The 144,179-nt window shown below is 39.0% G+C and overlaps 3 protein-coding genes and 1 pseudogene across 4 annotated transcripts; all 4 read right to left on the bottom strand.

The window, feature by feature from the left end:
* Nucleotides 1–13,633: 13,633 nt before the first annotated feature.
* Nucleotides 13,634–23,668, bottom strand: SERPINB13 (serpin family B member 13). Of its 2 annotated transcripts, XM_024350922.3 has the most exons (7): nucleotides 23,498–23,668; nucleotides 22,556–22,642; nucleotides 19,866–19,994; nucleotides 19,370–19,487; nucleotides 17,841–17,983; nucleotides 17,152–17,307; nucleotides 13,634–15,380 (listed from the first exon to the last, which is right to left on the bottom strand). In XM_024350922.3, exons 1-7 carry the CDS (start codon nucleotides 23,660–23,662, stop codon nucleotides 14,976–14,978), a joined length of 1,203 nt encoding a protein of 400 aa, XP_024206690.1. In that variant the 5' UTR covers nucleotides 23,663–23,668; the 3' UTR covers nucleotides 13,634–14,975. The 2 variants fall into 2 exon arrangements, with proteins under 2 accessions (XP_024206690.1, XP_024206691.1); XM_024350923.3 differs by lacking the exons at nucleotides 19,370–19,487; nucleotides 19,866–19,994; nucleotides 22,556–22,642; nucleotides 23,498–23,668 and adding an exon at nucleotides 18,100–18,307.
* A 19,328-nt stretch (nucleotides 23,669–42,996) lies between these two features.
* SERPINB12 (serpin family B member 12) lies at nucleotides 42,997–93,723 on the bottom strand. The gene is made up of 10 exons (XM_016933234.4): nucleotides 93,516–93,723; nucleotides 93,203–93,366; nucleotides 77,754–77,797; nucleotides 56,080–56,265; nucleotides 53,786–53,920; nucleotides 52,539–52,679; nucleotides 51,055–51,172; nucleotides 48,143–48,285; nucleotides 46,651–46,818; nucleotides 42,997–45,656 (listed from the first exon to the last, which is right to left on the bottom strand). Exons 4-10 carry the CDS (start codon nucleotides 56,245–56,247, stop codon nucleotides 45,252–45,254), a joined length of 1,278 nt encoding a protein of 425 aa, XP_016788723.2. The 5' UTR covers nucleotides 56,248–56,265; nucleotides 77,754–77,797; nucleotides 93,203–93,366; nucleotides 93,516–93,723; the 3' UTR covers nucleotides 42,997–45,251.
* A 14,840-nt stretch (nucleotides 93,724–108,563) lies between these two features.
* Nucleotides 108,564–136,390, bottom strand: SERPINB5 (serpin family B member 5). The gene is made up of 7 exons (XM_001146935.7): nucleotides 135,265–136,390; nucleotides 127,739–127,913; nucleotides 125,242–125,379; nucleotides 122,853–122,970; nucleotides 119,221–119,363; nucleotides 113,049–113,216; nucleotides 108,564–109,075 (listed from the first exon to the last, which is right to left on the bottom strand). The coding sequence occupies exons 2-7, from the start codon at nucleotides 127,904–127,906 to the stop codon at nucleotides 108,683–108,685; spliced, it is 1,128 nt and encodes a 375-aa protein (XP_001146935.1). The 5' UTR covers nucleotides 127,907–127,913; nucleotides 135,265–136,390; the 3' UTR covers nucleotides 108,564–108,682.
* LOC100614335 (ATP synthase F(0) complex subunit C1, mitochondrial-like) lies at nucleotides 114,905–115,338 on the bottom strand (annotated as a pseudogene).
* Nucleotides 136,391–144,179: the final 7,789 nt, after the last annotated feature.

Genomic DNA, 144,179 nt, shown 5'->3' with positions numbered 1-144,179 from the left:
GGCTTCTGTTTCTCTTTTTTTTTTTTTTTTTTTTGAGATGGAGTCTCGCTCTGTCCCCCAGGCTGGAGTGCAGTGGCACTATCTCGGCTCACTGCAGGCTCCGCCTCCTGGGTTCACACCATTCTCCTGCCTCAGCCTCCCAAGTAGCTGTGACTACAGGCGCCCGCCACCTCGCCTGGCTAATTTTTTATATTTTTAGTAGAGACGGGGTTTCACCATGTTAGCCAGGATGGTCTCGATCTCCTGACCTCGTGATCCGCCCACCTCAGCCTCCCAAAGTGCTGGGATTACAGGCGTGAGCCACCGCGCCTGGCCAAGGGCTTCTGTTTCTCATTGTTTAAATGAAGGATTGAATAGATGAGTTCTAACGTTACTTCCAGCATTCTATTGGTCAATTCCTTCCTTTAAGAAACCTTTTAGCAGGGTATATACTTCTTCATAGGATAAGTAAATGAGAGCACCACAAAAAAGTAAACTTTTAATACTTAAAAAAAATTATGGTACATTTGAGACAGGAAGACAACAGCTGTATGAGTGAGCTTGGAGGCAGATTCTGCAGCTCCAGATGAGCCTAGAGATGACTGCAGACCTGGGGACAGCTTGACTACAAACTCCTGAGAGACCTGGAGCCGTAGGCACCCACCTAAGCTCTGGGAGATTCTTGACCCCCAGGAAATGTGAGATCAGAAATGTTTATCATTTTTAGCTGCTATATTTTGGGGTATTTTAAATGCACCAATAGATAACTAATATAAAAACTACATTTTCCCATTTTAATTAATTTAAATGAATGTAGCCACATATGGCTGGTGGCTACCCTATTGAACAGCACAGGTTTAAAAATCATGCTTGCTTTCTTTTACCTCTTTCTATTCAGATATTCAGAGTCTCAAAAAAGGTAAAATAATATAGTTTCAACTGTATGTCCCTATGGGTCCACCATATCTATGCTGAGGGGTCAGGTCACCTCTATACTTCTAGTGAAAAAGTTGTTGGAATTCCCCCAAGACTTTTTTGTTTTTTTGAGACACAGTCTCACTCTGTCACCCAGGCTTGAGTTTAGTGGCGTGATCTCAGCTCACTGAAACCTCTGCTGCTCGGGTTCAAGCGATTCTCCTGTCTCAACCTCCCAAGTAGCTGGGATTATAGGCACTTGCCACTGCACCCGGCTAATTTGTTTTTTTGTTTGTTGTGTTTTGTTTTTGTTTTTGTTTTTTGTGTTTTTAGTAGAGACAGGGTTTCACCACCTTGGCCAGGCTGGTCTTGAACTCCTGACCTCGTCATCCACCCACCTCAGCCTCCCAAAGTGCTGGGATTACAGGTGTGAGCTACCTTGCCTGGCCTCCCCCAAGACTTCTTTAGGCAGTAGGTATGAAATAGAAACTTCAAAAGAATGAAGAAACACCAAATGTAAATATGTGGATAAATATAAAAGATATTTTGCTCAATTTTAAAATATGAGTGACTAATTGAAGCAAAAGGAATAGAAAGGTATTACAGGGGCTATAAGAAATGTAGAAATAAAATCAATGAATACCATAGCACAAAGGATGAGAGGGTGAAATGGAAGTACACTGTGGTAAGGTTGTCACGTTAAAAATTAAGTTGAATAATATTGTTTGAAGGTAGCCCTTAATAAGTTAAATATCAATATTATAACCTGTAAAGCAGCTATGAGTAGGCCAAGTGTGGAGATGAAATAGAATACTAAAATAGTCAGAAGGAAGTCAGGAAAAGAAGAAGAGGGGAGCAATGAACAGATGAGACAAGAAAAAATAAACGGCAATATGGTAAATTCAAGCCCAAGCTCAGTGATAATTACCATAAATGTTGTTGGACACTCTACTGGAAAGACAGAAACTGGCAGACTGCATTACAAAGCAAGTATCCAATGTAATGGAGCCTGGCTCCGCTTTTGATGGTTGACTGCTGACAGCATCAAACCCCACCTTCTCTCTCTCCCTCCGATCCGCATGTGCTTGGGAAGAAAGCCCTGAGGCTCCTCCCTTGGTACCTGCGGGTAGTTCAAACCAAGCAAGCCCTGACCATTACAGAAACCCTCACCCCAGCCCCAGCCCCAGCCCCTAACCACAATAAAAGCCAAAGCCAGTTGACCCTCCTGACTCTCTCAAGCCTGCTTGGGAATCTTCTCTGCTCTCTCCAGAAAGCCTCATTACATGAGTAATAAATCTCTTCATACTCTCCTGGTGCATGTGTAGCATCATCAGCCACAACATTCAACCAATTTTAGGTGGGTGAGGGGATCTATCCTGTCTTCACGATGTGACTATAGCATCCAAATATATGATGTCTATGTGAAAATTCACTTTAAATGCAATGGCATCTTTAAGATAAAAATCAAACATGCAAAAAGAAAATACCATGCCAACACTAACATATGAAATCTTAAGTAGTTACATTCATATCAGACAAATTAAATTTCAGGACAAGGACTATTATCAGGGATAGTGTAGTATCAAGATAATGATAGACATAGCTTAGTAGAAAAACGAAGAATTCAGATATAGCCTGTATATTTACAAGTCACAAAGTGTCCAAGGTAATTAATTCATTAGAATAAGGAGTCTTTTCAACAAATGACCCTTAAACAATTGAATATCTGCATAGAAAACAGTTAATACCAACACTTACTTCACAAAAATTAACTCAAAATAACTCATAGGCCTGAATATGAAAGTTAAAACTATAAAACCTCTAGAAAAAAAGGATAAAAGTCTTAGCAAAATTAAAATTGGCAAATATTTCTTAAGACAGAGAAAAGTAGAAAACATAAAATAAAGTTAAAGAATTAAACTTCACGGAAATTTAAAACCACTCTTCAAAAACATTATCAAGATGCAATCTATGGATCTCACACAGGCCTTGTATTTAGAATACATTAAAAAACAATTACAAGTCAGTAAGAAAATCAGCAAAGTAATTTTAAAATGGGAAAAGATTTAAACAGACATTTCACAAAATAAGATATGCATATGGCCAATAAGCATAAGAAAAGATGCTCCACATAATTGGTCCTAAATGAAATGCAAAAATTAAAACCACAATGAGATGCTATTTAAATTATAGCAAGTAGAATGGCTATAATAAAGAAGACTGACCATACTAAATATTAGAGAGGACACAGAGCTGCTGGACTGCTCGTGCATTGCTGATAGGAATATAAAATGATAGAACTTCTTTGGAGAACACTTTGGCAGTTTCTTACAAATCAAAGCTTACACTTATCATATGACCCAGCAATTTCACTGTAAGTATCTACCCAAAAGAAATGAAAACATGTGCCCACACAAAACTTATGCCCACAAATTTTCATAGTAGTTATTCATAATAGCCAAACACTGGCAACAACATAAATGCCCATCGATGAATAAACAAAATATGCTTTTCCATATAATGACATACTGCTTGTCAATAGAAAGTAACAATCTACTGACATCCCCAAAACATTGATGAATGTCAAAAACATATCACTGAGCAAAAGAAGTCAAACACAAAGAGCTACATAGTATATCATTCCCTTTGTATAAAACCTGAAAATTGGCTAGGTGTGATGGCTTGTAGCTGTAATCCCAGCACTTTGGGAGGCTGAGGCAGGAGGATTGCTTGAGCCCAAGAATTTGAGGTTACAGTGAGCTATGATCACACCACTGAGCTTCAAGCTGGGTGACAGAATAAGATGCTGTCTCTATATACCTAATGCTAGATGATGAGTTAGTGGGTGCAGCTGGTGTTTTCATTCCTGTATTCATTTGTCAAAACTCATCAAATCCTAGGCTTTAATGGGTACATTTTATGTTACATAAATCATATCTTAACAAAGTAGATTATTAATTTTTTTACATACTCCTGAATTTTTCCTTACAGAAAAATACCAAATAATACAGGTAGTCTCCCTTTCAGAAAGTGGAGCTTAAACCCTCCCCTAAGAAGGTGGGCTGGACTTCATGACTTGCTTTCAAATAATATATAGTATGGAAAGGAAAAACTAGAAACTTTACATTGGAAAAACCTGGCAAACTCTACCTTAACCAAGTGATCAAGGTTAACACCCCAGTGATGTCATGTAGATATCGGGGACCCCCTCATATGATGAAATAAAAAGGCATTTCACCTCTGTGATATCCTTTCCAAAAACCCATACCCCTTCTCTAATCATGAGAAAATAAATCAGACAAGCCCAAAATACAAAATACCTGCCCAGTACCCCTCAAAACTGCCAAGGTCATGAAAAACAAGGAAAGCATGAGAAATTGTCATTGATCCAGGGACCGGAAGAGACCAAGACATTACAACTAAATGCATAGTTATTATACTCTGTACGGTATATTACAACAGAAAAAGAATATTGATTTTTTAAAATGGTAAAATTTAAATAAAGTCTGGAGCTTAGCTAATAGTAATTTTACTAGTTTTTTATTACTGCATAACGAATTACAACAAATTTATTAGCTCACACCTGCATAGCTGTGTGCATTTATTAGTTCATCAGATGTCTGGGCACAGCATGATGGAGTTCTCTGTTCAGTGTCTTACGAAGCTGAAATTAGGGTATCAACCAGGCTGTGCTCCTTTCTGGAGGCTCTGAAGAAGAATACACTGCCAAGCTTATCTGAGTTGCTCCCCATATTCATTTTTTTGCTGTTGCAGGAATGAGCTCCCCATTTCCTGGTTGGCTGTCAGCACGGCCTCTCTTAGCAGCTAGAGGCTGCTCTGAGTCTTGCCATTGGAACCCTTATCTTCAAAGTTAGCAGGAGAATGTCACTCTTGTCAAAACCCTCTCAGGTTTTGCATCTCCCTGACTTCCCTGACTCTCACCTCTTGACCAAGATTTAAAGGGCTCATAGGATTGGGTCAGGTCCACTCTAATAATTTCTCCATCTTAAGGTCAACTGATTGGGACCTTAATTACTTCTCCAAAATACCTTCACAGCAACAACCACGGGATCATTTGATGGAATAACTAGTAGAAGGTGTGCATAGATCAAGGGCCTTGACTCTTAAGGGCCATCTTAGCATTCTGCTTGCCACAGTGATGTGCCAATGTTGGTTTATTCTTGATAAATGCACTACAATAATTAGCAGAAACTGAAACTGAGTGACTGGCATATGAAAACTCACTCTACTATCTTTGCAACTTTTCTGCAAATCTAAAATGACTCCAAATAAAAATTTACGTAAAGAACATTCTCTTTTAAAACCTAGTTAAATACATCATCTCTTTCCTGCTGGGACACAAACTGATAGAATTACTGCATTCAATTACTATAAACATTTATAGAGGAAGGAGGAGGATGACAATGAAAAGGAGAAGGAAAAAGAAGCAGCAGCTAACATTACTGAGAATTTTTAAGTGCCAGCCATTTTCTTAAGCACTTCGTATAGACAATCTTATTTAATCTCAAAAACAACCCTACAAGGCGTTACTTTATTGGGTGATCTCCCCATTTTACAGATGAAGAAATTATGATAGAGACGGTTATATGGCGTGCTCAAAGTCACATTATTAAGTGGTGGTGGAGCTAGAAATCAAATTCAGGTAATCCGATTCCAGAGTCCTCATTTGTAAGCATTTCCCCATCGGACCTCTCATGCATATTCCACATGTTCCACAACACCAGCCACTCTGTCTTTCCTCAGAAGCTGATCACTTCCAAAGAATGTAACATGGGCAGTAGTTTATATTTGACCCAAATACTTCTGTAAATGTGATTATCACCATAGAAGCCAACACAACATTGCCCTAAATTGTTTTACAAAAAAGAATGCTCAGAGCTCACTCTGATGTTTCTGTTTATTAATAAATGCATTCTTATCCAAAGAATTTGATCAATTACAATAATGTGCCCACTGAAATATTACCAATCTACCTTGAAGCAGATGTGAATTATACAATTCATAAACCATCTCTCAGATGTAAACAAGAAGCAAGAGATTCATTTGAAAACTATTACCAAAGAAGGCCGGGCACGATGGCTCAAGCCTGTAATCCCAGCACTTTGTGAGTCCAAGGCAGGTGGATCACGAGGTGAAGAGATCGAGACCATCCTTGCCAACATGGTGAAACCCCATATCTACTAAAAATACAAAAAAATTAGCTGGGCGTGGTGGTGTGCGCCTGTAGTCGCAGCTACTCAGGAGGCTGAGGCAGGAGAATCACTTGAACCCGGGAGGCTGAGGTTGCAGTGAGCCGAGATTGTGCCACTGCACTCCAGCCTAGCGACAGAGTGAGAATCTATCTCCAAAAAAAAAAAAGGAAAGAAAACTATTACCAAAGTTGAAAAAAAATTTTAAGGTTTAACTCTCAGATTTACTTTTCTTATTCTCCCTGTAATAGATGGTTTTCTATCTAGGCAAACTATAAGGCAAAATTTATATTCTCTAAAAATATGCTAGCTGTGCCATTGGCACCCACCCCCCCACTCCCCGTATGTAAAACAAGTGGAAATCTTTTCAGTCAATTCCCCAAAATAACTAGGACTCCAGCCATCCCTTAGAAACAGATTCCAACCTGGCTGCTATTAATAAGTTTTCATCTAAAGATGCTGTGTATTCCCCAGTCTTCTTCAGGTACCCAGAATTGAAGCCCAGCTTTAACTAGCTTAACCAACTACAGACATTTGCTGGCTGGTAGAACTGTGAAACAGAGTGGATCAGGTTTTCTGTGTGTGTGTGTGCGGGCGCATGTATGTGTGTGTCAGTGGGTGGCGAAGATGAGATTCATCCCTTGGCACTGTTTCTCAGTATTGGTCTCATCTTCTTCTACTGTATAAGGGAAAGCTTCCTGCACCATGAGAAGAACAGTATATGACTTCAGGAAATACGTAGATAACTTTATGCCATCTAGTAACCCCAAGGAAAGAGGGCTTCAGTCCCATCATGTTTATATGAAGTCCAAGGCCACATTCTTATCCCTCAGACAGACTACTGTGGCTGAACAGGGACAGTGATTGGCCAGGACTGAGCCATGTGACCAGTCGAGGTCCTTTAGAACTGATTAACAACCTTGCCAGATTAGAGCCAAGTGGCACCAAAAGAGGGTTTAAACAGCTGTTGCTCTGCTGTTTGCCAGATAGGATACTGCTCAACTATATCACCTGACTGTTTCCTGATATCCTCCTTTTACCACTTATGGACATGCCCAGCTCCATCGTGGACACTTGTAAACCCAAAGAAAGACACCTTGAATATTTGGTCAAGGGAGTGTGGAATGAAGGGGCTTCATATCTGTAGCTGGTGGGGGAAGCACTGATGAAGGCCCTGAACTGTACCTGTGGTTAGTAATACTCCTGCTGTATCTGTTTACCTGTTGGCCCATCCTTACTGCATTTTCATTCACTGCACTTGCTAAAGGCTTATTACTCACAACTCAGATGAATCACCTCCACTGCTTCATTCCTGCCCTTTTTAATAGACTGAGAAGGGGGTGGCCATCTAACTGGTCAGAAGCAGAAGAGCTGGTTTGGCCTTTTCATCCTAAGCCCGAGGTGTCTTGTTGCAATATTCAGGGGTTTTATGAATGTAGGGCACTTAAAGACTCTTTGTTCCAGCTTTGAGCCTCATTCTCCAGTTCTTGAGCATCAGAGGTGTCATTCAACAAAATGCCCATGAAAATTAGTACTTCCCCACTTTTTAAATTCCCTTAAAACATTTTGTATTGAAGCATTTTATTATTTTAACTCCTTTTTGTTTAAATGTCCTCTTTTGAATATCATTTTAAACACACAATCTTTTTTTACTTTTTTATTTTATATCTCTATATACAACCTGATGTTTTGATATACATGTACATAGTGAAACGGTTGCTCTAGTGAAGTAAATTAACATATATCCATCATCTCACATGGTTATCCTTTTTGTATGTGTGGCAAGAGCACCTAAAATCTACTATTTTCACAAAAATCTTATATATAATACATTATTATTAACCATCATCCTTGTCTTGTACGTTAGAGCTCTAGACTCGTTCATCCTACATATCTTCAACTTTGGATCCTTTGACCTATATCTCTCTATTTTTTCTCCCTCTCCCTGCATCTCCCCAATCCCTGATAGTTACCATTTTATTCTCTTTTTCTATGTATTTGACTTTTTTATATTACACATTCAAGTGAGATCATTCAGTACTTTTCTTTTTGTGTATTACTTTTCACTTAGCATAATGTCCTCCAGCTTCATCCATAACAGCTTCATCCATAACTTCTGGGTGTAGCCATGGCAAGGGTAAACTGATATGGCACACTGGTGGGCATGTCTTATGGAGAGGTGCTTCCAACTCTTCCCTGTTTTAGCTAGTCCTCAATTTGTCTGATGTCTGAACCCCACTGCCAGAGTTAAGTCTTGCCCGCTGAGTCATGTCCAGCCTCCTACCTCAGAAGTATGAAGCATAACTGGTGTTACAAACACCATCTTCAGAACAGTGATTAACCTTCAATATTGAGGAATAGAAAAAGTATAGAATTGGGTTTAGCTGTATATGTAACATTTCCTGTCTTTGAAAACAGAAATTGAAACAAATATGCAAAATGTAATTATCCGTTGAATCTGCTGATTATATTGTTTTCTATTTGTTTCTGTTTGCCTGAAATATTTATAGCTAAAAATAATTTTTAATTGTTACCAGGCAGAAGAAAATGTTTTAAATAAACAGCATATAAAAATATTCCAAAAATAATATTCAAGGAGCTGATGTTGTGAAATGTCAAAAGGAACTGAGAAGAGCAATTTTCATTATGCTAAAATACTGTAAATAACATATGTGCATTAATTAGGGATTAGGCAGGAAAAAAGGACTCACCAGGTATTGCAACAGAATGAATTTAACATGAGGAATTCATAAACAGGTGTTAGGGAACCCTGAAGCAACAAAACAAAGTAACTGTAGACAAGAATGACCACTCTAACAGTGAGGGAACAAACTGTAATGTTGGGAATATCAGAGCCTAGAAATTTGGTAGAGAATCTCTATGGATCTGGAACTCAGATTTTGGAGGAAAGGGCACCACATAGTTAATGCTGATGTATCTAAAAGGTCATAATAAGGTTAGGAGGTTAGGAGGACTAAAACCAAAACTACACTTTCAGGAGAGAAAAACCCTTGCTGGAATGAGGTTAGAGATAGAGTTAGGAACAGGAAGAAAACAGACAGAATATAGCTGGGCATAGTGGCTCATGCCTGTAATCCTAGCACTTTGGAAGGCCGAGGTGGGCAGATCACTTGAGCCCAGAAGTTTGAGAGCAGCCTGGGTGACACAGTGAGACCTCATCTCTACAATAAGTACAAAAATTAGCCAGGCATGGTGGCACACACTTGTAGTCCCAGCTTCTTAAGAGGCTGAGGCAGGAGGATCACTTAAGCCTGGGAGGTTGAGGCTGCAGTGAGCCAAGTTCATGCCACTGCACTCCAGCCTGGGCAACAGAACAAGACCCTGTCTCAAAAAAAAAAAAAAAGAAAGAAAAAGGAAAGAAAGTCTCTCCTCCTACCTTACAGTATCCCTCTACTGCCCTCTGAGATTTTAAAAAGGGTACTCAGTTGGAACATGAAAAACAAGAACTGATGGCTTCAAGTTAGTTTTATTATTCAAAATAGTTTGGGAACTTCTTGGGGATTTTCTTAGAGCCATAGCTTAGAATTTGTACTATCCTCAGTGGAAAAAACTGAAGAATTTCATTTTCTGAAAATCAACAGTGATAACTCACAGTCATTTTAGGATAAAAAATTGAATGATATAAACTAGAAAATAATGTTCACATGTTCTCTTAAAAAAGGTAAATTTAAAAATTTTGCCATCTTAAAAACCCTTTCAAAGAAGAGATGGAGATATAAAAAAATCGAACAAACTGATTACCAAAAAAATACATTACAAAAATGAACAATGGCCACATGTGTGCATACAATCTTTGCTTTAAAATCAGTGCATTGTTGGAAAGTTCTATAATATTAATTATAAGTCTTTAGAATAAAAAATGTCAGAAAAGCCTGGGGAAAAACCAACAAATAGGAAGTTTACAAAATATAGGTACAATTTTAGATGAAATTATCTGGAAGGCGATTTTCCAAATTAATGCCAATGTAAACTGAATACTCAAAATTGTCAGAAGTTAAATAGAATTTTAAATGGGCTCAACAAAACAAATATACATATTAATGAGCCAAAGAGAATATATGATCATTTATTTAGATGCACAATAGGCATTTTTAAAAAATCAATTCCCATTAATGTTAAAAAACACATGTATCATGAGTTCATGGATACTTTCAGAACTTAAGAAAACATTTATATACTCAGCCTGACAGCCAACATACTTTTTTAATTTAACGGGGAAATATGAGAGGCAGTAACATCAATTCAGAATATAGACAAGAACGCCCTCTATCTTTACTACTATTTACCATATTATTAGAGGTATTAGCCATGCATTTAAAGAAGAGGAAGAAAGTAGAGCCTTAGAATTAGAAAGGAAGAGGTAAAAATCAATTTGAAAATTATGTATGCTCTATTTGATATAGTGTGATAATAATTAAATATCTGGAAAACACAAAATAATTGATGAAAACACTACACAAGCAATAAAATAATTTTATAAGACAATAGCTTATAAAACTACAATTACAACAATTAATAACCTTTATATATACAAACAAAAAATTGGAAAATGAAATGTAATTCATGATAGCAAAAAAAAAAATACCTAGGCATAAGCTTAATAAGAAAAATTCTTGTATTTATTGTCAACTGATTTTTAATAAAGATACAAAGACAATTCAATGCAGAAAGAATCATCTTTTTGAGAAATGGTCCTGTGAGTGTGAAGAGACCACCTCTGGATTGGGAGAAAATATTTGCAAGTCATATATCTAATTAAAGGTTAGAAGAAACTATCATCAGAGCCTACAGACAGACAGCCTACAGAATGGGAGAAAATTTTTGCAATCTATCGATCTGACAAAGGTCTAATATCCACAGCCTACACGGAACTTAAACAACTTTACAAGAAAAAAAAACCCATTAAAAAGTGGGCAAAGGACATGAACAGACACTTCTCAAAAGAAGACATACAGGTGGCCAACAAACATGAAAGAAAGCTCAACATCACTGATCATTAGAGAAACGCAAATCAAAACCACAATGAGATACCACCTCATGCCAGTCAGAATGGCTCTTATTTAGAAGTCAAAAACCAACAGATGCTGGTAAAGTTGTGGAGAAAAAGGAACACTTTTACACTGTTGGAGGGAGTGTAAATTAGTTTAACCATTGTGGAAGACAGTGTGGCGATTCCTCAAAGACCTAGAGGCAGAAATACCATTTGACGCTGCAATCCCATTACTGGGTATATACCCAAAGGAATATAAATCATTCCATTATAAAGATACATGAACATGTATGTTCATTGCTGCACTATTCACAATAGCAAAGACATGAAATCCACCTAAATATCCATCAATGATAAACTGGATAAAGAAAATGTGGTACATATACACCATAGAATACTATGCAGCCATTAAAAGGAACAAGATCATGTCCTTTGCAGGGATGTGGATGTATCTGGAAGCTGTTATCCTCAGCAAACTAATGCAGGAACAGAAAACCAAATACCACATGTTCTCACTTCTAACAGGAAGAAAGAATAGCTAATGGATGCTGGGCTCAGTGTCTAGGTTATAGGATGGTCTGTGCAGTAAACCACCATGGCACATGCTTTACCTATGTAACAAACCTGCACATCCTGCACATGTATCCCTGAACTTAAAATAAAAGTTTAAGAAAAAAAGGTTAATATCCAAAATATAACAAACAATAACAAGAAAACAAAAAACCTAATTTTAAAAATGGGCAAGGAACGTGTATAGACATTTCTCAAAAGAAGACATACAAAATGGCCAACAGAGACAGTAAAAAATGCTCAACATGACTAATCACTAGGGAAATATTCTCAGATTTGATACCAAAAGCCTGAACCTTAGAAGATATTAATGGGCTGGGTGCAGTGGCTCACGCCTGCTATCCCAGCACTTTGGGAGGCCGAGGTGGGCGGATCATGAGGTCAGGAGATCGAGACCATCCTGGCCAACATGGTGAAACCCCGTCTATGCTAAAAAAAAAATACAAAAATACAAAAATTATCTGGGCTTGGTGGCACGTGCCTGTAATCCCAGCTACTTGGGAGGCTGAGGCAGGAGAATCACTTGAACCAAGGACTCAGAGGTTACAGTGAGCCAAGGTCGCGCCACTGTACTCCAGCCTGGCAACAGAGATTGACTCATCACAAAAAAAAAAAGAAAAAAAAGAAATATTAATGATAAGCTGAACTCCAATCACCCTATGAAAGATCCCACAAAACTATTGAGATACTAATTCACATTCACTAGGATAGCAAAAATCTAAAAAGACTAGAATAAGTATAGCTAAGATGTAGAGAATTGGAACCCTCATGCATTGCTGTGGTATTGTAATATGGTACAGCTGATTTGGAAAACAATTTAGTATTTCCTCAAAACGATAAACACAAAGGTACTAGTAATACATGACCCAGCAATTCCACTCCTAGGTATATACCCAAAAGAAATGAAGATATATATCCACACAAAAACTTGTTCCACACAAAATGTTCATAGTAACATTCATAAGAGCCAAAAAGTCAAATACAAATGTTTGTTAACTAATTAATGAATAAACAAAGTCTAACGTACCCATACAATGGAATGTTACTTAGCCAAAAATGGAATGAAGTATTGATTCATGCTACAAATTGAATGTAACTTAAAATTGTTAGGCAAAGTGAAAGAATCATGTTTCAAAAGGCCACATGTTATATGATGCCATTTATATGAAATGTCCAGAATGGGCAAGTTCACAGAGACAGACAATAGAATATTAAGTTCTGTGAGTTGGGGAAGAGAGGAATGGGGAGTGATTGTTAATGAGTATAGGATTTCTTTTGGGGTGTTATAAATGTTCTAAAATTAGACAGTGGAGGTGTCTACACAACTCTGTGAATACACTAAAACCAATGAATTGTACTTTAAATATGCAGATTTTATGGTATTAAATTATATCTTTTAAAAATTATTATATATGTTCTAAAAAGACTAATAACAAAATTAAAAGAAACCATAGACTATGAGGAAATGTCCACGTATCATATATTTGATAAATTAAGGGCTTGTAAGCCAGAGATTATTAAGAACTCTTTTAACTCAATAAAATGAGAAGACAAGACAGACAACCCAAATTAAAAATGAGCAAATGATTTGTATACATTTCACCAAACAAAGTCAAACAAATGGCCAATAAGCTCATAAAAAAAGCTCAACCTAATTAGATATTATGGAAATGCAAATTAAAACCACCATGAGATGCCACTTTGTACCTACAAAAATGGCTATAATCATAAAGACACAATCCTGGATGTTGGTGAGGATTGGAAGACACTAGTTTTAAACATTCCTGGTGGGAATATAAAGTGTCACGTTGGAAAACAGTTTGACTGTTTCTTACAAAGCTAACTACTGATTTGACATATGGCCCAGCAATTTCTCGCCTAGGAATCTCCCCAACAGAAATGAAAACATATGTGAACACAAAGATCTTTATTTACATGTTCAGAGCAACATTATTCCTAACAGCCAAGAAGTGGGAACAATCCAAATGTCCCTCAACTGGTGAACCCAGAAATAAAATAGGTCTTTTCCATGCAATGGAATAGTATTCGGCAATAAAAAAAATAAGTATCAATACATACTACAACAGATGAACCTCAAGAACATCATGCTAAGCGCAAGACGCCAGACACAAAATACTACCTGTATTATGATTCCATTTATATAAGATGTAGAAAGAAAAACTTATAAAGACAGAAGACAACTCAGTGGTGCCTAGGATTGGGAATATTAACAGACATGAGGAAACTTCTTAGGGTCCTGGAAATATTCTAAAACTGGATTGTGGCAATGCATAACTCTAGAAATTTACTAAAAGTCAATGAATCATAAAATTACAGTGTGTACATTTTACGGCATGTAAATTGTAGTTTGACAAAGCTGTTAAAAATAAGCCAGTTATGTGATCTTGTTAAAAACTGGAGGAAAAAAATGAAACAAGCCAATAATTAAGAGCATTAGGTATAGATTCAGAGCTTTCCAAAAAGCATCTTCAGAAAATATCATTTGGTAATACTCCTACCTCACTCAAAAAAAAAAAAAAAAACCAGAAAAATGTAAATGGAGAAAAAAAGGGAAACTTTTCTAAAAGTCCAAATATTTACCTTACAAAGTCTAAAAAGGTGATAGAGGAGGAATACTGATCAACTACATCATTTATCTTCTCAAATACCACATTTATTACACAATATCAAAATGCTTATGCATCTAACAACGGATAATGTTAGAATGGAAGATGAAAATACGGGCATCCTCTCCATCTGGTATATTGTTTTATTTTGTCCTGGCATTTGAGTTTTAATTTATGTTTTGCTACTGTATTCCCAAATTCTCTTTCCTATGTGTGATTTGCCACAATATCTGTTGGGGAATAGTAACATGAGCTGAGTAAACTATTGTTTTATTTTACTTGCGTATTATAACATGTCAAAATACTAGAATTAGAGAGACGCCCCAAAATTACTAGTTCGTACTCTTTACTGGAGAGACTTTCTCTCCTTTCGTGTGCACAAAACTACAAGATACCAATTTACTTTCAAAGGAAACCAAAGGGAGATTATCAATGAGGTTTGGTTTGACTCACCTTACGCATGGCACAAAGAAAAGGACATTTCACTTTCGAGGATGGTTATAAACACACACATTATTGGAGTCATTAAATCATTGATTTGATGGCCAAGACTGGAAATGCAAGTGAGACAACATTTAAAAGAATGGACGATTTTCATAATCATATGAGTAACACTGGTAGTTGTTTTTTGCTAAAGGCAGCAATGCCATGGCAACGATCATCTTAAGGAGAAGAAAATCTGCCGAAGAAGAGGATGCTGTTGGATTCATTGTGCCTGATGAAGAACAGGAAGGGATGATTGCAGTGAACATTTTCATGACCTGGGGCGGATGTGACAGTAAAGCCTATGCCGGTGGCAGCTGCAGCCTCGGTGCCTTCCTCAGTTACTGCCACAAAGGAACTGTGCAGGAACGTCTGGGCGTACAACCCGGAGCCTGACGACATTCCCGAGTAGTCGGCTTTGTGCTCACTGAAGGCATCGCCCATCCCCATGGCAGCCAGGACCGCCTCTAGATCGTAACTGTCCTCCACCTCAAACCGGGGCAAGTGCAGATTCACCCTTCTTTCTTCCATATGCCCTGGACTAGTCCACTCTACCAATTTCTCAGGACTTATTTTATCTATTATCTATTTTCAAAAAAAGAAGAGTAGAATGGTATGATTATCAATAAAAATCTAAAACAGTGTAACACTGATTTGTGTCAGTCAGAAGTTATTAATTTTAGTAATATTAAAAGTAGAAATTTTATTTCACTAGATTGTTGTCTTTATACTGCAGGCGGTTGTCTTATATTTCTCTGTTTAAATTATCTGTGTTTATGTGGAAATCCAATAGCATTGAATACATTTTTAAAGATTACAAATAAGTCATTTCTTATTTTATCAACCTAGTATATATTTCATTTTAACTATCTCTCCTAGTCTTTGAATGCATATATATTTACATAGTTGCAATCACAGTGAATGTCCATTTTATTTGATAAAAAGTAAACTTTTTCACAATATTGCATATCTCTCCTATCTTCAAACAGCTAGATAATATTCTTATGAAGTTGATAAATTTTTCCCAATATTTAGCTATTCATTCACTTTACAAACATTTAGTCTGTATCAGGCATTGTGATAGATTTAATAGTTACTAAGGATACAAAATAATCATTACGATGAATTTCAAACTGGGCATTCCAGTGTATTTAATACCGAAATAACTGATTTGACTCAGAAAGGCAACATTTTTCTTCTGCATTATTTCTTTAGAGTAATTCCCACAACTGGGGTTTTTGAATCAGAAATACTCTTAAAGCTCTCAGACATATTGCTATTTTGCTGTCTCAAAATATTTTCCAACTTAAAATGCTACTAGCAATATTTCACAGAAGTAGCACAGCATCTGGTAGTATAAGACGATAGCAGTTATCATTTGAGTGCTTTCTATGTCCTAGACCCCTTCTAGGCTACGTTTCTCTAATCATTCCAACACTGCTGCACGTTAACCACCATGGAGCCCTCTTCAGAGATGGGAAAGTATTGAAGTTCAAGGAAGTTAAGAAGCTTCAAGGGTCAGAAAGCCACTAGAGAAACAGGGATTTGAAACAAAACTCTCCTCATTTTCAAAATACAGGACACTAGCCACAATTTATTTATTTATTTATTTATTTATTTATTTATTTATTTATTTAATTTTGAGACAGAGTCTCGCTCTGTCGCCCAGGCTGGAGTGCAGTGGCGCTATCTCGGCTCACTGCAAGCTCCACCTCCCAGGTTCACGCCATTCTCCTGTCTCAGCCTCCCGAGTAACTGGGACTACAGGCGCCCACAACCACGCCAGGCTAATTTTTTGTATTTTTAGTAGAGACGGGGTTTCACCGTGTTAGCCAGGATGGTCTCGATCTCCTGACCTCGTGATCCGCCCGCCTCAGCCTCCCAAAGTGCTGGGATTACAGGCGTGAGCCACCACGCCCCGCCTTCACATAATTTTTTTAACCACAGAATGGATGAGACTAAATCAATGGTGTAAGGGTGTAAGAAAGAAATTCAAAAGCTCCAAAAGCCTACTGAACAGTGTGCAGAACTGGTTGTATATATGCATATGTGATTTCTTTTTTCCAGGAAAGGGGTCCGTAGATACCAACCATTTCTCAGAATGGTGGGTGATCGTTAGGACTCCCATATAATTTTAAATGTTCATTTTAGTTCATCCCAAACATTCTAGGATTAGTTGTTCTCAATAAACCTGACCCATACTATTTAATGCTCCCCAGTAGACATCCATCTGTAGCTGCTGGAGAGTGAGAAACACTTTCTATTTGACACTGCTGGCCACCAGCTCCTACTCAGAAGCCCTGAGACAAAAAGCCTTAGGAAATGAAAGAAAGAATAAGGAGGTGTAAGCGTTTACCTTCTCCAGGCCATCGATGTCGTTGGGCAGAAGCACAAACATGCTTAGGTCGTTGTTTTTATATGGAATCCCTAGAATTTTGGCCTGCAAGTCCTCCAGGAAAGTGAAGCTAAAGGAATGACTCTGTGTCATCATCTGTACAGATTTACTTGTGCTCTGCAACAAATTAACAGAACACACAATATCAAAGGACATAAGACCAAAGGCATTAAGGCAACCAAGTTAGTTCATCAAAATAATTAGCTCAATCTAAAATAAAACCCAATATCAGAGTCTCAGAATGAGCATCTACTATCTACCAGTATGCATTTGCTCAAATATGACTTTAGATTTTTTTGGGGGGGGTTGGGGGATGGAGTCTCACTCTGTCACCAGGCTGGAGTGCAGTGGCATGATCTTGGCTCACTGCAACCTCTGCCTCCCGGGTTCAAGCAATTGTCCTGCCTCAGCCTCCCAAGTAGCTGGGACTACTGGCGTGCACCACCACACCCAGCTAATTTTTATATTTTTAGTAGATACGGGGTTTCACCATGTTGGCAAGGATAGTCTCGATCCCTTGATCTCACTATCCACCCACCTTGGCCTCCCAAAGTGCTGGGATTACAGGTGTCAGCCACCACGCCCAGCCATGACTTTAGACTTTACATTCCATGTGTAAGCACATCACGAAAATAAACTAAGGGCCATACCTTATTCATCCAAAATTTCTCTTCCTTAGTATTTTCTTTCTTAAACTCCCTGTCCCATTGCCCTTTAAAATAAACCGTGTTCACCAGCACCAGCTTGGTAGAGCTACTAATAGAGCCATCTGGGAACAAGTCCTTGATTTTTTCTGCAAATGAAGAAACAGAAAAAGGTTGACCCGTCTTCCAAATGACAAGTAATATGTATGACAAATATGATGCAGATGGACTTGACTGATCATTAAAAACCCAGCCAGGTCAGCACCTGAGGGCCTTGCTGACAAAGGGTTTGCTGGCAGAATCGACGGGGAGGTTCTCATTTTGCCCATCGCCTATTTATCCCACTGGATAAATTGAGGTTCATGGTTAAGAGTCCGGACTCTGGGGTCAGATGCCTCTGTTAGCATCCGGTTTGCCTCTTATCAGCTGAGGAATCTTGGGCAAGTTATTTAAACTCTCTGTGCCTCAGTTTCCACATCTGTAAAATAGGAATAAAATCTGCCTCATAGGGTTGTTGAAAGGAGCAAATGATTTAACACATGTAAAGCTATTAGAATACCATCTCACACATAATAAGCACTCTGTGTTAGCTATTATGCTTACCATTCAATATAGTTACCACCTGAGATTAAGGGATTACTTATTATATTGGAGAAGGAGTTGATATTTTTGTCTCTGAGTTCAACCCATCCCACAATAAATTCTAAAAAATACTGTTCAACTTTTTGAAAGATCCTATTTTTTCTGCTTCTTTTATTTCCTTTCTTCAGACCAAGCATGAGGGGGAAAAAAAACACATTCTGAATAACAAAGTTCTCTCTGATAATTGGTATAAAAATGGAATCTGAAACTCTAACACTAAAGTATCAGCTATTGCTCCCCAAGGTGAATTTCCACATTAACATTTCTCTGTGAATTTCTCATACCAGGAGATGAGAAAGGAATAATGGGATAAGAAACTTGTCAAATCCTCTGCTGTGGGGAGGGCTGTAGGTTGTCATTATCCCTGCACTATGCTTAAGTGAAGATGAAGACTAGGTGGCCCCAGCTGTGGATGGGAATGACAAGTCTTGATGGGAGAGCTGCATGTTTCTCATTTAACACAGACAGAGAAAAACTCAGGAAGAAAGGCTCTGATATAAAGGAAAGAATGTAAACCCAAGACAGGCATCATCCTATTTTCAGGACCCCCAAGCTATTGTGATCCATGGCTATGTGTAAACAATTCTCCAGCAAGCGTTTCCGTGTATTTGGCTTCATGCAGTCCCCTCACTGGCTCCCCTTGGCCGCTCCACATTTGCTGAAATTGCTCCACCATCTGCAGTGCCCTCCCTACCTCCTAGGCCCGGGCTTGCCCTTCCAACCCTGCAAAACCTATCTCAAGTCCCTTCCCAAAGCTTGTGCACTGCATGGCACCCCACGCAGTGACAAGTCCAGGGCTTCATTCACAGCAGGTTTTCAAGAAGTGTTTTTTGTTTGTTTGTTTGTTTCTTTGTTTTTGTTTTTTTGCAATGAATGACCCACCCATACTCTACCATTTGTTTCACTTTCAACCCAGGAATTAATCTTCTTTCGACTTTCATCGGCTGCATTTACAAAATCAACAGGTTCCAGAGATGCATGATAATATTTTTCAACATAATCTAAGTATTTCTTTAGGAGAAACAAGGAAGGAATAAAAAGAGGTTAAAAACTCAATTTATCAATTGCCAACATCTCTAAATAAATATATGTATACATTAGGATGACTAATACAGTAAGAGAAATTTTAAGGCCCTGGGCATCTCACATTGAGTTCCTGCATGCACATTTTTATGCAGCTATTCTGGGGATGAGGCAAAAATCAGGTTCAGATTGCCAGGACTAAAAAGAAACTCCCTGCAGTTCTGAGTATCTGTAGATCAAGATGGAAAAGCACCGCAGGGATGTGGCCAGAGCCAGGCAGCACGACTTCAGGACCCATAGTCCTACCAGGGCCATTTGGCCATTCCAGAATACCACTCACAGATATGGTAGGCATGGCAAACTTACTTGAAGGAAGAGGTATGTTTTTTCTCCAAACAGCCTGTTGGTTATGTTCAGTTCATAATCATTAGTGAGTTTGCTTATTTCAGTCAAAAACTTTTGGAATTGTTGATGTACTGCTTCTGTGTTCTCAATCTTGAAAATTAAAACAAAATCTCAACAGGTTATCTTGGCAAAAGCAAGCCCAGATTCTCCCCTAAGAGGATGCAGCTGCTGGGTCTCTCCCTCCATTTGTCAGCCTCAAGGGTGATTCCTGTGTTTGATGTGGCCCCTGGATATCAGGTAGCCTTTACCCAAGTCATATGATAATGTCAGTTATGACCAATCTCAGCTCCAGAGAGAAGCCTTCTCTGCCAGCCCAACACCACAGATCTTGCATTTATAACTCAAGTTGTGGGTTTTTTGGTCTCAAATAAAAGTGCTCACTAAATGTTCAATAAGCTTGTTTCTAGCTCCCCACAAGATTCTAAGCATCTAAGGAAAGTAAGTGATTTCTCCGGACGATTCTTATCTATTGAAGTTTGGACATTTTTCCAGATAGTGAATAAGAAGAGTGACTCCTAATGGTATGAGCCACTACACATTGGGCTGAAGTGAGATTTATTCTTGTCTCCAGGGGAAAAAAAAATTTCTGAATATTTCATGTAGGACCCATCAGCTTTCTGATTGAAGTTTTCATATTCTATGTTACCTTAACGACATATCTAGAATGTCATTATTTCAACATATAAATACAATAAATATTAATTACATATTAATATATAAGATACATATTTCAGCAAAAATAATATATTAAAATTAATATTTTGTATTCCTTTCTCATACTAAGTTCTTAAAATATAATATGCATTTTATACCTATAGCGCATCTGGATTCAAACTAGATGTATTGCAAGTGTTCAATAGCCACTTGAGTAGCTACTATACTGGATAGCTTGGGACTGGATAAACTCTCACCCAGGCAAATTAGGAGGCTTGCATTAAAAAGGCCATTTTTGCATTGTTTGTAGAAGGAAGGAAGGAAGGAAAGAAAAAAGGAAGGAAGGAGGGAAGGAAGGAAGGAAGGAAGGAAGGCCGGCCCCATCAACAGAATAAATGAGGAAATAGCTATAAAAATGAATCAAATAGAGCTATAAGTATCCCCTTAAAATAGATGAATCTTATAAACATGATGCTAAGCCAAAAATAATCAAGTTCCAAAGAAGAATGACAAAAATATATGGTATGTAATGAAATAATAAATACGTGGGAATAATGAACACCTAATCCACAATAGTGGGACTTCCTCTCTGAGGAGAGGATGGGGGTGTGCTCAAGGAAGGTGTTATACATCAGCCTAAGGGGTATCAGCTGATTTGGTAATAGTTTATTTTGTACACTTAAAGGAGGGGTTAAAGTGTGTTTATTGCATTTTTCCTTATACCTTTTGTACATATGTCTTGAGATTTTATCAGCATTTTTTAAAAGCAAGATTCAAAATACTCTGAATTTACATAATAATCAAATGGGTACATGCCAAGCCAGTCTCTAGGCAAACTATTAAATGAGGAGATTGGAGTAGATGACCTCTAAGATGTATTCCAGTGCTAATATCCTTTCAGTCAGTAGTTCTATTCTCTTCATACCCCTGTGGCTCCCAGGAAAATTCTGGGGAATGGGCAAAACTGCTAGACAGCATGTATGTGTAAGCTTTGCCTTACACAAAGCTGAAATTCAGTTCCCACCCCAGTCATCTAGCGCTTCACATAGGAGTAGGGCAGCTATCCAAAAGAATGAGCTGTTTTCTAATTTGCACAAAGGTTCTACATGGGCTATCATGGCTGAGAAAGAATGTGCTCTGAAGACAACTGCACTTCTCAGTTGAGGGAACATTGCAGTGGCCATATGACCCAACTTGGTTGCGCAAACCCTGAAAGGAAGCCTGACCCTCCACAGGTGCAACTGAGCCACCCACACGACCTAGCCTTTTGGGGTTGTGAAATGAGCAGCTCCTATTGCTGGGTGATCTGAGCCATGGTTTTATGAGGGTCTGGAATTGCACTATGACTACTGTCAGAGCAGCTGTGCCCTTCCTGAGAGTGCTAACATCTGATCCTAGCCCCGACCTAATGGGCTTATTCCTTTCCCATATTTGAGTAGACTCTCCTTTGGATGGCGAATACAGGAACACTGGAGCTGGAAAAGACCTCAGGAAGTCATTGGGCCTGTAATAATTTTTTAAATACAACATCAGCACGGGGTTAAAAATATGAGTGGAGTTTAGCAATAATATCACCTACTCTACTACCACCACCACCACTGGCTCAGTTGCCAGATGCCCCTACCGGGCACTTTACAGAGGCTGAAAGAAGATAAATAACTTGCCCAAAGTAGCATCGCTCTTAAGTGACTGAGCCAGGACTTGGACCTAAGTCTGTTTAACTCCAAAACCCATCCACTCTGCTATGGGAACTTTTCTGTCTATTAGCCTTTACCAGTTCTATCATAGAGGTATTGTCCGTTACACCTAAGGTCTCTTCTCAATATTAAGGGGTTATTATTATTGTATAATCCTTACAACAATATTTGTCTACAGTGATTATTACTGCTTAATAGTAAAGCAACAATATTGCTTTCATGCCTTTCTCAGTCCTTTTCCCCAGAGACCCCACACCTAAAATGCAACTCTGCTGAAGTTTGTAAAACACATCTCCCCACCTCTTTTCCTTCAGCCTTTATTCTTACCACCTCTTTTTCTTCAGCCTTTATTCTTGAGCTCTTCGTGTCTTTTTCAGAGTGAAACACCTGGAAGAGATAGAAAATATTACTGTGGTGCTCAGAGAAGAGAAAACCTCACACAGAATCAGTCAGGGGAGAGTGGACGCTTCTGAAAGAAACCTCGGTGGTATATGAGGTGACATTCTCTCCTTGCAAAATCAGAAAAAGGTCTGCGTTTACCTCTGATTTTTCGTGTGTGTGTGTGTGTGTGTGTGTGTGTGCGTGTGTGATGGAGTTTTGCTCTTTTGGCCAGGTTGGAGTGAAGTGGCATGATCTTGGCTCACTGAAACCTCTGTTCCTGGATTCAAGCGATTCTTCTGCCTCAGCCTTCCGAGTAGCTGGGATTATAAGCACCTGCCACCACACCCAGCTAAGCTCATGCCTGTAATCCCAGCACTTTGGGAGGCCAAGGCGTGTGGATCACCTGAGGTCAGGAGTTCAAGACTAGCCTGGCCAACATGGTGAATCCCCTTCTTTACTAAAAATACCTCTAATTTTTTTCTAAGGAACTCGTATTGGCTTATGTGTTCCTGTGTTCATCTTGGATGTGTCATTTTTACCCTTGTGGGGATTATGTCACTTTTTCCATAAGTACTTCTCATGCTCTGTCTTAATTATGAGTGCAATGGCTTTGGACAAGGTTACGCAACCAGTCTCTACTCAAAAAAATTTCAAGCATCTGGGAGCAGGTGGGGAGATGGTATTTGGAAAGGGAAGAGGGCTTTCCTGATAGACCTGAAATTGCTCCTTGTCTTGAAAGTCTCTGTTTCCTGGTCCACAGGTCAAGAAGAGCGTATTTTTAAGATAATGCAAGAGGGCTGACAAACCCCCCCAAATGAATTTGTGCATAGGAAACAAGGAAGCCCCCTGACTGCGCCCAACCTCCTCCAACTGGGAAGCGGTGGCTCCTCGGGTCCCCAGGAGGAGCATGCCAATTGCAGTCAAGATGCCCACAGGGGAAAAGAAGATGTTGCCATCATTTGTTTTCTTCAGCTCTTTGAAAAGATCAAACCCAAGTCGAGTGCTGACGGCGCCAAGTGAATCCATGATGATTTTAGCGAGACCTAGAATAGCAAGAACAACAATCAAAACTGAACATTTGAATTACTCTGTGTCAGGGGAATCCTTCCTGCTTCTATTCCTCTTCTTGCATCGATCCGGAATACAGGGATTTCCACCCTTTTGGTGAAAGGTCGCTGCTGCCTGCTTCTCACGTCCTCTCTTGGCCTTCTCTTGCCAGGAGACATCCATCAATCTACTGGAGTCTTCCGTCATCCGGTGGTGCTCAATTCTTATTTCCCCGGGGAGCAGGGTTAATGTTTTAATGGCTTTATTCTCTTGCTCTCTGTCTGAACCTGCCTGTCTCTGCCTCTCCACAGCCTCCTCTTCATGGAAGCTTCCCGAGGTAGACCCAGCCCTTGTCCAGGCAACACCAGTTTGTCCAGATGTGGGGCCCGTGATAAGGCAGGGGGGTAGGCACAAGAATCTCCACAGGCCTCAAGTTCAAGCAGTGCTCTCAGATCCAACCTTAGCAATAATAAAGCCGAGACTTGAATCCTTATCTGATACTATTTCTCAATTGATTCAAAATTCAGCCCAGAGAGTGACAGGATTGATTAAATCTCTTAAACCCCTTTCCCTAACTGCATACAAACTTGACTCTGGGCTGAATTTTTCTGAAGCAGAAACCACATATCTCTGGTCATGAATTATTAGGTGGAGATGAAAGGGTTTTCTTTTTTATACTTTTCTATATTGTTTTAGGCTTGTACATGAGCTTGCATTACTTTTGTCATTTCACAAAAATAATTTTTAAAGAGCAATTAATATTTGCCAAAAATAAATAGGTAGAACTGTTTTTATGTTTGCTTCATTACCAACTACTTTATAACTAGTAAGTAAAGGCTTTAGGAGGAATCCTAAAACAAGAATAAGATTAATGAAAAATAAAGTTTTTTAAAGCCCACATACGTTGGGGCCTTTTGCCCTCAAGGGCTCATCCCTGCTAAGGCATCCCACATCTGATATCAAAGCTTCCATTTCCACCTCAGGTTTTCTTGCAGAGATCCTTTACAGGTTAACTCAGAAATAAAATGGATTAATTTACTGTCAAAGAAGATACATTGTCATGGCCATGTAGGAACTGAATTAAATAAAACTACCTCCAGAAAGTCTATGCAAAATAAAAGTAATTCTTTCAAACAACAAACATCATTGTTCTCAAAATACAGAGGTCTTAAATTGGAGCCAAAATAAGAACTTACCTCGGGTTTTGGAGAGACGGTGGTGGCTGGGCAACGAACTAGGAAGCATAAGTCAATTAAGTAGCTGGGATCCTTAATTTATAGTTCTCCACATCTGCTTCAGCAGTGGTTTTCCACCTTGCGTGCACCTTAAAATCTCCTTGGAACTTTAAAAAAAACCTATGCCCAAGCCCCACCCCAGACCAACTGAGTCAGCATCTCTCGAGTGGAAACCAGGCATCAGAATTTTTATCACCCCAGGTGATTACAATGTACAGCCAGCGCTGGGAACCAAAGGTGTATAGCCTGATGAAGACAAACATTAAATGCATACTTTACTTACCATAGATGGACAGAGCTGTGTCCTGACAAGTCATTCTCTGTAACAGAGTTATTTTTGCATTTGCATTATTTAGGAGTGCCAAATGCCAGGAAGAAAATGAAAGAAAACTATCTTGCTACAAAGGAACAAGAAAAAGGAACAAGAAAAGTTTGGGTAGGCAGCCACACACAAGCGAGCATGCGCACACACACACACGCACACACACATACACACACACACACCTATTATTCTCAAGTATTCCATCCATTAATTGTAAAATATCTCATTTTAATTCATTCAATAAACATTTATCAAGTCTATTATGTACCAGGTACTGTGTCTAATGCCAATAATTCATAAGCACTCAATACCCTCACTGATTTCAGGAAAACAACACTACCAAAAAAACTCAATAGGAAATTACACCCCCAGATTCCAGTTTTTCCTGCCAACCCTGGAGCATTTCTACTGGCCCTACCAGTTCATTAAAAGAAACTGTGCTTGGATTAGTCTTAGCTTTAATCTTCAGTAAAGGGCGTGGAGATTTGCCATCGTTGCTGGGCAGCAGCTCCTAGAAGGGCGTCTTAGCTCTTCCTTCTGCCTAGAGGAACACCTCCCTAGATACGCAGGCTCGAAGGGCATATGGGTCATGTGTGTTCCAATCTCCATACTCACAATTTACTTTTTTCAAAATATTTTGATTGCTACTCTTTAAGCAAATTCAAAGCCACATTTAATTGATTTGCTTTTTAATAGGCACTGAGAATCTTGCAAATTGAGTAAGGTTTAGAAAGAATTAATACTTAGTGAACCCTGGATGCCAGTGAAATGGAAATGTTAGTTTTTAAAAATGGCATAAAATCTCTGAGTCGGCCATAATGCTTTATGTTTTAATATCCCTATCCATTTATATCTTCTGATTTCTTTCTCTGTGGCCCCTAGACTTCCTGTTCTATTGCCCAGCCATTTCCACAGGCCTTCTGCTTTTTGCTAAAGCTTTTTCTCTACCACCTGCTTTCACCGGGAAACCTGGCATGTCCTGAGGACTACTACATCCCATAGTCTTTTCTGGGAACGGCCACTCATATCTTGGGAAAGCAAAGTCACCATTCCTATTCTCCCTCGCACTCCCTCTTCTTCCAAGTCTTCCTTCCTTCAGTCACCTTCAATGCTCCCCTTTGGAAACTTAGACCATCATGCTGTGCTGCTCTGTCCCCAACCACGGGCCCCTCCGGGACTCTGCATATGGTCTTCCTGTCCACCCCAGCTGCTACCGCCACCCCGTACCACTTCACCATTCCTGTTGCCAGCGCCTCTCACTTCTCGGAACTTCACCTTCCCTCTCTTATAGTGGCCCACTCACACCAGGAACTGCTCTTGTTTAACACTCAAGCACCTCCATCTGGTGACAGATTCTCATCCTTATTCTCTCTAAACCTAATTTTCAACGCCTTCCCAACCTCTTATCACAAGACTCCTCCCTGTTCTGTTTTATCCGTCTCTTCTTTCTAGGATCAAAACTGCCCCAGAGGTGGAATATACGTTGATGATTAAGAACCATTTAAAAAATGATTTCTATGCTAACAAGTGAGGAGAAGAAATAGTATCCCCTGAAGCAGAGTATTGATAGGTTCCCAACCCTGTTCCATAGCTCACAGTTTTGTTCCAACTTCTGTGTGTCTGTTACTGATACTGACTTGTAATATTTTTCTTCTCCAAGCATATAATCTCGTAGTGGATGCTACCGATGTTCCCACCAGATTTCCTTAACCTACCAGCACGCCTGTTACCCAGTTGTTGTTTTCCCTTATAATTCACAGATGCCCTTTTCTCGGCTAAAGGAGAGCTGCCTACGGGGGAAGCCAGGTACCACTCCATCCCCCGTGCCAGGGCACACCTCAGGCATGACTCACTGGCATAAGGGCATAAAAAGACAGCCCCTGGCTGGGCGCGGTGGCTCACGTCTGTAATCCCAGCACTTAAGGAGGCAAGGCGAGTGGATCACCTAAGGTCAAGAGTTCAAGACCAGCCTGACCAACATGGTGAAACCCTGTCTCTACTGAATATACAAAAATTAGCCGGGCGTGGTGGCACATGTCTGTAATCCCAGTTACTCAGGAGGGTGGGGCAAGAGAATCGCTTGAACCCAGGAGGTGGGGTTTGGAGTGAGCTGAGATCACACCATTGCACTCCAGCCTGGGCAACAAGAGTTAAACTCCACCTCGAAAAAAAAAAAAAAAAAAAAAAAAAAAAAAAAAGACAGCTGCCTGGGTAAGACTAACTTTATAGTGCCACTTCTCCTCCAGACCTCCCCCACAAGATTAGACTGAAGCCAGTCTTTAGCAGAAACCACATGATTAATTAACATTTCCCCTTGCCTTGTTCTGCTTCTTTCAAACAAGCAAGCTCCCCATCACACTCTTCCCAAAAATTACCTGAAAAATCCCTGTCTTTAGCTCTGCTTCTAGGGTGCCTCACCTATGACAAAAGTGTTGTGATATCTAGCCCAAGATCTCATTATTTTTGCTTTCCAAAAATTTATTTGCAACCTTGCATATATTCTCTTTAGATAAAATTTTTAATTAGTTTATCAAGACCTATGAAAAACACTTTTGGGGTTTAGATCGGGACTCTTTAGAATTAATATGTTAAATGGGAAAATTTTTCATCTTTACATAATGAGCAAGTGGTATGATCGTCTTACATGTCCTTCAATAGTTAATAGAAAGAAATCACGGGGAGAGAGACAAAGGAGAGAGAGCACCAGTTTTCTCTTTGTGATGAAAAACAAAACGAGCATGCTCACCGCCGCTGCTTCCAATCAAAATTGAACCAGAGACCCTGACAAGTGCAATAAAGCAATTAATTAACTGATGAATTAGATAATTATTTAAAAGGTAAGAAAATTTAAAAAGAAAAATAGAATCATTCACAGAGGAATTGAGGCAAATGTTATGAGAATTAAAAAGTGAGTTTAGCAAGATTGCTGACTACAAGGTCAATATAAAAACTCAAGTGTTTTTAATATACTAGCAACACACAGTTAGAAACGTTTTGAATATATTATTTAAAAGAGTATAAAAAAGCTATGTGAGGCTGGGCATGGTGGCTCATACCTGTAACCCAGCACTTTGGGAGGCCGAGGCGGGCAGATCAGCTGGGGTCAGGAGTTAGAGACCAGATTGGCCAACATAGCAAAACCCCGTCTCTACTGAAAATACAAAAATTAGCTGGACGTGATGGCATGCACCTGTAATCCCAGCTACTCGGGAGGCTGAGGCAGGAGAATTGCGTGAACCAAAGAGGTGGAGGTTGCAGTGAGCCAAGATAGCACCACTGCACTCCAGCCAGGGTGACAGAGCCAGACTCCATCTCAAAAATAATAATAATAATAAGCTATGTGAGGTAATACTATGTTAATTAGCTAGATTTGGTCATTATGCAATATTCTATACTTCAAAACACCTTGTACATGATAAATACATATAATTTTATGTCAGTTGTTTTAAAATAATGAAAAAAGCACCACATAGCTAGTAAATATGAAAGATGTTTAAGACTCCATATAGAAAAAGATTAAACATAATTTAGAGAAATTAAGAAGACTGAGTAAATAGAAGGGTATATTTTATTTGTGATTTAAAAGACTCAATATTGTAAGGATGTCAATTTTCTCAAAATTAATCACTGCAATCTCAATCAAAATCTCAGGAAGCTCATTTTTTCAAAAAATTGGCCAGCTGATTCCAAATTTATATGAAATAGCCAAGGGCTAACAACAGCCATGACACTGTTGAAAGAGAAGGAGGAAGTGGTAATACCTGCTCTGTCAGATAGCAAGATTTATTATTAATTGTCAGCATGGTTTTTGGCAAAGGATAGATCAGAACAGAAGCCCAGAAAAATACTGATGCTCATGTGCACCTTGATTTTGTTCAAGCTTGTTGCAGAGCAGTGGAGAAAGAATGGTCTCTTCAATAAATTACGTTCAGTTCATTGGATAATTACATGGGGGAGAAAGGAATCTTAACTACTACGTCACACCATATACAGATTTCCATTCTAAATGGATCACAGAGCTAATTGAAACACAAAAAAAGCATTTACAATAAGAGTAAAAATTAACAAACTGGACAACACAAAATTTAAAAGCTTTTATTAATCAAAAAACACTATCAAAGTTGGAGATATATATATATCCAAAGTTGGATATATATAGATACACCCCATGACCTAATAATTTCATCCCAGATATTTACCCAATATAAATGTGTGCTCATGGGCACCAAGAGACATGTGCCCATAGCAGCATTCATAATAGCCAAATACTGGAAACCCAAATATACATTAACAGCATAACACGTAAATAATGATATGTTCACACAGTGAAATCCTACACAGCAATGACAATGAATGAACTAAAGCTACAGGCAAAAAAAAAAAAAAAGATAAATATCTCAAACAATATTTTGAACAAAAGAAGCCAAATGTAAAAGAACACATACTGTATGATTCTTTTTATATAAAGTACAAAAGCAGACAAAACTAAACTTCAGTTGGCCCCTAAACAACACGGGGTTAGCAATGCCAACCCCCCTCACAGTTGAAAATCCAGGTATAATTTTTTATTTTTATAATTTTCTTTTTAGAGATGGGGTCTCACTATGTTGTCCAGGTTAGATTCTGGATTTGGGCACCTGGCTTCCAGCAGTCCTTCTATCTTAGCTTCCTGAATAGCTGGGACTACGTGCATGCATCACCATGCCCAGCTTTTGTGTGCGTGTGTGTGTGTGTGTGTGTATTTACCCTTCACAATAATATTTTAATACAGCTATTAAATATTTGTCCTTGATTACAAGAATACATGTTCATGATATATAAAACTTGTAGAAAACAAAGGAAGCATGAAGAAGGCAAAAAAATCACCCCTGGTTTACAATCAAAGACAAAGATTACCAACGTATAATTTTTCACTCCACAAAAACTTAACTACTGATAGCCTACTGTTGAACAGAAAACTTACCAATAGCATAGTCTATTAAATCATATTTTGTATGTTCTATGTATTACATACCATATTCTTACAATAAAGTAAGCTAGAGAAAAGGTAATGTTATTAAGAAAATAAAAAAAGAGAAAATATATTTACTATTCATTAAGTGGAAGTGGATCATCAATAAAGTCCATTCCCGTCATCTTCACATTGAGTAGCTGAGGCGGAGGAGAAAGAGGAGCGGTTGGCCTGGCTGTTTCAAGAGTGGCAGAGGCAGAAGAGGTGGAGAAGGCAGAATGGGAGGCAGCAGATGCATAGACTTGGTGCAACTTTATAGAAATACATCATCATTTCTGACTTTTTTTTTCTTTTTCATTTCTCTAAAGATGTTTCCACATGGTACCAATCCTGCTTCCATAATTTGCTTTAGCTTCAGTGCCTGTGTCATCAAAGGGTCCATGTCAAAAAAGAATTTAAAAGCAACCTTGAGTAATCAGAAACTTTCTGCCAGATTGTCTAATGTCAATTTGTTTTCTGGCACTGCTTCTTTTATGTCTTCTTTCTCACCATCTGGAGCTGGTTCAGAAGCACTCATCACCATAAAATTGTCTTCTGTTAATTCCTGTAGTGTGGAATCTATTTACTCTTGAATTTCCCCAAGATCCATATCTTGAAATCCTTCATCCCCTACCTTTTGTGTGTGTGTGTGCCGTATCCACAATCTTTTTCGTCGTTTCCTTGATTGGTTCTGTCGTAAATCCCTTGAAGTCATGCACAACATCTGTCTTTTGTTTTTTGTTTGTTTGTTTGTTCGTTTGTTTGTTTGTTTCTTCCCTTTTCTGGAGAACGGGGTCTCGCTATATTGCCCAGGCAGGTCTCAAACTCCTGGGCTCAAGCTATCCTCCTGCCTCTTGCCTCCCTGAGAGCTGGGATTACAGGCGTGAGCCACTGCGCCTGGCCCATGCACAACATCTGGATGCAGTTTTCTCTAGCAGGAATTTATTGTTTCAGGCTTGACAGCTGTCATGGCTTTTTCTATAACAATGATGGCATCTTCAGTGGTATAATCCTTCCACATTTCCAGAGTGTTCTTTCTACTGGGGTTCTCTTCTACAGCGTTGGCAATACTTTCCATGGAGTACTGTGTGTAATCATTTAGAGGCTGAATTAGAGATACTGTGTTTCATGGCAAGGGGACAACTTCGACGTCTTCGATGTTAAACTAATGGGGTTCTAGGTGACCAGGGGCATTGTTCAATAGCAAAAGAATTTTAAAAGTCAGTCCCTTTCTGGCAAAGCACTTCCTGATTTCAGGGACAAAGCACTGATGAATCAATCCAGAAAAAGAGTTCTCATATTCCAGGCCTTCTTTTTGTACAACCGAAAGACTGGCAGCTGGTATTTGTCTTTTCCCTTCAAGTGTTGGGGGTTAGTGCTATCTTATAAACCCAACTGTATTTGTACAAAACAGTAGCATTAGCTTATCCCTTCCTGCCTTAAGCACTGATGCCTGCTTCTCTTTCTTACTAATACATGTCATTTACGGCCTTTTTTTCCCAGAATAGGGCACTTTGATATGCTTCAAAAACATGGTCAAGTAGATATCCTTTCTCCTCAATTATTTTCTTAATGGCAACTGGGAATTTGCTGCCTCTTGGTCATAAAAAATGTTATCTTGACATTTTTAAGCCAAATCTTTTTCTGAAATAATCAAATCATCCTTTACTGACATTAAATTCTCCAGCTTTAGATCCTGCACCTTCCTCTTGCTTTAAGTTGTCATACAATGACTTCGGTTTTTCTCTAATCATATTAGAGTCTATAGGTGTGCCTTTCTTATAGTAATTCTGCCCCCATATAAAAGCTGCATTTTCAATATAAAATGAAAACGTGTTTCTCAAAAAGTGTAAAGTTTTCATATCTGCTGGTGTAGCTGCAAAGACAGCTTTACGCATTTCCTTTTCTTTTTTTACAATGGTCCTGATACTGGGTTCATTTATCTTGAAACGGTGGGAAAATGCAACTGCAGACCTCAATCTATGGTAGATATCAAGGAATTCAACTTTTTCTTGTAATGTTATTGCTTTTCTCTGTTTCTTGGGCACACTTTCAGCATCACTGGTGGCACTTCGTACAGGTCCCATGATGTTATTCAAGCTGTATGGTATTGCACTAAACATGATGAAAAATACACAAGAACTGTGAGAGATCACTTTTTATTGTCATACACAACTTACTGGACAGATGAGCTGCTCAGGCAGAGATCATTGTCCTCACACTGTGCTTCAAACAGATACTTGCAACACTCGAGCTCACTGTAATAGCAATAGGAGTTGGCTACAAAATTATTACAGTAATACACTATGTACTACAGTTAATTTGTGCAATTATGACTTAACACTGCATCTTTACTTTTGTTCCTGTTTCTTTTAACTGCAAGTAGCACCAAGTATGACCATCTGTAAGTGTTCGTGTGCACAAGTTTTGATACATTTTAATTTTTTATAATAGATTTGTACATATTTTATGGGAGTAAATGATAAAATAGGCTAGACCTACATATACTTTATGCCTTCGTTACATACCTAACTTTTTCTTAATATTTTTGGTATTTCTAGACTGTACAGCAATTTGAAAAATCTGTGATTTGAAAAACCTGCAAGTTTTTTCAAATTGTCCCAAATCTCCAAAATATTTTCCAGTATATTTATTGAGAAAACTCTGAGTACAAGCGGATCCATGCAGCTCAAACCTGTGTTGCTTGAGGGTCAACTGTATAGTGCTGCAAGTTAGCATATTGGTTACATATGGAAGAGGAGGAAGAAAGTAATAATTAAAAAGGGATGTAGGGGGAATTTTAGAGCAATGGTAATGTTCTATTTTTTTAATCTGGGTGGTGGCTCCATGGTTGCTCACTTTGTGATAATTTATTGAGCTATATGTATACATTTTAATGTTTCCATATTTGTGTTATTCATCACAAGAAAAATAAATTTGTTCAATTTATTTATAGATATTTTATCATTTTGATATTCTTGTGTATACAGTCTTTGGGTTTTCCATTCATTCATTCAGTCAGTCAATCAACAAGTATTTCCTGAGCATCCACTATTTGCCAGATATTGCTTTAGGTACTGAGGTAAAGCAATGAATAAGATGTAGATGTAAAAGGTCCAGTCTCTCATTAAATTCACATTCTTTTGGGGTGATACAAACAATAAATAAACAAAAATAAGATAATCTCAAATAAAATTAAGTGCTATGAATTGAATAAGGCGTTGTGTTGGTGAATAGTTATTACTGGTGTATAAGAAAAAAAATTTGGATATCTAGCAAACCATCTTGAAGAACATTCTTTTATGGTAAATTATAAGCTTATTTGCTTAGATTTTCTAGAAAGATGATCATAAAACCTCTGCATAATGGTTTGGCCTCTTTTTACCCATATTTATTCCCCTGATGGAACTATTCTTCAGTATAATGGAGGACACCTACTTTCAAGTCTCTCTGCACAAAACTCAGATGAACAAGCATAGCAGTAAGACACCATTTTAAAACTGCACTTCACTGTACCGACAGAAGAGGGCACTCTTTCACCAAGAAAACAGAGTATGGCCCCCGACTCACCTTCGTAAAGTTGCCTGTCCTTTTCAGTCCAAAAATCCTGCACATTTCAGTATGAACAAGAAAAAGTACCAAACAAATATGTAAAATTACTATACAAAGAAAACGGCGAAAATTAAAACTTTTAGCCATGGAGATACTACCCAAGAAATCAATCATGAGGGAGAATAAAGCTGTAGTGTAACACTAGCTTATGAACTAAATATTGTTTGGAAAGAGATTGTGAATATGAAGAATGCTTCAAGTCATAATTTTAAAAACTCAGAATATATATGAATAACAAAATAACCACAGAAAGAAAGTACTGTAATGAGCTATGTCTGAATTAAATAGAAATGATGGAAATAACAAAATCATCTCAGAAATGGGCCTAGACTACCAGTTGCCTACAGGAGAAAGTATAATAAAGAACATAGAGAAGAGAAATAAAAATAGCCTAGAGAACAAAAACAAAATAAAGAGAGTAAAAGCATAAAAGAATGAAATAAAGACAGGCAAAGAAATCTAAAATATGTGTAACCATAGTCTCTGAAGTACAGAAATAAAACAGTGGAGTAGAAATGATATTTACAGCTATAATCCAAGAAAACAGTTCAAAAATAAAATAAATCCCAAATCTGTACATTGAAATGGCCTACAGTGTAACTAGGAAAATTGACCCTGAATGATAAAGTCTAAGACATATTCTGGAAAGTCAGTCTTAACATCTGCAGAGAAGAGAAAAAGAAGGAAAGAGAAGAGAGAAAGAGAATGAGAGAGAATCAAGTCAATATAAAGTAAAGAAAGCAAGTTAACATCAGACTTCTTGAGAACAACATACAGACCAGTGGAACAATAAAGAGATTCCAAGTCCAAACCAAGAATTTTATATGCCAAAAAGTATTCTTTCATGAATGGTCTTTCAAGACCATAAAGAAACTATGTTAAACAGTCAAGAACTTAGAGAAGATTGTACTTGTTAGCCCTTCTTGAGAAATCTACCAGAGGATGAGCTTCATCCAGTAACCAAAAAAAAAAAAAAAGATTGGAGAAGAAACTTTAGCAAAAGACTGACAGCACAAATATATTTTATTATAGCTCTAAGACTAAAGCAAACATGTGAATAAGAGTAGGAAAGTAACATATAAATGTTCTATGTTTTATATGGGCTGCCAAAGTAAAAAAAAAATGACAAAAAAGTGAGAGGAAATGCTAGAAAGAAATTAGAAGGTAGAATATAAATCTGTTGATTATTACTCAGGCAGTAGATGGGTATCAAAAGACATCACTTAAAAATGATAAAAGCCTAAGTAAATAAAAGAGTACCGTGAGGCCATTAGGTCATAATATTGTATAAAAATAATGTCTAGAACAAAAATACAAACTTTCCTAAATATCACAAGGAAAAATTAAAAAGAGAAAAAATTGTAAAATAACAAGACAATACGATTCTAAAGTTCATATGGAAAAATAAACAAACAAGAATAAATAGGAAACCATTGCAAAGGAAAAGCAACAAAGCTTCCATAATTAAAACACTGATGTTGGTACATGAATAAACAGACCAAAGGAAGAGGCTAGTAAATCCATCAACAGACCTAACCACATATGGAAATTGAGTATATGATAAATGTGGCAACTCAAATCCCAAAGGGAAAGATAGATGTTGTTGTCGTCGTTGTTGTTTAAGATGGAGTCACCCAGGCTGGAGTGCAATAGCGTGATCTCGGCTCACTGCAACCTCCGCCTCCTGGGTTCCAGTGATTCTCCTGTTTCAGTGTCCCGAGTAGCTGGGAAACAGGCACCTGCCACTATGCCCACCTAATTTTTGTATTTTTAGTAGAGATGGGGTTTCACCACGTTGGCCAGACCGGTCTCTAACTCCTGACCTCAAGTAATCTGCCTGCCTCAGCCTCCCAAAGTGCTGGGATTACAGGCGTGAGCCACCGCGCCCAGCCGATAATTTTTTTTTAATACAGCTTATCACCCCCAAGACTAGGGAGTGTCTCCTTCAAGAACTAACCCAAGTAGATTAATTCACAGCCCTGGCTGGAGGTAAGAGGTAGATGTTTTAATAAGTAGTATTGGACCAACTGAATAGCCATTTGGAAAAAGATTAAAATAGTATTCATATTTATCTCATGCCAAGTAAGCTTCAATTGAATCAGAGATCTAAATTTTTTAAATGAAACTATACAGGTAATTGAAAAAAGTGTGGGTAAATACCTTAAAACCTGGAAGTGGGGAAAACCTGATTTTAAAAATTTAGAAGCAATAGAAGAAAAGATTGGTATATTCAGCTTATAAAAAAATTTTAAAGTAGAGTTAATAAGCAAAGTCAAAGAGAACTGACAAACCGAGGATAGGTTTATGCTAATTCCAATACAAAGGGTTAATCTTCCTAATACATAAAAATCTCTTAAATCAAGAAGAAATGCACCTACATAAATGTCAAAAAAAGAACAGACATAACACAGGGAAAGATATATAAATGACTGAACATGTGATTGCATGCTCATAAATTCACTCAAAACAAGAGAAATTTAAATTAAATATATACTACTATAGTATTTTTTATCTATCAGTTTGGCAGACACCCAAAGCCTTTATGACATTCTGTGGGTGTGGATGTGAAGAAATAGGCAGATACATATTATTGCTAATAGGAGTGCTATGGTGTAATCCTTACAACCTGAATTTAGCAATAGCTAAGAAAATTATATATGCAATTGTACTTTGGCTCAGCAATGCAACTCCTGGGAATTTACCCTAAAGGTATACCTCCATAAATACAAAATAGTATATATCCCTCTCTTGTTCCTAAATTGTTGGTTAGTGTCATTATTCTTTTTGTCATAACTCTAATTTTTTTAAGCTTTTGTCTTTCACTTTTTACATTTCTGCCTTCGTCTTTATTATTTTTACCTTTATTTGGGTTTGTGAAGCATGTTGTTCTTTTTTCAAAATTCTGGAGGAAAAAATTTATGCATTTTAATTATTTTCTGTTTTCTAATAAATGAAATAAAAGTTTAATTTTTTCTCTGTGTAATTTTTTCTACTTAAATTATTGATCACTAGAAAAGGTGTGTTAAAGTTATTCAATATTTTTGTAGATGTTTCAATTTCTTCTTTTACTTATACCTCCTAGTATTTTCGAAGTATGCTATTAGGTGATATTATTTTTTAGTTTTAACACATGGCATCTTTTATCAAACTGAAATATTTATCTTTGTTCTTATAACTGTTTTGGACTTTGGGTAGAATTTTTTTCGATGTTATTGTTGTTATTTCTGCTTTTCTCTTTTTAATACTTCTCTAGTGTCTGTTTTTCTCTATCATTATTTTAATCTTCTTGTTTTTACTGTTTTAGAATTGTGTCCTATAAATTGTCTATAAGTAGATCTTTGTCTTTTTAATGCAGTCTTTCTTTAAACTGGCCAATTTAAGACATCCACATTTCTTGAGACTGGTCATATTTGGACTTATTTGCTGTCTTGTTTTATGCTTTGTACATGCTATGCTTTCTTGCTTTCTTTTTTTTTTTTTACATTCCTTTGAATTTTTTCCAAGTATTTTTCATTCTTTTTCCCTCTACTGTTTTGGAGATTATGCATTCTATTTCAATCTTTGACTGGTTATCGTTTAGTTTAACACAAATATTGTACATAATTTTTAAATTAATGTCCAGGGTTAGACTATTTTCCCCATCACCCCCTGAAAAGAACAAGAACCCCAGAGGTTTTATTTCCTTCCTTCCATTCTCTCTATAATTCCCTTGGCACTCCTCAAGCCTACTGTCTTCTGCCTCTCAAAGTGAGATATCTAAGTTTTAATTCTTAAATTATTATTTCTAATTTAATCTTCAATCATGTTTTACTCTCTTTTTTGCATCACTGCTACTCATATTCCATACTTTTTAGCCAATTCATTTAAAAAAATTTTTTGGAGCAGAACTTCTGGTCATTCCTTTAGGTTAAAGTTTTCAGATAGTAAACTTAGAGTGCTTGCTCATGCATCTTGCCCTCACACTTGAATAAAACTTTTTATGGGTAAATATTTCAGTTTACAGTATTTTTTTCTCCCAGAACTTCAAAATATTCTTCTGTGTCTTCTTGTAGGACAAAGAGAAGCTAAACTCTATATGATTCTCTTTCCAGTTTATAAATTTGAACTTTTAGCACAAAAGGCTTTTAGAATATATTATTTTTGCATTTATCTTCTTTAATTTTGCCACAGTGTGGAAGTGTGGGTTCTGAATGGGCCCTTTCAAAAGAGAATGCATGACTGTTTTCAATTCTGTACATTTTTTTCTTATTTCTTTGAGTATTTCTATTCTTCAGTTATCTCTCTGTTCTTTTTTCCTGAAATGCTCCTTAATGAATGTTGAAACCCTTTAAACTGCCTTACATGATTTTAACATTTTAAGGTGTGTTTTTTTGTTTGTTTGTTTGTTTGTTTGTTTTGAGACAGAGTCTCACTCTGTCACCCAGGCTGGAGTGTAGTGGTGCAATCTCGGCACATTGCAATCTCCACCTCCCAGGTTCAAGTGATTCTCTTGCCTCAGCCTCCCAAGTAGGTGGGATTACAGGCATGCCACCATGCCCAGCTAATTTTTGTATTTTTAATAGAGACAAGGTTTCACCATGTTGCCCAGACTGGTCTTGAACTCCTGGCCTCTGGCGATCTGCCTGCCTTGGCCTCCCAAAGTGCTGGGATTACAGGCATGAACCACCACACCTGGCCAACATTTTAAAGTGCTTTTGATCCCTTTATCCTTTTATTCTACATTTTGTACAATTCCACAGCTCAATCTACCAGCTAACTCTTCAGCTATTTTCATTCTATTATTCAATCTACTTAATTGCAATAATCAAATTTATTTCCAGAAACTCTAAATGAATATTTTTAATAATTCTCTGTTCTTGTTTTATGGATGCTATCAAGCATATTACTTATATATTTTTAAAAATCTCATTTGACCTCTTAACTCTGTTGAGACTGATACCCTTTATTCATGTGATTATTTTCTACAGTCATGTGGTAGATCTGGGTTGTAGGTTTCTCTTCGTATTTGAGATTCCTCATTAGACTGTCTATGAATACTGCTTTGGGGTTTACCACAACCTGCCTTGGCAATTTCAGGGTGGTAGGGCCTGAATATGCTTTGGGGCAAGTGTATTAGTGGCTTACAAACCTTGTCAGGAACTTCTACTTCTTGATACTTTCATTGAGTGGTGGTGATATATCTTCTGTATAACATCCAGCCAGACAGCCTGGTTAAAAATCCTAGTTCAATCATTTGCTATCTGAGGGATGTTAGGCAAATTACTTAATCTCTTTGTGCCTCTGTCTCCTCATTTGTTAAGGGTGGATAAGAATAATAACCCACCTCTTAGGATGAGTGAGAGTGTTAAATGGGCATATAAAGGTCTTCGACCAAAGCTGGCACACAATAAGCACAAGAAGTATTAGTGTTATTACTGTTCCAGTTCAGATATTTCATGGTTGCAGTCTTATTCTGGATATTGAAACTCATTCCATGCCTGAACCCAACATTGTAAAAAAAAAACCAGTGCTAAGGGGAAAAGTAACTGCTGCCAACAATTATTGGGCATAGTGAGAATTCTAAATGAGGAATTTCTCTTCTTCCATTGATTATCAATTGAGGTCATAGTTTTACTGAAGGAATTTTTTTACTGGCTGATATGGTTTGGCTCTGTATCCCCACCCAAATTTCACCTTGAATTATAATAATCCCCAGGTGTCATGGGAGGGACGTGGTGGGAAGTAATTGAATCATGGGAGCAGATCTTTCCTCTGCTGTTCTCATGATAGTGAACAAGTCTCATGAGATCTGATGGTTTTATAAAAGGGAGTTCCCCTGCACATGCTCTCTTGCCCACCACCATGTAAGACATGAGTTTGCTCCTCCTTTGCCTTCCTTGCTACCTCCTTCGCCATGACTGTGAGGCCTCCCCAGCCATGTGGAATTGTGAGTTCATTAAACCTCTTTTTCTTTATAAATTACCCAGTCTTGGGTATGTCTTTATTAGTAGTATGAAATGGATTAATACACTAGCTTTTTGAGTCTTTGACTGCATTGGATGCCACTCAAAACAACATGCATTTAATTTTAATTCCTATGATGTTTACAGCATGGTGTCAGGAGCTAAAGATAAAATATATCTGCATTCGCATACACCAAAATAGATCTGAGAATGGTTTTCTGTTCCATGCATACACAAAAGCCAACCAGCCTAGATATGAAATTCTTTAATCATATATTTTCCCTCAGACCTGCACACTAAGTTTCGCTATCTTCAGAAATTTTGTACAAAACAAAATTTGATGCTCATCTGATTTTTTTATCCTTTATACATTATAACTATTTCTTTTTTTGCCCAAATGCTGATAGGATTACTTTCTCAATCTTTTAAAGTTTTTCAGCATGTCTGTTTTTGCTCTGCAGGGGGAGGGCGAATCATTCGGTATGATCCTGTGACTATCCAAGTTAAAAAGGTTTTCTTCCATCATGTCATGGATTGTTGACTTTATGCCAATTAGTCTTCTTTTTTCCTGAGAAACACCATAGTTGTTGGGTTTACTTTCTATTCTCTCTTTATATCTACCAAATTCTCTCTTATTATTTCCTATACATTCTAAGAGACACACTCAAATACACCCTATTCATCACTAACTAAAGTTTCCAGCATGTCAGTTTTGTTCTTTATTGCCTTTAAAGTCTATTTAAATTCTTCTATGGCATCTATTGCATTTTTTTGTTCCCTAGTGGTCTGTTTTCATCTCATTTAGCTTTTTCACATCTTATCAGAGTTTATCTTTGTGGCATTGCACTCCAATTCCATAGATTTTGTGTCTTCTTAAATCCTATTAATTATGCCCAAAATTAATATGCATTTTGGGCATATTTTCTAAAAGCTTCTTCCAGTTCTTGCTGTAAATCATTTTATGAAGTCAGTCTCTCTCTCTCTCTCTCTCTCTCTATCTCTCTCTCTCATTTATAACATGATATATCTCTTCTTATTTGGCACTTATTTTTTTCATACCTTATACTTTTGTTTCTACTTATTTAATCTTGAACATGGAATGATCTGTTCAGGACCTATGTGTGTCAACAAGAGGTGTGCAAGTTTCTCAGCCCCGCTGTTGTGCACTGGATTGCTTTTTAAATCCTTTTCACCTGTCTGTAGCTAAAACTTTGTTGAGGCACATGAAGGGAAACAGTATTTAAACGGGAAATTTATTGCATTAGAATATGAGCATTTATAAATTAAATATCAAGTATATATTACAGTTAATGTAAATACTATGAATATATTATTATTTAATATGCTTAATAAGTATATTGATATGCTTAATATACTTAAGTATGCATATTTGGGGATATTTTCTGTTTTTATTGGGTAAAGAAAGGATTTGGATTCTTTTAATTGAGTAAGAAGAAAATAAAATGGATTTGGGAAATGAAGAATGCAAGACGAGTGGTGTGGATAAAGAACACATCTGGAATTGGCATTCAACTGTGGAGCAAAGAAATCCATTGAGACAACTGCACAAGATTCCTCACCCTGTTGCTCCAATTGGACCTCCGCCTCGGGTTAATGACAGTGTAATTTTTTAAAAATACCAGCATGCAAAAGCTGTAAACAGCAATTAGGAATGAAGCAACACATGTTCTGGCTTGTCCCAGCTCAAGGAAAAAAACTACAGAAGAGTTTGAGGAGTATGCACTAGACAATGTATGAAGTTATAAGGAGGACTTGAATTGAAATGCAATTGAACATACAGATTCTGTATCTATTAGGGAGCCTGTTGAGTACTATATGTCCATGTTTCTCTTACCAGAATATTTACAGTCAGCATAGGTGAAACAATTGTTTTTGAATCTACATTACCTCATCTGTTCTACCTGTCAACATTGCTATATGGAGAAAACCTTAAACTGAGGAAGTGGGGAGCTCATTCTCTTGTTGATTTAAAATCATGCTCTGGTTGGCTTTCCAGCAATTATATCAGCCTACGGACTTGTATGTTCTTTCTACCCCTGGGCACCATATTGCTGGGTCAATCTTGCTGGTGCAAGAAAAATGAAGAGTCAAGGTCTCCCTATTTGGAACATAATTTCCAGTGTCTGAAAGTCTTCCATCTAGTGTAGTTCTGCTGGGCTCAGGTAAATATTCTCCTCTTTGTATGGCCTGGGTCTGGGACACTTTAGACAGACAGTGTAGATAAAATATCCAAGAACACTGCCACCAAGGCTTTTCCTGTCCTTGGCTTCACCAAAAGTATTTTATTGCTGATGACTAAACTGCCTAGGATGGAAGGAACAAATGCCTGTCCTCACCTTCTCCCAAGTCATAATTGGGAAGTCATTCAGTCTTCAAATGGCTGCAGAAAAAAAGAAACTAACTAATAAGAAAGACAGAGGGTGAAGGACAGCAGCAAGTACAAAATAAAGAGATAGACGTCCAAAATTCAAGTTGAGAGAGAGCATGTGTTTCTGAACTCAGAGGAAGGCAGCAATGGGAGGAAACAGGCAGACTGACTCACTGGCAATGAGATGCAGGTGACCCCTCAACGATGCCTCACTGCCCAGCCTCGTTAACTTGTAGTCAGCAGGGACCAGGCACGGTGGCTCAAGCTTGTAATCCCAGCACTTTGGGAGGCCAAGGCAGGTGGATCACTTGAAGTCAGGAGTTCGGGACCAGCCTGGCCAACATGGTGAAACCCCCTCTCTACTAAAAATACAAAAATTAGCTGGGCGTGGTGGCGGGCGCCTGTAATCCCAGCTACTCAGCAGGCTGAGGCTTAAGAATCACTTGAACCCAGGAGGCAGAGGTTGCAGTAAGCCAAGATTGCACCACTGCACTCCAGCCTGGGCAACAGTGCAAGACTACATCTCAAACAAAAAAAAAAGAAAAACCTGTAGTCGGCAGAAATGTCTTCTATATTCTGATGATCAGCTGGCTATCACTCTGGTTTTAGCATTGTCAGTTTTCATCTTTTTTATATGCCTTCATATGTAATTATGATGGAAAGCTGGGAGAAACTATTACTGGGGCAAGATGTATTTTTCCTGTGTAACTGAGATTAATTGTTAGTTTCATAGATTATGTATTTTTATATTTTTGGATGAAACAGTTTGAAGTTGAATTTATATCCCTAAAAAAATCAGTTGGCAACACATCGTATATATTTTAACTAATAACAAAAGTGCTTTATTCATTCAGAAGAAACTTCTTAATAAGTCAAAGGTTAGTAAAGAATGTTTACTGATTTACATAAAGATTTAAGATTCTTAATTTTCCTCATTATTGTAAATAGATACATTCTCCCTCTCATGCTTCAAAATCTGAGAAATCCCGATGTAAATGAAAAAAAAAATGTGTTTACCAAGTAAAAGAATAAGAACAAAAGAAATGCCGGGCAATGCAGGGCTATATATAGGTCATGGTTTCCAGCTAGGTGTCGGGCAGTGGTGCCAAGTCAGACATGGAAACAGCCCCCAAAACGTCAACCCCAAAAGGAACCACAGGGGACATGAAGTTTTTGGTTATCTGAAATTAATTTGACCCATGGAACATGCATTCTGGATAGGGCACTGCCTCACGTTACCAACATCAAATTGTTTTAGGTCGTAAGTGAGCTTCAACAATGAGAAGGTTGTATGGAGAACATGGAACTTGTCTCTCAGAGCACAAAGAAATCACTGGGGTAGGTGAGAAAAGGAAGAGGAGGCTAGCATGGGAGCAGGTGTGGTTCACCTGCCTTCTGCAAAAAAACTGCGTGGCCACACTGAAAGACTGGTGGCAGCTGGGAGGAGGACAGCCACAAGGTGGGCCAAGGAAACTGAGCCACAAGCAAGACCTGAAACCCACCTCGATAGGAAAGAGACTGACTCCAAAGAGATGTGAGTTGGACGTGTCAGTGGTCATGGCAGAACATTCAGCTAAGATAGAAATTAGGAACTCAGATTACCACACCAGAGAACAGAGGCCCTGAGTCCGCGAGTAGGAACACTCAGAGGTCAGGCCTTCAGTAGACTAGAGCTTGAGATGAGCCCAATGGCCTTCTTGACAAGGGTTTCAGGTTTTGTTTTGGCTTTTTGGGTGTTTTGTTTGTTTGTTTTTTGAGACAGGGTTTCACTCTGTCACCCAGGCTGGAGTGCAGTGGCGCCATCTCAGCTTACTGCAGCCTCCATCCCCTGGGTTCAAGTGATCTTCCCACCTCAGCCTCCCAAGTAGCTGGGACTACAGGTGCACACCACCACGCCCGGCTAATTTCTGTATTTTTTGTAGAGTCAGGGTCTCAATATGTTGCCCAGGCTGGTCTCGAACTCCTGGACTCAAGTGATCCACCTGACTCGGCCTCCCAAGAAGTGCTGGGATTGCAGGCATGAGCCATCATGCCCAGCCAACAAGCATTGCTATGGACACCATGCCCAGGCTCAAGCCTGTTGTCACCATGTGGTCTGTCATGAGACCTCTCGGAAGACACAAAAGTCCACTTGGCCAGAAGGCAGAGAGAGGGGCACACGGAGGCCAGCCTCCACGTGGCCAGAAGGCAGAGAGAGGGGCACCCGGAGGCCAGCCGTCCACAATGCCAGCAGCACTTCTCTTGACACCTGCCTGTGCTGGGTGCATAAAAGGAACTAGCCACAGGTGGGAATTCTTGGAGCTAGGGGAGGAGAGACAGAGGGAAGTGTTTGATGATAATGTTGGGGGACTCAATAAGGAAAACTGAGATAAACCTCCTCTAAATCCACTAGCCACTTTCCTGGGTCAGTGTCAAAATCACAAGACAAATATCATTCCCCTGCTCTGTGCAAAATGAGTGCTGGTTGGAGCAGTCACACATCTTTGAGCTATCACTTAAATACACCCAAGCCCTGCCTTGTCCTAGGTGAAAAGACCTCACAGGACATCTTCCATGCAGTAGCTGTCAAACGAAGAAACAGGGCATCTCGCCCAGTGATGACCACAATCATAACTATCCCAGAAACAGAGCTGAGTTTCCAAACACGTTCCGGTCAAACTACCCCAGAAACAGAGCTGAGTTTCCAAACACGTTCCAGTCAAATATGTTCTCTTGCTGCCCATGTTAAAGTGGCTTCTGAGTTTGCCATCTCTTAGAAATGGTCTAATGACCTGAACTTTTAGGATTCCTTCAAAAGGAGGTAGGTACTGTTCTGAATTGTGTTGACCTTCAGGTCACAGAGGGTGAATTTATATGCTTGAAAGTTTAGGTTAGAGAACAACAGCCCTTCAATACTAACAGACTCAGATGAAAATAAGCTACAGGGTAACAGAAAGATCAAGATAAGCACAAGCCGATGGCTGGAGGATGAAGGAGATGCTTTAGATATTACCAAAAACTCAAATGTCCATCTTATGCCAGGGGAAGATTGTATTGATATTTTCCTCCAGCTCCAAAGTACTAGACACTGCTCCCCTTTTAAGGAGAGCAGACCCTGCCATAAAAGAGAATGGTTTGGGTTTTGTTGTGTCTAATGAAAAAGAGAAAAGGGTGGTTGGCATTAAACTCCACCCAAGATCGTAGTGACCTTTCCGAGACAACAGCCCCAGTGGCTGCAGCTGCCTGGGTGCCGTTTTCATCCACCTCCACAAAGGTTTTGTGGATAATTTTTGACAAGTACAAATTGGGACTTGGAGAGATTCCAGTAAGATCAGCCCTCGTTTCATCAAAGATATCCGTAATGCCCATGTCTTGTAAAATGGAATTGAGATCATAGCTGTCTTCCAGGGTGAACCGGGGGAAGGACAGGACCACCGATTCTTCTGACATGTTTTCTGAGCTGCTCCAGGCCACCATTTTTTCATAGGTGATTTTCCTTTCAAGCTACAAGAGGAAGGAAATAAGATTTAGCATCAGATTATGGGACCACAAAGAATGCCCCAATTACTTCAAGGTGCCTGAGTCCCTTTCAGTGGGCAGTGACGACCTTCAAGACCTTTCCCTAAGCTACAGAATAGTCTGATTTCATTTAAAACTTCAAGCAAATATCTTTCCTCTTTAGAAGAAGTTAGGGGACAACTCAGGTTCCCGTGTGCTCTGGTGTTTGAGAGACACGTGTTCAAAGCACAGCAAGGCTCAGTCGCTTAGTTGGGTTCTGTGGCCAAGCCCTAATTTTCTGAAGTTAAATTTCCTCTTCCATAAAAGAGAGATAATATGATTAAGTTGTTGCAAGCATTAATAAAATCATGTATATAAAGAACTTAACACAGTGATAGCACATAGCAAATTCTGAATAATGGTTGTTATTGATGTTGTAACTACTATACCTGCTATATTGGTATTCCTTTCTCACTTTCTCTCTCCTTCTATCTTTATCTCTTTACCCCCCTGGACAATCTGTAGCTGAGCTTCTCCAGCCTTTATGAATTCCTACCTCACAAGCAATCAATTCTGTTGTCACTCTCTACACTTCTGTCAAGGTACATATTCCCCAAAACAGTATTCAGTTAATTCTTTAATTAATTGAGCTATAGAAAAATGGTATGAGTAAGAGGCCAGAAGTCAGAATATTCAGAGAAAAGGAAAAACTTAAAAACTTCTCAAGTTACTCAGAACCCAGATTCCTTGATTTGCTAAAACAGTGGCAGAGAGCTATGAGATTAAAGAAGAAACTTCAATCCCAATATTTTTGACATTTGTTGTTTAATTCTAAACAAATGAGGAATAAATATCTAATCTAATTCAGATTCTTACACATTCCTTGATGTCTCTGACAGCTGAGGTACTGAATTTCCTCGAGATGGTAGATAGTAGACAGTGTTGTTCTCTAAAGATCTATCATTAAATATTTTGTAGAGATGTGGAAATGAAGATTTACCTCTTCCAGACCCTTCAGGTTATCTTTAGAGTGAGATGGCAGCAGCACGAACATGCTGAGCTTCCCCTTGGTGTACCTCATTTCCAGGATCTGTGCCTTCACCTCCTCTATGAAGCCAATTCTGTAGAGGCCTTTTTGCGTCATCATCTTCACACTCTTGTTTTCATTCTGTAGTAGTCAAGGTAGGAGGTCACAGGACGGCTATGGGAAACTCCCAAATTCATATGGCCCCAGCTTCACGGAGGACAGGGGTTCCTAAAGATGAGAAGGTTCTGCAGGAGAAGTCCTGAGCCACACCAGGGATCCAGCCTACAAGAGTCTACCCACTCATCAGTGGCCCTTACTTTGCCAACACTTTATCTTTCCATGTCTTTTTTTGTTGTGGAGTGACGGGGGTGGGGGCCAGGTGTTTGCTTTTTTGTTTCTGAGACAGGATCTTGCTCTGTCACCTAGGCTGCAGTGCAGTGGTGCCATCATAGCTCACTGCAGCCTCACCCTCCCGGGCTCAGGCAATCCTCCCACCTCAGCTTCCTGAGTAGCTGGGGCCACAGGCATGGACCACCACACCTGGCTAATTTTTTTATTTTTTGTAGAGACAGGGTCTCCCTATGTTGCCCAGGCTAGTCTCAAACTCCTAGTCTCAAGTGATCCTCCCTCCTCAGCCTCCAAAAATGCTGGGTAAGCCACCTCACCTGGCCCTTTCCATGTATTTTAATCAGTTCTTCAGCTCCCAAGGTGACTATTGGTAAACTTACTATCAAAGCATCTCCACTGTTAAGTCAGCAGAAACACGCCCTGCCAGCTGTCCCACTGTAGGGCCTATCCCAGCCCAGCCCCTTGGCCTCATACCACCCCATGCCAGCTGGCCTGGATGACCCCACCACAGCACCAAGGGCAGACATCGTTAAGTGAGAATCATCTCCATATTAAATAACAACACCTGCTCCTTCAGAGGGACGGCACAACCCCAGGCACCTTAAATCTCATAATAACCTCAAGGTGGTGGGTGAGGGGTCATCAACCTGCAGATGGGGATATTTGGTGCTTGAGAGAAAAATGCATCTCCAGTAATAAGCTAGCTGGCCCACAAGTGGGTGGCTGGAACCCAACCCTTTCTGTTTCCTCCCATTCTAAATCTACTAGCTTAGAACACAAGTTTCTGGGGCAAACACTCACAGATTGAATCCTAATGCATGAATCCGGCTAACTTAGCCTTTCCATTTTTTGTCTCAAATCCTAAGTGGAAATCATAATAACACCCATCTCATAATGCTCTTTGGGGGAACAAATGAAATAACAAATGGAAAAATACTCAGTGCAGGAAGCACTTGGCACAAAAATACTCAATGAAATTCAGGTACTAGTTCTTATCAACAAAAAATGTTCTTATTGTAAATGTAAGCTGTAACTTTTCGAGTATACATATTTCAAATCATTCCTAGTGGAAATTATGAGTTGGCTAGCTAGAAAACCATGAGTTCTGATACACTACCGCATTTAGACAGAAAGGTGCATCCACAGTGTTTTCATGGTCAAAATACGTTTCCCATTTGGCCTTGAAGTAAACAGCATTCACCAGTACCAGCACAGTCTCAGCATTAATAGCGTCCTTGCTGAAGAGTTCCTTGATTTTACCTAAAAAAAGATCCCAGAGAATATCCTGAGTATGAATTGTATCAAAAGCATTTGTGTAGATAATTTTTTTTTTTTTTGAGACAGAGTTTCACTCTTGTCTCCCAGGCTGGAGTGCAATGGCGTGATCCCTGCTCACTGCAACCTCTGCCTTCTGGGTTAAAGCGATTCTCCTGCCTCAGCCGCCAGAGTAGCTGGGATTACAGGCACCCGCCACCATGCCTGGCTAATTTTTTATTTTCAGTAGAGACGGGGTTTCGCCATGTTGGCCAGGCTGGTCTTGAACTCCTGACCTCAGGTGATCTGCCCACCTCGGCCTCCCAAAGTGCTGGGATTACAGGCACGAGCCACCGCGCCTGGCCGATAATTCTTTTTAATGCAGTTTATCACCCCCAAGACTAGGGAGTGTCTCATTCAAGAACTAACACAAGAAGATTAATTCACAGTCCTGGCTGGCGGTAAGCGAGGGGGTGATGGGGCAGGGGAGAAACCCTCTCACTCCACCTCGCAGGGGGTCCAATCACAGCACTGTAACAGAAGGAATCTCCTTTGATTCCCTGTATTGCTTGTTTGGAACTTGTCAGTAGACGTCTTATACTATGGTTTATATTTCAAATTATATAGTTAGTCATCTGACAATATGATAAGCTCCCTTGAGAACAAAGAACTACAATATAAACTTCCTGTCTCAAGCCCTCAACATAGCATAAGGTATATGCTTACATGTAAACAAAAATACACATAAATGTGCTAGACCATGATATAAAACCTATTTTATAGATACTTTTATATGCTCTTTCTCATTCCACCCCACCTTAATCAATTAATTGATCCATCCCACGATAAGGAGGTATCATTATCCTTTCTTCATAGAAGAATCAATTGCATCCAGGGAGAGCTGAAGTCACACAGCCAAGAAGCAGTAAGACTGGCGGGAATGGGTCCTCAGGCCTTCCACCTTTGGGCTCAGCTCTGGGGCTCCTTCCACAATAACACAGCCCTAAGCTCCACTTGAAAAGCCCCAGGCTAGCGGGCAATATCCCATCTTTAGGGTACACCCTTTCCTACTCAAACTACCAAATCACCAGTTACTTGAATATTTGCAGATGTCTTAAGAAGAAAAGATCTTCCATCTCAAGAAGAGCTCTACTTAAATCCCATAATAATAGATTAGGTTGACATCATCTACATTTAAAATTCTCTGGAGGAGTTAACTCACTAAGGGGAAAGTACATATCCAGGCCTTAATATGAGCTTCGTTAATGAATTGCTTTCCTTTTGACAGCTGAGTAGAGCCTTGAAAGAATGGTCATTTTTGTGGCCTATGAAAGAAGGAAAAAGCAATAATTTTGGAATGTAGAGACTTCTCCCAAGGAAACGCAGGCAGGGGTATCCCATCCCTAAGTCAGTGTGAGAAAAAGAGGAGACAGGGAGAGAAAGCCACCAAATGGAAGGGAGGAACCGAAAGTGTCGCTCTGGTACCAAGGACAGCCTAAAATAAGTCAACTATCATTTCCCAGCCTCCAGCCACTCAAAATGTATGCAAATGCCTGGGGTCATGGTCTCACTCTGAAGGCAGGAGACATAATGCACTACCTGTGCTCTCTCATGCACTCCAAACTTTTCACTGTACACGAACACCTCCGCCAGCCCCACACGATGATCAAAAAGGGGCCTAGTCTGTGTCCAGCAGCCTGACCTGACCCTTCAGGTCACTAACTTTGGTCCTGGAGGGAAGAGTTTATTCTGTTTTTCAAATTCACACAGGCACCGGTAGAAGGGAGCATTCTCTAAGCCCCACCTGGAAGATCAGCACTAACGAGGCTGGTGTCCCCTTTCCCGCCCAGAGCCAGCAAGACCAGAGACCAAAACTGCAATAATAAATAACAGCAATATCTAAGCAGTTTAACTGTTTGATGCTGTTCAGACCATGCTTTTTTGCTTTGTTTTGTTTTTTAATTTCAACTTTTATTTTAGATACAGGGAGTACATGTGCAGGTTTGTTACATGGCATGTTGCTCACAGACAGTAGGCATAGTACCCTATAGGTAGTTTTTCAACCCATTCCTCTCTCCCTCCCTGCCCCCAGTTAGTATCTGGAGGGTCCATTGTTCCTTGCCATATTTATGTCCGTGTGTCCTCAATGTTTAGCTCCCACTTATAAGTGAGAACAATGTTTGCCTTTCTGTTCCTGTGTTAATTCATAGGATTATGGCCTCCATTTCCATCATGTTACTGCAAAGGACATGATTTCATTCTTTTTGATGGCTGTGTAGTATTCCATGGTGTATATGTACCACATTTTCTTTATCCAACCCACTATTGATGGACACTTAGGTTAATTCCATGTCTTTGCTATTGTGAATAGTGTGGTGATGAACTTATGAGTGCATATGTCTTTTTGGTAGAATGATCTCTATTTCTTTGGATATATACCCAGTAATGGGATTGCTGGGTCGAATGACAGCTCTGTTTTAACTCTGAGAAATTTCCAAACTGCTTTCCACAATGGCTAATTTACATTCCCACCAATAGTGTATAAGTGTTCCCCTTTATCTGAAGCCTTGACAGAATCTGTCGTTTTTTAACTTTTTAATAATAGTCATTCTGACTGGTGTGAGATGATATCTCATTCTGCAAACCGTGCTTTGAACACAGTCCACATATGTGAACCTCTGGCCCCCAGTAGACCAGCAATCTGCAAAGCTAGGCAGACCAATTTTCTTTTAAATGGAAACCAATATCAGCTCCCGTGCTTTTGGGCATTCTTACCTTGGGATTGACATTCAACCCAGAAGTTAATCTCTTGTCTGGATTTTTCGGGGTTTTTTTGGAAATCAACACTTTCAATCGTCGTGTGGTAAAATTGAATCACACCATCTAAGTATTCCTGTTCCATCGGAATAAAAGGGAAATAATGCAATAAAGTCAGGCAGTGATGCTCATAGTTAGGAGTGAGGTTCTCCTGAGAAGTCTCCCAAGAAAGATGAGCCTGGTCATTTCACATTGCATGGACAGGCCTGAGAGTTTCTAGCCATCCCCAGTCTTAAACTAGCCAGAGACATTTCAGTTTTTTTAGTGACAAATGAGGATATCGAATATTATTCATGAACAGTCTATAGTTACAACAGGACAAGCCTTTCCTACTGGATATCCTTTTATTTCAACAACCCATCTGTGGAGCCATCACAAGGTAAATATCAAGTAACTTGAGAGACTTGGCTGGAAAATGCTTCTGTTTTTAAGAAATAAACTCCCGCTTAATGGTTGCAGAGTTTCTGTTTAGAGTGATGAAAAAAAAAGTTTTAGAAATAGATAAGGTGATGGTTACCCAACATTCTGAATGTAAGTAATGCTACTGAAATGTACACATAAATGGTAAATTTTATATGTATTTTACTATAATTTTAAAAAATCAGTAATGTAATATACCAAACCCATTGGTTTGTGTACTTTTAACAGGTGAATTGTTTAATACATGAATTTATAGCTCATAAAAAGGCTAGTTTTAAAAAATCCAGCATGAAAAATCTTACTTTCATTGCAAGGAAACACACTTATTTTGGCCAAAGGAGGCCACCCAACCCCTGGCTAGTCCTGCGCTAACCAACCATGTCACATCTTTGCCATTGGTCATAGCCCCCACATTTATTGTTTAGCACATGGCTCCTTCTAGTGATTCAAAAGGAGACTGAAGCCCAGATGGAGACCCAGCTTGCTCTAGGTAGGAAGCTGTTTAGCCACAGACACAAGTCCTGTGCCTTTCAGCTCCAAATGCCAAAACGCAGTCTCCTCCTGCTACCCCACTCTCAAAAGAGCATAGTGAACACAATTGCATTGCGGGGGTAGCCTGATCCTGGCACAAAAGGAGATTCCACAGAAATGTCTCGGGGGCACCTAACAGATAAGGGAGAGAGAAGTGCAGCAACCAGGCACATTGACTGGGGAAGACAGTCAGGAGAGGATGCCATTACCAAGCCCACACGTGCTCCAAAGCCTCCATTACTCACACAACCCTTTCCCACCCACTCTATTCCACCCACAATGGGCCCCGTAAACTGCTCACATTGAACACTGGGAAGAGAAGAAAAGTGTGGGACTGAAAGAGGGAGGTCCTGGACACCTCACCAGTCCACAGCGCATCATCCTGTCAAAGAGGTTTGTGTTCTAGATGGCAGGTGAGTAACCTAGCTACTCCCTGATTTTTAAATAGTATGCTACATGGTAGCTTTAGTCACCATTCGTGTGCAACTCACCTGACAGATTGGGAATTCCTGCCCTCCATAAAGCCTGTTGGCAATACTCAGTGTGTAATCAGTCTTGATCCTGTCTAATTTGGAGAGAAGCTGCCCAAAGTAGCAGCTGACCAGTCCGCTCTCATTGTTTAAGGACCCAGCCTAAGGAAAGAAGAAACAAAATGTGACCTTCACTGTGTCTATCAGAAGAGCTAAACACCGCTAAAAGATACGTGTTTTGTACAGAAGCAAGATAGAGCTTCTTAGTAAGATGTCAGTTGTCTCTGTTTCCATGCTGGGGGAAGTGAGCTGGGAAGAACAGAGGAATGGAGGGTGAGAAGTGGTCCCAGTGGAAGATTATGGCTCCCACATCTATATCAAGATCATCCAGGAAAAATACATCTGGGGAACTCAGCAACGCTCACTATATTTCAGACTGACACACTCTGATTTTCTTTACATTTCAAAGAGGCCAGGCGCGGTGGCTCATGCCTGTAATCCCAGCTACTCTGGAGGCTGAGGCAGGAAAATTGCTTGAACCCAGGAGGCGGAGGTTGAAGTGAGCTGAGATTGCGCCACTGCACTCCAGCCTGGCGACACAACAAAACTCCATCTCAGAAAAAAGAAAAAGAAAGAAAGAAAGAGAGAAAAAGAGAAGGAGAGAAGAAGGAGAGAAAGAAAGAAAGAGAGAGAGAGAAAGAAAGAAGGAAAGAAAGAAAGAAAGAAAAGAAAGAAGGAAAGAAAGAAAGACGGAAAGAAAGAAAGAAAGACAATCATCTATCCACCCTCCTCTTAAACTTTCTAAGGTAGGGGGACGCATACCCTGGAGAATATCTTTCCTCCTCCTGGCATGAGGCAACCAATAAAAGTTTTGTCTGTCAGTGCAGATTTCAGCACGAAATGAAACAAGCAGAGATAGAGGGAGACAGTAAGAATTCCACAGCTGACCCTACCCCTTACCACCTTTATCTTTGACCATACTCTATGTTGGGGCCCTGTGGCCTGTAGAAGCAGATGAGGGACAGAGTGATGATCTAGACTTCTTTATCATAAGCAGAAGATACCAGATCCTGCTCTTTAGGAAACTAGCTGATAGCCAAGGACATCTGAGATCCATACTCAGGAATCACAGATCACATGAGGTTATTGCTGTTGATGGTATCCAGAGTCTAATATTTGGGGATAAGCAACTATCACCAAATATCCTACAGCCAGAATAAGCAGTTTGTAAAAAAGAAAGGCAAGAGTTTTCTACGGTGACAGTTCACCTGCTGATCCAGAGGCTCTGTCGTTTTTTTCTGCCCCTCCAGAGTGCTGTCAGCCAGCACTTTTTGTTTGTTGCTTTTCAGACAAGGGTCAGGTTCTTTGCTTTCATTCTGGGAAAATTCGTTGAAGTGTAGTACCTGCATGATAACGGGATGGGGTCTTTCAGATAATATGAACAGAGGGAAGCCTGAATAACTTCAGAAACATTTCATAATGAGACAATGACTATGATTACATAGTCAAACAAAACAATCAACAACAGTTTAAAGGAAAGTGGATGCTTCTGTCCTTGGGTTGGGAGGTGGAGTGGAGGAGAAGAACAAACTGCTACCCTGGGAGAGCATTTATGAATAAATGTAACCAAACTAAAAGAATATAGAGGTATCCACAAGCTAAATGTAGCTATGGAGCATTTCATAGATACCCAATCTGAATTGACTGTAAGTGCAAAATACACACCAGATCTTGAATATAGTATAAAAAAAATAAAATAGCTCATTAAAATTTTTATATTGATGATATGTGGATATATTTTGCATATACTAGGTTAAAAAATTATTATTAAAATTAGTCCCACCTGTTTCTTTTTACTTTCGTAATACAGTTACTAAAAATTTTTAAATTACTATGTGGTTCTCATTATGTTTGTGTCAGACAGTGCTGATCTAGAGTTTCACATGAATCAAGGGAGTGAGGACAGCAAAGACAAGTTATCCAGGGCCTGGTAGAAAGGTAGGAGACAGGTGTCATATCCTGCACTACTCAGACCCATTTGGTCAGCAGGTGCCCTCAACTGCCTAAGAAAGAACATCTGAATTCCGCCCTGCAAGATGCAAACCACACTCTAAAGCTAAGTTTTGCTAATGGAATAAGAAAATAATACACCAAATCTTAGTAGATGAATAAAGCAGAATGACCCCAGAAACACATTCTGTCTTAATCCATAAATTCTACTGCTCCATATTCAGGGGAAACAGCCTGATTTGTGCATAACCCCCGCACTATGTGCTACATCCAAGGAAGTATAAGGCCAACCACGGGAACTTGTAGTTTATTTGGGGATTTGTTCTTATTACCTTCATTTATTTATTCTAGAAATGTTTACTAGGTGCCTACTGTAAGCCAAGCACTGTTCTAGGACAAAAATCCCTGCCCTCTAGGAGATTATATTCTAGTGGAGGAGGCATACAAAAATCAAGACACATAGTAATTAATTACTGTATGCAGTATGTTAGACAGTGGAAAATGCCACATGAAAAAAAAGTATCCCTTATGGTTTGGAGGTCAGGATGCAGCACTAGATTAGGAGGTCAAAGTAGGCCCCATATAGGAGATAAACAGTGATCAAAGTCTTGAAGAAGAAAGTGGGCTGAGGTCAGTTACCAGGGGAAAGAGCCATCAGGCAAAGGGACCGAGAGCAAAGGCCCCAAGATAGGATGGGCATGGCTTACCCAAGGAAGCCAGGAGGCCAGTGTGACAGGTACAGTGAGGAGGGATGAAAGTGAGAGATGGAGTCACAGGGCTTATCTGGGATTCAGATCTCCAGATCCTTGTGGGCCATTGTAAGGACTTGAACTGCTATCATGAGTGAAATAAGAAATCCAGGTTTTTGAACAGATGAGAAATAGAATCTGGCTCAGGTTTTAAAAGGGTCTCTTGGACTGCTGTGCAAAGGATAGATTGCCAGTGAGAGCAGGAAAGCCCATCAGGAAGTTGCTGCAGTATCCAGGTGAGAAAAGATGGTTGTGGTTCAGACCTCAAGGAGACTGGGAGAAGTGCCTGGATTATGGATATCTTTCAAAAGAAAAGAAGCCAACAGAATTTTCTAACAAATGTGGTTTAAAGTGAGAGAGAAAGAGTCCAGGAGGACACCAAGCTGTCTAGCCACTGGAACCATATATGGTACTTAATGAATATTTATTTAATGAAATGAGTGAGACAGAAGACATATACACATACTAAAAATCGCTAGCAATATTGGTATTAGCAATCATAGAGTAAAAGAGTGACAGACATGCATACAGAGATAAAGATAGAGATGAATGAGAAAAGCTGCCAGACATGAAGTTGAGGAGCACCCTAAAGAAGGTACAAGTTTAAGTGAGACTTTAAGAATGGTAGGATCGAAGAGGAAGTAAGATGGAGAAAATACAAATAAAGACTCAGAGACAGGGATGGGTTCTGACTAAGCCCAGGGTGCAATAAGCCCCTTGGCTTGCCTAAGTGGGATTAGCGTCTGACTTTGAGTGTGGACCCAGAGTTTAGGACCCTGTGTAGCACCCTAGTGGACACGTACCTCATCAATCTGATGTGCACTGTCACTTCTAGCGCCCAAGCGTACCATACCAAGGGCAGCTGAGAGGCTCAGGGGAGAGAAAAATATGTTTTTATGACGATCATCTTTGCTTATCTCTTGAAAAAGATCAAAGCAAAATTTGGTGTTTGCTGTAACAAGAGAGTCCATTGTAAAACTTATAACGATCTAAAACCAAAAAAAAAGGAGAAAGAGAAAATGGTGATTGGAAGAAAATAAGTGAACAAACAATTTTATTTTACATACCTGAAATACAATCATGCACAATTATTCAGTATGCTATTAAGAACTGGAAAACTAAGGTCATTATCATCCCTGTATATAAATATTGGTGTTGATATCAATATTGATAGACAGAGATCTATTTTCATTTAGTAGTGTGAATTCGTTTCCTGGGGCTGCCATAAGAAATTACCACAGACTGAGTGGTTTAAATAGCAGGAGCTTATTCTCCCATGGTTCTGGGGGACAGACGTCCAAAATCAAGATATCAGCAGATTTGGTTCATTTCAAGACTCTCAGGGAAAATCTGTTTCATGCCTCTCTCTCAGCTTCTGGTGGTTGCCAGCAAACTTTGACATTCCTTGACTTGTAGACAAATCACTCAAGTCTCTGCCTCCATCTTCACATTCTTCTCTTTATTGTCCATGTATGTATCCAAATTTCCCTCTTCTTTTAAAGACAGCAGTCACCGAATTAGAGCCCATCCTAAGCCAGTACAACCTCATCTTAATTTGACCACATCTGCAAAGACCCTATTTCCAAACAAGGTCATATTCACAGGTAGAAGGATTAGGACTTAAACTATATTTTTAGGGGACATAATCCTACCCACTTTGTGGTGGAACTCCCTTTATTCATGTAAAATGAAGCCAAAGGCCAACATTCTTATTATCAACTTAGCAGCCAAGCAAACATCATCCCATCTCATTCTTCTCCACAGATTGTGGCTGGTTCTGCTTACACCTTTTGCCTGTACTCTCCCCTCATTGCTCTGTGACTGAGGATATGCCCAGGAAATTCCCATGGGTCATGTGCCTTGTTAACATTCTCACCCCCTTTTGACTCATCCCACATGCAAACTACAGAATTTGAGGCACTTCAGTCGGTCATTCATATTGTTCAAGAGACAATAAATCTTGAATGATGCTGGGGGTCTTGATGTCACCAGGTGTACTAGTCCATTTTCACACTGCTACAAAGAAACACCAGAGACTGTGTCATTTATAAAGGAAAGAGTTTTAATTGACTCACAGTTCTGCATGGCTGGGGAAGCCTCAGGAAACTTACAATCATGGCGGAAGGAGAAGGAGAAACAAGTACCTTCTTCATTAGGCGGCAGGAGAGAGAGAGAGAAAAGGAGGAACTGCCAAACACTTATAAAACCATCAGATCTCATGAGAATTCACTCACTATCACAAGAACAGCATGGGGGAAACTTCCTCCATGATCCAATCACCTCCCACCAGGTCCCTCCCTCAACACGTGGAGATTATGGGGATCACAATGTGTGATGAGATTTGAGTAGGGACACAGAGCCAAACCATATCACCAGGTTCAATGTCCTCTTTGACAGTGTAGAACTACAGATAATATAGAACCAGAGTAAGATAGTGACTTCCTAAGAACAGGTATCTTGCCTTCCCCACCCAATCTATTCCAGAGTATCAAGAGAATATGTAGATCTCACCACTGACCTATGCCTTTCAAATGAAATGCCTTTTCTTTTGTCTCTTTGCCTATGGATATTGTGTATTTCCAAGATAGAAATGTAAATCCTCTTATTTGTGCTTTTATCATCAGATACAGCACACCATAAGCATGAAGAAATATTGCTGCATTGAATGGAATGGTGTAATTTGTTTTAACACTTTCCCAGTTAATATAGATTTTCTTAGCCTATAAAACCTAATTCAAAAAGATAACATTATGTAACTTTTTAAAAAATGTGTCTAACATGTGCCAAATATCTTACATGTGTTAGCTTTAATCCTACAACTCTGCAAGGTAGATATGATCATTCCTTGTTTTTCAGAAAAGAAAACTGCAGAATCAAATAGCACATATATTTGGCCCCAAACTAAGTAAACTTTCTACTGTATCTATCATTTCTAAGTTGCCCCTCAACTGATGATAGGTGATCAAACACATGCCTGCTGTATGTGGGTACTCTCCCCCCTTATTCAGCTTATAGTCCATTTTATTGTTACATTTTCTTTCTGCCAAGTTTGTACCTAACTCACAGTTCTTATCTTGCATCTGGGAACTGGGTTTGAGACATACTTTGTATTTTCAAACTAATTTCAGGGTAATCATAGATCACCAGAGTGTTTTCAGGAGCATTATGCCTTAATTGGTGGGTGTTTTTTGAGTAATGGATGTCCTGGATGTATCTGGAAATTCAATAATGCCTCACATCTCAGAAAGCTACCCTTGCATATGTTGGTAAACATCTTGATGTCCAACAGATTTTCTCTACACATAGCTCACATTACCCATCTAGTAACAAGTCTACTAACAAAGAAAAGAAAACCAACAAATTAAAGATGGTCTGAGTTGGGGGGATTTCACAGGCTTTCGATTAATGATAAAATTTTGTGTGAAATGTAGTCTAATATTTTTTAAAACCTTTTTCGTATAACTTAGGTTAATGTTTGATTAAAATCTTCAGCTCGAAGGAGGAGAAGGTAAACGGCATCCTGGCAATTTGGCCATCACTATTAAAAGAAGACAAGAGCCTGACTATATTTAAGGAAAAGAAGTGGCTGGTTAGAAAGACTGAATGATCCCAACCTGGCTCTTCAAATGTTCCAGTTAATCACTTGGCCTTCTGCCTTCTAGCACGAGCACTCCCAGAACTGAATGATCAGAGTCTTGCCTGCTTTAGAAAGGACATGACTACTCATGCAGGCCAACTCCCTACTTCTCAAGATAAAAAAAACTGAGGCCAAATGAGGTGAAGTGACTTGCAACAATCATGCAGCTGTCCAGAAGCAAAGCAAGGCTAAGACTTCCTCATGCCTAGGGCTGCTTCCTCCTAGATCACACAGTTTTTCACATTCCATTCCATTCTAATTCTGGCACTACACTTACTCACTCTGTGGGCTACAGAACACTCCAAAACTCTCTCTGCCTGTTTCTGCATCAAGCTTCTATGAACTTTGTGAACTACTTTCCAGGAGTACTGTGATGCTCTCACCCCAGCGACAATTCCCTTTTCTGAGTGTTACCTGGTTCTAAGCTTTCATTACAGTTGTGTGCAGCTTTAATGCTGCCTCACCTTCCAAGGGAGTTGAGGGAACAATAGCAACAGAAAACAACGAAAAAAAAAACAGCTGGACAGTTGCTGTTAAAGTTTTACGACTATATGTAAGCCCTTACAATAGGAAGATCTTTCCTGCCTTTACATACAAGTCTAAAACATAGCAAATAATGAACATTTAACGACTAGATTAAAATGTCATCTGCTAACCACCTTCTGAAGGGTTGCTTGGTTATTTTGGGGGGTGGGGGTGAGTCAGTTTTTTTAAATTAGAAACTGCCTAAATCTGACACCAACCTAATTATGAAGTTCTCCCACTGGGTTAGTCACTATATATAAAAGATGAACTGAACAAGAGACAATCTCTGCCTTTGAGAAATCTACGACCTAACAGAGCAGATAATGCATTCGCAGATTCAGGAGTAGAGTTTAAGAAGCACAGAAGAGTAAGATATTAATTTACAAAATGAAATAGAAAAGGGAAAAGAGTGTTTTGTAGGAAGCACTCATTAAGATTTGATTATTCCAATAACACAGATTCAAATAGGCAATTTTAAAATATAACACTTTAAAAATACTTCAAAGCTTTTTAACATTGCTTTTATTTATTAAAAATAAGCTTAGACTGTTAGTAAAAATCATGTTATGTTATGTTGTTGCAATTAAAAAGAAAAGAGAAAGAAATTTAAGATTAATTGTCTTGTTCTCATCAAAAATCCCTTTGAAACCAGCCTAATTGTTCCATAGAAATGAGTTTATGGTCTTTTTGAATAAACATAGAAATTGACCCTCCTGGTCTTAAAGCTTGAAACTTACATTTGTCTTATCTGAATTACTTCCTCAGGAAACCCATTCGCAGGCCTCCCAGAGAGTATCAAGCAACTGAAATTCACATCATGGCATGCAGACAAAGAGATAGCAGAACCCACACTCATCTTGATTATTTTCTTTCCCCTCCCTAATCCTTATTTTCCCATATGTAGCTACATTTCTTCCCCACTATATAAACCTCCCATTTTAGTAAGTTGAGGGAGAATGATTTGAGATTTATCCCCATCCCTTTGGCTGACATCATCTGATTAAAGCCTTCTTCCCTGGCAACACTTGTCTCAGTGACTGCCTCTCTGGGCGGTGAGCAATAGGACATAGACCAAATCCCTGGCATTTCAATAATGCCTTTTACATGGACACTAATTTGAAAACAGTAATGACTAAATCACAAATTCCAAATCAATTGGATTCAAAATAGGACCACTTTAGCAAGAAATAGAAAGGCAGAGATCTAAATATTACAATACCAAAATGTAATTGTAAGAGAGATTTCTCAAAGGTATGTAGCAAAATCACCTTAAGAATTTTTTAAAAATATGTACAAATATGTTCATAGCAACACTTTCATAATAGCCAAAACTCAGGAACAACGCAAATGTCCATCATCAGCAGAATAAACACATAGCATGGATCTCACATCACATCATAAGATAATGTTGAGTAAAAGAAATCATACATGCAGCCCAGCCAACATGGTGAAACCCCGTTTCTACTAAAAATACAAAATTAGCCAGGCATGGTGGCATGCACCTGTAATCCCAGCTACTTGAGGGGCTGAGGCAGGAGAATCGCTTGAACCTGGGAGGCAGAGGTTGCAGTGAGCTGAAATCGTGCCATTGCACTCCAGCCTGGGCAACAGGAGCGAAATTCCATCTCAAAAAAGAAAAAAAAGAAATCATACCTGAAAACTTTCTTTTTTTTTGTTTTTGTTTGTTTGTTTGTTTGTTTGTTTGAGATGGAGTCTCGCTCTGTCGCCCAGGTTGGAGTGCAGTGGCGTGATCTTGGCTCACTGCAAGCTCCGCCTCCCAGGTTCATGCCATTCTCCTGTCTCAGCCTCCCGAGTAGCTGGGACTACAGGTGCCCACCACCACAACCGGCTAATTTTTTGTATTTTTAGTAGAGACAGGGTTTCACCTTGTTAGGCAGGATAGTCTCGATCTCCTGACCTCGTGATCTGCCTACCTCGGCCTCCCAAAGTGCTGGGATTACAGGTGTGAACCACCGCGCCCGGCCGAAAACTTTCATACTGTATGATTCCATTTACATAAAGTTCCAAAACTGGCAAAACTAATCTGCAGTTTTAGAGGTCAACAGAGTGGCTATCCTTAGGAATGAGTGGGGAGAACTGTGGTTAGCCACAGGTAGGGACAGTAGCAGACTGTCTCCCAAAACACAAAAGTCAACAAAAATCCATGATTCACAATGTTTGCTGATTTCTATGGTGTAAATACCCCCATTAAGGTTAATTTCAAACTGCCAGCAAGACACCATTGTACCCAGAGTTGGGAAAAATGCACAAAATCAGCTCTTGTGAGCTGGTATGAGCCGGCCTCAGGACACCATGTAAACTAGGCATGAAGGAGACTTCTAGGAAGCTGGTACTGGTTCCTTTTTTGGTTGGAGTGTTGGTTACACATTAAGCTTACACTTATTTCTTATGCACTTATGTATTAATGTGTGTGTGGGTGTTCATGCAGGTATATATGTATAAAGTTTAATTTTAAAATGTATTGTAGATGTATTACTAAACATGGCATTTAATTTTAAGACATTGCAAGTTAGTGCCTAACACAATAGCTAAGAATACTGTATATGGAAAATTGAAGAGAAATTTTTCAGAATGAAATTTTGGCTCCAGATGCATTTAGGGAATGCTCCCCAAGCATTCACAGGCCGTACTTGGTGTTTACTCTGGAAAATATCCACCACACAAAGAAGTTATTGTTTGATTGAGTCTAAAGGCAATTGCTCACACAGGCTGCCTCTTAGTGAGCTACAACTTGAAAAACTTGTATGCAATTTACTTCAGTCATCATTATTTTCCAACAGACTTGAAATAATCTTTTAAAATAGTAAGGTCTCCCAAAATTCATTCAGCTTAAGTAATTGGTGCTAACTCTATCCACAGTGACGTTATACTACTAATAGCTACTGTTCAATTTGAGCTTGTGATATGTCTGGCATTTCACAAATATTGTCTCTATTTTTCAAAAAATCCTGTAAGTTAGAAATAATTTTCATTGTACTTCCAATCACTACGTGGCACAAGTGGTGTGCAAATCAGTTCTTTCAGTCTGATTTCAAAGCTACCTCTTTCCTCCTATACCAGGCCACCCTCTGGAGCAGATAACACTTGTGCTCAAAAAGGCCGTGTCCTGAGTGACCACCATGTGGCTCTATGGGATGCAGATGCCACCAGCAGGTCCATGTCTTGTTTGTGTCTCTTACCAAGACCACTGGTTGTAGAAAGGACCTCCTAGCACTGAGAGTCCATCTCAGGACGGCCGTGAACTCCCTCTCTGGAAGGCACTTCTCAAGCTCCAGTTTGTCCTCCAAAGATTCCTACAATCTCTATGGGGGTTGCTTCTCTAGACTGAAAATTTACTCAAAAAATCCTTCTCAAATTGCATTGAAATCTGTGCAAATGTATCCTAAATATAGATTGAGATTTCAAGATTGCAAACAATCGTAGCCTAATTGGGAGTGACTTACATGATAGCTCCCATGTACTATCCACAATGTCACCTCCTACTGACCATAGCTATATAGGAAAGAGAAGATAAGCAGCTCTTAGTCAGAAGAAAAAGAAAAAAATTCATTTTATATCAATACAAATACTATCATATTTTTGCCTATAATATTTTCCAAGTAAGGGATTCACGATTTAACCTCTAATGAAGTAGAAGAAGGAATTTTATTCTCAAGGTCTAATTTGTTATACAGATGGCAGAATAATAGTAATGAGGAATTTTGCCCTCACAATACTGAAAAATAAATCGCCTTTATTTTTCCGTGTGCTTTCCAATCTCTCAATCACTGCACTGATGTGTGTGTACGTGCCTGTTTATATGAACATTTTATGTTCACTTGTTTTCACTTCAAATTGCATCTTAAGTGTTTATCCTAATACTGTCTTCATACATGTTCTTTTAATGGCCTTATAATATCTCATTATACTGACATATCTAAATGTTTAAACTAACATCATATTGCTAGATACTTAAATTAGCTTCCCAGTTTTTATTAATATGAATAATTCTACGATAAACATTGTCACAAATATAGCTTTTATCTCCCTTCATATTATTTCTTCAGAGTATCTTCTTCAACATGGGATTTCTAGGTCAAATATTATAAAGATTTTTAACTTTCATACTGTCAGCCAAAAGTTACAGATGAAACTGCTATATCATAATCACCTTTTTCAGATATTATTGCCATTCTTAATAACTTAAAAAATAAAAAGAAAATTGTATTATTTTTAAATTTACATGGCATTGATACTTGCTAACATTTGAATGTTTCTCCATGTGTTCTTTTCTCTTTATAAATTCTCACATATTAACTGTCTCTTGTTCATCTGTCAATTATCTATTGAGGTCTTGATCATTTATTTATGGATCATTATGAACTCTTCATATTATATAAACATTTTATGTTTTTCAAACTTGTTCTTTAAAAAAATTTCCCCTGTTTTACCTTCCTTTATTTTCTTTATTGTTATTATAGAATTGTTTTTACTCTTATTTACTGAAAATTGTCAATATTTTCTGGCGCTCTCTTCTATCACTTCAAAACCTTGAAAGTAATGTATTTTCAACTTAATTTTAAAACCTCACCTACTTTCAATTTTTTACAAGAAAGAAAATCTTTCCTGTAAGATTTTAACTTACGTTGTTAGCTTTGAAGATGCATTTTTAAATACTGATTATCTGAAATGTGTAACATTTTTAATTTTTTAAAGGTATTTTTTTCCATTTTTATGGTGTTTGAGGTATCAACAAATGATCTATTTTGCTTGTTTTCTTTCCTTCTGGCTTTGTTACACACGTAAAACCTTCTTCCACTTTCCTCCAACCTCTCCCTCTAAAGAGTTAATTAGTCACCACTGTATACAATAACCATACAGCATTTGTTTCCCTTAACTCCTCTATCACACTGTAAGGTAATTATTTTTTATACTGATGTCTTTACTTCCAAATCATAATTGTCTTGAAGGTAGGTTCAGTGTTTTTAATTCATCCTTGTACCCATCCGTGAAGAACACAATGGTAGCACATGAGAACCCTTCATAATATTTATGGATTGATTTGCTGTCATCTGCCCATTTTTCATTGTAGATAATCCTAATGTTTGAAATGTTAGAAGATTATTTAGCATTTCATATTAACTTTATATATCCTGCAGGAAGCTGTAATTAACAGAGATTCTGCATAAGAGAATCAGCTTTTTATTAATTTTTTACTATATAAGAAAAAGTTCACTTACTGCAATATAAAAAAATTCATTTACTGTATAAGAAAAAGTTCATTTATTACAATTTTCCCTTATAGTAAAAATGTAAAGGTTTAGACAAGATAGACATTCTAACAACCCAAAATATTCTGAGTAAAACTGTTTTTTCCTATACATAGTAGGAAGAAAAATATTTATACTCCAAAAATATTTCATGTCTTATAATTTCTATAATTCCCACAAAGCTACTAACAACTCAAGAATGAAATTCAAACTTTACACAAATAGATGCTATTCTGCTGGAACAAATATTCAAACCAGGTTACAGCAAACTAAATAATAACCAATATCTAAAAACAAAGAAATACTTGTGAACAATACCATTGAAAGTGTTTTCCAACTTATGGTGCAAAAAAAAAAATCTAACTCACATTGTTTAAAATATAGATATTCTAAATATTATACCATCTTATGTTTCAGAAATAATTCATTAAAAGATAAAATACAATATGTCAAGTATGTGAAAGTTTAAAAAGTTATTCAAACATCTACATTTTAAAAAAATCAATCATATACATCAGGCATCTGACCAGGTGGTTGGGGCTGAGCGAGGTGACAAGCATTGTTAATATCTCCCAGTGATGACTGCCACATCTGCAGAAAATTCAAAACATCATAAAACTAACTCACTTTTTTTAAGTATTTGACTTAATAAAAACAAGTATATCCTTCTATTTCAATCACATCTCCTCTGGGTTTCTATCCTTTAAAATGGTTTTCCAATTCAGTGTTCATTGTTAAAAATTATATCAGGCAATTCGAGCATTTACCTTCTTGCCCTCAGAGTTGCTGCTAACAGCTGGTCAGGTAAGCTTCCCTCCACACCCTGTCGGGAATGGAAATATATCAACTTTGCCCCTCCCTCTGTGGAACTTTTCCAGTGCCATTTTGGAATCCAGAGTAAAATCATCATTGATAGATTAAAGGGAAAAGAAAAGAGTGGCATATATTTTTAAAACAAATGCTATGCTTTTAACTACATTGAATATTTAACTTAATATGCTTATATTTTCTTTGCTCTTTCCAATTTTATAGAGCCCTCAAAACAATACTTGGCTCACACTTTTCAATTCAAATTTCTATACTAGAAGACCATGAAGCAGAAATGTATTTTACTTCATATACACATTGTCTTGGATGATTTCTTATATTTGAATTTTTGCATTATTCTAAAATCTTTCTAAGTTATTACATAGGATTTGCAAAATGTGCTCTAAGCTACTTCAAAGTTTTTGCTTTCCTGCAGTAGGTGTGTGGTAGGGATGAGAATTATTATTTGATTATTGACACACATATTTTACAACTGAAAACACAAAACTTTTTAAACTTAGCCAAAGCATGTTCTGATGTTACTTTTGGTTCTAGCACTCTGCAATCGTGTTATGTTACTGACTGTAAACATGAGGGTCAGTGGATAGGGCAAAAAGTGTGGAGCAACTAGGAGAAAGCTAGGAAGAGTCAAACTCCAGGAATTGACATGTCTTAAGGACAAACGAGGACTCCTCTCTGACCTGGTTCTCCTACTGAGCCCTTTATCTTCCTTTTCTAACTTGTTGTCAGACAACAATATTATCTGAACCATGACCCTACAAATACATTAGGTGTAGAGAAATTCAAAGGAAAACTTTCTAAAATGGAGAGATGGCCTTTATGGAAAATATAAACTACTTATGTAGCTAGTGTATAAATAAAACAAGTTTTATAAGATATTGACCAGTGGAAATTAATGACTAAGCATCCAGAGTTTTTCTGAATTCTCAATAGTAAGCATAGAAAAGAAACGTGCTGTTAGTTTTCTTTACTACATGATCATTTGAAAATAATTATTTTTTTTTCTAAATTCTTCCACAAAATTCTAAAAACCAGTCTAGTCATTGGTTATGATTTGCAAGAGTTTGGAAAATTTTAACACGTGAATTATTTAATATTTTATGTCATTGATTACTACTTCATGTTGCCCATCATAGCCTTTCCAAAAGGGTATACCATTCATATTCAGAACAGGATGAGTTCTTGCCTGGCTTCCTGGAAGTAGGTATCACATCTGTTACTGTTGGGGGATAATATTCAAATTTCACTGGGCTTCTGGGTACCTGAGAAGAGTATAAACTTGTTTGAATGTCTTTAATCTAGATTTGCATCTGTTTATCCTCTTAAATAATTCAACAAAGATCTAACTACAGATGACTGTGCCCTACAAGCCTAAAAATTTGGTGTGGTGCGATTGCTCAATGAGCGATGATGAAATCTGACACTAAATGTAGCTAAACATTAAGGTAGCTTGATAAATCACTAACAAGGGTAGGAGAATTTCTTGAGCACTTACTAAATGCCAAGCTGCATTTGGTACTTTACACATGTAATATATCACTGAATGACTGAAGAAAGCGAGCCTCTCTAGTACCCGTGACTTCAAGTGCCAGAGAATTACACTAGGGTTTGAAAGAATTTTGGAGGTCAACTAGCCTGACAGTGCTATTCAAGGCAAGCTAAAAAAAAAAAAAAAAAAAAAAATAGTTCTATGTCAACAGGCCGTAAAAATAATGTTTACTTCATCAAGTATAGAGCTAGATGATTCCTCCTAGGTATGTTACAACTCAGCAAGAATTATGAGCCAATCAATAAATCTTTCAGCAATGCAATTAGCCTTTTTCTGCCTAGAATTAAAAATTTAAGGAGGCCAGAATGATTCAGCAATCAAAGTCTTTGCCAGTTTATGATGCAAAATGATATGATTAATATTCCCCTAGTGATAAAGGCAGTATTTTTGAAATATTACAAAGGGGCTCTTTGTCATTTAATTTTACAACCCAATATTGAGAAAAGAAAACATGTTTATAGGAAAAATATCAGCATAGACACTTTCAACCTAATGAAAAAATGCATCTTTTATCTAAAGCAGACAGTTTTCCTGATGTTTATCTTGTATCCTCCAAATTTAAGAGTCTTATAACACATAAAAAGAGGAAAAAATCTATTAAAACAACAATAAAGACTAAAACACAAACTCATTTCAAAACTTGCAATCACTCTTAAGATATCCAAAGCCCTTAGTTCTTTCAGCTTCAAAACTGACATCTCCAGGATTGAAAAAATGTCAGCTGTCCACCCCAATATGACAGAGACATAGAGATCAAAGACAGGCAAAGCTATGAGACAGCAAAGAACACATAGAAAAAGCAGTAAACTTGCAATCAGAAGAAGCAGGCCCTGGGCTGAATCTTACTAGCCTGAGACCTCAGGCAACTACATCATGAAAACTTCAATTTTCTCGCCCTTAAAAAAATAAGAATAATAATATGGTTTTCCAAGCTCTTATGTGTTTACAACTATTCATGTTTTTAATATAATTACATAGAATTAGTATTGCACAAAGCTTTATTTTATTTCTTAGCCAAATCTTTATAACGTTATCTATTTCTTCCAAAACTGTAAATGAGGACTTCATCCTTCAAATCATGGCTTACAAACTACAGCCTGCAGGCCAAATCCAGCCCTCTGCCTGTTTTTGTAAATAAAGTTTTATTGGAACGAAACACATCCATTCATTTATTACTGTCTATGGCTGCTTTTGCTCTACAATGACAGAGTTGAACAGTGGTAGTGGAGAAGAAATCACATGGCCTGCAAAGCTGCAAATATTTACTATCTGTCCCCTTACTGAAAAGTTTGCTGATCCCTGCTTTAAATGATGAAATACCATGGTTTTTAAAACCTTTGAAGTTTTTATATCCTAGATATATAACCTCTATTTACATACAATAAATATTGTAATATGCTAACAAGAAACATATTTTCTTAAATCTAAAATGTACATTTTGCCTGGGCGCAGTGGCTCACACCTGTAAACCCAGCACATTAGGAGGCTGACACCAGCAGATCACTTGAGGTCAGGAGTTCAAGACCAGCCTGGCCAACATGGCAAAACCTCATCTCTACTAAAAATACAAAAATTAGCCTGGTGTCCTGGCGCATGCCTGTAAGCCCAGCTGCAGGAGGCTATAATCCCTGCCTCAGGAGGCTGAGGCAGGAGAATCACTTGAACTGGGGAGACAGAGGTGTTGCTGTAAGCCAAGATCACGCCACTGCACTCCAGCCTGGGCAACAGAGTGAGACTCTGTCTCAATAAAAAAAATAAATAAATAAAAATAAAAATAAATAAATAAAATGTATGTTTTGATTAGATCTTAACCCTAAGCAAAACCCTAATGCCCTTCAGTATTACAGTAAAATAACAGCCTAGACATTCATTTGTTGAACAATTATTTATCAAGTGCCTACAATGTGTCAGGCACTGAGTATACATCAACTCAATGAACTTTAAATTAAAGTGATTATCTCTACATTATCACTCCTTCAGAATGAAGCATTCCACTACGAGGGTCTCTCCTTTCAAAGGGATCAGTGGGAAAGGCACAGGTTAGGGTTAGAGCCTTTAGTAAAGGGGACTGCCATTGTCCCTGCACTTATGATGTCTCATGCAATAGGAGCTTACAGTCCAACTAGATGACCTGCAATTAGATACAATAAAGATTTTTCAAGGACCTGATATGTAACAGGCCCTTACATACCCATTATCTCATTCATTCCTAATAAGTCAGGAAGAGAGACATTACTATCCCAATATGACGAATAAGAAAACAAGGACTTGGAGAAGGCCTTAAGTTGCTCATAATCATAATGCTAGAAAGTAGCAGCATGATCTAAATAAAGAAAATGTGGTACATACACAGCATGGAATACTGTGCAGCCATTAAAAAGAACAAGATCATGTCCTTTGCAGCAACATGGATGGAGCTGGAGGCTATTATCCTAAGGGAACTAACACAGGAACAGAAAAACAAATACCACATGTTCTAACTTATAAGTGGGAGCTAAACATTGAGAACATATGGACATAAAAAAGGAATAACAGATACTGGGACCTACTTGAGGGTAAAGGATGGGAGAAGGGTAAGAATCGAAAAACTACCTATTGGGTACTGTGCTTATTACCTGGGTGACAAAACAATCTGTACACCAAACCCCACTGGCATGCAATTTACCTATATAACAAACCTGCACACATACACCCAGACCTAAAATAAAAGTTTTAAAAAGAGAAAGTAGCAAAATAACGTTAGCACCTCCCTGACTCTCTGATCCCAAGAATGAAGACCTGCAACACATATAGCTTCACTACCAGGACAACTAGCCCCCAGAGGCATCTCTACCAACAGTAGCTTGTCCACTTCCCAGCACATACCTGGAAGCCAGTGAGGGCCGTCCCCAGCTAAGGTCTGTGCTCTGATAAAGTCAATTTAAAAATCAATCTAGCAGAGGAGGAACCAGGCAAGTCCTACAGCCTGTGAAAACTTATAAGGAGAGGCATTGAGCAAGCTATTCTGTCACTTTAAATACAGGTTTGTGAATCAGGACAATTAACATATGAAGGGGAAAATAAGACATGCATTTATGGCCATCAATTCAATGAATTTTAAGTTAAAGTGATTATCTCTACATTATCACTCCTTTAGAGCAAACCGTCCCACCATGAGGGCCTCTCCTTTAGAGGGGAACAGTGGGAAAAACACAGGTTAGGGGTTAGAGCCTTAGTAAAGAGGAAGTGTCATATCTCTGTCCCTTATTCTCCCTAAACAACTTACAGAGCCCTCCAGTCGCTGTGTAACACATGAGTTCATAATTTATAACAATACACAAAACCCAAGCGGAATATTTTTCATTGCCTATCCCAATGCACACCATCAAATGAATTGAGTAGTGACAGAACTGTGAGGCTCTCAGTCAAGTGTGAGGCTAGACTTTTCAGGTATTATCAACTGTTATTAGCTACTCTATCATGACTGCAACTCCACAGCTGTCTAGGATAATTTCCTGAGCATCCTCACCAGTTATTATTTTTTCTTCTGGCATCTCAGACTGTACCTAGCAAATAAACAAAAGGTGTCTCTCCCCTCTTCCCTTCTGTCTCTGTTCCTTCTCTTCACCTCTGTCTTCCTCATCTCCTCCATCCCCATTTGCCTCTGTCCCACCCCATCCCATTTCCTTGTCTCTTTCTCCCTCTACCTCTCTCAGTACAAATACCTCAGAAGACTTCATTCACCTGCAAAACTCACTAGATATTACCTATCATCATAGAACAACATCAGCTCGTTTTCAAAACGTGGTTCATATTTGGTTAAGAAAAATAACGCATGCTTGGAGGTTTTCTGAGATATTTTGAGGGCATTTAGTTCAATTTGCAGTCTTAAAGCAAAGCCATGCCCTTGGATTTCCACAAAAAGCCTCCTCCTCTTGAGGCTCCTGTCTCTAAGTGTAACTTTAGGACAGTACACTCAAGATCTACAAAAACCCATCCTGCATCATGATTGAGTGAGGATCATAACTTGGGGAGCACACACTGTCTGCAATGATATTAAAAATGAAGACCCTACCCCACTACATGAGAAAGCCCTATGGTGCTGTGGGTGTTAAAGTTGTGAATGCCTAACCTATAAACCAGGTGATAAGAGAATCTGAGGGAACGAGTGGCATGCAACTTGCAAACATGAAATTGGGTTCCCATGAACCAGCTTTAACCCACAGAATAATCGTATAATTGAGAATATAATTGTCAAAGCAATAAAAGTTTTGAATTAGGGAGATGGTAGAAAATTTGGGGTAGTTGAGTGCAAATGAATTTTAAATAGTACATGTCATTTGAGAAAATGTTTCAATATTAAAAATACTGAAAACGTAAAGAAAAGTAAAGATAATTTGTAAGCCCATCAAAATCCACAATTTCCTTTTCTCTACACACACTTTATACACAGCTGAGCTCATACTAATTTGTAATTTTGTGTCCTTTTAACATTTAATACTTAAACCTAGATATTTCTTCATATTTTAAAATTCCAATCATAAGAATTATTTGAGTGACTATGTTAATGACATCCATTCTCCTATTAATTAAACATTTAAGTGATTTCTAATTTATATACAAAGTTTTATTAAAAATATCTGGTTTTAACACATTTATCTGAATATCAGATGATCTCCTGAGCATAGAATATCAAGGTGTTAAATTACTGGATAAAAATGCATTAACATTTTTAAGTTTGAATGCATCATGTTGAATTTTACTCCAGAGAAATCCCACCAGCAGTGGGATTTAACAGTTTGTCTGAATCTCAGATTACTTCCTTGCCATAGAATATCTAGGTCCTGAATTACTGGAGAAAATGCATGAGCATTTTTAAGCTGGAATGCATTGTGTCAAATTGTACTTAAGGGAGATCCCATCAGCAGTGGGATTTTAAGAGTTTATCTGAATCTCAGATGATTTCCTTAGCATAGAATATCTAGGTGTCGAATTACAGGATAAAAATGCATGAACATTTTTAAGCTGGAATGCATCGTGTTGAATTGTACTCCAGGGAGATCCCATCAGCAATGCATGGAATGTACTGCCTTTGCACTATTTTGTTTTTCATCCCATTTTCCTCTCCTAAAACCTAGTAACCAACCTCCACTCTCTTCAGGAGAGGAAAGAAAAAGATCAGCATTTTGTACAACTCCTCTAACATAAATCACTCATTTGCACAATCAGACAAGTGACTATTTAGACATTCTACAATTCTTTTGAGCCCAGTTTTAAGCATCCTTCAAGACTAGTCTCTCACCATGGAGTGGAAACAGGGTGTAACCACCTAATTTTCTCAGTATTCTTAGGGGAACACCAAAGACAAGTTGGAGCCTACCTTTCTTGTGTTATTTTCCCTGTGACTCTAGCACCCAATTGGAATTCTCTATGTCCATGTACTAAGTGTCTCCAGTGGCACCCAGCAATGACTTCTATAGGACACACCATTGAAAAACTTAGAAAGAAGACCACCCTCAAAAACTTAATTTATTTTGTAAAAGTTGTGCACAAAATAGAATCTAAAAGAAACAACATACATGGAAATAATGCCCAGCTGGTTCTCCCTTCTATCAGGAGGGTTTCTGGGAGGGTAATGGCCCCATATCATACCTCCCAGTGTGCTTGAGGAATATAACTCATTTTAGACAAACCCCACCATGCCAGACATGGTGTATGTGCCCACAAAGAATGACAAGATTTTGCTGTTGCTTTTGTTTTGTTTTGTTTTGAAAGCAGGCGGGGTGGGGTGGGGGGCACCTGATGAGTGGAGGTAATAGATTGATAAATTGAGAGAACAGACATTAATTCCTTGACCGAGACCCAAGAAACAATCCTCCCATATCCCTATCTCATATATCTAGAACCTTCTCTTCCTACTTCTGGAGAAATGGGGATTAAAGCACCGGGACATGCAGCACCTCCTGGTGCTCATTCAGCTTTGCTGAAAAAGTATGGAAATTTTGTGCATTTTGCTTCTGTTATTTCAGGGGACATGGGGGAGTGGAATAGACTTATTTTCTTTAGCACACTTTTAGAATTACTGAAAAGTTGGACAGGAATATAGAGACCATGCTTTCTTTTTTCACACCCCCTATCCATTCTGACTGAGCCTTTGGGAGGGCCTTGGCTATGGTTGCCAATGATAGCTACTGGAGACCTCAAGAGTCATGGTGATAAAGGGAAAACAGTGTTGGAGAGAGGAAATAACCCTGGTCAGGGAGCAACCTTCATTCTCTTCTCATAGAGAGAAAGGTTGGTGGTCTCAGCCATCCCAGGTGGATCCCCATCATTTAAATATTGGCCAGAAACAAAGGGGAAATTTTCAAGGAGAATTCACTACAGGCATGAGCCACCACTCCCATTCACCATTTTTAAATGACCAATATTATTACTTGTTAGGGAAATGCAAAATAAAACTACAGTGAGATACTGCTTTATACACACTGGGATGGTTATAATTTAAAAACAGACAATAACAAGTCTTGGTAAAGATGTGGAAAAATTGGAACCATCATATATAGCTGGTGGAAATGTAAAATGATGCAGCCACTTTGGAAAACAGTCTGGCAGTTCCTGAAAATGCTAAACATTGAGTTACTACATGATCCAGCAATTCCACTCATAGGTATAAACCTAAGAGAAATGAAAACCTATGTCCACACAAAAGCTTGTACGCAAATGTTCATAGCAATATTAATCATAGTAGCCAAAAAGAAAAAACAACTCAAATGTCCATCAACTGTCAAATAGATAAGCAAAATGTAGTATAGTCACACAATGGAATATTATTTGGCCTTTAAAAATATGAAGTATTAATACATGCTACCACATACATGAACCTTGAAAACATTATGCTAAGTGAAAGAAGCAAGTCACAAAAGACCACATATTTTACAATCTCATTTACATGAATATCCAGAATAGGCAAATCCATAAAGAGAGAAAGTAGATTATTGTGGTTGCCAGGATTAGAGGGAAGGGTAATGAGGACTGCTAATATAGAGAGTTTTGTTTAGGGATGATGAAAATGTTCTAAAATTTATTGTGGTTATGGCTGTACAACTCTGTAAATTTATTTAAAATCACTGAGTTACACACTTTAAAAGGGTGAATTTTATTGCATGTGAATTATATTTTAATAAAGTAGTTTTCTAGGAAAAGTGCTAGACATGTTGCTTTCAACAGATCAAGGTTTCCAGCAGAAGTCCTGGTGCCTAAAGTTCTTCCATACTTTCATATCTTATTTCCATGTTATTTTTACACTCAGTTATCATTCAACAAATAATCATTGAGCACCTATTAAATACTATGGTAGATGCATCTAGAAGTGAATAAGACAGATCCGAAATTTGCATCTGGTGGAATTTCTCCTATATATTAGAAAAGCCTCATCCATAGCCTTCATCCCACCACAGTCTCATACCTGTCCCACCTACTCTCAACTGATCCAAATGTGCTCCCTCAGGCTCTAAACCTCATCTCCAAGTGCAAAGACTTAATGCTATTTTTAAATAATAGTAATTAAATGGTTTCCGAAGATTAGTCATTAAGTGTAAATTAATAAATGTGACAACCTTTATGAGTTTTTTCAAACCATGCACAAGAGAGATTCCATATGGTAAGATTTCATTCAGGTAGTGTTAAAACTCGGGCTTGATTGTTGTAGTTGCCTCCCTAGAAAGTCAGAGTTCTACTGATTTGTTTTCATCTCCCAAGCTTCCAATAACAATTTATTGGGCATGAAAGAATATTCATATAATTTATCCACACTCCTAACAAATGTAGAAATATGGGTGTAGAATTAAATCAAATATCTTTCAAGCATAAAACTGTTCCAACTCTATCATTACCCCTGGTATGTCGTCAGTCTAGGAACATGCCTTTGTGCTTTTCTATCATTCTCCTATGGCCACACCTGAATACATTCTTTCCTTTACTCGATTTACCAAAAGAGAAAACACAATGCACAAGGTGTACTAGGTGCAGTGCAAGAAACTAGAAACACACAGGTCAGAGGAACACAGTAGCTTCCCTGGAGGAACATGTAGCTTATTAGGAGAGACACAGAGTGCACCTGGTGCCAACCTGCAATCTCTGCAGGCCATTTCTTTACAGGGCCCTAGCTGTCTCCAAACAAACCATTGCTGGCAATCAGTCCATGATGTAGATATGTACTAGTTGATTCTGATAAACATAGGTTTTCATGTGATAAATTTAATCTTTTCTTGGTAATGTATTTAATTATTTTATATTTACATAGTTGTTCCACTTCCAGAGAGTAGATAGTTATTCATCTTCAGTTTCTTCTAGGTTTTATTTTTAACTTTATTTTTAGTCTACAGAATTTATTTTGGTCTATGATGTGAGGTAGGGATTTAAATAAATTGTTTCCCCTAAATACCCAGCCAATGTTCCCAGCACTATATGAATTACCAACTCCTCCTTTGATTGGCATTGCTTCTCTTACCATCTAATTAGTTTATATATGTGATAAAGTTAAAACATTTATAAAATAATGCTATTATTATTTGTAATACAAATTATTGTGATAGGTGAGTGAAATAATTTATGTATATAAAATACACCATGTAGTACCTAGCACACAAATGCTCTCAACAGAGATTAGTTATTTTAGACCAATGGAGATCATCATTCTGTCCAATCTAACCAATCCTCATTGGGTGAAATGGATGGGGAATGGAAAGAGAGGAATTTTTAGTCAATCTGTGCTTCTTTCATGAGAATAGAAAAAAGGAAGTCCTCTTCTCTCTATAAGAAAGACAATTTCTTCTAATATCAATTCCTATAAATTTGCCAAAAATGGCAAAAAGTGGAATCACCATGTTTTATTTTGCATTTTTTATTAGTTATAAGTTAAGCATCTAATCATATTCATTGGCAATTGTAGGTTATTTCTTTTTCTGTGTCTTTCTATCCATTAATAATTTTCAAAATTGAGTAATTCATATTTTCTTATTGATTCATACATTCTCTTTTGTTGTTATAAATATTAACTGTACCTATTGTAAATGTTCTTCCATTTTTGTCGTTTGACATTTAAATACGGTTATTTCTTTCAAAATGTATGATTTTAATTTTTATTAAATCAAGTCTGTCTTTTTCTTTATGACTTTTTTGAAAGAACTGTTTCTTTTTTATTTTTGCTTGTAATTAATTTCAAATGTATAGAATGTTGTGGGAATACTTAAAAGAACTATATATACCATTTATCAAGATTTACCAATTATTAACATTTTGTCTCATTTGTTTTACAATTCTCCCTATATATACGATATTTATATGTTCTGAATACATATAAATATTATACATAGAAAATATATATACACACATATATAGCAACTTATTCATCAATAGTTCTGAATACATATATATACACACACATCTATGTAACTTATTCATCAATGGTCGTGAATACATATATATATGCATGTGTATGTGTGTATATATGTGTGTGTGTATATTTATATATGTATTCAGAACTACTGATGAATAAGTTGCATACATCATGTCTATTAGCTCTAAATATTTTGTCATTCATTTCCTAAGGAAAATGGCATGCTCTTACCTAACCATAGCACAGGTACTGAAATCTGGAAATGTAACATAATCCACAGTCCATAGTTCATATTCCAATGTCACCAGTTATCCCAAAAATGTCTTTTATGTCCAGTTTTCTCAGTCCAGGATCCAACCCAGGATTGCACATTGCATTTAGTTGTCACATCTTTTTTGTCTTCTAATCTAGGGAAGTTTCTGTGCCTTTCTTTGACTTTCATGGAATTAACATTTTGACGAGTAAGGGCCAGTTATTTTATAAAATGTCCCTTAGTTTGGGGTATTATTTTTAAGTTTCCTCATGATTAGATTCGAGTTACACATTTTTGGCAAGCACAATGCCTAAGCTTTCTCAGGGCATCACCTCGGGAGGCATATCATATTCCTTTTTCCCATTCTACCTTTGATCATTCTACTTTTGATCATTTGGTTGGGTGATGTCTTGTAGATTTCTCCATTGTAAAGTTATTACTGCCCCTTTTATTGGATAAATACAAAGGAGGGAGATATTTTGAGACTGTAGCTATGCTTGCCCTCATCAAACATTTTCAAATGTTAGCATCCACTAATGATTTTTGCTTGAATCAATGACTACCATAATGTTTTAAAAGTTATTTTCTAACCAGTATTCTCTCTATATTTATTAGTTGGTAACCTGGAAAACTGTTCTGAAAAATCCATAAACCATTAGCAACATTCTGACTGAGCATAGTTTGTCTATATTTTGCTTTCCATCTCTCATCTAAAATATTTTAAGAAAAATATTCTTCCTTTGAGACATTTACTCTGCTCATGGTAAATCTAAGGGTGTTCCACATGCATACGTGCCTGTGGTCTGCACTCTTTTGTTGGTCATAATGTGTTGTGAATGAGACCATGTTCTGCAGTTTCAATTTCCAAATAGGTTCGATCACAGGCAAACAGCTTCCTCCTCCACCCAATCATTATACCAGAAGCCACAAAGACAAATGTGTTATTGCAAAGTGTCACCACTACTGGAAAAGCAACTCATAAAACAAGTACTGATGACTACAGAGAAACTATATTAGAATGGAAATGAGTACAAATTACCAGGGAGTCTGCTTGATCCGGTTTCTCCTAAGCATCTATTCTTTCTACCAGGAAAAAAGAAAAAAAAGTTTGTGAATTTCAGGTTGTTTCCACGTTCCACTAGATTAAAGCCTCAGAAATCAAGTCTACAATCTGTATCAGCAGAGTCTAGCTTTTCTGTGCTGGCCAATATCATGCCGGTTCATGAAAAGTTCATAAAACAATTGTATGAGTACTAAGTAATTCAGATTCAGAAAATCTGGTCCTTTTGTGTGATAAATAATACAATAAGGCAGCAAGGACATAGCTGACAAATTCAGGGCCCTTTAACTTTAGTAACTCCCCACAAGTACCCACAGATAATTGTTGGGTGTTTTTTTGTTTTGTTTTGTTTTTTAATGTGTTGTCTCCTTATAAAACAGACTATCAATTGCTACAGCCTTACAATTGCTTTTGATGAGTGTGTTCTTCATTTTTAGATTCTAAGACTGTCAGTGAAGCCACATTAATTTAAAAATATTGGTGAGGAATTTTTCACCAAGGCCTGTGAGTTGAGTGACAGGGATCAATTTTTAAAATCATGCCATAAAACAAGCCAGAATCAAGTCTAGGACAAGTAAGACTGGAAGCAGTAGGATGTGTCATTGTGATTTCAAACTCTACCCAAAGCAGTGTTTGTGCATCCCAAAACTACCTCACAAAACAGATTTGTTCTCTGGAGATGATATACATTCTTGAAGAATTCAACCTATTCCCATTTAGTCAGTAATTCTCTTTAACTATGCCTATATCTCAGCCCGAAAATTTCAAAAAGTTTACATCTAGGAAAATATGAGGGATGGAAAAAAATCTCCCCTTCTCCAAATATGTTTATTTCCCACATGCACATGTGGATTTCTGTAATTCTAAGCTTGTAGATGTATTCCTTTGGCGATGAAAGTTCAAGAGGTGGGAGGGTACACATAAAGGGAGGTGGGAAAATGCCAGAGTTACAAATATTCTATTATAGATAGTGTTGTGCAAACTAATCTCTAAAATCCTGGCTCTGGGTCAGCAGTGAAAGATATCAGCACCTATTCATTACAGTCAGGAGGGAATCTGGATTAACGTGTTTTCAAAAGGATTAAAACTATGCCTCTGTTCCATTATCTGCAAAATTAAGGGGTTGGATAAATGAAACTCTAAGACTGCTCTCAGCTCTGCTCTTCTATAATTTCAGACTCGGCATTAAGTGTAATTGGGTGCCATATTTGTTCACATGAGAATTGTATGGGAGGACAGTGGACTAACTGGTAATCATATCAAATTGTCAAGGTTGAAAGATCTGATTGAATATCATACTCAGGATTCAACCTTCTTACACATTCCCAACCACCAGAACTTAAGTTCAATTCATTCATTAAGAAATATGAGGCCGGGCGTGGTGGCTCATGCCTGTAATCCCAATATTTTGGGAGGCCAAGGTGGGCGGATCACGAGGTCAGGGGTTCCAGACCAGCCTGGCCAACATGGTGAAACCCCGTCTCTACTAAAAATACAAGAATTAGCCAGGCATGGTGGTGGGCACCTGTAATCCCAGCTATTCAGGAGGATGAGGCAGGAGAATCCCTAGAACCCGGGAGGTGGAGTTGCTGTGAGCTGAGATTGCGCCACTGCACTCCAGCCTGGACAACAGAGCAAGATTCTGTCTCAAAAAAAAAGAAGAAGAAACATGAAAGGAGTACTTACTAGGTACCAAAGATTTACATAATAAAAAGCTTCTATTACCTGTTAGGTATAGGAACCCACTACAAACATATTCTGGTCTAAAAACAAGAATGGTGATGGGGTTTGCTTCTGCTGCTGTTGTTGTTTTCCTTACTTTTCAATTATATTCATCAAACATCACTCAGAAGCCAGAATTAGTACCACCTGATCTGTGGACACACCCTGAGAGGTTAGCAACCCCTCAGCAAACTCCTACTGAACTTCAAGAATCATTTGCATCTACCATAGAGACAACCTGTTTAATCTCAAACAACCTGCTCTTGAAGATGAGTCAGAGCAAGTAAGACAAAACCGTAGAGTAGGTAAAATCTGTCCAAAACTTTCATCTCCTCCTCTAAAATCCCCACTGCTCCTATAGACATACAGTCCAGGGCTACATCACATAATACCCACTTCCTTAATCAGCATTCTCTTGCTGTACCCCAAACCCCCAACATTCAGGCCCCAACCAGAAACTGACCTCTGCCTCACTCCCACAGAAGTGGAAGATGTCAACTAGCTGGTGTGATAAACTAGTGATAAGTGAAAACTTACTATAACCTACGTGGCCTTCTCTAGATGTCCCTGGCCTTGATGGACAACCATTAAAATATCGATGGGGAGTATTTTCAACCATGTGAAAGAGGATGTCAGGGTCTTAGCAACTGTAAGTACAAGGCTGGAGATAAGCAACCCCTGAGTCTCTTGAACTAAAATGTATGATTGTGTCCTATATCTGTGTAGGGTGTCTACCACTGAAAGGATGTCTTCAGTCTTTCCTAGTAGAAAATAAGGTACAAGGAGGCAAAAGTATGAGCTACAGTCCAAGTGGTCTTGAAATCCATCTGATAGGTTTGTATTAATACAATGATACTATTCCTAAGATCTTGGAAATGCCCAATGATCCTATTTCCCAAGATCTTGGAAATAACTATTTAAATCAGTGGGAATTATGTGATTACATGGTTACCTTATTATCAGAAGTAACAGTCATCCCTAAACCATACTGGCTAGAGGGGCTCAAGCCATGATCTCACAATGCCCTGGGTGCCACAGTTTGGATTAAAATTTTCCTCAACCATATTTAAATAACAGCATTTCCCCAAATCACATAAATGAAACGTTAATAAATAAAATTATTTCATTGAAATAATGTCTTAAACCTTTGGCATTTGTTGCAAGTTATCTATATTAGGACTAGGTATAAGATGATATTTAATTTAGGAGAATGGAAAAACAAGTAACAAATATTTGTTGAATATTTACTATTGCCAGGCACTAAACTGAGTATTTTATTAGTTTATGTCACTTAACCCTCAGTAGGAGACAGGGAATATTATCTCAATTTTACTGATTAGGAAATGGAAACTCAGAGAGGTGAAGTGACTTGCTGAGGTCTCTGAACTCTAAATAGGGTAACTCAAACCCGTATCTTTCCTACTCTTAAATCTTTACTGCCTCAAAAACTATTTGCCTGTATTTACATCCAAAGAACAATGCTATTTGAGTTTGATAGTAAAAATTGCTCTGTGGTCCATCCCTGAATATTTGAGAAACACAGACGTGGCCCAGGTCTTTGACGTTTCTTGTACCTCCCTGTGAAGTTGGCACAAATTAGTAATCCAAATGTTGACTACAATTTAAGAAAGGCCACAGCAACTCAAGCTTAGTGATCTCAGGATCTATAAAGAAAGAGAAAATTAAATGACCCAAGTGAACTCTTCATCCATTTTTGTGTATGGATTCATAATTTTCAACAATTGCTCATTGAGTTCTCTTGAGCATCTGGGGTTTGGCAAACTCCTGCACATTTAAGCAAGCAGGCTACACTCTTCAGGCTACAATGTTGTAATGAAAGATTTAGGTCTATTGGGCCTTGAGGAACTCTATGATTTTAAAGAATTGTTTTTTTCAAGCCATGCTGCATACACTTGAGGATTAATTATACTTCTTAGAGCAAAAATAATTATGTGGAAGTGCCTGGCACTTAGTAGCCAGTCAGTAAGTGTTTATTAAATATGAAACTGAGTTTCTGAATGGTTCAAAGTCGGCCACCTTGGTTAGGTTTTCCCAATTCGTTCTCCCCCTCTCTAACCTTCCCCTCCCTTTTAAAGATACGGTTGTAATTACTGCCTCTCTGTGACATACTTCACTTAATTATGTACTTATCACCTATAAATCCTTGAAGGAGGGCCTGAGTGTGTGAGCACCATGTATTACACCATCTGTGGGCATCTGATAAGTACTCACGGCCTGATTATGTTGTCTAGCATAACTTGACATTGGGCATTGAGGCAACTCTGAAAGTAAGACATCTCTTCAAGGCAGCAATGGGACAGCCGCCTGACTTTCATCTATTGTTTTGATTGATTCCAACAGTCGTTTAAAGAAGTATCATTCTAGGTCAAGAAGTAGAAGCAAGCCCTGAATCCAATGGAAGGAAGTTCTTCCTCTGCTTCAAAAGCTGAGATATGGAAGTTTGGGGGGAAGGTGGGTCTAGACCTGGGCATCATGTGGCATTCCTTAGAAAAATGGCTGCAAGTGTGTATACATTAACAAACATCAGCACCAAAATGGCAGTGTAACTGTAGAGAGTCCAGGCCTATGGTGGTGTGGTCTTTCTGTAACTGAGAATACTAATCAGGGCAAAGACATCTCCCACCCTATCCTCAAAACACTATCCTTGTGCCAGCAATACTGGCTTCAGCCTTAGGTCACCAAAGAGCTTTGCTTCAGTGGACAGGGATGCCCTACCACTGAAGAGCAACCTGGCTGGGACATTACATACCCAGGTCACCCAGATCATTTACCAATGAAGGAAGTCATGTACCTCGTGCCTGTGTTTGAACAGGGACAGTGACCACAGCAATAGAATGAGACCCCCTCCACAGACTTAGATAGCTTTTTTTCCTCAATATTATAGTATTCTAGTAATCACAATGATTCCTGGGAGCAAGTATGCATCTTGTAGGTTTTTTAATTGTCATGGGAAGGAGTTTCTGAAAAAGGGAAGAAAAACATTACATAACAAGTAAGATGACTAATAAGAGTTCTTTAATTCGAACAGAGTAGAAAAAAGGAACCTAGTCTTGTGCCCCAATCAATACACAAAACATCAGTTTTTAAATGATAAATTATTTTATTTTTTAATTGGCATAATTACGTTTCACTGGTTTAAACACATCTCCCACCCCAAACTATACATACAGGTACACACACACACACACACACACACATACACACACACACATACACAGCACTCCACCAGTTTATGCAGTAAAGTTATGAAAGAATATTCCAATACATGATTTTAAATGAAGTGCTGACATCTGGGCCAGTAGAAAACTGTCAACACATCAAACCTAGCACATCCAAACTGAATTCAATCTATTTACTCCAAGCTGGCTTTTATCTGTGAAAGTTGTCAGAATCAAAATGGAGTCACCTGTACCAATCCCTGACAAAACGCAGCCTGGGAAAGCCATGAAGATAGGTTCTCACACACATATGCCTGATAACAAGAACTATCACCAAAGACTCTCCAAAACCACAGCTGTGCATACAGGCCATCAAAACCTTAGAAAACACTTCGTTGGGGGCATCTGTCCAGCAACCGCCTGACCAACCTTGGACTGATGCCATCCTTGCTATTGATTCTTGTAGCCAAAGATAACGGACTCAAGGCAACTTACATAATCCTCCTTGTTTTGCCTTCAGAAACTTCCCCTTGCCTGAACCTCTTTGAATACACATATAATTTACTAAGACACATGTATTCCCATTGCAATGCTACTCCTGAATAAATATTTTTATTTAGAGAATTTTCCTCTCTGTTTGTTATTTAGTTTGACATCATAGTGTCCAGAAGGATAGAGTGAGCTCACCTCACATGGATCAATGGCCCCTGGAATTGAGTGTGGTCCCAGCAGAGCCCTTTGCACTATCTACTTCCAGGAGTTGCCTTTTCTACCCTGATGAATCTCCTCTCTGATTCTTGCACTCCCTCCTTTTGATGAGTTCTTTTGACTTTATTTGGGATCTTCTCTTTTGGTATAAGACTGCCTTAAATGAAGGACCCTGCATCCCTCTTGAGACTATAAAGTCTTTTTTGGCAAGCCCTTTCTGATATAAAGACAAGTGTCCTTTTGGAGAGTACTCTAGCTTCTACTGAATTTACATTCCATTTGTGAGGACCTCATTTTTTTCTGGTGAATTCAGTTTGGGATCTTTTTACATGCCTAAGTTATTTTTGTTTGGTCCGCGTGCCTGGCCTAAAATTTTTGTGAGCACTCTTTGATTTCATCTTGGTTTGGCTACACATGTCTGTAAACTATCTGGCTATTTTACTTTTTTCCCCTTACCTCATTTCTGAACATCTCCCAAAAGTAAAAATGAACATTCCATATGGTAGGCACAAGATGGCCAAAATTAAAAGACACTAGGGCAGTATCCACCATCTAAAACATTAGTCCAAACCCCTGACATGGCCTGATAGGATTTATAGGATTTATTTATTTATTTATTTATTTATTTATTTATTGCTCTCAAACATTAAGAAATGAAATGGGATTCTCAAATCTTGAGGCATGCCAACCTTTCTGTGACTCCAGCCAGCTATCTGTTCAAAATTTATGGTCCATTCTTGTATATAATTTTAATCAATGGACAAATTACACCAAGGATAATTTGTGGCTATTAAAAAGATCATTCAAACTCCCTAAACTTATTTTTTTAGAAGTTTCCTAGCTAATTCTCGATTACTGTATTAGTCCATTTTTATGGGGCTAATAAAGATATACCCAAGATGGGGTAATTTATAAAGAAAAAGAGGTTTAATAGACTTAAAGTTCCATGTGGCTGGGAAGGCCTCACAATCATGGTGGAAGGCAAGAAGGAGCAAGCCACGTCTTACGTGGCAATAGGCAAAGAATGAGCTTGTGCAGGGAAACTCATCAGATCTCATGAGACTTATTCACTATCATGAGAACAGCATGGGAAAGACCTGCCCCCATGATTCAATTACCTCTCACCAGATCCCTCCCACAACACATGGGAATTCAAGATGAGATTTGAGTGGGGACACAGCCAAACCATATCAATTACCTATTGATGTTGATTCTACTTGAGTAATTTTAATTCTATGTTTGTGAATTGCCTTTCTTAAAAACTTTCCCAGTTTGTTAAAGGAGTTCACACAGAATGGGAAACTATGCCCACTCCCTATCTAATTAATTTAGCAAATCAACTTGCCTACACTCTTGAGGAAGCTACTACAAAGAAAACCACTAAAACCCTTAAACTTCAATTACAACAGATAGAAGCTCCCAGTATAAAAAAGCAGCTCACTGGAAAAAAAATATTGCCACAAAAGCAAAAGGTCCATGCAATCTTTCTCTCAACTTCCACTTCCCCCACCAGAAGACCATTCTCAATGACAGCCTCTTAAGGAGTCATCCCTTTTAATGTAAATTTGGATTTGACTGTCTAATAATCACTTAGAGTAATGGAAATGTTATTTGAAGGATTGATAGTCTGAAAGGAAAGAACTAGATAAATGTTCTTATGAAAAGCTTCCAGGTCAAACAGGTCAATATCTTGAGCTCAGAGCTATAATATATCTCTGTCCAGCATAAAATTTACTTGGTCTGCCATAAAAAAAAAGCAAATACATTTTTATAAAATGCTTCCCTGCCTGCATTGACTAGTCAAGCAAACCAGACCAGCAAACAAAGGAAAATTTGTTACTAAAATTTAAGACCACTTGGAGATGGTCTCGCACAATTCAGCCAATTCTAACTATAGTCATATACTGCATAACAACATTTCAGTCAACAACCGACCACATACAGGACTGAGGTTTCATACAATTATAATATGTATTTTTACTGTACCTTTTCTATGCTTAAATATGTTTAGATACACAAAAATACGCCATTGTGTTACAATTGCCTACAATATTCAGTACCGTTACATGCGGCACAGGTTTGTAGCAACAGGCAATACAATGTGGCCTAGGTGTATAGTGGCTATGCCATCTAGGTTCATGTAAATACACTCTATGATGTTCCTACAATGAGGAAATCATCTAATGACATATTTGTCAGAATGTATCCTCATCATTAAACAACACGTGACTGTAAAATGTAAACATTGAAAGAATCTCTCAACTCACTTAAAATTGAAAAGAGAGGTGAAAACATGGTAAAATACTTTTTTACAACAAACTGTTTTATCCCAAGTATGGTCCACAGCCTTCATAAGATTATCAGGCAAATAAAAATCATAACGCTAAGCTATCAAGCAGGATAAGATTTGTCCCATTTTGTCAGAAACACAATTTGGATAAAAATATAAAACAGTTAATGTCATGATTTTATTTTACTGTATTTTACTGTCTCATGACTAAAATTCTAAAATGAAAGCTAGGGAAGATGGGCACCATGACTCACATCTGTAATCCCAACTACTCAGGATGCTGAGGTGGGAGGATCAGTACAGTCCAGTAATTCAAGGCTGCAGTGAACTATGATCACATCACTGCACTCCAGCCTGGGCAATAGAGCAAGACTCCATCTCTAAAAATAAGTAAATAAGTATTAGTAAATAAATAAATAAAAAGGAAGCTAGGGAATCTGCTTCTGTATTTATGTTGTTTGTGTGTTTTCATGTTGTGTGTATGTAATAGCTTTCAACCAAAATTCATGAAAGAGCTCTAGTTAATTAATTAACTTAAAAGGAAAAAAATAAGTGTTTAAATCAAATATGTTACCAAAAATACAGCAACTAACCCAAATGTTTTTAAGATCCATGATTTTTAAATTATTGATAATATAAAAATAGAAACGTCTTCAGAATTATCAGCAAACATTTTTTCCTGGGTTTATTGGTCAAACGGGATTATATTTGTCTCCCCTAGATGTTTTAAAGTAATGAAAGTATAAATCCAGCTTAAAAACAAAATGATCTTTGTGTAAGTCTTTCATGAATAAGGCTAGTTTAATATTGTTAATTTAATGAAAATAGCTGTACCTTCTGAATTATTGGCAAAATACACACATATTTACTTTAAAGTTCTTACTTGGGTGATAAATGCCTGATATTTGCAGGCTATAAAATCACTTAACAAAGAAGTCACTTGAAATAATGACTCGACCTGTTGAATATTGCAGTTTTCATAAGTAATGTAGGTATAATTGTTTAAAAAAATAAATTTGGTAACTATAAGTTGGATAAATATTTATAAATAAACTTTTCATGTAATTTGAAATGTTAAAGCAATATTATGTTGAATTAAGTAATAGATACTCGTTAAGTGTCTGGGTCATTTCCAATATGAAAAATAAATTGCTGAACACAAGTACAAGTTTGTTCTTGACTTCTTAAATCTTATAGAACAACTAAATATATTTGACTCTATTAATAAAATTGTTAACTATTAAAAATTGTTGTATGAGAAGCTATGTTTCTAAAAATTATAAAATATGTATTTATAAGCTGTTGGTATAAGAATAAGAGTTCAAAACTGCTCACTTCTAAGGTTTCACTAGAAATTAAGGTTACTATGAGTAAAATTCCTAATTAGTATATATAATTCTGTACACAAAGTGTACCAGAAAACTAAGATGTATTTTCGATGGGAAAAATTAGAAGAAAGGCATAGAAAATGAGTTCTTTATTGTCTAAATCAGAGGTGATTTAATGGTTGTTTCAAAATACAGACTTAGAAAGGAAATAGAAACAACATAGAAAAAAACCAGTAAGCAAGTGAGAAAGAAATAAAAAAATTATAGCTGTGAAAATACATTTTTGGTAAGGAAGGTTAAAAACCAAAGAACTTTTCAAAATGGGAAGGGGGCCAGGCACAGTAGCTCACGCCTGTAATCCAGCACTTTGGGAGGCCGAGACTGGTAGATCACCTGAGGTCAGGAGTTCAAGACCAGCCTGGCCAACATGGCAAAACCCTGTCTCTTCTAAAAATACAAAAATCAGCTAGGCATGGTGGCACGTGCCTATAATCCCAGCTACTAGAGTGGCTGAGACAGGAGACTCACTTGAACCCAGGAGGCTGAGGTTGCAGTGAGCCAAGATTATGCCACTGCACTCCAGCCTGGGTGACAGAGCAAGACTGTCACAAAAAAAAAAAAAAAAAAAAAAAGGAAAGGGAAAGGGAAAAAAAAAGAAAGTAAATTTTTTGTCCTAAAATAAAATGACTGGTAAAAAGAAGTATAGCACAAAACTACAAAACTGAAGGTCCAAGCATGTTGTAGAAATTCTGAGCACGTTGCAAATGTTTTATAAATAATAAATTTATAAAAGAAATTTTGGCCAGGCACAGTGGCTCATGCCAGTAATCCCAGCAATTTTAGGAGGCTGAAGCGGGTGGATCACTTGAGGTCAGGAGTTCAAGATCCGCCTGGCCAACGTGGTGGAACCCCATCTCTATTAAAAATGCAAAAATTAGCCGGGCATGGTGGTGTGCACCTGTAATCCCAGCTACTCAGGAGGCTGAGGCAGGAGAACTGCTTGACTCCAGGAGGCAGAGGTTGCAGTCAGCTGAGATCATGCCACTGCACTCCAGCCTGGGCAACAGAGTGAAACTGTCTCAAAAAGAAAAAAAAGAAAGAAAGAAATTTTGTGTGTAATCAATTTGGCTATAATTAAAGGAATCATTTAGAAGTTTTTCCAAAAATCGAGCATTAATATACTAATACGAAACTAGAATATTTTGGTCCCCTATGTTGGAATAACAAAATTTACTTAAAGTGTTTATCTTTTCTAGCAAAAAAGAGTTTTTCTTTTAATTCTGAATTTTTTTCAACCATTTTCTGAACTGCAACATCTTTTTGTTTTACAGTTTTTATTTCTGCCATATTTCTTCCTGAGATCCATTTAATTTCCCTATTTAAGGTTGACAATGCTGCCTTCTTCACTTAGAATGGCAATTTTATTTCTCAAGGTAGAATTTTCCTCTTGAAGCTTTTCAGATTCAATATCTTGGAAGTTCAACTTCTGCTGTATCCACAGCTTGTGATTTGCAAGTCACGCATCACTGCCTCCTGCTGTTTCTGTCCTTGAGAAAGTACAGCTTTTTGCTTGGCTGGGATGGTAATTCTCTCCTTCAAACTTCTCATCAGTTCCTATAACTTTTTTTTCCATTTATTAATCTGCTGCTGTGACCTGATGCTGAAATGTTTGTCCTGAAGGCTTAGAAAAGCAATGTTTTCTTCCAGTGTAACTTGATTCTGTACTCTTGGCTTTTCTTGATCTGTCCGAATTGTGCTTGCATCCAGGCAATTTCAGGTGTCTTTACTTTTTCGAAAAGCCATACATTCCCCTGTTCAAGGTACTGGCTTTCTTGTTTATTTCTTCTGTCATATGGTGTACATTTATAACTTGGGCACAGACTCTTCCTGTGCTTGACTGAATTCAAGCACCTTTTCATCAGGTTTGACTTCCAGATTATCTAAACAAGCTTCCCATATGCAGAAGCAATCACACTGAAGGAGGTTTGTTTCTTTACCTTTTAGTAATTGGCCTAGGAAACAAATATTTTGTCATTTCTTGTGCTTCATGTTGTCTTCATGAGTTTACTACTTAGGAAAAATGAACTTTGAAAGGGTTAAGGATTTTTCTTCTTACAGCCATGTGACTGTATATTTGCTTCTAAAGTCTTTTGAATATCACTTTGTTTAAATGAATGACTATTATTTCACAGTGACATGTTATCCCATTTTGATAAAGTGTTTTGAACCTTTTGACATTTTTGGCAGGCTTCCCCACAATCAAGTTCTAAATTAAATCTTTTTTTATCTCAAACTAACTTTGGGATGTTCCAGAGGACCCTGGAACATCTCAAAGTTTTATGGAAATGACATATTAAACTAAATTAGGCTGAATTAATATGTTGAATTATATGGGAAACATTATCAAATGATATCTGATGTTAGATTTTTATCTCAGTTACATTTATGAGTATGTTATTGATATGAATGTTCCAAGTGATACAAAATTCCTTAAAATCTAGCATGTCATCAGTTATAATTCTGGCTATCTTGTTGTATGCCACAAAAAAAAATTTCTTATCAATTTCCAGATTTTTAACCATGGTTATTCTAAGTTTTTGTCATCCACAGTTATTGTTTTGATTCTTCTCTAAAGGCATCTGCAGTCAGATTCATGGCAAAGATTCTAACTAGTACTCTTGAATGCAGATTTCTAATAATGTTTAGATGATGGACTGAATAAAAATTTTCCTCAACTTTAAAGGAGAAATTGTTGAATTTGTGAAACTGCTAATCAAGGTCAAGCAAAACAAAAAATTAATTACATGAAATTGAATAACTGATAAAGATTATGTTTTATGGCTTTTATTTGAAAACTATTGGCTCTTTATTTAAATGTTTTGCTTCCCAGATTTAAAGAAATTTTCTCTTTATCATTTTTCTCTTTATCTACAGCTTGCAGTTTGGTAAAATATACTCTTGTGAACAAAAGTGGAAACATTTACTTTTTTTGCTGATTGATCCCTCCAAAATTTGGAAACTATTTGTAAATATTCTTATTTTTCTAGCAATAAGAATCTCCTCTTTTTATAAAAGGATACAATTGCAAGTATTGGTTATATTACCAAGGTTTTGACTTAGATTTTAGTTTTAAGTTGTTTATACGTCCTGCAGACAAAGTCTGAAGTCTGCCTTGATTCGGCTTTCTAGCCTCAAGGGGTTTTTTAATCTGAAATTACCATGTGGTCAATCATTACTCTTGTCACACTATGTAAATGATCAAGTAAAATTTGATAAAAACTAAACTTATTTTACAAATAAATTAGTCTTATTTTGATTATCTGTGATAAAAATCAGGATTACTATAAAGAGAAAAACTATGTTTCTCTATAGCTATAATACGCTTTTCATTAGATTGTAGCAATTGTACCCATTGCTTTTGAGTTCTGGTTATCTACCTGTAGACTGAACTAGGTTCTGAATTATCTTACTTTCCTCCAATATCTAGCTACAATGCTCCAACTAAGAACAATAACTGGTCTGTTCCTGAAGCCCTATAGCTGAAACTAAATGAATTTTAAGGGACAAGTCTCATGCCTGATGTATGGGTCACACCAAAATTTCACTAGACCACCTAATTCCATTACTGGAGGTGTTCAGACTCCAAACCAGGACGAGGTACAGGCAGTTGACTGTTGTGGATGGCTTTTCTCACAGCGACAGAACAAAACTCCCAGCATAATGAGATTCTTGCCCCTCTTAATTTTCCCTTGCTTGTGCCTACCTTTTTTTGGGCAAGATAATGCTAAGTACAGTCCTAGCAGACTAATGCTGGCCCAGTGCTTTGAGGTGATAGCCAAGGCCTACGGAATAGACAAAAATTGAACTTGACAATGGACTCCAGGTCAACTTAGTCAAGAGCCACTCCTTCCAAACCTCCCTTGCTGCTCAAATGTTGCTAAAAGAATTTTGACCCGGACTCCTAGTCACCAGTCACTTCTCTCCAATAGAGGATCAGATCAGCAACCTGGGACAGGTCCACACTGACACTGAGGGATAACCAAAACTTATCAAGATGACTGATCGCTGATGCTTTCAGAGCAAAATCTTGATCAAAAGGGGGAAATGTGAACGTTGTCAGAATCAAATGGAGTCATTTATGTCAAGCCTTGACAAAATGGAGCCAGAGAAGGCGAGAAGGAATTTTTTTCATACACATACACCTGCTAACAAGAAGTATCACAAAAGACTCTGCAAAAGTCATAACTTTGCACAAAGGACATCACAACCTCATGCAAAAAAAATTCCTTACACAAGGACATCTGTCCACCAACTGCCTGTTTAACATTGGACTGATGCCACCCTTGGTATTGATTCTTGTAGCCAAGGATAATTAATTCAAAACAACTTATGTAATCCTCCTTATTTTACCTTTAAAAATTTCTCCTTGCCTCAACCTCTTTGAATACACACAGTTAGTTCACTATGATGCACATATTCCTATTGCAAGGCTACTGCGAAATAAATATCATTTTCTTTTGGAGAGTTTCCCTCTCTATGTGTTACTTAGTTTGACACCTTCTATTTGTCTTGTAGAATGGCCTCACCATCTGTTTATTCACTTCAGCTTAAAATGTTAGTTGTTGATTTCTCCTGTTTACCCACCCCTACCCTCAACTGGGCTTCAAGATGCTTAGCTTCTACCTATCAAACTTCTCTACATTTTCTCCTCTGTGGTCTGGTTTTTCTACCACTGTCCTGGTTTATGCCTTCATTACTTTTATTCTATATCAGAGTCAACAGCCTCTGATCAGCTTTTCTTTCTCCTACTGAGTCCCCCTATTTCATTCAATCTGTCTCCCCCTTGCAAGGACACCTGTTCTCTCCTTAGCCAGCATGAAGGACAATCTCCTGGGGGTGGATGTCCAGCCTCTCCCCACCCTGCATCTGTGACTCATTCTCCACTGACACATGCATTTCAGCTACACAGCCTCTTCTAGGCTCCCAAACACACCTTGCCCTTTCACTGTTCTTGCTTTTCCTTTCCTAGAGATAGCTTCCACCCCACCCTTAACCTGCCTGAGAAATCGTCATCATCCTCTAGGGCTGGGCAGAAGCATGGCTCCTGCCACCATTGTCCCGTCCTGGTAACACTTGTTCTCTGTGTGCTCCACAATTAAGGCATTACCAAGCCTGCACTGGGTGTGAGGCCATGCCCTGCTTATAGGGAGTAGGCCCAACCGAAAGGAAAAGGTTACTCATGGAACCTGTCTCTGAGGAAGAGCAAGAGCCTCACACTTGAAAACAGAGCTGAGGGTGAAGGCCCTGGTTTGGACTACAGAAGGTTCCCAGGGGCAAAGGGACAGATCCCTGATGAGCGCGTTTCACACGGGGTACCTGTTCTAGAGATAGGCAGGGAGCTAAGAAGCAGGCACCAAGACAGGGCATCCATGACAATGAGCTAGCCCCACGGGGCTGAGTTTCCCAACACAGGATCCTTGGAAACTGCCTCAGAATCACCCGTGATGCTTATTTCAAAATACTCATTCTCGAGCCTACCTTAGATAATAAGTCAGAACCTATAGAGATGGGACCTTGGAATCTGCATTTTAACAAAATTCTCAGGAGATGCTGAGACATATGAAATTTTTAGGACTCCTAGAATGAGGGATGAGGCATCTTGTGACAACAAGAAACACATGGCAAAGTTACCAACTCCCAGCCTTCAGGGCTGGATTCCACCCAGAAGACCTAGTTCCCTAACATGAAAGAGGCTCATGATTTTCAGCAGTTAATTGCAATAATGCACCAAATGGTACCGGAATCTAGGAAACCAAGCTAGGAGGGCAGTCCATTGGTATATCAGACTGAGAGGGACAGAAGGGGCGGAGTTGAGGCAGAAGCAAAGAACAATTAGCGAAAGTTCAAGAAACAAAGTGAGGATCAAAGTACCGTCCCTACCTTACAGGGGTTTTGTGCTACACATAAATGTGGTTGTGTATATCAAGCATCTAGCACGTGGCTGGTACAGAGTAGATCCACAGCAGATCTCAGCTGCCCTGGGATTCATTCCACTGATTTTTCCTTTTATATGCACTTTGCAGAGCCACTGTTGAAGGTTTTAAGGAAGCTAAACTAGGGTGGTCCCTGTCTCCCGGCCCCAGACACCTGGTGCTCACAGAGCCACATCAGGTAAGTTGGGGCTGAGTCCCCGGGTCTTACCTGTGGACGGATGCTCATACGGGTAGAAGTGCTTTTGGGCAGTGCCTTGCTTGCTCCTACTCACCAAGACCCAGTACCACCAGACTCTATGAGCCACGTATTTCAGTGTCCCCACCCTGAACTGTGGGTGGTAAATCATAGTCACACCGGGTGCAACGTGAGTTCTAGAAAGACGGAAAGTAAAGTTTCAATTAAGCAAGATGAATAGATTCTAGAGATCTGCTGTTCAACGCTGTACCTATAGCTGATAATAATATATTGTTGTACACTGAAAATTAGTTAGGAAGTTACACCTCATATTAACCATTCTTACCATAAACAAATTTTTTAAGCTTGGGGAGGTGGCCTAGAATGAAACGTTAAGGAATGTTGCAGAGTGTCTTGGTGGCAAGGAGAAGAAAGCACTTCAACAACGTCCCCATAGCAGCAGGGGCAGAAGGTCTAAGGCAGGGCGGGAGTTCACAGATCTTAAAGAAAAGCTGTAGCAACTGACAGTTCCAGGCCCTGAGCAGCACTGTTATAATGTGACGGACAGCGCCATCTAGTGGAAGAGAAAATGAACAGAAGTGACCGATTCTCTTAAAGGTTGATAATAACATTGCGTTTGAGTCGGAAGGCACCTTAACAGTTAATATTTTACAGAGGAAACATAGAGACTAAGTTTGATTTCCCCACAGATTAAGCCAGTTCTCAAGTGACAGAGCTGTTTCCTTCTCAGCCCTGACATCCACCCAGACAAAGAAGCAAACTCTATGGTGTCAGGGTCGAGACAACAACCAGAAAAAACTTCATACCTAGCAAAAATAACACCTCTCCTGAGGCCAATGGAGATGAAGAAAACCTGAAAAGCTCCTTTCTGCAGAGCATTTTTACTATTCCGCCCTGTTATATAGACAGCGCGACCATATAATTAGTCTTCCACACCAGGACAATTCTGAAAGGGAAAAGGGCATCAAAAATAATTACAGTTATAGAGCTAGAGATAAAGTTGCATAGATAGATGAAATCTGAATTGACAGCTGCTTTTATTTTACTGGCGGACCTTTAAAATCATTCTATACAAAAAAAAAGTTTTCAAAACTAAAATTCTCTTTTTTTTTTTTTGAGACAGAGTCTCGCTCTGTTGCCCAGGCTGGAGTGCAGTGGGGCAATCTCAGCTCACTTGAACCTCCCGGGTTCAAGCGATTCTCCTGCCTCAGCCTCCCGAGTAGTTGGGATTACGGGTGTGCGCCACAACGCCTGGCTAATTTTTGTATTGTTAGTACAGACGCGGTTTCTCCATGTTGGCCAGGCTGGTCTCAAACTCCTGACCTCAGGTTATCCGCCCACCTAGGCCTCCCAAAGTGCTGGGATTACAGGCGTGAGCCACCGCGCCTGGCCCTAATAAAATTCTCTTTTAAAATAGCATGTGTCTCGCTAGGCGCACTGTTTCACGCCTGTAATCCCAGCACTTTGGGAGCCTGAGGCCGGTGGATCACCTGAGGTCAGCAGTTCGAGACCAACCTGGCCAACATGGTGAAATCCTGTCTCTACTAAAAATACAAAAATTAGCCGGGCATGGTGGCATGCACCTGTAATCCCAGCTACTCGGCAGGCTGAGAGAGGAGAATCGTCTGAACCCGGGAGAAGAAGGTTGCAGTGAGCTGAGATCGCCCACTGCACTCCAGCCCCATCTCAAAAAATAATAATAATTAATTAATTAAAAATAAAATAGCATGTATCTGTACACACTAAGCAAAATGTGAAAAAAACTTTTTGTTATCTCAGTGTTAAAAAAACACAAACAAACAAAATCATTATTCTTGTATAATCTCAGGTATTTTAGAAATCCTGGTCTCTAAAGCTGTCACTACAATTTTTCCAAAGAATTTAGTTTCTCAATGTGCTGTATTATTTTTAATTCTTTTATAAAATTGCCAGAAATCTTCTTCAAAGCGCATTTTATGATTAACGAAATTGGGGTTGTTAGAAGATAGTCTTTCAGTAGATGCTGAAAGCATCTAAGCTCAGAGCAAATTCTACATGAGGGATATTGTTGATTAAAACTTTTCCATAATTTAATTCTTAAATAATCCAGCTCCAATATTGTCACAGCTACGGTTTCTTTGCCTCTATTCAGAGAAAATGTTTTCAAAAAGCCGGAACTTGTCAAATAAGTTATCTGTTTATGATTATTTTGAACATTTCACCAAGTTTAGAAAGTGCAAAATTGAGGACTTTGGTTTCATTCCGTACTGGTAAAAAATACATATATATATGAAGTTGTCTAATTAAAAGTACAAATCCTATCAAAAGATCCCTCCCACGAGTTGAAATATTCCAAAATGCAATTATAGAATTTCAAAATTAAACATCACACACGTTTGAACTCTTATTCTTAAATTTGTTCAGCTCCCTCTTTCTTTCTTTGGTGATTAATTTATATGGCATCCTGTCTGCAGGCTTTGTTTTTGATAATTTTAATTAGCTAAAAGCAGCAAAAGCTGAGGCTTTCTTATGCTCTGTTTCATAAATGCTTTGTGTAGACACTTCCAACTGATTTTGAGGGGAAATGCAATGAAAAGGTAAATGATTTGTTTACTAAAAACAACAAAACTTTAATACTAATATGGGACATGAGTTGATTCATAATATAGTTTTTCAAAGATTCCGACACTTCTAAAACCCAACTGATGAAGGCTTCACAAAAAACTGCAATTATTCTGTACATAAATTTAAAAATTTGTACAGAGGACCCTAGAGATTGGTAAGGCATGGAGGGGAGATAGAAAGAGATTTGTTAAAAAAATACAAAATTACAGTGTTCTATAGCACTGTGGGATGACTTTAGTTAATAATAATATATTATATGCCTTCTAATAGCTAGGTGTATATTGAATGTTCCCAACACAAAGCAATGGTAAATATTTGAGATGGTGGATATGCTAATTACCCTGATCTGATTACTACACATAATATGTATCAAAACATCACGCTATACCCCATAAATATATACAATTGTTATACGTCAATGTAAAAAATTAAAGGAAAAACAATTTTTAAAATAAATGTTCATACATTTTTACAACTGTAACTTCTATTTTTGTAAAATAACAGTGTATTTGGACACAATTATGAATTTTATGAGCCCTACAACCAATTCCAAGTTTATTGCTGACTTAGGGGATTTTTTTAATTTAGAAAAGAAAATGTGTTCATTATAACAGTGACATTGTTTTCCTTTTGTAGAGAAACAAATGATGAAAAAATAAATGCGTATTTTTTAAAAGTTGAAAAAAAACACTGACATTACCAAAATTTCTATTTATGTTATCACTATAGAAATAAGTATTATCTTCAATTATGAACCTTTAAATTTACAATTAAATTCATAATAGTGTCAGATGTTTCTCATTTAATAGACAAATATTCCAAAAGTTTTGTAAATCCCACAAAAGAAAATTGGAACCATTATTTAAATTAACATAAATAATTTTCTATTGGCAACAGCTCATGACACTGACATAAAACTGACATCATTTAACTGTTGGGGTCATTCTTATAAGATGGAACTCACACATCTATAGCTATGGCTTCACCTCTCCTATGTAAACTTGGAATTAGAATGAGTTAATTAATTTGGACAGTAGTCACATGATCTGAATGAAACATCACACTTCCCAGAGGGCTGCATGGAAGGCCTTTGCAGCCAGATGTGCTAAATTGTAACATTTGGAGGAGACCCTCGTGCTTCTCCAGCAGGTTAGCATTTCTGGTTTTCATGTGGTCAGTGATGGCAGTGCAGCCTGTGGTTAATGGGAAATTTTAATCCAAGTTACATCGTCAACAGGAGAAAAGCAAATTCAGCACCCCTGGTTTTTCATTAAATATGCTCGCTCTTTTTTTTTTTTTTTAAGCTCAATGTTGTCAACAGGGTTTACTGCAAAATTAAAAGTTGTTACCAAATAAATAAGCAGCTGCAGATTTACCCCCATGCACTAACTGATAAAACCGCAAGTGCCTTCAGACTATTCTGTATATGCTCACAGAACCCCTCAGCCTGCATTACCCAGTATTTCATAAACACACAAGCTCTAATTTCAGACATTTCCTATTGACCTCACCACCTGGCAGCCCTGGGGCTTTGTGAACCTCAAAGACCAAGGCCTCGGTCTTTGACGCAGCAGCCAATATTTCTCCCACACTCAGAGATCCTAAGTCAATGTCTAGATGTACTTTATTTTACTATCTTACATGGTATCTTGAACGAATGGTATTAGTTTTGTTGTATCTGGAAAGACTCCAAGAAAATAAATAATGAATCAATCAATCAAACAGTGTTTTCTTTTTGTTGTTGTTTTTTTAATCATGGGTCATCTTTTAGGTTTGACCCCGTGTTTAAATGAAAATTCTGTTTCACACTGTTAGAGAAGACAATGGCAAAGCTAGAAGTACAAGTTGCGAGGGAGGGGTTTAGCGAACTCATCCAGGATTGTCTTAAATATTAGGCAAATGTTAAATATACTTCACTTAAAATTATTTTAAATCCGGGATAAATGCTAATAAGACCTTCTGAAAACAGGTGTAACGTGAGTACTGTCTCTATGCTTATAAAGAGCAATCTCCAATCCCTTCCTAAATTACCTCCACACCGCCATTTGCATGCCAAGAGCTCAGGTGAATCTCAGCTGCAGCAGGAGAGGGGCTGACTGAGCTTTGGACAAGGCGCTCTCCTCTCCTATGGAGGAAGATAGAAGTGACCTCGTTCTTCCCCTTCCTTTACAGGGAAGAGGGTTAAGCTATAGGCTACTTGCTAAAGGTTACTTACATAAACTTAAACTAGTAGGAAACTGAGGCGTACAAAGGTAAGAGGAAGCAAATTTTTCTTGAGTTTCAGAGTGGGCTTCCTTTATGTTGGCATTCTTTAATCTTTGGAGATGACTTTTCACCTCACAGGTGGGTGCCTTGGATAACAGGTTTCCAGGATTTGTTCCCTTAAGTTTTGTTCCCTTGTCATAGCTTTACTCGTCAGGAATTTGCAATTGAAATGGGCTGAATTCCTTCCGTGGATAATATTAACGTGCTAATAGAGCAAGAAAACCCTGCAGACTTGCCTCCGAAATCATTCTTGCTCAGGTCAGTGAAAATGCAATAGGAACTTTTCAGTCTGTAAGGGAGCTGGGTCTTCTGTAGCACTGGGCTCTTGGCTCTCCAAATCACTCCCTTCTTAAAATCATCCCGTCTCTCTATGGCTCCTCTTCCTTGGCGGGCCACCCATCCTGGCTTCCCTGGGTTCTGCCCACAGCCCACTCTCTTCTCCTGATGCTCTCTCCCAGCCATGGTTTTGGACCCCACCATAAGCTGATTCATCTCTCGCCTCTAGAAACACTAGTATCCTTTCCTGTCTCTTGCTGAATGTCCCATTGGCATCTCAAAATCAACATAGCTAAAACTAAAAGCAACTAAAAGCATGTTAAAAATGAAAACAAACAAAAAACCCTACTCCCCATCCTGCCCTTTTTTTTTTTTTTTTTTTTTTTTTTTTTTTTTTGCTGTTAGAAAAAAATGCAACCCCACCTTTCTTGGGACAAAAATTTCATAGAAGTCAAAAATGGCAACAGACCTCTAGATAAAAGCATTAGCAGAGTTCCAGTCAGAATACTGCATTCCCTTAATGCTCAATTTAAAATGAAACCTAAAGCAACAGAATACATTGAGTATAATGTTTCTTAAGAGAATTCATTAGCAGATCTATACCATTAAAATATTAGCAAGAAGGTATGTTTCCATTGAATTACTTAGTATGTTCCTATAGTACAGCCAAAAGAGATGCACACACATCAATGGCTATCAACAAAATGTTAATATGAACACACCTGCATACTTCTCTCCCTTTATCCTTCCTTCTGCCCCTCTGCTGCCAACCTGGTAAACAAGTTGTAATATACACTGCTCAGAGGCAGTTTAACAATTCCATGTCCAAGATGCCTCTTTTATGTAAATTACAACAAAAAGATATTTACAAACCAGCTAATTGGCTAACTCTTTTTATTCTACATTTTCAATTCAGGACACCTATGAAACTTAGATGTTGCAAAATAATAAACTTTGTCCATAATAAACACAGGGACTTTTCTAAAAATGCTCATAGAGGCCTATGGTTATCATCTGAAACCATCTTCCAGATCTGGAGATGCCAGCAGAGAGCCCTGCCCTTCAAGACGGAGTCCTGTACACAGTCACACTGCACTTCCCATGTCCAAGATGGTTCCATTAAGTTGTATAAGCCTGAAAATGAAGAACCATCACAATACCCCTGTGGTCCTTCACCCACACATCCCTACCCAATAAATCACCACACCCATTTGTGTCTACATTGGGAAAATGGCTCTCCAGAGCGCATATCCTGATATCCCCTTCCCATCCCCACTACCACTGCTGAAGCTGAGGCCTCACACACTCTCACCTGGGTTACTTCAACTCCCTCCTCACCTGTATCCATTCTTTTCAGGCTTCACCAGCCACTGGCCAGGTACACTTTTCAAAAATGCAAATCCGAGCTCTCCTCTGCCCTCCTTTCAACTACTGAGACTCTAAGGAGTCTCCATGTCTGTGGCAGTCTGTGGATTCTGAAACTTGGCCATCATGACATGAGTATAGAAATGGAGATTATGAATATAGAAACTGTTAGGAAAACTTCACCAAGTAATTTTATGTATGTCGAAACTAATAATGAAAAGCTAGGGCTTCTGTTTTGTGTGTCTTCATTTTTTTATTTTACTTTCCTTGGAACTCATATGTATTTTGTTTTACTTAAGTATTGGTCTATGATGAATTGGTAATATAAAGGGGGAAACTGTTCCTTCACCGTAGGTAGTTTGACAGGCACCTCTGTGAATTGTCTTCCTCCTCCTGATCGTCCTTGGGATGAATTTCAACCTCCTAGAGTGTTGGGGTGTCATGCACAGTCCTGCCTACACTCACCACCCACCGCGACCCCACAGCCGTTTCCTTTCTCCTGAGTCCTTGCTGTGCGTGGGCCACTAGCCCCCCGGCTTTGCCTTCCTAACTAATTCCTGCTGGTCCTTTCAGACTCAGCTCAGACTGAGCCGGGAGTCCTCCTTCTTGCTCCAGCGCCCCTCGAATAACCCATCGCAGCTCTGCTCGCGGCTCACTTTCTCTTACACGGCTATGAGCTCTGTGTCTTATTCCTACCTCTTCTCCCACACTTCGGCCAATAAATTTTTATCCAAAGAATTAATGAAAAGATGAGTAATTAGATTGACGAAAATTTCCTTGATAACCTTGTGGACAAGATGGAGACAGCAAATGAGGGTCTAGTTAGGTCGTTTCAGACAGCTGTCTATTGGATGCTCAATACAATGTTATTAAATGAAAAAAATAAATTTATGACTGGGAATGATGTGCTTAAAATTATTGAATACAGAGTGCAAATCTTCTTTAATGCTTACTATACCTCCATTATCAGTGCCTGTGATGAATTTTGGTAACAAAGAGAACAATGTCCAAATGGTCTCCTGTTCCCCAGCTCAGGCAGGCCAACTCTGAGGCCAGCAACATTGCAATGACACCTGCCCAACGATGGGAAAACCTGTTCTCTATGTGGAAAGCCATTGACCTAATTATCCAATCCGCGGAGTTCCTGCTTTCCCCTAAATCAGCAAGAAGAATTAAGGGCAAGAGAAAACAGCTCATCCTAACTTCCCAGCACCTCCCTCTAGCGGCTGACTAAATTTAGCTATCGACAGCAGCTCTTGACAAAGGAAAGAAGGCTTGTTTATTTGGGTGCTGTGCACAAGTGTCCATCTCTCCAGTACCCAGGCTTTGGTTCTTAGGCATCCAGCTCCCTTTATCCAGGCGTCCTCCCTAAGGAAAGATGGAACTAGAGATGGCAACGACTCCTTTTGGACCCCAGGTTGACTCCAGTCAGGTCTCAGCATGTCATCGCGGCTATCAGACTGCTCCTTGCGATAAATCAGCTGATACCAGCGCCCCTCACTCATGCTCTCCCTCAGGGTATGTCCATCCTCCTAAGCAGAGCCTACTTCTCATCAGCTTATTTGCTCCTAAAATCTATATACTCCTAATTGCCCTAATTTTACAGAGGATCATTATCTTAGCAAGGTAACATATCGAATTGATGATGATGATGTCAGTAATGGTAATGATAGTAGTACTGAAGATGTAATGATGCTCTTTTTTCTTCTGCAAATTTTTCTGAGTACTGAACAGAGCCACTGCTAGCCTATACCCTATCTTTTTGTGAATGCAAAAGAGGTGACCCTTTCTCAGACAGGCACAGCCCCACACCCTGGAGCCCTGCTATGCAAGTAGACTACAAGCTTGACTTCAGCTCCCTCTAACCATCTCTGTAGGATATCCTTGTGCAGGGATCTACCTACACACCTGTATGCAATGGTGCTCGTGTGGGCAACAGCCTGAATAAACAGTAAAAGACTAGGCAGCCTGCAAGAAAGAGGCAAGTCTGTGTTTATATTTGGGCAGGGGAAAAGCAGCTATATGGTGTGGAAGAGAAGTTGGTTGCATTGTCTTCACATTTCCTACCTCCCTCAGTAACTTTGGGATTGCTGGAAAGAAAAAGTCATTTCACCACTAATATGTGGTCCTAGAATTGACATAACAAGTGAGTCTTTGCCTCACTTGTTCTCATTTTCCTGCCAAAGTTGGGGGGGGTGGCGTGCATAGCAATCATGCCTCTTCACCTTTGGGAGGACAACCTTTGTTCCTAGTGTCAGAGAGGAGTGTCAGACCCTTGACCATGCTTTTAGGGATGGAAATGGCAGCCGTCTCCACATAGATGGATGGGTGAGAGATGGCTCAGGATAGAGGATTTGTTTGGGCCCCGTGAACTATTAGCTTCAAGAGGAATCTCAGAAATCCCTGAGATAAAGACCCTCCCTCCCTCATATACAGGTATTGATAGGAGTGGTTTGGTTGCTGGAATCCAGGGCTTCCTCCCACACCGGGGTTCTTTCCATAGTATCCACATGGCAACCGGAAAAATCTTGATTTTTCTTACTAAATCTATTTCCCAGCTAAGTTGACTTTTCCCAAAACTCACTCTACTAAACAATTGTCCTCCAAGATGCAGGGTGACTACCAGGTTTAGAGGTCATATAAATTTAAGAAACCAGGCCGGGCACGGTAGCTCACCGCCTGTAATCCCAGCACTTTGGGAGGCCAAGGTGGGCGGATCGTGAGGTAGGAGATCGAGACCATCCTGGCTAACACAGTGAAACCCCGCCTCTACTAAAAATACAAAAATTAGCTGGGCATGGTGGCGTGCACCTGTAGTCCCAGCTACTCTGGAGGCTGAGGCAGGAGAATGGCGTGAACCCAAGAGGCAGAGCTTGCAGTGAGCCGAGATTGTGCCACCGCACTCCAGCCTGGGCAACAGAGCGAGACTCCGTCTCTAAAAATAAAATAAAATAAATAAGGAACCAGACACTGTACCCTCCTCCAGATATTCAGAAAAGACGTCAACGGCGTCAATTTTTTTTTTTTTTTTTGAGGCAGAGTCTTGCTCTGTTGCCCAGGCTGCAGTGCAATGGTGCAATCTCCTTTCACTGCAACCTCCGCCTTCCTGGTTCAAGTAATTCTCCTGCCTCAGCCTCCCAGCTAATTTTTGTATTTTTAGTAGAGACAGGGTTTCACCATGTTGGCCAGGCTGGACTCGAACTCCTGACCTCAGGTGACCCACCTGCCTCGGCCTCCCAAAGTGCTGGGATTACAGGCGTGAGCCACTGCGCCCGGCCACATCAACTTCTTGAAAGCTTGAAGAGTACTGCAGAACCTGTTTAATTTTGTTCAAAACAGCTTTTTCAAGATTTTTCAACCACGGACTCCTATTTCATAGCAGCTTCTCATACCCTACACAACTACTGTTCCTCCAGACACACTTTCAGAAACACAAGACGATCTTGTTTTATGTCATCAGAGAAGCCCTCATTAGATGCAAGAGGCAACCAACACAAACACATAGATCACCTGCCCATTCAAACTCTATTTTCCATCCATTGAAAATATGCCTTGGTATTTATTTTACTGTGTGATAGATCCTGTCCCAGGAGATGTGAGAAGTGCAAAGCAGCCTGTGATAGAGACAGGGAGGGCTGTCATTTCAGGCCACGTGCAACTGGCAAGACTCCTCAAATGCGGTCAGAAGTTCCAGGGACACGTCTGTATCTATCTCATCTCTAATGGAGAATAATGCCATTTCCTTTGTCTGTTCCAGGCCTTGGGAGAGGAATAGTCATTTGCTGTTAGTGAAACAGTTTGATCTCTTTTCTCAAAAAGCTTTCACAAACTCAAGCAGCTGTTACTGTCTGGCAGAGGATGGTGACAAGGACAAAAGAACAGGGAAACACCCATCACCTAAATCTTCCATGACTGTAGGGTGGGGTTGAGGGTAAGAATGTTGTGCTAGTGGTTTCTAGTCCAAGAGTTAAAACTTAGAAGGGAAGTCTTTTTAATCTGATATAAATCACAAATGCCATACAGTTGACTGAACAGGACTCCTGAGAAAGAAACAGAATTTTCCAAAAATTACATTTAACCAGACATATTTGAAAAGTAAATATTTATGGAATGTTTACTTATTATGTAAACATTTAACTTTTATTTTTATCTACATTCATTTGTCTTCTATTCAACATAACATTTCATTTTTAACATAGAGGAAAATCTGCCCTTGAAGCTTTTTGTTTTGTTTTTTCCTATGAATCATCAATTTATTGATGCAAAGCAACCAACACTAAACAGGCTAAAGGGACTTTAGGTCTCTTTCATTTTTTATTTGTAAAAATGTATGGGCACACATGAAATTTTGTTCCATGTCATGTGTAAAATGTGTAGTGATCAAGTCAGGGTATGTGGCTGTCCATCACCCAAGTACAATACATTTTTGTTAAGTACAGTCACCCTACTCTGAAATCAAACATTGACTCTATTCCTTCTATCTCACTATATGTTTGTACCCTTTAAGCCACTTTTCTTCATCTTCCCCTCCTCCCCCAGCTCACCCCTCCCAGTCTCTGATCTCCATCTTTTCACACTCTACCTCCATGTGATCAAATATTGTAGCTCTCACATATAAGTGAGAACATTTAATATTTGTCTTTTTATGTGGGTTATTTCACCTAAGATGATTAATCTGTTTTATTTTACTTCAGATAATGACCTTCAGTTCCATCCATGTTTCTGCAAATGACATGATTTAATTCTTTTTTATGGCCAAATACAAGTAAGTTTTGTAATATAATCAAATCATAGTGATTAAAAAGTATGGACTGTGGAGTCAGAGAACTGGGGTTTAAGTCCTAACCATATAACTCAGTAGCCATCTGTGCTCAGCAAGCTTTTTTGTGTCGCATGTCTGAACTTTAGCACCTTTCACCTCAAATGGTGCCCCATAGGGTTGCTGTGGAAGCTGAATTATAACATATGTCATGTCTAGCAAAATGTCTGGCTCATAATAATTACTCCAAGAATGGCAGTGGTGATGGTAGGAGTCATAGTTGGAAAAAGTAATCACTCATAATTATACAATCATAATGAAAGATAGAGAGGCACTGGGAAAACCACTAAAATATATATATACATTTTATATATATATAAAATGTATATATATATAATATATATGTGTGTGTGTGTGTGTAACAATCAGGAATGCACACATATTTCACCAAAAAACATGTACTAGAATATTCACAATGGTACTATTTGTAATAGCCCAAACCTGGAAATACCCAAATGTCCATCAAGAGTAGAATGAATAAATTGTGATATATTCATAACATATCAATCACAAAGATTTTAGAAATCTTAAACAGATAGTGGCTCACGCCTGTAATCCCAGCACTTTGGGAGGCCAAGGCGGGCAGATAACCTGAGGTCAGGATTTCAAGACCAGTCTAGCCAACATGGTGAAACCCCGTCTCTACTAAAAATACAAAAAATTAGCCAGGTGGGGTGGCACATGCCTGTAGTCCCAGCTACTCAGGAGGCTGAGGCATGAGAATCACTTGAACCTGGGAGGGAGGGAAGTTGTAGTGAGCCAAGATTGCACCACTGCACTCCAGCCTGGGCAACAGAGACAGAGACTGCCTCAAAAAATAATAATAATAATAATAATAATTACAGATGATTAAGTATAGAGGTGTCCATAGTAATATTATTTATAACAGAAAAACCAGAAACTAGCTGAATATTCATCAGTAAGGAAATAACTAAATATATGTTTTCATAGTCATAATATTCACAAATCCAAGCCCTGCTATTTACCCATTTGGATGCATTATCCAGTTCTTCTAAGCCCATATTTCCTCATAAAATACATAGGCATGGCCCTTAACTCCAGGGTCACTGTGAGAATAAGCAAAGGCAGTAATTGGGCCCCTTACTGGTGGACTGTCTCTGACTCTAGGGATGTTTTAGTTGACAAGGAAAGGACTGCCAGGATATGACAAATATTTTGGAACTCCTCCTAAATAGAGAAGGTCTGGAAGAGAGGAATTCTTTCAGGTTCATTCAGTGGCCGCCTGTCAGGGATCGCTGTCAGTTGGAAGAGGGCATGGAGCACAGAGGTTAGGAAGTCCAGCTCTGGAGTCAGTCTTCATGAGTTCAAATATAGCCACCAACATGCATTAGCTCTGTGACCTTGAGTTGGTTGTCTATCCATTCTCTGTCTCAGCATCCTCATTTATAAGATGGGGTCATGGTTTCCTCCTGAAAGGTCTGTGGAGAGGACAAAATGAGATAATATACCTGTGACCAGTTTGCTAGTGAGCTGGGCTGGGCAGGGTGCTTGCAGAATGCACTGAATTCTTCCTTTCCAAACCGACCCTCTTTCATCTTCCTCCTCATCCTAGACAAAACCCCCCAGACTATCCACTAGATGACAGTACCCCAGTTGTGACAATGAAAATGTCCCCTAGGGGGCAGAATTTCCCCTGGTTCAAAAATCACCGAATTAAGACTGTCCCAGATAAGATGACCAAAATTTTCAGTGTTTTCCAAATTCCAGGAGACACTTTAAGCTCCCTGCATTCTTGGTTTAAAGAAGCACAAATCTCTCCCCTCCTCTAAAAACTCACTAATGTTTTTCACAGTCATCTCACATGTTGTATTTCATAGCCTGGATAAGAGGGATGATGAACCAAGAGGGCAAAATCTGGCTTTGACCACCCCCAGCCATCCCACACAAATAATCTTTTAAGGATGTGGGGGCATTTGTCAGCTTTTGTACTCATCATTTGTTGAAAGAGGAGACACGTTTAGTTCAAGCACACAATAGGGACAGAAAAGAGGCTATGTTGAATATTAGGTTCAGGGACACCATAACTAATTTAAAACAAATGTGCATGGCATTGAGAAAAACACTCTTCATAAGAAGAAACAATGTTTTAAGCACATACAGTGTCCTAATATAATGACTTTTGAGGGTGGGTTTAGAGTGAAAAGGGCTGGGAAGATCTCTATGTCCCAAGGTCTCTGATTCCATTATAGATGTTTATGCAGTTGAGAGTCATTCTAGCACCGCCCTGGTCTTTTACTCCCTAGGATGAAAGGAGTGTGGGAGAAAGAAGTGAGAGCTGATGGCTAGGAAGAAAGGAAAACAAGGGAAAAGAGGAAGTAATTATTCTTATTTCTTTTTAGTCTGCCTCAATCTTCAAAAGAGCATTTTACCTACAGGGATGCTTTGGGGTTTTTTGGGGTTTGTTCTTTATGTTTTGTTTTGTTTTTGTTGTTTTTATGTTTTGAGTTTTTTTTTTTTTTTTTTTTTTTTTGACACGGAGTTTTGCTCTGTCGCCAGGCTAGAGTGCAGTGGCCTGATCTTGGCTCACTGCAACCTCTGCCTCCCAGGTTCAAGCGATTCTCCTGCCTCAGCCTCCTGAGTAGCTGGGACTACAGGTGCTCGCCACCACGCCCAGCTAATTTTTGTATTTTTAGTAGAGACGGGGTTTCACTATGTTGGCCAGGATGGTCTCGATCTCTTGACCTCGTGATCTGCCTGCTTCAGGGATGCTTTTGTAAATGCACGGCTTGGTTCTATTTCAAAATAGTCTAACTTAATAGGAAAAAAAAACAAGACATGTAGTTCAATAATATTTTATTGTCAATAGCATAGAAGAAATTCAATATTGAATCTCAGAACAAGAAGAACCTATTTACAATGCATGTCAAGGAAGAGATGGGAGAAGGAATGTCACAAAATTTTTGGTAAATATATATTTTTTATAGAGAAGTAATCCATGAACCTGCAACACGGATAGCTTATCCAACCAACTTTACAAATTACTATTAATATAAGTTACATGCTTGCCATCTAAAGTAACTAAACCCATAGACTGAAAAACTATGTGTCAAGGTAACGTGAGCACTTTAATCGCTTTACTTATATTTTCTAAAGGCAGTAGTTTCCTCTCCTTTTCCCGCTATCATATTAGATGAAGAGACAAGTTCCTTCAACACAAATTCTGATATCGGCTATTGTGAGAATCCCTGTGCGAGTCAGCTAGAAGCCCCTGCCACCAGTCTAGTGCCAACCAAATGACCAGATGGGACAGCTATCAAAAATGAAAGTGAATTTATATTAAGATCTGAACTTCCTCTTGGGGTCTTGCATTTCAGCTACTAGAGGTCTATAATTCCTTATCCAACATTCCACAATCTGAAAAGCTCTGCGAACGAAGTGTTTTTGTAAGTTGGTGGCATACGCATTTGGCAGCAAAATTTGACCCCTTATGGGCTACTTAGTCTTTATGTATCCATTTTGTCTGAATATTCTACATTTTGTTGCAGCATATTAAGGTGTTGATTTATAGGGTGCTGCCCCAGATCTGATCCATGAAGTTCTATAACATACAGTGTATGTAAAATATTATCTTTTGAAAATCCCCAAAATTCAGAATTTTAATAAACACCTGCCTGCCAGGGCTTAACATAAGGACTTCTGGACCTATAGTAGCCTGAGCATGTGCCCAAGTTTCACTGGAGCCAGGGCAGTTTCGTCGATCCCATGCACCACACTTTCTTCAGTCTTTCAGGGAAGCGAGAATGTCTGGAACATTCTCTATCCCAAAGAAGGAAAGCATAGTGCTGGGAAGAAGAGCTTCCAAATCTTCCTTATAGGAATTTTCTTTGTGGAAGACTGTATTTCTGCCAACTACCCCGGACAATTTGACAAATAATGAATAAATATTTTTCCTCTAAGGTGATTCCTTTTCATTAAAAGCGTATGTCATTGTCTTATGGGAAAAAAGGAAACAAAAGATAGAATTGGGAAAAAAAAAAAAAAGGTCTATCTGTGTGAAGGCTACATATGACAAGTACTGGCGGCTTCCTGATCCAGCAACATTAGCAATTTATTGTATCTAGAAAATGAATCTCTGGATGCAGAGTTTACAGAAATCGGCATCCACAGAAAAGTCAGGGAGGACTTAACGTGGGCTATGCCACTTAAGGAGAACAGAATTTGCCAAAGAAAATGATGTTTCGAGTTTTGTTGTGCCTGATGATGTAAATAAAGGGATGGTCAGCATTCAATTCATCCTTGTGCTGCAGGATCCGTGCTCCTGGCACCTCTATGGAATCCCCACCATCTTCAGTTATTTCTAAGCACACTTTGTGGATAACATTTGATAGGGCCACTCCCTTGGTCTCTGACATTCCAGAGAAATCAGATGTGTCTTCACTGAAGATATGTTTCAGCCCTAGATTTTCCAGACTAGCCTTGGGATCAATCATCTTTTCCACCTTAAATTTTGGAATGGAGAGTTTGACCTTGGCATTGGCCATGGTGCTGGGATTAGTCCACTGTGACAGCGACTCTGAGTTGAGTTGTTTTTCAATCTGAAGGACAAAAATGAAAAGAAATTATTTTTATTTATTTCCAACTGTAAAAGACCTGGCTAGATTGAAAACATAAGGTGTTATGATAAGCCCAGTTTCACAGCAGTCTGGATGGAACACCAAAGATGGCCCAGAAGTTTTTGGTATGTGACTCCGGAGACCCAGCAGCCACCCAGCTGTGTCCTCCTCCTCCCCAGCCTATAACAGTTTTCCATGTGCACTGAAATTTATGAGGACAGGGTTCTGTTTTTTCATTTTAAGTTAGAGAGTAGTTTTTTGTTTGTTTGTTTGTTTGTTTGTTTGGGTTTTTTTAGACAATCTTGTTCTGTCACCCGGGCTGGAGTGTAATGGTGTGATCTTCGCTCATTGCAACCTCCGCCTCCTGGGTTCAAGCAATTCTCATGCCTCAGCCTCTCAAGTAGCTGGGATTACAGGCACACTCCACCATGCCCAGCTAAATTTTCTTTTGTATTTGTAGTAGAGACAGGGTTTCATCATGTTGGCCAAGCTGGTCTCAAACTCCTGGCTTCAAGTGATGTGCCAGCCTCAGCCTCCCAAAGTGCTGGGATTAAAGGTGTGAGCCACCGCACCCAACCTTAAGTTAGAGAGTAGATTTATAGAAACAAATGCCTGGATTATGATGTTGCATACACAATAGTGAAATGAATATAAAATTAGAAAGTTTTTACACATATTTCTTGAATGCTTATTGTAATTTCTCTACGAGGAAATCCAGAATATTCATGTACTAGGAATGGCATCAGATTTAGAAAATTAAATTAAAGCTAAAGTTACTTTTTTTTTTAATGGGAATTTGAACTAACTCTGAGCCATGCCCTAGAGTCATAGGTAGTGAATGCATCCATTTTAGCTGGTTTAAAAAATGAGAGAGATGCGGCTGGGCGCAGTGGCTCACGCCTGCAATCCCAGCACTTTGGGAAGCCAAGGTGGGTGGATCACGAGGTCAGGAGATCGAGACCATCCTGGCTAACACAGTGAAACCCCGTCTCTACTAAAAATACAAAAAATTAGCCGAGCGTGGTGGCAGGCACCTGTAGTCCCAGCTACTCGGGAGGCTGAGGAAGGAGAATGGCGTGAACCCGGAGCAGAGCTTGCAGTGAGCCGAGATCATGCCACTGCACTCCAGCCTGGGGGACAGAGCGAGACTCCATCTCAAAAAAAAAAAAAAAATCATTTCCAAAACTCAAAAGGTCATTTTCTTTAGTTCTATACTTTAAGAAGAAAATAATTGAAAGCCAAAATTGACAAATAGGATCTAATTAAACTAAAGAGCTTCTGCACAGCAAAAGAAACTACCATCAGAGTGAATAGGCAACCTACAGAATGGGAGAAAATTTTTGCAATCTACTCATCTGACAAAGGGCTAATATCCAGAATCTACAAAGAACTCAAACAAATTTACAAGAAAAAATCAAACAACCCCATCAACAAGTGGGCAAAGGATATGAACAGACACTTCTCAAAATAAGACATTTATGCAGCCAACAGACACATGAAAAAATTCTCATCATCAGTGGCCATCAGAGAAATGCAAATCAAAACCACAATGAGATACCATCTCACACCAGTTAGAGTGGCGATCATTAAAAAGTCAGGAAACAACAGGTGCTGGAAAGGATATGGAGAAATAGGAACACTTTTACACTGTTGGTGGGACCGTAAACTAGTTTAACCATTGTGGAAGTCAGTGTGGCGATTCCTCAAGGATCTAGAACTAGAAATACCATTTAACCCAGCCATCCCATTACTGGGTATATACTCAAAGGATTATAAATCATGCTGCTATAAAGACACATGCACACGTATGTTTATTGGAACACTATTCACAATAGCAAAGACTTGGAACCAACCCAAATGTCCAATAATAATAGACTGGATTAAGAAAATGTGGCCCATATACACCATGGAATACTATGCAGCCATAAAAAATGATGAGTTCATGTCCTTTGTAGGGACACGGATGAAGCTGGAAACCATCATTCTCAGCAAATTATCACAAGGACAACAAACCAAACACCGCATGTTCTCACTCATAGGTGGGAATTGAACAATGAGAACACTTGGAAACAGGAAGGGGAACACCACACACCAGGGCCTGTTGTGGGGTAGGGGAGGGGGGAGGGATAGCATTAGGAGATATACCTAATATAAATGACAAGTTAATGGGTGCAGCACACCAACATGGCACATGTATACACATGTAACAAACCTGCACATTGTGCACATGTACCCTAAAACTTAATGTATAATTTAAAAAAAGAAAAATAAATTATTGAAATAAAAAAAGAAGAAGAAGAAGAAAATAATTGATGCTTATTGGAGGGTGTTTTAAGAACGAAAGGTAAAATCCAAGACAGCTGGATAATGGCTGAAAGATAAAGCATAAAATGGAAAGAAAATAAACAGAGAGAATAATACACCAAAGAAGAAGAAGGACAGGAATTATAATTCAGTTAATAAAGTGATGGCTAAAACATAATGGCAACCAAAGGAGCAAGCTGGAGACTGGATGGTCCCCTGGAAAGTCAGCAAATCACGGAGGCCCATGTGGATATATAGCAAGTGATCCAGGCCTTCAAAGAGCCCCTTCTTCCTTCCTGGCCAAGGGTTGAGGCCAGGCGGGGTGGAGCTAGAATGGAAGCCAGGGAGGGACTAAAGGGAGAACAGGCCTCAGCCAGCTAAGCAGAGGTGAAGGAGCAGAGAGGAAGCTAAAACTCCATTCACCTGCAGAGAAAACTGCTACTCTTATTTAAACTTTGTGCCTTAAAAATCTATATAAATAAAATAATATAATAACCCTTTTCATATAAAATAAAATACTTATATATAATGTGTACTATAAAATAGTATCTGCATAATTCAAAATTTTGAAGCATATATGTGTACATATTAAAATCTCATAAATGTACAACACAAAGAGTGAACCGTAACGTAAATTGTGAAGGCCAGGTGTGGTGGCTCATGCCTGTAATCCTAGCACTTCAGGAGGCTGAGGCTGAGGATTGCTTGAGGCCAGGATTTCAAGACCAGCCTGGACAACACAGTGAGATCCCACCTTTACAAAAAAAAAAAAAGCCAGGCATAGTGCTATGTGCCTTTAGTCCCAGCTACTTGGGAGGCTGAGGCAGGAGGATCACTTGAGCCCAGGAGTTTGAGGTTAGAGTGAGCTACCATCATGCCACTGCACTCCAGCCTGGGCAATGGCGCAAGACCCTGTCTCTAAAACAATAATAATAATAATAGTAATATGTCAGTATTGGCTCATCAATTGTAACAAACATACCACACTAATGCAAGATGCTAATAACAGGTGAAACTGTAGGCCTGGGATGGGAAGGGGAGTATATGGGAACTCCTTGTACTTTCTGCTTATTTTTCTGTAGGCATAGATCTACTCTAAAAATAACATCTACTAATTTTTTAAAAAAAGAAAGAGCAAGAGAGAGGATGCTTGATATCAGGTCACATGATAGTGGACCTGGCAGTGCGTAGCAACGTAGTGCCTTCACTGCCTAGGAGGTGAGGGAGACACTCTAGCCTTCAGTTAAGAACCTGGCTCCAACTACCTGGGCCCAAATCCTGATCCTGCACACACCCTTGACTAATTATGTGACCAGTTACCCACCCCTCTGTGCCTCAGCTCCCTCACTGGTAAACAAGAGTGTGGTAACAGTCTCTAACTCATCAGCCTGCTGTAAGAATTAAATGAGATAATGCACGTAGGCAACTTAGCACAGTCCCTAGAACACTGTAAGTGCCAAATAAATGTTGGCTGTTGTTAATATTAAGGAGGAAAGGCCCCAGAAAGAACCATGGGTCCTTGGAGGTGACTGAGCCAGTGGCAATAAGGGAGGGCTACCGGCCCAGCTCTCACGGCCCACACAGACCTGTTGGCACAACTCTTTGCCAAGGCAGGGGGTGCCTTTGTGGAGAGCACCTGCCTTCTCCTTACCTTCTCCAAGCCTGTGGACTCATCCTCCACATCCTTGGGTAGTAGGATGAACATGCTGAGATGCTTATTTTGAAAAGGAAGCTCTATGATCTTACAATTGATACTGTCAATGTTTCCCATACAGAACGTGGCCTCCATGTTCATCATCTGCACTGGTTTGGTGTCTGTCTGTAAAAGGGAAAATTTGGACTGCTTACTTTTCAATTTACACATGCATAAATATATATATATATACACACACACACACACACACACATATATACCCACATGTATATATACAGACACACATACATACCTACACCTATATATATATACAGACACACATACATATATACATACACCTATATATACACATATACATATATATGCATACACACATATACATATACACACACCTATATATACACACACTTATATATACATACTATATATATATACCCCATACATATATACACACATGCACATATATACACATATATAGGCAAACACATAAATATATATGTACATATATATATATATATATACACAAATTTGCTCTTGACACAGTGTCAGATTATTATGGCTTATAATTCATCATCCACTCAGATCCAAACTGTATTGCACCCAAACCAGAGACTGTCCTGTGAAGAGTTTGTGTTACTTTGAAAAGTTATTCATATACTTTATAATCTACATGTTACACATTACATGAAGTATATATAATACTGTATTTGCATAGATCAAACCTTAAAAATAAGACTGTATGGCTGTAAATATAGGCAACGTTTGTTATTCTTTACAGATGCCTATGAGATCTTTAAACTATTCCTGGTGGAGCTGACTTGAAAGTAAATTCTACTGCAAACCCACATAACCATTTATACGGCTTTTCCTAATAAAATCCCTAATTTCAAAAACTGGCTGGGCACGGTGCCTCATGCCTGTAATCCTGCACCTTGGGAGACCACTTGAGGTCAGGAGTTCAAGACCAGCCTGGCCAACATGGTGAAACCTTGTCTCTACTAAAAAATACAAACGTCAGCCAGGCATGGTGGCACACGCCTGTAATCTCAGCTACTTGGGAAACTGAGGGAGGAGAATTGCTTGAGCCTGGGAGCCAGAAGTTGGTGTGAGCCAAGATCGTACCACTGCACTCACTCCAGCCTGGGCAACAGAGCGAGACTCCATCTCAAAACAAAACAGAACAATAACAACAACAAACTTAGCACATAGCAGAACAAAACAATATTTGTTGTGACCTCTCTGTTTGTCTTTGGTTTGAATTGCCCACTCCCCACTGTACTGCCACCTACTCAGATCTGAGCTAATTAACAAAGTCTGAATTGAAGATAAGAACCTTGGTTTTTAGTCCCAAATGTGACATAAACAGATTCTGTGGCCTTGAGCAAATCACTCAATCTCTCCAGGCCTCAGTATTCTTGTCAGTAGAATGAAGAAATTGTAAATTCAGAATAATGGTTACCACTGGGGAGGAAGAAAGAGGAACAGGACAGTGGAGTGAGCAGTGAAGGGATACATACAAAGCAATGCAACTGTTGTTATATTTTTTCTTTAAAATATCTGAAATAATTAAGGCAAAATATTAAGTTCAAAAAGATGATTGATCGGTATATGGGTGTTCGTTTTATTATTCTCTATCATTTTCTGAATGCTTGGAGTATTGCATAATTTTTAAAAAGGAAAATGTTCCTTAAAATTATCTCTAAGTCTTTTTAAAATTATCTCTAAGTCCCTTTGAGCTCCACTGTATGCTCGGCTCTTTTTTTTTTTTTCCAGAAACGTTGTGTTCAATGGTAAAGCTTAGCACAGCCCAGCACCAAGAATGGTGTGCAGCTGCAGCAGCAGGGACAGGCAGGTGACCCCCACAGAGCTTCACATGGCGAAGAGGATAAGGAAGGCGACCATCAAACAGAAGAGCCCCATGGCCTCAGACAGGGCAAAGCCCAGAATGGCATAGGAGAAGAGCTGCTGCTTGAGAGATGGGTTCCTGGAATAGCCAATGATCAAGCTGCCAAACGCTATTCCAATGGTAGCCCCTGAACCAACCACACCAACTGTGTCTGCCTCAGCACCAATAAACTTGGCTGCGGTGTCAATGTCCCAGGAGACAACCTGGTCTAGAACTCCTGTCTGGCCACCTAAAGTGGGGAGCTGCTGTAGGAAGGCTGTTTAGATGAATTCTCTGGGCTATTCAAGAAGGAGGCAGACACAGGCCGGATTAGGCCCCTAGTACAACAGCGGATCAGAGCTGGAGAAATAAGTAATGCCCCGGTGGTCTGCATTTTCTCAGTCTCCCAACTTTAGCCCTTGGTCTCGCCCTGCTCTTCTTAAAGGGAGCCCATGGAAGGGTCTGATCGTTCAGGTCTTTATCTCCAAGCACTGCCCAGGCCTTTTCTTCTCTTTGCTCCTATTAACACCTGGCCTCCTGTCTCTGCTCCAGAGATGACTGATTTCTTGAAGGAAAATTAATTCACGCTAAGTTGTAAAAGACTGACAGTAATGTCGTATAACCTATTGACATATACCTCCCATGGGATATTTGCCTGTTAACTAAATCTCTTTGGGGAGAAATTTCAAGCTTCATATCAAGCCTGCAAGGATAATACTCCAGTAAACTTGCATCTGGTGTCTTCAAATACTAAGCTGAACCTTCCCCAATACCTCTCTCCAGCAGAGCTAAACGTTATTTATTTTACTTTTGTGTATACCTCTATTTTAACACTTGCCACAGTGTTAGAAATATTATCTAGTGATTGTCTTTCCACTTCCCACCCCAACTAGAATACAGTCAAGGCAGAAACTAAGTCTCATTTTCTACCCCAGCTTGTAGTTGCTCACTGAATATTTGGCTGATAAATAATGGAAGACTTCAACTCTATGTGTAACCAAAAACAGAATTATAGGAAAACATACTACTTTGGAGGTTAACAGATAATTCTTCCCTTTATTTCTCCTAAAGAGGATATTGTCTTAAAATATATTCCTCCTAAAGAAATTTGTCTAAAAATCTCCAACAGGTTAGACTGCTCATAGTTTCTGAATGTGCACATAGTTGTGGCCTCCAAAAACTGTCATCAATTTCACTTATCGGCACTGACTATGGGTATTTTATTTTCTGAAACACATGTTGAGACATATCTTCTGAAAAGAGGACCAAATAAAGACTATCTACCCCAGAAAATATAATACAACATATATACTAATATAGATATATATGGATAGATATCTTTATCAGAGTAAGTACTATACTAAACTTTTAATGATATAACTTCACCAATTTAGTCTAACCCTTACCGGAGACACCACGGGGCATGAGAAAAGGTTTAGTAATGTCACTCAAAAAGTTCTAGGGTGGACAAAGCAATTCAAAGAAAACAAAGGAGAAGTAATAGCATCTGCATTCAAAAGAAGGGTGTAGCCTCATGCAGCTGTGAATAGCATTTTATTGCTTTATCAAGTGAAACACTGAGAGATCAATGACATTTCAAACTTTTATTAATTCTGTTCATAAAGGCTGAGTTTCCAGGATCTTATATAACCTAGCTTTATGATTTAATAGCAAGAATAAAGGAATAGCACACATTCTTTCTCCCTTCTCAAAAAACACACATTAATACTTTCTTAATGAAAAAAGTACGACCCTTAGTGTGGTTGACACAAAAGTCCACATTCTACTCATTGACTATTGCAACATTTTCATGGTGTTCCTTCCAGGCTGGCTCTGGGGTCTTGAAGAGAGGCACCATTGGCAACCTGTTTCAGATTTCACTTAAACAGAGTTAGGAACCCTTTGCCAGCCCTTGCTAGGGAAGAGAGCCAATCACTGATCAAAGGAGCCAGAGGGGTCACTCCATGACAGTGAAGGCTGTGTGGATGCCGTCAGGGCCAGTGGGGCCAACACCCCTCCCTAACTCACTGTAGAGGCTGGGTAAAGTCACATTCCACTTCCACTCCAGGTAAAAGACAACAGTGAGAAGGTCAAAAAGCCATGCTTAAAACTCAAGGACCTGTGTGTGCAAAACACAAGAGTATGAAGAGCCTAAGGTATGTCTCTAGAATCTCAGACAGACCTCTTGTGTGCAAGGTCAATCCTGTCTCTGCAGTCAGCTTTGAGAAGACCACTGCAGTTGGGAAGCTAAACTCAGGAAGTTAGGAAGACCTCCTACCCATCCCTCAGCACCCATGGATATTTTGAGTCGGTAAGGAGCAGTAACAGTCATCATTGTCTTCTCCCAGTGAAAATGCCCAATGGGTCTTGCATAGGAAACCATGGTAGTCCCAAAGGCCAGTCAGGTTTTGTCTGCTATTGATTGTTTAAGCAAACTGACCCTTAGGGACTGATCATTCATTCAGCAAATTTGCTGAGCACCTACTGATGTGTTAGGGACTTGGCCAGAAATTGTAGACACTGAGGTGAATAACGCATTGTCCCTACCTTAAAAATCCCATGCACTAGTAGGGGATCTATGTAAGTAAACAGATTTCACTGTGGAAAAGCAAATTCTGGCAGTGGACAGGGGAGAGTATGAATAAAAATTCCATGGGAACAAAGAAAGAAAGAGTAATGGAAGCCATCCAGCTAACCCAGGCATAGATTGTATCTTGCAGGGCTTTTCCTCATGGATGCTAGCATTAAGAAGGTGCTACTATATTTGGCAAAAACAAGATATTGATGCTAGGTACTCTAACTACTGGGAGAAGCATGAAAACTAGAACTGATGCGTAGGAGCTACAGGTAACTAAGCTACCTTCAAGTATGGTACTAACTGAAGTGCTGCTTCCAGTCTAACACAAGTCAGATCCCACCCACGGAGACCACATCACATCATCATATAGATCTCTGGGTTTTCCAATAAAATGGGTCAAATTTCCAGTCTCAGCTCCTTGGTCTCATTTACAAAAGAGGTACTTTACCCATTTCTTTCTTTTTTTTTTTTTTTTTTTTTGAGATGGAGTCTCACTTTGTCACCCAGGCTGGACTGCAGTGGCACAATCTCAGCTCACTGCAACCTCTGCCTCCTGGGTTCAAGCCATTCTCCTGTCTCAGCCTCCTGAGCAACTGGGATTACAGGCACATGCCACCATGCCCGGCTAATTTTTGTATTTTTAGTAGAGATGGGGTTTTACCATGTTGGTCAGGCTGGTCTCAAACTCCTGACCTCGTGATCTGCCTGCCTCGACTTCCCAAAGTGCTGGGATTACAGGCATGAGCCACTGTGCCCACCCTCTATTAATTATTTAACATATTTACTTCAACAGTATCAATGAGACTGGCCTGCAAAACAGGCTCTTAATTCTTCCCATAATAACTTCCAGTGATGCCAATGAGTAAGCTATACTTTGTTTTTTCACAGCCAACAAGTGCTTCAAAGCATCTGGTTTTGTTTGTTTGTTTGTTTGTTTTTCTTGAGATGGAGTTTCACTCTTGTTGCCCAGGCTGGAGTGCAGTGGTGCAGTCTCAGCTGACTGCAACCTCTGCCTCCCAGGGTCAAGCAATTCTCCTGCCTCAGCCTCCCATGTAGCTGAGATTACAGGCACCCACGACCATGCCCAGCTAATTTTTGTATTTTTAGCAGAGATAGGGTTTCACCATGTTGGCCAGGCTGGTCTCCAACTCCTGACCTCAGGTGATCTGCTCGCCTTGGCCTCCCAAAGTCATGGGATTACAGGCGTGAGCCACCACGCCCAGCCATCAAAGCATCTTATAAATTATAAATTAAAATCCCAGAACAATATACTTCGCTATCAACCGATAAGGAAATGAGATGCTAGAGAAGTTAATCAATCAGGAACAAGATTCCTAGATGTCAAGGTTTCATGACAATCCAAAGTCCTCTGATAACAGAGTTTGGTCTTTTCCTTTTCTGCTAAAGTTCTCAGATGTTTGTAGCTATTTTTCAGCCGGTGACTTAGCTTTCCTCACTGGGTTATAAATTCTATAAAGTTTCACTCAGCTCAGATCCTTGAAGACATTGTGGAAAAGAGGAGGGAGGGCCTCTGGATTCTGGCTCTTTTTGTACCACTTACCTTCCAGCTGTTCATCTCAGGAAAGGCACTTTGCCGGCCGTGCCCTCAGATTCCTCGTTGGAATGGATTTATGCCCCACTCTGTCCCTATCATTATTCACATCTATAATTGGGTTCCTTTTACTGCTACATGCTGCCCCACATACCTTGTTGACTCTGAAAGGACATTCTTTTGTTTCTGATTCAGGAAATTTCTTCATCCACTTGCCAACAAAGTAGGCGGCATTAACCACAAGGATTTTGGTCTGGTCGTTCACACTGTTGTCAGCTAAAATGTTCTCAAAGTGGCCTGCAACAATTTTAGGAAAACACAAGTAGCAGAATTATTCTTCCAAACTACATCTGAAATTCACATGCATATTCGCTGAGTATTTACCACTTCATGGAGTCACATCATGTAAGGCCTGATAGTTCCAACCATCAAATTTCAGAAGGACTCTTTTCTCTCCTTCTACCTTGACACAACCAGATCTACCAAAGAGGTCAGCAGAGGAGAATGAAGGAGCGGGGAAGAAAGGAAGAGAAATAAGAAGGAAAGCACAGCTACCATTCTGAATGCCTATTCTGTGTCAGGCAGTATACAAGCTATTTGATACACATGATATATATTTCTTCCTACTTTATGAATGAGGAAGCTGAGACTCAGCGATGATAAGTCACTTTCAAGGATGATATATAAACAAGGGTGGATTCAGGATTCAAAGCCAGCTCTTTCTGACTCCAAAGCCTGTGCTCTTGAATGAAAATACGTAATCACTTTCTTTATGGCAGAATTTCACATATATTATCTCAGTCTTTTCACAATGGTCCTATAAGGCAAAGATCATTATCTCCATTTTACAGTGCAGTAAACTGAGGCTCAGAGAGGCCAAGGAGCTGTTCTAGTTTCCTCAGCTGGAAAGCATGTCTGAAGGTTGTCCCCTTCACCCCACAGCTCTCCATCCACTCTCTCAATTGCACTCCTTGCGGGCAGGCTGATTGCCTCAAGGTCAACTGTAATCACCGCAGGGCTCAATCACAATTGCAGTTATTATAAAGCTAAATCCCAATAGCCAAAACAATTCAAGGGGAGTGATCCCTTAATAAAAAGAACTCTTCACATTTGAATAGCCCACAGGTTTTTTATAAAGGGTTTTCATTTACCTAATCTCCAATTTTCAGACCAATGTTCAGGGCCCACTTCACAGGCCTGTGACCCCTGTGTGAAGGACCCTGCACTTGGTTTAATGTTCAGCTGTCACTACCTCAAAATTCTTAATAAATGTTTAAACAAGAGGCCCAGCATTTTTACTTTTGCCCTGGACCATGCAAATTATGTAACTGGTCCTGCCAACGCTATATAATATGTTAAATATATATTAGTGTTATTGAAGAAACCTGAAGAACAAAGAAGTGTGGGAGCCGGTTAACGACAGAGCTTCAACTTCAATCCTGAGCCTCCCATTTCAAACTCAGAAGTCTTTTCATGGCTGGATGCGGTGCCTGACACCTGTAATCCCAGCACTTTGGGAGGCTGAGGCGGGCGGATCACCTGAGGTCAGGAGTTTGAGACCAGCCTGGCCAACATGGTGAAACCCCATCTCTACTAAAAATACAAAGATTAGCTGGGCGTAGTGGCACACACCTGTAGCCCCAGCTACTTGGGAGGCTGAGACAGGAGAATCCCTTGAACCTGGGAGGCGGAGGTTACAGTAAGCCAAGATCATGCCGCTGCACTCCAGCCTGGGCGACAGAGCAACATTCTATCTCAAAAAAAAAAAAAAGAAAGAAAGAATGGCATTCACAGCAACCTAGATGGAGCTGAAGACCATTATTCTTTTTTTTGTTTTGTTTTTTTGGGAGACGCAGTTTCTCTCTTCTCACCCAGGCTGGAGTGCAATGGCACGATCTCAGCTCATTGCAACCTCCGCCTCCCAGGTTCAAGCGATTATCCTGCCTCAGCCTCCCAAGTAGCTGGGACTACAGGTGCGTGACACCATGCCCAGCTGATTTTTGTATTTTTAGTACAGACGGGGTTTCACCATGTTGGCCAGACTGGTCCTGAGCTCCTGACCTCAGGTGATCCACCTGCCTTGGCCTCCCAAAGTGCTGGGATTATGGCATGAGCCACCATGCCTGGTCTGAAGACCATTATTCTAAGTGAAGTAACTTAGGAATGGAAAACCAAACAGTGTATGTTCTCACTTATAAGTGGGAGCTAAGCTATGAGGATGCAAAGGCATAATAATGACATAATGGACTTTGTGGGGTGGGGGAAGAGTGGAAGGAGGTGAGAGATAGAAGACTACACATTGCATACAGTGTACACTGCTTGGGTGATGGGTACACCAAAATCTCAGAAGTAACCACTAAAGAGCTTATCCATGTAACCAAAAACCACCTGTTCCCCAAAACCTATTGAAATAAAACACAATATAATACAATTTTAAAAATTAAATGCCTCATTTTACAGTTCAGTAAATTGAAGCTTTGTGTCCAAATATCAGTTAGTAAGTACCAGTGTCTGGATTTGAACCTAGGTGCTGAATGACTCCAGAGACCGTGTTCTTTCCATGTTCTCATTCTGCAGTTACTGTCTTGTTAGAACTTCCTCAGTCAGTACAGAAACAGAGCAGCTGGGGGCGCTAGTCATTCTCGCAGGAAGTGGGTCTCCCTTGCCCCGGAAGTGTATCCCTCCCTAGACAGCAGCGACTGCCTAGGCTTCATTCTTTCATGACTAGATTCGGCCCGGCCTCCCAACGGGTCCCTCCAGATGCAATTATAAATATATCCACTGGGGAGGGGGACAAAGTCACTGATTTGCCCTCAAAATCATCATAACCCTAATTCTTTTCCAGCAAGGAAGACAACTCACCGGCAATTTTAAGGGAGGGACGAGGAGTCCGACAAGGGAGACGCCTAGGGGAAGCCCTGAGCCGGAGAAAGAACCTAGGAGCTTCTTGGACCCCGAGGCTATCAGAGGAACGACCAGCATGGGAAGCTGCGGCACTGAGGACAAGCTGACACTACGGTTTTGTTTGGTTTGGTTTTCTTTTTTCTTTTTCTTTTTTAAAGACAGAGTCTCGCTCTGTCGCCCAGGCTGGAGTGCAGTGGCGCGATCTCTGCTCACTGCAAGCTCCGCCTCCCGGGTTCACGCCATTCTCCTGTCTCAGCCTCCCGAGTAGTTGGGACTACAGGCGCCCGCCACCACGCCCGGCTAATTTTTTGTATTTTTAGTAGAGACGGAGTTTCACCGTATTAGCCAGGATGGTCTCGATCTCCTGACCTCGTGATCCGCCCGCCTCGGCCTCCCAAAGTGCTGGGATTACAGGCGTGAGCCACCGCGTCCAGCCGGTTTTTCTTTTACATATGTTGCCTATGTCCCTTTTTCCTTAACAAATTTGTAAAATTTGTCAGCTAAAAGGGGCCTCGGGGATCGTGAAGTTATAATCCAGTCCCTCTATTTCCATACTGAAAAATGGCCTCATGATTGGCCCAAAGTCATACTTTGTTAGAGGCGCAGCTAGGATTCCACTAGGGCCTGTGACAGCTCGTCAGAGAGCAAGACAAAGTAAACTAACACTGAAGCATCAACAGTTTCTACCAAGTGATGAGATGATACAAGAATTGCCCAGAAATCCAAGTTGTTCACAGGCTTGAAGGGAAAGAATTTAGCTTGTGTAGTAAAAATATCCAGAGAATCCTCCAGATGTTTTTTTTATCCTTGGAGCAAACATTTATGAGATAGAAGGCCCTGTTTACCTGGTGATTGATAGCAGAACAATTAAAGGGTACTTGCCATCTGTGAGATCCTTAATTGAGTTGTTGATCTGACCTTTCGTTTCTTCCAATTTATCTTTGAAGTCAACAGTTTCCAATTCCTTTGCATAGGGTCTCTTCGTAGAGCTGATGAACTCCTGAAAAACATGCAGTTCATAAAATCAGAGTCTGTAGTCAAGCTATTGCATTGTTATTCTCTTCTAACAAAAGGATTATTAAATATCAACTGCTATATGTACACTTTCAAAATTGGTAACACTATATGAATTGAAACCTCATGTAGAAGTCAGTAAATTTCTTTATTGAATGTTTCATTTTTTTCAATTATAAGACAATTTCAATTATTAAATGCATCTGTCAACTTAATATCAGCTTTGGGGAAAACAAAAGAGACACTATGTTAAATATGCCCAATTCTCTTATGGGTTGTAATTTCAGAAACATGAAAATGTTGTATGTCTACAGATACATATATATTAGAATATAGGAAATGTATAGAAAAGAGAATTATGAGCAGAAAACTCTTGTCTTTGCTGAACTAAATAAATATCCTGTAGACCCTTGCTACTCAAACTGTGGTCCAAGGTGGTGTACAGCATCACCTGAGACCTTGTTAGAAATGAAGAATCTCAGACCCCACCCCAGACATACTGAATCAGAATGCATTTTAACAAAATTTCCAGGTGTGCCATCTGCAAATTAAGGTTGGAAACACAATGCAGGAGAGAACATAGCAGGAGTTCTTATTCTGATGCTTATTTAAAATGTGCAACCCTAAACCCCATTCCCACCTTGATAATCAGAACTACCTGGGTTTAATCAGAACTACCTGGGTTCAATCAGAACTACCTGGGTGTTAAAAGGGCCTGAAGAACTTGCCCTTTTAACACCCAGATAGTTCTTATGCAAGAGATCCTCCACAGAGCACACTTGTTTGGACCTTTAACTAGTAAATTTGCAGATGCTGTGCACCTAGCAGGAGCAATGGAAAGCAGTCTTTTAAAAAATCTTTTGTAATGAGCCGAGATCATGCCACTGCACCCCAGCCTGGGCAACAGAGAAAGACTCCATCTCCAAGGAAAAAAACAAAACAAAACTTTACAACTCCTAGTCTGGTTAAGATCATTCCAGATGTTGCATGGAAGTTCAATGAAACTAAATATAACTTGATTCAGTGTCATGTCAGTTCACTTCCAAGCACAGGGCTTCTTGAATTTCTTCAGAGCAGCTTCAGCCTTAGCCAATTAACTTAGTTTCAGTTAATTGCAAATCAACCTTGGGACTCACTGTCACCATTGACTGACAGAACCAATCTCACCTGAAAACATTAGAAAGCCTCAGCCAGATGAAGGAGGGCCTCCATTGTCCTCACTGCCAGCAATAAAAATGTGTTAATTGTCTCTTTAATGATCATTTAGGGAGCATCTAGAAATGTATGCTCAGGCTTCAACTCACATCTCAGTTTTTTTTTTTTAATTCTTCAGATGATTGTTGGAAGAAAAATGGTTGTGTATATGTATCTTTAAGCAACAAAAAATATACTCACAATATCTAGTAACCCATGTCCTCAAAAGATCTTAACCACAAAAATACCTACTGCAGAAAGTTGCAAAATCATGGTAAAATATTTAAAAGCTGGTAGTCTAGCTTTTCGATTTGGAAACCTTGAAATTCTGACCATCCAAACAGGAACTAAATCAACTCTGTGTTACTGAAGTACAGAGGGAAACTTCATGTAGTCTAGAATATTGTCTGTGTGTTTCAAATACAGATTTTTAAATATTACAACAATGGGTACCATAGTGGTGTTTGTATGATTCCTTAGAGCAATGGCTAAACTTATATAACCAGAGCTGCCTGTGGAGATCCCCATCTGACCAGCCCAGCCAACAAAACTAATTTGTGACTGATGAAAATTGTGAATTCATAGTTATTATTTTTCTTGCTGATTTTGAGAAACATCAGAAGAACTTTGTGTGCATAAAAAATGAGGTGGAGAGCTTAAAACATTGTCCCAGGCCATATGCCCTGCTCTTTAAGGAGAAAGTTTAAATCATTAGCTGTCTTACATTCTGTAAGACAGCTCATTGTCTATGGAGCTACATTTATTAGAGAGTTAATTACTCTGTTCTCCATTCTCTCAGAGGAAGGTAAAAGAAAGGGTAAGATTTATTTGAGAGGGAAAAGGAAAGCCCATAAGCTTCTCTGTATTTTGAGTTAGAAGATGTGACTGCAATTGATTCCCACTATACTCAACCTCTCCACTAGGATTTATTTATTTAAAGCCTCAAATCACAAGTGAACATCCTAGAAATGAATTTCACTGAAAAAAAGTTGTAGGTCTAACAGCATGAAAATGCCACTCCTTGTAAAAAGTTAAGTCTTGCTACTTGCTTTAAACAACTTACTGTAGAAAGATTCAGAGATTTGTCTACGTAGAGCCGCTTGATTAGTTTCAGTGAGTAAAAGGAACTAAGTTTGTTTACATCCGATGTTACTGTTTGAAATCCAAAGGGTACATCTTTGACATTTTCAAAATGAAGAACCTGTTAAGAGAAAAATCCATTACCCAAAAAGCATTGCCTCTGAATAGTGCTGTACTGAAGTGGACACGTGATAATGACCAACGTCCTTGGGCATACAGAATCCTCCTGCCTAGTTCCCGTAAAGTAAGGCTCCTCAACCTCAGCGCTATTGACATTCAGGCTGGATGAGTCTTTGTGGGGCTGTCCTGGGCACTGCAGGATGCTTAGCAGCATCCCTGACCTACTAGGTGCCAGTGGCATCCTCCCCCTATTTGTGAGAACTCAGAATGTCTCCAGACATTGCCAGATTATCCCAGAGTGGGAAGGGGAGGACAAATTGTCCCCATTGAGAAACACTACCATAAAGGTACTCTTCCAAATCAACCATCGAGAACATTTGTCCTTTCTTTAAAGTGATGCCCTTAATACTCACACAGAAGGATTTCCAAACTTGGAGAACGATGAAGCTGGGTTATAATTTCTATCCAATTCAAAGACCAGAGAGAGAGATTGATACAAGAGACACCATCATCAGGCAGGAATCAGATTTCAGGACAAGTGCCTCTAGCCAGAGTCTGTCTAGTCCCTCTGGGTGCTTTAGCAAATGCCAGGTAAATAGATGTGTCATTTCTGATGGGCAGCTACAATAAATGGTGGGCTGCCCTGGGCTGGCTAGAGTCAGATGGCCCTGCCTGTGAATCCCAGCCTTCACCACCTCTTCTCCAACTCTTCAGAGAATCTTCTCCAACTCTTCAGAGCCTCCTTTCCTCTCCGTAAAATGGGCTGAAAATACCTGCTTTCCTGAGTTGTTAATGAGGATTACTTATATGTAAAACATGTAAAATATTATATGGATTCAAACTGTTAATTATTCTTGTAATAATATTGTAAGCCATTTAAAACCAGGATACTATCATTTGGAGGGCTTAAATCATTGTATTTTGTTCCTTTTTTTTTTTTTTTATTGTTCCAACCAATAGTCCAGCATCTTTTCTGCCTTGCAACACCACAACATGTAATGTCAGCATAAGATGACACCCTCCTCGCTCCATAACTCATAATGGCCATGCTGTGATTCCACAACCCAGATAACGAACGCTGCCAAACCGGCACATTGTCCCAATGAATTACATAGCCTCAGCATTGCAGGGTCAAATGCTGGTCCCAGACAGTGCATAACTCTCATGCCTAAAGATGGATGAAGGAGACCAGAAAATTTAAGAGCCCAGGTAACTACTGCTGGGGAACCAGTTGCATATACTGAGAAGATCTTGAGGAATTACTGAGGAACAGACCCACTACCCGGAAGTTCTCTTTCGCTGGCCTTTCTCTAATGGTAGATTAGAAATGAGGAATGGGAGATTGGGTAGGGATAGTGGAGTTGTGCAGTTCAGAGATGTGGCTTGATGAGAAGATACATCTCCTCTTCGCAGGAGTGAAGCTGCTTCAAGTCCCAAGTGTAAATTCTTCATCCTTACCTAAATAACTCTTATGGGCCATACTTTCTGGACACATATGAATACAAGAAGGTGTTGCCTTTTTAAATGCTTATGAGCTAATAGAAAAGAAATTCTATTGAACCTAGAATGATTAGCGTAAGAGTGATAATGAAATAGAATTATAAGAACATTCACCTATTGTGTAAAAGTACATGAGGACTTAAAACGGAACAATCAGGAAAATTGTCTCATTTGAAGGTCTAAGAACTTTACAAAGCTAGATAATCAACCATAGCCAGAAAGAAACCCTAAAACGATACAGATGCTGCTTGATTTATCATGAGGTTACATCTCAATAAAACCATTGTAAATTAAAAATATTATAAGTCAGAATGAAAAAGCTGTGATTACCCAGCAGATCTCCAGGATCTCCATCACAGCCTGGTGCCTGTCCCAGATGTGAGTTGCATTACCTACAAGCGAGCTTTCACATTTAAAAATAAATTAAGATGCCTGTAATCCCAGCATTTTGGGAGGCCGAGGCAGGCGGATCACCTGAAGTCAGGAGTTCGAGACCAGCCTGGCCACATGGTGAAACCCTGTCTCTACTAAAAGTACAAAAATTTGCCGGGCGTTGTGGCACGCGCCTGTCATCCCAGCTACTCGGAAGGCTGAGGCACAACAATCGCTTGAACCTGGAGGCTGCAGTGAGCCAACATCGCACCACTGCACTCCAGCATGGGTGACAGAGTGGGACTCTGTCTCACAAAAAAAAAAAAAAAAAAAAAAAAAAAAAGTTTAAGAGAGTCCTGGAATGGCACAATTCTGAATCTTGACCAATTCTGGCCACAAAGTCTACATTCCTTTTTTCCGTAGGCACTGCCTATGGGTTCTAATAACTGTATTCCCACTTAAAGTAGAAACAAGGTTTTGGGGCTTACCTGTCCAATTTCATTTGCAGTGTCACCTTTAGCACCCACTTGAGCAAGTGACAGAGAGGTGGAGAGACAGATTGGAGAGAAGAGGACATTGCCCAGTGGCTCCTTTTCACATAGTTGTTTGAACAGATCAACAGCAAAAGCCGAATTTGCTAGTTGCAGGGCATCCATTGTGGGCCTGGAAGCAAGGACAAGGGAGCGGTTAGTTTCTAAAGCATCTTTAACATCTTCTCAACTGCATTCTGCCAACACCATAAGAATTCTATTTAAACAGAGTAATTGATCTCAGAAGAAACAAGGAACTTTCTGTAAATTCAAAAGTAAGATCAGTTGTGAAGAAACTTCCAGGCAAATGTCCGAAGGCATGTGAGGTCCTCTGTGTGTCCAGCTCTGCCTAGACTCTGCAGTCTTGGGCCTGCTCAGCCACAGTGGCCATTGTCGGGAGCTCAGTGGTCACACCTCTTCTCCAGCATATGTCAGAAAAGTTGACAGCACTAATCAACATCAGTTGGTTTTATTTACCACATATTGTTTCCATTAGGATTTCAGTTAAACTACAAAGTTAAAACTTTTATAAAACAAAAACAGTCGAATTGCAGCAGTTTTGCATTGTTCAGTTTAATATTTAGTAAGTGTAATGGGTTGAATTGTGTCCCCCAAAAAGATATGTTAAGTCCTAATCCCCATTACCTGTGAATGTGATCTTATGTGGAAACAGGGTATGTCCTATTTCTTAACTAATATATAATTAGTTAAGATGAAGTTACATTGGGGTTAGGTGAGCCCTAATCCGATATGACTGGTGTCCTTAAAGGAATAGAAGGAGAGACACAGAAACAGACATACACAGAGGGAAGATGTGAAGACACAGATGTCTTCACCTGTGTGAAGGGCATGCCGTATGGCAATGGAGGCAGAGATTGGAGGGATGCTTCCAGAAGCCAAAGAACGCTAAGAACTGCTGGCAACACCAGAAACCAAGAGAAAGTTGTGGAACATTCTCCCCTGGAGCCTTTTGAGACAGCATGACCCTGCCGACATCGTCATTTCAAAGTACTGGCCTCCAAGCCTGTGGGTGAATAAAGCTTCTGTTGCTTTAAGCTGCCCGGTTTGTGGTGCTGTGTGAGAAGTGCTAGAAAACACTTAAAGTAACTAATGCCTTTGCAGGACACCCAGCACATAACAATACTTAATAAACAGCAGCCGTTATTGTTTGCGTTTATAATACGCATCTGTGTGTAAGACACTACCCAGAGTGTTACAAGGATCAGTGGACCTCGTCCTTCTCTAAGCTCATAGTCTCTTTGGGCAGATATGCAGACAAATAACTAGAATACAGAGCTGCCCAAGACATGTGAGTGGTATAATAAGTAATATGGGAGTTAAAAGAGGGAACAGTTTCAAAATATGTAGCCTGGTAAAGTGGATATAGCAGCAACTAGGCATCTTGTCACATCACAGAGCTCTTTAATTCTAACACAGCAACTTCCAAAGTGTTGTGTCTTGACTCCTGGCAGTCCCTAACACCCTTTCAGGAGGTCCATGAGGTTAAAACTATTCTCATAATAATACTAAGACATGATCATTCTCAATCTCTAATAGACAGCGGAGTTTTCCAGAGGCTATATGACATCCCTTCTATTAAGCCAAATATTAAGGAGATTTGCAAAAATGAAAAACAATATCACTCTTCTCATTATATTTTTTCACTTTAGAAAATTTTTTTTAAATATATATATTATTCATATTAGTATTTAATTATATTATTTTAATAAATTAGTAAATGAACATTTCAAAATGTGTCTGCTTTTAATTTCTAGTTTGGTAAATAGTGATAGATATAATCTACATTTTTTTTAAAGAAACAGTTCTTTGGGGTCCTCGGTAATTTTTAAGAGTGTAACAGGGTCCTCAGATTTAAAAAGCTTCACTGTTCTAATAAAGGTCTACCTACCTATTTAGTCTAGTAGTTACTGATCGACTCCAAAGACAATTAGGTAAATTCAGGCAGTCAGGGCTTCCCTTTCTGGGAGCAGAGCTGAACTACATGAACTCCTGAGGCTCTGCCTAAGCCAGGACAGCATGTTTCTAAGGGAAATGAATTGATATTACTACCCCGGGGTGAGCAGTACAGGGATTAAACTCGAAGTGTTCCCCCAAAGCCTCAGGCACACACACACAGACACAAGGGCCGAACGTGACATTGAAGGTCTTCAGGTAGGACATGCACCCTGGCATCAGAAAGTAAGCTCCACTGCTTAAGATAGAGGACTCCCTTTGGCCAGTACCCAAACGTGTGTCAAGAGTCAAAGGCATGATGAATAGGATTGCAATTTGCACCTTATACCTGGACACAAATTCAGAATGCAAAGACGAGAATAAGATGGAGGAGAGGACTCCTGGTCTTTAAACATTTCTTCAGAATTCTCCCTTTTATGGGATATATGGCTTGTGTGTAGGATGGACTTAAATCGATTATATCTCAGAGTCTGAAAAAGCGAGTTCATTATCCAAAAATAATGTTTTATTGACTCTGTTCATGCTCACTGGTCATCTCCGCGGGCTTCCTCCTTCTCCATATGTCCCTGATAAGTACAGCCATGCACTCAGGCCAGTTCCCATTGCAAATATACCATGAGGCCCCCTGAAGTCAGGTGGGCCTCTCACTTTTCTTTAAAGCCCACAACCTTACTCCTTCTCCCCTCAGGGCAGGGGCAAGGGCCTACAGGTGACATCACACCCCAGGGAAAGGTGACTGGCATTAGGTGTATACTGAGGCAAAAATGAAAGCCTGTTGAGTGTTTCACCCAGTGTGCCCGCCACTGGGAAAATATAAAGAAACTCTTCACAAAAGGTTTGGGGAATCTGTGGACAGACTTTCAGAATAGGAAACCTGGCTTCCTTCCACAGCACATTTAATATTAGTAATGCCAAGTTCATCTACAAGTAAAACTCAACATGTACAAGAAGTAATGAGTTATTTCTTCACCAAATAGAGAAGCCTAAACCCAGATCCCTGAAAGCTTCTTAACACTTCCACCAGTGGAGAGCTAATCGCACTGATAATAATATGAAAACACACAAACTGCTTTAACAAACACAAGTAGCTCCTCCAAGCACGTATTTATTATCCTCCAAGAGAAACTAGAATAATTTTGCATAGTCAATAACAAACTATACTTTTAGTGATTTCCTTTGTATAGAAAGATGGTGTTTAAGATCTTAATGTGCTGAGGGAGTTTGGCTGCAAACACCTACAAATGGATCTTAGGAGTGGATCAAATGGTGAGGAGATGTTCATTTTACCATTTTATTTCACTAAAGCATTATTCATTCACTTGTCACAACATTTTGAGATACATTTAGTCTAAATGATTGTGGATACAAGATCATTGTGGCTTTTAGTATAGTTAATTACACAATACAATTAATGCTGTGTTGCAATTCAAGGCTTAGATCCAGGTCCCTGTTGGAGATGTAAATCGGTGCACATCTGACATCCTAACATCTCTGGGGCTTTCTCTCACCACTGGCAGACCTTCCCTTTGAGTGAGTCCCTTCCTTTGCATGCTAATCCTCAGTGCATGAACGCAAAGAGATCTGCCTTCCTGTTCCTATGCTGACTGGCTCCTTTCTCAGAAAATTCTCCTTCATGTCTGGGAAGGTCATACAGCCCTTAGTATCTGGGGTCCCAGCGGCAAGAGCATTGTTTGATGCTGGCTAAAGGAAACAGAAAAGGTCTGTACATGGAAATGGTTGTAGTTGCAAAAAATCACCCACTAAGTAATCAATCAAATACTGCCCGGTGAATCTGATCAGTGGCTCTGTGATTAGTCCCAAGTGACCTAAAAACACTATAAAGTTGATCTGGTCTGAGGTAGCTCAAAAGATGACTTTGGCCACAGTTGCCACATGACTGTGTTGCAAGACAATCAAAGCATTTAAACAAACCTCAGCAATGTTAACAATACATGACCTGGAAAAAATACAAACTTCCTACACAGACCATTTTGCATGATCAAATGCTATAAAATTGTAAGTACCAGAGTAGAGATTAGCAATTCCTATATAATAAATTTAATGTGCCTAATGACTTCTGTTGAAAGTGCTAAAATTGCTACAAATTTTTTTTCATTCTGTTGCCTTGTCACAAGGGTCTTCTTCCATTTCTGTGAAAACCCTGTAACCATTTTAACAAGGAGAACTTCGTTTATAGTTGCAATGTAGAAAACGCTACATCTTTCAGCACTTAAAAGTTTAAAAGGAACTTTATTTTAACCATAGGAAAGTGAGATAGATGGAAGTTCAAGCAGTAATACAAATGCAGTTTTAAGAACTTATTTCCAAGTACCTTGCTTTCGCAATCTGTGCAAATTATAAACCTTGAAAGTGGGACAAGATCTTGGAGAGGATCTAGGCTGGCCACACCTCTTCATTTTACAGATGAGGAAAATGAGGCAGACAAAGATGAAGTGAGTCTACCAGGCCACCCACGCAGGGAGTGAGAGTGGCAAAACCAGACCTAGAATTCATTGCTTCTAGCTCCCAGCCTGGCACTTCCCCGCCACACCTGATCACCTGCTTTGTTGTTAATTGCATCTTTGCTGGCATTTGTTCTCTCAGAAGTGTCTCGAGTTCCAAAAATCCTGCATGTCCTGAAGTCTCCCCTTGAAGATATCAACATATCCTGCATGGTTTGTTCAATCGACACAAAACTTCTTCCCTATGATTTTCCTACTTGAAGAAGCCCTTGTTCCCTTTCTGCCACTTATGTTGTAAACTCTTGGTATGACGTTGCTTTCATCTAGTAAGTATTAACTGAGTACCTAATGTGTGTCAGGGTAAGCATTAAGAAAAGGTGAAAACGACATAGCCCCTGCCTCCAAGGAGCTGTCAGTTAGTGGTATGATGAATGTTTTAAGTGTTTTGATGAGCACACAAGTCACTATGGGATCCCCAGGAGTGACAGACCCCCCATACTAGAAACCTCAGTGACACCTCCTCAGAGACAGTGACAACTGAGTAAGTCACATTAAAGGTGAGTCCTACAGGATAAGTAGGAGTTAGCCTTGCAAAAACGTGGGACAGGGAGAACTGACTCAATTCAGAGAGGCCCCAGTGAATGGAGACGCATGTACTGGGCTGGGGGTAGGGCTGTGCTCACTTCTCTAGACTTATAGCTTGTCACTGGTCTTTGTATGAAGATTTCCTAAGTTTTTTATGCATCTGAGCCAATGGTCCTCAAATTTTTTGTCTTTAGACCATTTAGGTGAGAAAAAAGTCCTGTGGGTAGGATATATATATCCCACTTTGCCTGGGACAATCCTGGTTTATGTCTGTTGTCTTGACATTAATAACAGTGCCCCGTTTACTCTCAAACATATCCTGATTTGAACAATATATGTTCATTTTACTTATAGACCATCAACCACATTCTTCAACCACACATCACGGGTGTGCATATTTAAACAGAGCTATGAGCATAGTTTTTTCATCCCTTAAAACCTTAACTTTTGGCCGGGTACAGTGGCTCACACCTGTAATCCCAGCACTTTGGGAGGCCAAGGCGGGCAGATCACTTGAGGTCAGGAGTTCGAGACCAGCCTGGCCAACATGGTGAAACCCTGTGTCTACTAAAAATATAGAAATTAGCCGGGCGTGGTGGCACGTGCCTGTCATCCCAGCTACTTGGGAGGCTGAGACAGAAAAATCACTTGAACCTGGGAGGCTGAGGTTGCAGTGAGCCAAGATCGTGCCACTGCACTCCATCCTGGGTGACAGAGCAAGACTCCATCTCAAGAAAAAAAAAAAAAAAAACTACGTTTTTACTGTGTCAGAGTATTGTAGATATCATTTAGCCTGGCTTGCCTCATTTTAAAGATGGAAAGACATGGTGAAAAACATCTCTCAAGTATTTGGTATAACCAGTCCTTAGGGAATGCCATGAGAAACCTTGCCTATTATAATATCAGTAATGGAATGCCAAAAAACACAACCTCTGTTGTCCACATTCTAAGTCTTTGAGGAGCAAAGGATGTGCAGGATTAAGAAAATAGGATATTTTGAAGTTTCTGCAATGTGAAAGACTATGAGGACTAAACGAAGTGATTAAGTGAATCAATGTATATGAAAAGTGCTTTGTGGGCAAGAAAGTACAATACAGCTATTAGTAATTGCTTTAATTTCCCATGGCAGGGGGGCATCTGCTTTGCTCTGAAGCATCATAGCTGCTCCTGTCTCTTTAGAAGCCTGATCTTGACCACTGACCCAGCCCACTGTTGCCAAGCAGTAAACTTACAGCCAGACTCAGTCACACCAGAATGGCCCAAATCGCTGAGACTGCATAGCCCCAAAGTCAATCTGCAACCCAGAGGGATTGAAGTGGCACAATTCAAGGCGTTAGGAAGCAAAGATATAAACCTGCTGACTCATTTCCTTTGGAGACTCCTTTCCTCAGACAGGCTTCATCTCCACCCATGAAGGAACTCATCGAACACTTACACTAACTGACAGGGACTGAGGTTTGGAACCCATTATCGAAAACCTCCCGGGAGATGTAGGGGATGAAAAAGATGGTAACAGGACCCATGGTGTTGTGGAAACATCCCGAGCTGCAAGTTTGAAGGCCTGATTCGATCTCAGCGGTGCTACTTACAAGCTGTGTGGCTTTGGACACCAGATCACCCCTGTGAGTTCTGCTCCTCACCTACAGAATGAGGGGGCTGGGCTGAAATATGTCTAAGAGCCCCCAGCTCTGAGGATCTGGTTACAAGTCTCTGGAATAGCCTGGCATGTTGGTTTTTAGTATGATATGCTTAAATGAAGCCATAAGAAAAAGTGTACAGCATATGAGTAAGAAACTACAAGCAGCTATTATAATTTAAAAGTCCAAGAATACGCATCTGAAATGTGTAACTTGTTTAAAGTTATGCTGAAACCCAGAAAACTGAAGGGAGAATAATTTCCGCTTAGAAGAATGCAGTTGCAAGTAGATGAACAGCGATCTGATGCTTAAAAATGCCAAAAAGAAGGGCAGTCCATATGCCTAAATCTCAGCCTTACAACGTCAGCCAGGGAGAAGAGCCAGCCAGACACACCAATACTTCTCAACTTTCCCCAGTTTGCGGGTACCACACCCTTTCTGAAACTAGCATTGCAAAATTCATTCTGAGTTCCAAGGTAGGCCTGAAAATGTCCTCAGAAGTATTTTCTCCTCCGTGAATCATGGTTGCACACCTCTACCACCAAAACCTCCGAGCCATGTGACTTCTTCATATTCTTACCTTGTATGGTTAAGTGATTTTACTCCCTCTGCGGTGTTCCTGGTGCTCAAAGGGTTGGGAGCTGGAAATACTGCCAACATGGGGGATGAGAGGCGACAGTACTCAACCCAACAGCCCGTCTTTGAAAACAGCCCCAAAATGGACCTAAGTCCATTTTGTTCACCATCTCAAATCAGCTCAAATAACGATATTTATGAATTTCCCTGAAAAAGGAAGTCACCAGCCCTGCTACCCCACCTTGCTTACCTGGAGTCACAGTTATCCTGGAAAATGCGTGGAAAAGGAACAGGCAAGCGAGGAGCACAAAGACCTGGATGTGGAGGCGACCGTGTCTGGGCAGAAGCAGCGGTGGCTCACCTGGGCAGCACCGCCACGCCCACTGCCAGCCCAGCTCCACGCCCCGCCCCGCCCCGCCTCGGCGGCACTCCTCTCCTACTCAAGCCTCTTGGCAGCTTGTCCACAATTGAAAGAAATGATTCAGGCTGAAGTTGCTGTTGTCTGCACAGCTTCCAAAAGGCCTCCAACATGTTCGGGCAGGAAGGGGCTGTGAGTTACATGCATACGTACAGACATGCGTAAGGCAATCCTCTCGGCCCACGCAGGACCGGAAGGTGAAATATTAGATGAAATAAAAGTAATGTGTGATGATAGTAACACTACAAATTTCTCAGACACGTTGGTGGCACAAAAAGTACTCTGATCTCCATTCTTTTTGTGTAAACTGCAGCAGCTCATTCTGCTAGATGCCAAAAGAGGTAGCTGCCCATTAAACAGAAAGACAATCAAAAAAGAAGGAATGGATGTATGTATAAACACAGTGCCTACCTAAAAATTAGGTACTATTAGCAAAATATTTACTACCAAATTGGTAGGAGATATTGTTTAATGGGTGGCGCAGGAAGTTTCTTTTTAAAATCCTGTGATTAGGATTACTCAGGCCTGGCGCGGTGGCTCACGCCTGTAATCCCAGCATTTGGGGAGGTTGACGTGAGCGGATTGCTTGAGCCCAGGAGTTTGAGACCAACCTGGGCAACATAGTGAGACCCCATCTCTACAAAAAATGTAAAACAATAGCCTAGTGTGGTGATGCATGCCTGTGGTCCCAGTTACTTGGAAAGCTGAGACGGGAGGATCACTTGAGCCTGGGAGGTCAAAGCTGCAGTGAGCCGTGAGCTAACCACTGTACTTCAGCCTGGGTGACAGAGCAAACGAAACAAAAAGAAAAAGAAGTACGCAGCTCTGCTCTGAAATCTCTTCGTGGAGCCTGTTCTTGTCCTCCTGTCTTCCCACAGCTTCTTCATTTGGCGGGACCTACTCCCTTCCAGCCGAATCAGTCTCAGGAAAGGACCTGAAACGGAGCTGGTTGCTTCTCTGCTGTGCTTATCTAGAATTCCCTATTGTACATTTACTACATTGTTTCATAGTAATCTCTTACATTCTCCTATATGTGACTACAACAATGTTAAAGGTAAGTGCCAAGCTTCATTCATTTTTATAACACCAAAACTTGGTACAGACCTGAGGTACAGTATGCAGTCAATAAGTGCTTGTTGAGTAATGAATAAGAGCAACTCGCTATATTAACTGACAAAACTAAGATTGATAACAGCTTCCCCTCCCCCATGTCCTGGGTATTTTAATGTTAACCAGAATCAAAGTCATAAACTAAGTGAACTCCAAAAACAGAATTTTAGGCATCAGTGGAGCAAGTGGAGGTAAGGTCATAGGTGAGGAGGCGTGGAAGAATGCTTCTTAAAAATTCTATTATCCAGCTGTAGGAGGGAAAATGAGAATTTGGGAGCAGAGTCATAAATTTGCAAACTAAGTCTAACCACTCATTGCTTGAGAAATCCTGAGCAAATTGCTTAATCCCTTTATCTTCAGATTCCTCATCTGTAAAATGAGATCTATATATAGTTCTCATTTGTCAATAAGATCGATAAAATGAGATATAGACAGAGATGGATGAAGAGACAATTCTTACATACTTTCTGACACATAGCATGTGCTTCCTAATGATGGCAATTAGTACCACTTTGCCCATTGGTTAGGTAGGCTCGGGGGATAGTGGACAAAAGACCGGAGCATGTTATTGACATTGAATTCACCACATTTATTGAACACCTGCTTTGTGCTTGCTACTGTGGTCTACAGATTTCAAGCGACTTGCATTTAAATGGTAGAGCTTCTCTATTCTCCTTTTTGAAGTTTTAATTCCCTCTAAAACACTCCTGTTCAGTGCTTGCTCAGCCGGGGCAGAAACATTTCCAATGACAGGAATTGAACAATACCCAAGGAAGTTCTAGCAAAGTGAAATGCCTTTGGGTGATTCTAACTGGGTGAAAATTAGAGGCACCATTCGACTGGGGCTATAAGACATGTTCCCTCTCCCCAAAGGGTACAATAGGAAGATAAGAAACAAAAGAAAGTATCTGGAGGAATGTAATAAGGGACTTAAGAGAGGTGCAAATGACAAAAGTAGTTCAGAGATGGGTGTGACCTTTTCAGTCTGGCTATGACTGGGGAAGGATCATGGAGGCAGCATCATTGGACATCAGGAGACCATTTAAGCCTGAGAACGGAGGTCCAGAGCTGGGATGATACAAGGTATATTGGACAGATATGTTAACAAAAGATTAAACAGAACATTTCCTGTCAAAAGCTTTCACTTGTTGAAGTATCTCTGGAGGTCAGACCCTGTACGTGAATGTTCTCACCCTCTCATTGAACCCAAGTAAGGCAAGGACTCACAAGTCTCAGGTGTAACATCATTGACAAAACACACTGTTGATTTAGGCAAAATAGCAGGAAAAAAAAAAGTGGTTCCCATTCAGTGGAAAGAGTATTAAAACTGTGATTCTATTTGACTGAGAAGACCCATTTCCCAGTAATATTCTTTTCCACGGCAGCCAAAATTTTAAGTTCTTTAGAATTCTACCTAAAAAGACACTAGAAAACAGAAAAGTGGGAGAAGATGGAGTTATACAAGTAGTTCACATTTTTTAAATTACAGAATTTCAAACTAGTTTCTGGAGAACATGCCTGCTGATTAATTTTAGGAAAGAGTGGCCTCAAGAATGTCTTCTGCATTCAATAGGTTTCTACTCTGCTTCCCTGTTTTAACTGGACATTTTGATTGGAGTCTGTGATTGACTGAATAAGCATTTTTTGAGTGTGTCAGACCCTGGGCAAGACCCAGAATAAGACCTAACTATGGATCTCAAGCCGACTACAGTTTAGCTTTGCATTTCTATAAGTCAGATACCTACACTAATTGTTATACTGTAAAAAAAAAAAAAAAAAAAAAAAAAAAAAAAAAATACATCCTGAAGGAAATGCCTGGAAAGAACAAAGTTCTCATGTCAATTATGTTAACATGTGGACTTAGAAGCATCAGACTTATAAGAAAAAAGGTTCTACTCATACTAATAACTCAGAGAGCAACAACATAAAAATAACAATATGGTGTTATTATCCTGTTATAATCTTCAGTCTCTTGCCTCATGAAAAGCTTTTTATGTGGGCCCATGAATAGTCAACTCTAGAGTATTTTTGATCTCCCTTCTTCCTGATGAACTTTGAACCTATAAGAAGCAGATATAAAGCCAGATTTTATAGTTTTCTATATGATATATTATACAATTCACTTATTATGTTTACTGTTGATGGACTCCTTCAGCTGAAATCTAAGCAGATTTTTTTGGTCTGTTTTTTTCACTGATGTAGTCCAAGAACTTAGAATAGTATCTGGCACATAGTGGGTACTTAGCACATAGTGGGTAGAGAATGAATGAGTGGGAAATAACCCTACCTGACAGGAATTCAACTAAGGATGAATTCAACCCAAAATTTGAAGTCAGTTTGACATTTCCTTAAATACCAGCTACCTTTCCTCCAGTTCTCTTTGTATATGAAGACCAGTGCATCTGATTCATCCCAAACACTTTATATTTGTAAAATAAACGATTCTTTTTTTTTCTTTTTTTTTTTTTTTTTTGAGATGGAGTCTCACTCTGTCACCCAGGCTGGAGTGTAGTGGCGCAATCTCAGCTCACTGCAACCTCGGCCTCCCAGGTTCAAGCGATTCTCCTGCCTCAGCCTCCCGAGTAGCTGGGATTACAGATGACTGCCACCACGCCCGGCTAATATTTGTATTTTTAGTAGAGACGGGGTTTCACCATGTTGGCCAGGATGATCTTGATCTCCTGACCTTGTGACCCACCTGCCTCAGACTCCCAAAGTGCTGGGATTACAGGCGTAAGCCACCACACCCAGCCAAATAAATGATTTCTTTAAAAAAATTTAGTGACAAAGAATACACCTGTTTGTAGGAAAACGCATTTGCTCTATAATTTCAAAAATAATCCATAATGTTTTCCCCTCTCTTTATTTGCCACAAAAACCATTTTATTGACTATATATTTAAAAGAGTAGATTTTTTGGAGGGGAGATACATAGCTCAAAGAATGAATTATTCATTCATTCATTATACAATTGTATGAAGAAATAACTTCCTCTAGTTCAACACAAGTAATCATTGGACTAAATATTTAATAACCTAGGAGACTGTTTTGTTGGTGCTTTTTCTTACCTATAGGTTGAAGCTTTGCAAATATTATACTTGATTACTCAGCTTCGAGGCTGAGGGATGATTTGACACACCCAGCCACTCCCAGGAACAAATGAAAGGAGCTTTGTTCTAGCATGTGCCTCTCGCTTTCTCTCTCTCTCTCTCTCTCTGTCTCGCTCTCGCTCTCACAGTCTCTCTCTTTTCCTAAGAGAAGTTTCAGCCACAAATTCTCAGCATTCTCCCCGGATTCCTACAAATCATCGAGTGATTTTTTTCTTCACTAATAAAGGTGATTCTCACTAATTCACATGATGCCTCTCCCATACAATAGTGGAATCATATTAGCTGTCCACGTTTCCAGCCATTCACAGTTGACGATAAAGGATCCTAACTAGTCACTGTGGACTATTATGTCTTTTCACTTGTGAAGAAACTGAGTCAGGGAAGATAAAGTGACTGCTTTAAAGTTTCTGACTGAGATGGAAAAAAAGCTATTTTAAAAGCCCCAGATTTATAATTCTTTATCCTAATTACTCTATTTTGAGGATTTATTTCATACTTTTTATCTTTTCAACTTCTGGTGTTTGTCTAGAAGAAATTTTATATTATATGATAAACTGTATTATATTACAGAACACAGGCTGTCTGAAATTTTCTAAGAAGCAAACTTAAGAGAAAAAAAAAAAAGACCACAGTGAAAAAAAATAGAGTTAAACAGGACCCCAAAGTTAAACCGGACCCCAAAGTTAAACCAAAACCAGATAGTAGAAGTGGCCCAATTCACCTCTAAAATGCTTCGTTAACCAGGTGCGGTGGCTCACACCTGTAATTCTAACACTTTGGAAGGCCAACACAGGAGGATCACTTGTGTTCAGAGTCTGAGACCAGCCTGGGCAACACAGCAACACACAGTCTCTATTAAAAATACATATGAATAAATAAAATGCTTAATACTATGTGTGAAGGCATATCTGAGCAAAAAATTGAGTGACAAATCCCTTAGGCCACTGCACTCCAACTTAGGTGACAAGAGCAAAATTCCGTCTCAAAAAAAAAATTATTTTATAGATTTTCTTCAAGTCCTCTAAATATCTAATTTGCTAATACAAAATTAAGCAACCCTTAAGTGCTTTATAACAAGAAGCAGAAGCTCCTAATTTCTACTGGCTTATTGCAACCTCTGCCTCCCAGGTTCAAGGGATTCTCCTGCCTCAGTCTCCCAAGTAGCTGGGACTACAGGCATGTGCCACCATGCCCAGCTAATTTTTGTATTTTTAGTAGAGATGGAGTTTTGCCATGTTAGCCAGGCTGGTCTCAAACTCCTGACCTCAGGTGATCCGCCCGGCTGGGGCTCCCAAAGTGCTGGGATTGCAGGTGTGAGCCATCGGGCCTGGCCTAAACAATTTTAATAATAGTTATTTCTGGCTGGCAAAATTAAAGATTATTTTTCCATATCTTTGGCATATCTTGCAAATTTTCAACAATCACCATATATCATTTCTTATGATTAAAAAGTTGCATTTCTTAAGCAGTGGAAATTCCAGAGCATCTTTGTGAGGCCTAGGACCTCTCAGCTGCACAACAGAAGCTGACGTCGTCCTGAGATGAGCACGTCATCTCGGCACACCACCCCTTGTGGTGTGCACACCCTTGTGGTAGACACACCACCCCTACCGCCACCCACACCCCAGGTGAGCCGGGTTGAGGAGAGCCCAAGCCCGGGGCTCTGGGGTGGTCAGGAGCACCTCCGAGAGTGTCAGCCCCCCCAGGGGAGAGCTGCTCAAATGGGAACACGCCTGACCTCTTCCTCCTCCTCCCTTCTCCTCCTCTGTACCATCAGCCAGTGTGCTGACTCAGTTGCAGGCCATGATCTCTGTCTTGATAGGTGATGCAACTGAAATGTGCCAAGAAGCGCAGCTCTTCGCTAAAGGAAGCTTGCTTCCACTAAGTCCAAACCTTGTTTCCAAATGGTGAAGAACATACACCCACAGCGCCTTGTGTGAGCATTTTTTAAAGTCATACGAGGAAGACCTTTTATACATGCTTTGCAATAACACTTTATGTAAGGTCTATTTTCATCCCAATTTATAAATGAAAAGGAAAAACATGCAGATGCCTAGGGCTATTGAGTAACTTCCCCCAGGTCACAACGTTAGTGAATGGTAGAACCCGATTTAAATCCAGGTAGCATTCTTAACAAACATACTATATCCACGTGTTAAACGTTATATTCTTGACCCTAATCTGAGATTAAATAAGCCTATTCCTGTATCAAATATAAAAAATACAGCCGTGTACAGTGGCTTATGCCTGTAATCCCAGCACTTTGGGAGGCCGAGGAGGGTGGATTGCTTGAGGTCAAGAGTTCAAGACCAGCCTGGCCAACATGGTGAAACCCCGTCTCTACTAAAAATACAAAACTTAACTGGGCGTGGTGGCGGGTGCCTGTAATCCCAGCTACTTGGGAGGCTGAGGCAGGAGAGTCATTTGAACCTGGGAAGAGGTGAGATTGCAGTGCATCAAGATAGCACTACTGCACTCCAGCCTGGGCAACAGAGTGAGACTCTGTCTCTAAAAAAATAAAAATAAAAAATAAATATATATATATACACACACACACACACACAATGTATAAATATATAAAACATATAAATATGTGATATATGTATATTATATAAAATATATAAATATGTGATATATGTATATTATATAAAACATATAAATATGTGATATATGTATATTATATAAAATATATAAATATGTGATATATGTATATTATATAAAATATATAAATATGTGATATATGTATATTATATAAAATATATAAATATGTGATATATGTATATTATATAAAATATATAAAGATATGATATATGTATATTATATAAAATATATAAAGATATGATATATGTATATTATATAAAATAAAGATATGATATATGTATATTATATAAATATATAACGATATGATATATGTATATTATATAAAATATATAAAGATATGATATATGTATATTATATAAAATATATAAAGATATGATATATGTATATTATATAAAATATATAAAGATATGATATATGTATATTATATAAAATATATAAAGATATGATATATGTATATTATATAAAATATATAAAGATATGATATATGTATATTATATAAAATATATAGATATGATATACGTATATTATATAAAATATATAAATGTATGATATATGTATATTATATAAAATATATAAATATATGATATATGTATATTATGTAAAATATATAAAGATATGATATATGTATATTATGTAAAAAATATAAAGATATGATATATGTATATTATATAAAATATATAAAGATATGATATATGTATATTATATAAAATATATAAAGATATGATATATGTATATTATATAAAATATATAAATATATGATATATGTATATTATATAAAATATATAAATATATGATATATGTATATTATATAAAATATATAAATATATGATATATGTATATTATATAAAATATATAAATATATGATATATGTATATTATATAAAATATATAAATATATGATATATGTATATTATATAAAATATATAAATATATGATATATGTATATTATATAAAATATATAAATGTATTATATATGTATATTATATAAAACATATAAATATATAAAATTTATATATGTATATTATATAAAATATATAAAATTTATATATATTATATGAAATATAAAATATATAAAATTTATATATGTATATTATAAAAAATATATAAAATTTATATATGTATATTATATAAAATATATAAATATATAAAATTTATATATGTATATTATATAAAATATATAAATATATAAAATTTATATATGTATATTATATAAAATATATAAATATATAAAATTTATATATGTATATTATATAAAATATATAACTATATAAAACATATATTTATATTATATAAAATATATAACTATATATGTTTATATATAATAGCAATTATGAAATATATTTATAATTGCTATATAGAAATATATTGATATGAAATACTTTTTCCTCTAATAAGCACTTAGTTCTATGTGATGTCAGGATCCAATTCAAGAGGAGAGAGAATGCAGGAATTTACAGGCCTCAGAAACACAAAGTCAGCTGGCTTTACTTGGAAAGGGAGGAATTTTGTTTTAATTTTTTATTTTTTATTTTTCTGGGTACATTGTAAGTGTACATATTTATGGAATACATGAGATATTTTATTACAGGCATGCAATGTGTAATAATCACATCATGGAGAACGGAGTATCCATCCCCTCAAACATTTATTCTTTGTGTTACAAATAATCCAATTATACTCTTTTAATAATTTTTAAATGTACAATTAAATTATTATTGACTATAGTCACCCTGTTGTGCTGTCAAATGCTAGGTCTTATTCATTCTTTCTAGTTATTTCTTGTACGCATTAACCATCCCCATCACCTCCCCACCCCATGGGAAGGGAGGACATTTTCATGAAGTCTTCGAAGGTCATTTGGCAGGGGCGGGGGAGATGTATGAATCAGCCTGTGCTAGGTATGTAAAGCACTGTGCTAGACTCTGCAG

Source organism: Pan troglodytes, chromosome 17 (genome assembly GCF_028858775.2).
Source record: "Pan troglodytes isolate AG18354 chromosome 17, NHGRI_mPanTro3-v2.0_pri, whole genome shotgun sequence".
Classification (NCBI taxonomy): Eukaryota; Metazoa; Chordata; class Mammalia; order Primates; family Hominidae; genus Pan; species Pan troglodytes.
This window is presented reverse-complemented; position numbering and strand designations above follow the sequence as displayed.

What these genes read in the sequence shown, in the direction of transcription:
- SERPINB13 (XM_024350922.3), bottom strand. Translation starts at nt 23,662, where the DNA reads ATGGATTCACTTGGCGCCGTCAGCACTCGACTTGGGTTTGATCTTTTC. An exon ending in TAAAGGCTGAAGGAAAAGAG is followed by an intron (nt 19,995 to 22,555) that starts GTGGGGAGATGT and finishes TTAATTTTCAAG; the next exon opens with ATTGAGAACACAGAAGCAGT. An exon ending in AAACATACCTCTTCCTTCAA is followed by an intron (nt 19,488 to 19,865) that starts GTAAGTTTGCCA and finishes TTTCTCCTAAAG; the next exon opens with AAATACTTAGATTATGTTGA.
- SERPINB12 (XM_016933234.4), bottom strand. Translation starts at nt 56,247, where the DNA reads ATGGACTCTCTTGTTACAGCAAACACCAAATTTTGCTTTGATCTTTTT. An exon ending in GTGCACATCAGATTGATGAG is followed by an intron (nt 53,921 to 56,079) that starts GTACGTGTCCAC and finishes GTTATCATGCAG; the next exon opens with GTACTACACTTCAACGAATT. An exon ending in AGGAATTCCCAATCTGTCAG is followed by an intron (nt 51,173 to 52,538) that starts GTGAGTTGCACA and finishes CCGATGGAACAG; the next exon opens with GAATACTTAGATGGTGTGAT.
- SERPINB5 (XM_001146935.7), bottom strand. Translation starts at nt 127,906, where the DNA reads ATGGATGCCCTGCAACTAGCAAATTCGGCTTTTGCTGTTGATCTGTTC. An exon ending in AATCTCTGAATCTTTCTACA is followed by an intron (nt 122,971 to 125,241) that starts GTAAGTTGTTTA and finishes CATGTTTTTCAG; the next exon opens with GAGTTCATCAGCTCTACGAA. An exon ending in GTCCTTTCAGAGTCAACAAG is followed by an intron (nt 113,217 to 119,220) that starts GTATGTGGGGCA and finishes TCCCTTTTACAG; the next exon opens with ACAGACACCAAACCAGTGCA.